Raw genomic sequence first — 126,949 nt, 5'->3', positions numbered from 1 at the left:
TTGGTCCCTTATGCTCTCCCTGAAACTCTGTACAACCTTTGGTTTAATCAGTTTGTCCAGGTCCCATCTCCTTAAATTCCCACCTTTTAGAAGTTTCTTCAGTTTTATTCTACAGGCCATAACCAATAGATTGTGGTCAGAGTCCACATCTGCCCTGGAAATGTCTTATAATTTAATAACTGGTTCCTAAATCACTGTCTTACCATTATATAATCTATCTGATACCTTCTAGTATTTCCAGGGTTCTTCAATGTCTACAACCTTCTTTTATGATTCTTGAACCAAGTGTTAGCTATGATTAGGTTATGCTCTGTGCAAAATTCTACCAGATGACTTCCTCTTTCATTTCTTTCCCCCAATCCATATTCACCTACTGTGTTTCCTTCTCTCCCTTTTCCTACTCTCGAATTCCACTCGCCCATGAGTATTAAATTTTCATCTCCTTTCAATACCTGAATAATTTCTTTTATGTCATCATACATTTCATTAATTTCTTCATCATCTGCAGAGCTAGTTGGCATATAAACTTGTACTACTGTAGTAGGTGTGGGCTTTGTGTCTATCTTGGCCACAATAATGCATTCACTATGCTGTTTGTAGTAGCTTACCCGCACTCCAATTTTTGTATTCATTATTAAACCTACTCCTGCATTATCCCTATTTGATTTTGTATTTATAACCCTGTATTCACCTGACCAGAAGTCTTGTTCCTCCTGCCACCGAACTTCACTAATTCCCACTGTATCTAACTTCAACCTATCCATTCCCCTTTTTAAATTTTCTAACGTAACTGCCCGATTAAGGGATCTGACATTCCATGCTCCGATCCGTAGAATGCCAGTTTTCTTTCTCCTGATAACGATGTCCTCTTGAGTAGTCATCGCCCAGAGATCCGAATGGGGGACTATTTTACCTCCGGAATATTTTACCCAAGAGGATGCCATCAACATTTAACCATACAGTAAAGCTGCATTCTCTCGGGAAAAATTATGGCTGTAGTTTCCCCTTGTTTTCAGCCGTTCACTGTACCACAACAGCAAGGCCGTTTAGGTTAGTGTTACAAGGCCAGATCAGTCAATCATCCAGACTGTTGCCCCTGCAACTACTGAAAAGGCTGCTGCCCCTCTTCAGGAACCACATGTTTGTCTGGCCTTTCAAGAGATACCCCTCCGTTGTGGTTGCATTTGCAGTACGGCAATCTGTATCGCTGAGGCACGCAAGCCCCCCTCCCCCTCCCAACCATCGGCAAGATCCTTGGTTCATTGGGGAGGGGGGGGGGGGGGCGCACTTGTAATGTGACAATTCTGTACTGGCCATGTTCGTATGTTTATTATTCATTTGAGTTCATTATATAAAAACATTGAAATGGCACTTGCTGCTGCTCCTGTATCTAACATTATTTCCACTTCATAACTACCAATCATAACTCGTGTTATAGCCAGAATGATCTTCTTTGTTTTACTGGTACTATTAAAATCTACATCATGATATAATTCTTTTTCTATTTTCTTATTGGTATTATATGGGAGAAAACAAATTGTCGGGTCTGTTGCGCTCTGCTTCCTACCAACCCTAACTCAAGCGCTTAGCTCGATTGTCGTTCGTTTCCGGCAAATTCGGCTGTTGCTGCGGGTTGGGTTCATTGCCCAACTCAATAATATTTACATTTCTGTCACGTGTCACCCAAGTATCAGCTGTTTGATTGTTGACATTACCTCGCGTCGCATTGGGAGTTCTGTTAGGTATGAATTGAGGGTTGCTGTATTGCATGTGTGGGCCATTGTGATTTCCCCATGCATTATTTCGCCCTTGAATGTAACTGGTATTGTCATTACTGTCAATCCTGCAATACATGTTTGGATGTTGTTGTCTGTTGTTTCTCTGAAAATATCCTGGATGGTACCTGTTATCCTCTCTTCTTTGATCTCTATAATTTTGGTTCCTCCTTTTGTTGTTGTTATTTTGAATATAACTGTTATTGTTCTTATTGTAATTACTGTTCGCATAACCATTATAGTAATAATTACCATTTCCTTGCCAATGCTGCAAGTTGTTTCTCTTAATATTAAATGGATTTGTCTAAGTATAGTGCGAATTGTTTCTTTGAGTGTTTTGTTGTGGTGTCGGAGGCAGATTCCAATAGCCTCCGTCATTTCTGTTGTTGTGCATATGCGAATTGCTTGGATGGATCGGATAGAATTAATTGAAATTTCTGATTTCATCTCTGTAAACATCATCTATCTCATCAACAAAACTGAAAAAATTCTTTATGTTGTCCTCAGGCACTCCTATAATTTATCACGGTATGGATATTGTAAGTGGCTTTTAAGTGTTCTAATTACCTCTGGTAAATCTGCTGGTTTTTGTCCAATATAATGTTTTGACTAGGTAGCGTTCAAAGTATTGGCATAAAGTCTCTTTCTTCGGGTTGTAAATTTCTGGATTGTATACTTCTCATTTAAAACTTACTGTTCTGTGATCGACCAGAATTCCTCAAGAAATGCTTGTTCAAACTGTTCAAATGTTAAACATCGTATTTTCATTGCTGCCTCCCACTTAGCTGCTCTTCCACGTAACAAATTTGTAAGATATCGAATTTTATCAGCTTCTAACCAATGTCTCGGGAAAATACCGATGCACTTTGTCTTTATCATCACATGAAAATGTCTGAAAGTATCCATGCCGTACTAATGTTTCAGCAGCTACTCCCGATGGTATTATGGGTCCTGCATTTTGCGTCAAACTGTGCATAGTATGTGGTGATGTCTGATAGTAACTTTGATCTTGTGATAGCATTGAAAATGATTCATTGGGATTTGTATCACTCATTGGTAATTCTATTTTTGGCTGTGTGCTGGGCCTAGCATTATTTGGATTCTCATTCGTGTTTTGATTGCCTGTTATGGGTTTTTTGTGTCACTGACAAACTTGGTATTACATTTTCTTTAAGTTTATGTACCTCTTTCTGAATATTATCTGTTTCCCCTTTACTTGTTCCTTTGTCCCACCTGTATCTAAAATGAACTGTGTCATTGTCTCAAACTTCTCATCTAAATAATCATCACATAATTTGGATTCATGTACAAGTTTCTCTGCTAGAGTTGTGTCATTCTTTAAAGACGCTACATCTGGTCTGTCTTCAAGTTTTTCTAACTTTTCCTGTAAGCATTTCTGCTCCAATGTTACATCATTTAATCTGTCTGAAAGGTCTATAATCATCTGGTCTAAGTGTTCTCGGTTTGCTTTTACGGAGTTGTGTGACTGTCATAATTCGTCAACTTGGATACTGGTTTTCTGTTGTTCAAAAACTACTGTTAACAATTTCTCATTACATTGTCGTCAGTCAGTTTTTGTCTCTTAACCTTGTCTGATAAGTCAGTAAATTTCCTTCTAAGACTACCGGTGGTTTCTGTCACGTCGGCAATTTGTCTCTATTGTTTTTCAAAATTTTGTTTTATGTCCCATGTCAGTTCATCAAATTTAGTGTCAAATTTCCCAATGTCACATTTCAGATTTTCTTTTGTCTAAAGTGTCAAATTTTCTGTTTTGGTCACCAAGTAACAACAGAATCTGGTTGAGCATGTCAGAGTCCTATGTCTTAGTTTCGTCATTTTTTCGTGTCTGATTAATGTCTGGTCACGTAGTACTCACTCTCCACTCGTCTGTTGTTGTCTTAGTCGATCCGGTAAAATTATGTCTTGAATATCCACACTATTAAGTTCAATATTCATTTGACTGTCGGACATGTTTTGCAGTGTGTCGCTTTCACTAAGCTCGTCTGCGGAAACAATTTCTAAGCGTCTGGCATACATCTTGTGATTTTCGTAATTAATTGCAAATAAAATTTTCCAATGGCAAAAAAAAAAAAAAAAATAAAAAATAAAAAAAATTAAATTAAATTAAATAAATGAAAATATGATCTGTTGAAATCTGAAATTTCTCTTATGGAAATTGATATTTCTAGATGATTTTTAATAAGAAATTGAATTATTAAACTGGCACTGAAATTTCCCTCTCACAAATAAATTACTGTGAATATGTTCTTCACTTATTTGCAACAATAAAAAATCAATTTTAACTACAATTTGGAAAATTAATTTCGAAATAAATGGATTGGAATAAAGGAAGTACAGATGGCTGCCTGAAACAGGAAAAAAATGTAAATTTCTGTACTCACCAATTTTTTTTGTTCTTCAGTCTTATGTTGCAAATGTAGCGTCAGATATACAGTTTTCAATCCAACATTTTTCTTTCATGTACATGCACATTATTTTATGGAACGTTATCCTTTTCCTTTTTTTTAACAAATTAATTTCCTCAGCATGAAAATGAAAATTAACAACAATTAATAACAGGTCAAACAATATTGTCGTAAATTTCATGCATGTAACGTTACAACTGAAATTAATGAAAATTAGTCCAAATTCATTTTCTGTATATTTTACTCTCACTCAGTGTCAGTGGTAATTAAAATGCCTTCCTCCTCACACACATTTAAGGTTGGAATTTTAAGGTCATTTATTAAGACTTAGGAGACGCACCTTGACTACTGCTGTTAAATCAGATACTGACGGGTGTCCCACGTAAAACCGGTATCCCTCACGCCCAAAATTCAAATAGCAATGAACTAACTAAAAAAGGAATAGATAACAGTTACATTCAGAAACACAGTAGTTAGCTGTTTACAAGAAATGCTGTAAGTGGTGGCCACAGCCATCCAGACATCGCTGACGTTACTAGCAACATGTTGTAGTTTTGCAGGCGTGATGTCAATTTCTCTAGTAATTTCCATTTAAGACTATCTATTGTGTGAGGATTGTCAGCATACGGTTTGCATTTTAGTGTGCCTCACAACTAAAAACCACACGATGTTAAGTCTGGAGACTTTGGGGGTCAAAGGCTTCTACTGACAGGTACATCTTCACAGAATACATTGGGCCATGCTTTGGTTACATGAATGAGAGGTTGCTTGATCTTGTTGAAATACTGCATACAGCTTCTCTGCATTGATTAACTGTGCAGAGAAAGAGTAAGAGATCTCTAAATATCTGGCATTGTTTAAGGTGTAATTGAAAAATATGAGGTCAATAACGCACATGCCGGACAACACACACCGTACACCTATCTTCTCTGAGTTGAGAGGTTCTTTGTGAAGAATATGAGTCACCCTGTGACCGGTATCTACAGTTCGACGAGTTTACATAACCTGAAACCTCGTCTGACGAAGTAAATCAAAAGGTCCATGTAACTGCCAGCAGTCGATGTGAACAGCCGGTTACAATAATGAACCATTTTTTCCTCATCCTCAAATTTCAACTCTTGTAACACATTCGCACTATAGACTTGTAATTTCATGTCTATTACAACATGGTGTATGAGATACATCAACCTGCTGTGATAACCTCCTTACAGACTTGCGGGGATTTTTTGTGGTGTCTGCGCAAATCCTGTCTACAGTTTCAGACATTATCACTGTCAGCCACCTATTCTTTTGCACATTCTGAATGGATCCTACAGCCCTCTTTTTCTTGTACAGATCTTGAATAGTGCTGGTTGAGGTGAGTTTTCTACCAGGATATTTTGATGGAAACATTTCTTAACAGAGGCTGTCATTATGTAACACTTCACAATATCAATTTGCTGTTCTAATGCAAACTGTCCCATTTCTGTAACAATTGAACAGTACAAGTTTCTCACAACTGACGCACACACAGCTATTGGATTAGAGGTGATTAACTGATACATGAGGTGTACTGATTTTAAGTGGGACACCTTGTATTATCAGGACATACATAGTATGAATACTAAGAGACAAATGCCAGTATCATAATGCAATTCTAGGCTTGTGGATGTTAGTTGCAAAATGTTGTTACTTTGTAGTGGGAATCAGTGCAGATAGTTGGAATTAATGTTGATCTTCAGGCTCAAAATGTGATGAATTACACAAATGTTTAGGTAACAATATGGTAAACTATCTGACTTACTACGCCAACTTTTTTAACATTTTTCTGAGAAATTTGCTTAGTTTTTTAATATCGTTTTAGTATCTGAACCAGGCTTAGTAACAGCACTATGCATCAACATGACAAACTGCCTGGACACTTTACATCACAGCTTGAGCCTACTACGTATTGGTACAAATTCTTATAAAGGACAGTCCCTTAGGTACCAAGTTCATAATAGCAGTTTCAGAATTAACCAGCTATATGCCTACATACACGCAGGCTACCTTGGGAAGATGTTCAGCTCACAGACGATTTTTATGTCACAAAGAAATGGACAGAACCATACAAAGAAGGTGGCAAGGTTTGAACTTTCCTTTCACCAATGTTCAAGACTAGATGCATCCAAAAGAAAAAAGGGAACTTCGGCCACATTTTGGAATAAAGGAGTTATTGTGAAAGTGCAGAATACAATTGTGGTGTTGAGGAACAGACAATACAACAAACTGTGAAGAAGCCAATTCCACAGTTTTAAAGAAGGCCTGAAAGGCGTGCACATAAACTATGAGTACTGCAATCTGGTTGTCACATTTTAACCTCTGAAAACATTGTAAGTGCATATGCACATGCTTAGTAATTACATATGGTCATAACAGGAAAAATATCAAAAATGGAACGAGAATGGTCATAAAATGGCAGGGACATCACCTTCAACTGCTTGACTTTTGCAGATCTCTCTCACTGACTATTTTGCAGACAGATTCTATAAACGGCACTTAAATGGTTGAAATATAATAAGTAGCTTGTAAGACAAGATTAACACCTTCCTTCATTTATTATACAGTCATTCATGCTTAGTGCTTTAATATTTTATATATATTTATACGAGTACTTTGATAATATAGCACTACAATCATCCTATTACTCAATACTCCCCACTAGTTTACAACACTTAACATACAAAAAATAGAATTTTCATGTTAGACAGACACTGATAAGAAGAATAAACACAAAGTATCACAAGAATCTTTCCGCTGCCACAATGTAAGTGTCAAAACCGAAGAGCCATATCCTTGGCAACAAGTGTAGGAGGTGCAGAAATTTTTATCGGCCGGGCTGCCAACTCGCTGCGGGCACCCTCGACAGCTACAGGCGGACAGTTCTCCTCCTCTGCCTCCATTTGCCTGCGAGTGAGCTGCAACGCCCGCTTCACGGCCATGCGTTGCCGCACGTGGAGCAACTGCAGTGGCGACATCGGCCCCTGCGCCTTCGCAGAAGTCCGTCGGCCGTGGCGGTTGCCATTTGGTCTGGTCGGAGTATCACTTCGGTTATTCACTGGGACGTGGGCCAGCGGTGTGCGACTGCAGGTCTGTAGTACGAAGAATATGTAAACATCTGATGCTGCTCAAAAGTAGACAGATCATAACTTATTATTCAAAATAATAATGTAAGAAAAGTGACATCAGAATTACAGTGTTCAAAGAATATCACCCACTCACAAAATGCAACTGACATTGCTTTTGCAAATAAAAATTTTGTAGTGTTTGACAGGCCAAAAACATACTTGCCGCATAATGTGGTTACACATTTTGAAATGTTCTCAGGTATTCAGCTGATTGTCATCATACAGATGGTGCAATATTTTGGCAAACAGACTCATTGGCATCTTCAGGTGATCCTGCTGACCGATTGTTTTCATTGAGCACTGTCTTACGGACACCTTTCCCTCCCTTCTATTGTCAATCACGAGCCCGTGATGCCCGAGCGTGGTTCCGCTTTTGATACAGTGGAGGAAGAGCGAGACATAGTCCTGCATAGTGTGAGTGGGTCTTCCCACAGACAGCCACTGTGGTCTGAGCACACTAGACTTGAATGAAGGTGTTGGGGAGGGAAAAAATATACTAAATGGCACCCAGGGTGAGAACTATTTGTCATTAGGACTGTCTGAGGACAGCGAGTGAAGTCTGCCAAAATATACTGCCATTAGGAAGATTCAAACCAGCAAATAACCTTAACCTTTTCAAAATAATCACACAGCAGGAAAGCCCAAAATTGTGCAACAGTTGTACATACTTCTATTATAATTTGAATGAAATTATACTATACGCAAGTGCCAAAAATGAGGTAACCTATGTGTTGTGGAAAAGCCTCAATCTGCCTATTCTACTGTCAATAAATTTTTCGACCAAAAGTGTTTATACTTCCTCCTGCCATAACAAATAAAATAGATGAAGTAATGTTACTAATACTCTAAATTGTCCTCACAATAACTGTCTCGTCGACATATACAATTCAAGTATTTGTGCTCGGTAATGTTTGCTGCAAAAAATTAAAGCAATGATTGTAAAGAATATGGCAAAGTAATAGTGGCAGTGGTTACAGAAACAAGAGAAGAAGCTGCTGGTTGACAAGGTGACATGGAAATGTGGGGTAGCCTTTCATTGACAACTTTTCCAAATGTATTACAGCAAGTGACTCCTGCACAGAGTATCCTTATACAACCAAAATTTTCAGCTAAGACAGACAGAACAAGTCAATAAAGAGGGAGAAAAAACATTTCCTCAAAACATTATGTAGTCAGAATTTAAATTTATACATTCTTTACACAGGAGCCAATCACAGAAGACATGCAGAATCTACCTTCTGATGTTATACTCATCCTCTGAATCTTTCAAAATAGCTTTCAATGACGCAAAATTTCTGGCACTTTGCTCCTCTTCCAAGCAGGGGAAAAGAATGACATTATATAGACAACAAGAATGCAATGCCTATTCAATTGTTCTTTATGGCCAAATACTAAATAACAATGCTGTCAACATAAAAGTGTGTATTACTTAGCATTGATATTAAAGAGAAAGATGTGATACATGACATTTCTTGTCAGTTTTCAACAAACATCTCAGGGAACCTAACTGAATGTGCTCAGTAGAAGATGTGTCAAATAACACAGGTGCCACACATGGCGTGAATTAAGTTTCCACTTGAGCCAACATTTTTATCATTTAATATCTGCCAAATACTGAATCTTAAACGGAGAAACTTGTGACCCAGGACAACCCAGTCGGTAGAACATTTGCCCGTGCAAGGCAAATATTCCAGGTTTGATCCCTGGCCCAGCACACAGTTTTGAACTGCCAGGACGTTACAAATTACCACGGATAAACTACAAGACTGGAAGAGACTTTGTGAACGACCTACATAATCAGAAACATTTTTAAGAAGAAGAAGATGGCAAACATTATACGAGGATAAGTCAATTTTTATCCGCAATTTAGTTATATTTTTGTTTATTTTGGTAGTACTATTGTTTTACTTTGATGACACATGCTTCGTTTATCTGATGTTATATCTTTGCAATTTTCAAGCTGCTGTTAATCATGGCTGCTCTGCTGTCTATCTGCACGAAAGTAGAACAACGTTCAGTGATCCGTTTTGTGTGGTCAGAAGGCGTATCAGGGGCCGAAGTTCATCGAAGACTTTTGGTACAGTACAGGAACAGTGTTTTGCCACAACAGAGTGTCTACAAATGGATTGAAAAATTCTGAAACGGTCACACAAGTGTTACACACAATAAAGGAGCTGGACAACCCTTTACCGCCACAAATGAAGAAACCATTGAGAGTTCACAAGAAATGATTCTCTCGGACAGATGATTAACAATAGATGAAGTGGCACATTGTCTGCAAATTAGTCACGGTTCTGCCTACGAAAGCATCCACAACAGACTACGGGTGTCATAAAGTTTGTGCAAGATGGGTCCCAAAACAACTCACACAGTTGCATAAACAAACGTACTTGGACATCTGCAAAAAACATTTGGATAGCTACGGTAACGAAGGGGACAACTTTTTAGACAGGATCATAACTTGTGACAAAACATGGATCCATCTTTTGGAGCCGGAGAGTAAACGGCAGAGTACGGAACGGAAACATCCAAATGCACCATGCAAGAAAAAGTTCGAGACCCAACCGTCTGCAGGAAACCCGATGCTTACTTTTCTTTTTGTTTTGTTTGTACATTACAGTGAGATAAGTTGCAATTCGAAGCAAACGCTGAGGATTATTGTCAAAAGGTGTCGTGTTATCGCACAACAATGTCTGTCCGCACACTGCTGCCCACACTGCTGAAATGCTCCATAAATCAAATTTGAAGTACTGGATCATCCTCCGATCTCACCCCTTCTGACTATCACTTGTTCGGTCCATTCAGGCATTAAGGTGTCGTCGATTTGCCTCAGACAAAGCAGTGAAAGAAGCAGTGCATTCCTGGCTCGCAGCTCAACCGAGAACCTTCTTTTATGAGAGCATTGGGAAGCTCGTACAACAACGGACTAAGTGCGTTGAAATGAAAGGAGACTATGGTGAAAAATAATGTTCTTGAAAGTTTCCTATTTGATTACAATAAAATTTTGTAACTACTTTGTGGATAATAGACTTACCCTCATAGTATATGAAATGTACGTGAAGGTTCAAAAAATTTTTTAACGTTGGACAGAAGAGATACCGATAATCATCTCCAAATCGACCAAAATAAGTGGACATGATGTAAAATCATTCAGTGTCATACATTATCATAGATCAGTGGCAGACAACTGTTGACTTCTGCTCTCCACAGTCATTTATTTGCTACACTAGTTGCAGCAGACCTCTCATCAGGAATTGACTGTAAGCATTCACTCAATTCGTGCAGCCTCTATTGACGACAACTGTGTTGGAGATTCCGCTCAGTTAAATGATTTAATCAAGAGAGAACTCTTAGATGCCTTCCAGCTCCCGTTTGAAGAAAGCTGGGTCTTTCAGATATTTCTGTAACTGTCTGTTGTTATTACAACAGTTCCTTTCCTAGCGCAATATTAGTTTTGCACAGACTACCTAACGATTTTTACATTCTTACATGTCACTATTTTACAAGATACAAATTGTTTAATTTATTTAAATTAATTACTTCAGCTTCAAAGAACACCAGACTGTTCTGATGTAGAATCAGTTGGGGAACTAGTCTAGGTCGTTTTGAGCTTTACAGCCAATTGATGTTAATATTAATGATTAATGTAAAGCACCACAATACCTCTAATGTACACAAGACAGCAGCTAGTATCACAAGTACAAGTAGCATTAGTAGTGATCAAATGGCAACCAACATTCACGTTACTGCAAGTGGCCGATAGAGTGCAATGTTAAGAGTCACCTACCACAGAGGCATTCCTGATATTGCGGTTGATAATGGAAGCAAAACTAAAGAAAAATTTACACACATTCATAGGATCTGTCTAGCTGGAAAAAGCATTTGACAGTGTCAAAAATGGTGCAGGATGTTCTAGATTCTGAGGAAAATATGGGTACACTATAGGAAGAGAGAGGTAATATACAACAGCCAAGAGGGAATAAAAGTACGGAAGCCCAAGAATGAAGTGCTCAGATTAAAATGAGAGGAAGACAGGGATATTGTCATTCACCCCCCCCCCCCCCCCCCCCCCCCCGTTCAATCTATACATCGAAGAAGCAGTGATGGAAATAAAAGAAAGGTTCAAGAAGGGATTGAAAATTAACACTTAAGGATATCAATGTTAAGATTTATTGATGACATTGCTATCCTCAGTGAAAATGAAGAAGAATTACAGGATCTACTCAATGGAATAAACATTTTTATGAGAAAAGAATATGAACTGTCAGTAAATGAAACATTAAAATAACGAGAAGTAGCAGAAATGGAAACAGTGAAGTTCAACATCGGGACTGACAGTCGTGAAGTAGGTGAGGTTAAAGAATTCTGCTACCTAGACAGCAAAATAACCCTTGACAGATGGAGCAGAAAGGACATATCAGGCAGACTAGCACTGGCAAAAAGGTCATTGCTGGCCAAGAGAAGTCTGCTAGTATTGAACATAGGTCTTAATTTGAGGAAGAAATTGCTGATACTGTAAATTTAGGGCACAGCATTGTATGGTAGAGAATCATGCACTGTTAGAAAAACAGAACAGAAGAGAATCGAAGCATTTGAGATGTGGTGCTACAGATGATTGTTGAGAATTAGATGGACTGAGATGGTCAGGAATGAGGAGGTTCTACACACAATCGGAGAGAGAAGGAAAATATGGGTAACAGTGACAAAAGCAAGGACAGGATGATAGGACACGTGCCAAGACATCGGAGGGAGCTGTAGAGCGTACAAGCTGTAGAAGAAGACAGACTGGAATTCACATGGCAAATAATTGAGGATGTTGGTTGCAAGTGCTAATCTGAGATGAAGAGACTAGCACAGGAGGGAAATTACTGGCAGGCAGCATCAAACCAGTCAGGAGACGGGTGGGGGAGGGGAGGGGGAGGGGTGTCTCAATGTCGGCACCAACTCATCAGTCGAGACCTTCTGGTGAACACTGAAGAGACAACACTACTCTGTGGCACTGTCTTGCCCCAACACTCACCCAGCACAGCGGTAGAGTTCTGGAATTTACACACCGAAGTCGTGAGGCTGGCTGAGCAGGTGTGGATGCAATAGCTGCGGACAGGTTCTGTTAAACATCTTGTTTCCTAGCACCCTGTTTGTCAACTTCAGATGAAATGTTGTCACAAAATCGTTTGAAGACAGCAGCACAATGGTTGGTATTCCCTATTTAACAGCCTAACAGCTACTCAAACATTGTTGCAACTAACATACACTGTTGTACCATGGCAATTACACATTTAAGAGATGTGTTCTGGCACAATTTTCTCGGTTGACACTGACATTGATATCAGTGTCTAACTTGTGCATACACGATTACAAGCCAGATAATCAATCGCAACCGAAATCTGCAAAGAAAATCAGAAATTTCCACTCCTGGACACAAGATTTTAATGATTTGTGTTAGCTTCATCACTCCTTTCAAATGGAAATTTGAAGTTGGCAACATAGCAGAGTCCATCTCAGGTGCAGATTTTCTTGCTCAGTACATCTTTATAGCGGATTTGAAAAGACCACAATTCATAAGGATAGTTGACAGTAGTGCCGTAACTGGAACATGGGCACACACTGCGATTGGCATATTAAGAGAAAAGACAATATCAACACATATGACAAGCCAGCAGCTGCCAACAGTGGCAAACAAGAACATTAAGAACAGTTGTGTGTAAGCCGAAAAGACACGCAAAGATACTGCTAATCCCAATCCACTTTAGACAAAACCTGCCGCACCACAAGGGGATGTCAATGATCGTTCACAGATGGAGAATATTGGCTGTGTTTTGCTTTCAAACTTGCATGATCTCAAGAAGTAGCATGAAATGCTATAGAGTGACAAAAAACGGTTACATACCAAGAATCTGGATTTAAGATTAAACCTGTATCTGATAAAAACAGAGTTACACATTGTTTGGCCAGAAGAAGATACTTTAAAGAAGAAAACTGCTTTCTCACAAAGCTCACGTAATCCCAGTGTCTTAAACAGCTGCCAAGCTTACAACAATATTACTGTGGCACCTCGTGGAGTACCAAAGACAGTAGTGATTGACCCCTTTCAGCCTGAATTTGTTTTTATACCATTTGGTGTCAAACACTGCCCAAACTTGACAAGACACTGTTGACGAAGTACTGAAAGGGCTCCCATTTTGCTTTGCATACCTGGATGACATTCTTGTGTTCTTACGAAAAGTCCAATTACACAAAAGACACATTGCCGAAGTCCATCAGAGATTATACAGCATCATTGTATCAAATGAAGGTAAGTGTGTCACTGGCAGAACAGAAGTAACCTTCGTAGGACACATGACCTCGGCACGTGGTACCCTTACAAATAAGACAGCCACTTTACAAGACCTCCTGAGGCCAGCAAACTATCAGCAATAATGACATTTTCTCAGAACAGTGAATTTTATTGCTGTCACATCCACACAACAGCATCTGTACAAACAGGGTTCACAGATGCATTCTCAAGTTATGAAACCAGAGAAAAATGAACACTCAAGTGGACTTTGCAAAAGGAACAAGCTTTTAGTGATCTCCAGGCGAGCCTCGATAGTGCAGTGCTTCTCGCTCACCCTATAATGTCTGTTGGCTATGGTCGCAAATGCTAGCGAAAATGCAATTGGACCTGCTGTATATGAACAGGGTGACCCGCAAAGGCAACTGTTAAGCTTCTTGTTTTCACACACACACAAAAGGGAGGACTCGAACCTCCGGTGGGAGGAGCCGAGCAATCCTTGGGCGCAGCACCTCAAACCACGCAGCCATGGCAAAAGCAATGGAGTGGTTACAACAGCGAACTCCTGACAATTTAAGAAAGTGTTAGAGGTATTTCTGCTTTTGAATCGTAGGTTGCCCTGTAACAATATACAAACCAATAGTTTCAGCTTTACAGAACACCAGTGTCAAGTGTTCTCCTCATCCATTCAGATGTACAGAATTTCTTAGTGAGTTTACAATGAGCATCCACCTCATAGAAGGTGCAGAAAACATTGCTGACAATTACTTTTCACATGTTTGTAGTTTGGCACACATTTTGTATTACATCAGTCTTGAGATGGTAGTGTCGTATCTCAATGAGGAACTCAAAACTTTCAGCAAAGGCCAGAAGCATGTAGAGAAACTACAGCTCAAGTTTAAAAGAATAGTTGACCATGCACTGGAAAGATATGCACCCAGTAGAACAGTTCATAAAGGGAGTGAATCTCCATGGTATACAGTAACTGTAAGAAAACTTCTAAAGAAACAGATTACTGCATAATAGTTATAAAACAAAGTGTACTGCTATAGATAGATATGTTGAAAGAAATGTGTTTGGTTCTCATGAGAGCAATGCATACTGGCATCAATGACTACCATAGCAAAATATAGTCAAATGATATTCCACAAAACTCAAAGACACTCTGGTCATATGTAAAGGCGCCAAAGTTAGTGTCCAGTCTCTAGTGAATGAGGCAACTGAAACTGAGGATACCAAAGCAAATGCTGAAATGTGTAACTCCATTTTCAAATGTTACTTTACAAAGGAAAACTGAGGACAATGTCACAATTTAATCCTCATACCACTGAAAAGATGACAAATATGTATAAGTGACAGTTGTGTTGAGAACAGCTGAAATCGTTAAAATTGAAGAAAGCTCCAGGGCCCGATGGAATCCCTGCCAGATTCTGTACTGCATTTGCTGTTGAGACTGCCATTCTCGTGATTATAATGTATCATAGATACCTGTAACAAAAAAACACAGGTCACACCTGTCTACAAGAAGGGCAACAGAAGTGATCCACATAACTACCATCCAATATCCTTGACATTGTTCTGTTGCTGAATCTTAGAAAATATTCTGGGCTCAAACATAATAACGTATCTTGAACAGAATGAGCTCTTTCAATGCCATCCAGCACAGAGTCCGAAAACATCAATCACGTAAAACCCAACTCGCACTTTTCTCGCATGACATACTGAAAGCTTTGAATTGAGCCAGTCAAGTAGATGCAGTAACTCTCGATTTCAGAAAAGCATTTGACTCAGTGCCACACCAGGGTGTATACGTGGACAACGAAAAAAAATTCCCGGATTTTCCCCAGATTTTCCGGTTAAAAATACACTTTCTTCCGGATGAGAATGCATTTTTTTCCGTGTTAATTAACAGTACACATTTCCTCAAAACTGTGAAACTTATGAACTCTTTAAATGATTGTGGTTTTATACATCAGCGTAGAATTTCCTGGCACTTTGAAAAACGAAACTCAGAGGAAAAAACAAGTTTTAGAAAGATGTCTGATGTGCAGCAACATGTACACTGCATATTTTCGTATTCCACCCAACACCGCATGTTATTTTCCGAAGGATTGAAATCGATATTGCGATGCGCTTTTGTAAGCCAGTTGTAGCTCATGTCAAGTGAACTCGCCAGCTGATGACAGCGGATATTCAGGTCAAAGGACACATGATGTAGCCAGCCAATAGCAACATCACTGTAAAGTAGCGTGAACACACAAATAGGAAAAAGGTAATCGTTTAAATTAATACACATATATACATAGTATAGGTACAAGAAAACAAAAGCTTTTACATTTAATATTGGTCACTAAGATTAATAAGCTGCAAGAGAAGCTAAGCTTTAACACATAATGATCTTTTGTGCGCGTATTACACTTTAAAGATACATCACAAAAATGTGCCAGTAAATTTTTTAACAACTTCAGAATGTCTGATCATCTAGGCTCGAAAATATTCTAAATGGTCGCCTTCGAAGATTTGATTTTTTGAATGAGAGTCAAATGCTCTGTGATTTAAGAAATTTACTTTGAAAGGAACGCTTTCCAAACAACCATTCGCAATATTTTCCCGCGACCTGTTAGAAATAGAATTGTTTCTGCAGTTGCCAGAGCGCGCCAAATAACAGGCGTCGCAGCGCTTGCACAGCTATGATGACATAGGAAGCCCATATGTTCATACATGTAAAACATTAAAAGATCTTACATTATGTCATAAAAGAACCAAGGCATTAGAGGACACTACAAGAGCATGGGAATTTTGTGAACTATACTAAAATGCATCATTCGGCTTAAAGTGCACATTCGTATGTCCAGATTCAGATGAAAATTTTCTTGGAGTACCTGTACTGTATTATCTCATGCTAGAAGATGAAAATGTGAACTTGAAATGCAGCAAACAGTTGAATCTAGCCAATAGTGTGGAATTAAACACTTAGTTTCAAATAAATTGACAGCCTCAACAGAAAATATTAGTAAAAGTCAAATTTCTTTAACAAACTGTCAAAAATAAGTTCATTGTCTGGAAGGTGATTAACGCTTGACTGTCAAAAAGGTGGAAACAAAATAAAGTCTGAAACTAATAATATACTTTAGTCTTCCATAATTATGGGAATGTATTTTAATTCACTTGACAGCTCCCGGCCACAGAAATCTGTTTTGTTTTGATTTGAAGTGAGAGCAATAAACGAAGAGGGGACAGCAAAATCACTTAACGTTAACGTAAACACGGGTCACGTGGAGACTACCACCTCTCACTACAACTCAGAGTGCTCTGTAAATCAGGTCCGAATCTAGGATATTTCCGAACTGGAGCGATATTAGATAGTTGCGCTCCCACCTCCATTGACCACTCAGGTAGGACGCCAAAAATTTAAAAATTGACTTTTCAAAAATATCTTCATTTTGTAGCACACATCTTTCTGAAGAGTCTGATACATAAAACATATATATTCGAGGGAACGTAAGTCATGTCATTTGGTCGTAAGTGTGGCAAAGTGCAGTGCCACGCCTCTCCACACAGCATTCTTCCATGGCACGTCTCTTGTATTTCGCTCTGTGGAATTCAAACATGTAATATTTTGTAATGGAATGGGTGCCATCAAACTATATTCACGCCAGTGGAAATTAAAATGTCCTGTGGTGCCTGTCTTGCTCCCAGTCGGCTGGTTTGACTTCCTGCTCCTCTTTAAAAAAATCTCGGAATTAATACTGGTTGGGATTATTTGTAACCGGCATAACAAGAACTCTTCAGAAAATTTGCAGTCTTTACTGCCTATTAGCTAATAACTTGCTGTTTTGTGTGACATAAAATTAAATATAGGATATATAAAATAAGTAAAGACAAGAGACAAACAAGACAGTATACATTACTTCAATCCTGAAGTCCTAGCTTCTTTTCTCTCTAATCTTGCCACAGCTTTATGTGGCATACTTTCCTTTCTGGGAAAGAATCTAATGCCTCATCAAAGTTCGTCAACGTTTTGCTACATGAAAAAACGAAATGTCGTTGCCTAATACTAGAAAACCTGTTACTACAAATTGTACCCAAGACTGGTGTGGTTTCTCGATCTGATTACGTGTATTTTGTCACTGTTATATAAAACGAAATAGGGCTGCCCAATATTGCAGCAGTTGTGACACACACCAAATAAACGAGACTTTTTTGGCACAAATGGTCATTTTTATACAACGACGGAACATAATTCACGAAGTACCAATATCAAATGCCTATTAGGCTTACTAAAAGCAAAAAGTTGTGTGTTAGGAAATAGTTTCACATTTCATTCATACTCTAGCTTCTGAAGCACGAGATCGAAAAGTAGTAGTACTAAATTTTTAAATAAATTTCGAATCGTACTATTCTCCCTAATTTGTGTAAGTCCCCGTTTCTTCTCCTTCCTTGTTCTAACACTCAATCTTACCACTAATTCTGTAACTATTCCTGCCAGTGTCAAAACTTATTCTCTGACTAATTTCATCACCAGTTTAGTTATCCGGTTGGGCGTTATTAAGTGTTCATACAACACGTTTTCCACGCTACTCCCAGAATAGAACATTAGCGGCTGCTAGCCGGAGACTGTATAACTGGCCCTTAGCAGTGTAGCGGTCTGGCCAAAAATTTTCTCTCAAAATTTCGTTCTCTTGGGCACATGGAGGAGACAAAATGCAATCTTTGTTGCCTGTTATTCCTGTTAGTCTTTTTTTCCCCACTCTGGTAGTCTGAATCTATGAAATTTGCTAGTAGTTATAACAACACTGATCATTTGCAAACCCAGTCAACCACATAAACCAGCGACTTACGTTCATCCGTTCGGCTTTATTCAGGTCAGCTCGTATAGACCCGTCCCCATTTGTCTGCAGGAAAGTTTATTTCTAGGTGCGACAGGGATTCCCTTGGCAGAGACATCACGTACACTATGCACGCATTCAAAAATCAACTTATGATTCTTTCAGAAATCGACTTAGAATTTGTTCAAATATGTTCAAAAATCAACAGGGATGCGTTCAAAATCATACAAGAAATCGATAGACCGATGTGCGCTGGGTACTAGGGGCCTTGTGGAACAAGGTCTTTTTCCTCAAAAATAGGAATTTGTGTCACCGAGAGAAACAGACGAAGTCTTCGCATTTGGATCTTCTAGGCCTTCGAACTACATATAAACCAAGTATCACAGCACTGAACAGCATACCACAAAGTCCTCCCAAAACCCGACAACTCTCATATTCTTGTTCTGCACTTTTTTGGGGAATGGGCAGGCAGACCGTGTGGCGACAATCGACTGACCGATCGAGTGTGATACATGTTATCCGTGATGTAGTTTGTTGTCTTTGAACACTTGTAGCCTTTGTGCTTGGACTTGGTTTGTTACTGTACTGTGTCTAATACAGAAATCCTTTGTACTTTAGAAGTTTGTGTACTGGCTTGTCTGTGGTGTATCAAGTATACCCACAGGAAAATGCAAATTCAATTGTACTTATCAAATACCCCCATATCTTTTTGAAGTTTATTTGCAACTTCAGCTAACTCATCGCTAAACAGCTTTGCCACTACATCCTTTCATTTCCTTGGGCTGCGTGGTAAGCTTTTCTTCACCTAGTTTACCGCTTTCCCAAGTGATCTTTTGGAACTATATGATTTAGAGGGTGACAAAATGCAAGATGAAGTGGGAGTTTGAGCAGAAATTTTATTCTTCTCTCGATGCCTCCTTTATCTTTCCCTGTCTTGCATAAGTTTAAGGTTCTTTTGGTTATCCTGCAAGGCAGCTTTACTTTTTTTCTCTCTCTAACTTATCTCTTTTGCATTCCTTTTCTAACGTTGCCTGATACTGAATTGGAGATTGCTTCAATTTTTCTCTAAACTTGGGGAATCTTTCAGTGGATGACATGCTTGTCCTATAATAAATTACAAGAATAATACTTCCAGCTGGTTGATAATAACAACAATCACAGCAATAATATCAACAATAACAATAACTGTGTCTGTTACAGTAAAATTTCCTTGTTACGAAGTTCTGGTATCACAGTAACAACTCTAACACTTTGACATGTCACACCCGAAGTGAATTTCTTGACATGATAGTGTGTTCCTACAAAAAATATTATAACTGAAAGTTGTAGCCCATGTAACTAACCTGATAAACAAATAAATGTCTATTTCTGTGTTGCGAGTGTGACAGAAATTCCTTTTGATTCACTTATTTACATGTATCATAAATGTAAAACCACAGTTACAGCTTCACAATTATCCAGAGAGTATATGCACAACACATGGACATTCAACTTCAAAGACACTAGTCTGCAGGGCTGCCGACATTTCACATTAAATTTTACAATTTTTATCTCTGACATCAAGAGTAAGTTCGTGACTGTTTTACACCTTTCAGGTCAGGATATAATGAAAACTGGGATTAATTTCTGTCCTTCACCTTTTGGCTACAGAAAGATATGCCACACTTTAAGATCTATTAAACTTTATTTTTCATTATGAAGGGTCCTTTCACATGGAAAGACCCAACTGTTTAGAACAAAAAGTTAACATATTTCTCAAAAATATAATGTAGAATAAAATGAGTTTGTTCTTAATTGCAAAAACAAAAGGAAAATTCAATTTCGTCTATTACAGCACAATCTATCATGAATGGAAACAATGTTTTCAGTATGCCCTAGGTATTTCTCAGCACAAATCTGAATATGCAACAAAAATGAGATATTGTGTGAGTGTGTGTGTGTGTGTGTGTGTGTGTGTGTGTGTGTGTTCCCATTTGACGCTACGAAGTTGACCCCACAGGGTGGTTAGGGGTTGGACAGTTTTAGCAGATGAAAATATTAAATTTTTTTCTGAAACATTTTTTTGTATGATGTGCGTTTTATGCGATATCACTCAAACTGAATTATCATTGGTTTTGACGTATTACAGAGTCATCATCTAATGATACTAGAAGTGCATTGCATGTTACCCACTTCTACATCATCTTATGACTACTTGGCAATAAAGAAATGGTAACAATTCAATTCGAGTCCCATGTGGCACAGATAAAAATTTTACACACTTTACGGCCATATGGTTCAGATGAATGAGAACAGGATAGGGAACATAATTTTTGAACATGCCAGCTGTAGAAAAACTCTCTGGTACAAGTGACTCCAAGAAAACACAATCGATTTGAAAGAGAAGATGATTCACAAACATCAAATTATGAACAAAGATACTTTTTATAGTACATTTTTGAACTCTCATGTCCAGTGAAATCCAAAGACAGTAACTGCAGCAAAAAGTTACAAGTAATCCACTGTCTATATTACTAGGTGACTCCCCTGAAATCCGTGGCATGGTACACACATCCATCTGCAGGAGGCATGTCATACAGCTTCCATGAGCAACAAAAATTTGATTTTCAATGTTCACGGGGGAAGAAAAGAAAAGTGGGAAGAAATGTGGCACATTCAGCGTAATGTAAGAACTGAGCACATATCTATAATGTTTCTAGCATTCTTACAGAATGTCTCAAAAGCATTTCTATATTGCGTTAGACAAATTGAAGAACAGCATTTGAAAAAAAGCAACAAAACTGGAATATTTTGATCTTAATTCCTATTTGTCATATGAGAAACATTTGAAAGTAAGCCTAAATACTGCTGATTTTGTGAGAGATGTTCAAAATATTACTACTCCAAAATCTGATCATCTGTAAATATTTTACTGCTGCAGATCAGAAATTCCTCATTATAGGGCATAGTTAAATGATGATGGCATCCTCTTGGGTAAAATATTCCGGAGGTAAAATAGTCCCCCATTCGGATCTCCGGGCGGGGACTACTCAGGAGGATGTCGTTATCAGGAGAAAGAAAACTGGCGTTCTACGGATCGGAGCGTGGAATGTCAGATCCCTTAATCGGGCAGGTAGGTTAGAAAATTTAAAAAGGGAAATGGATAGGTTAAAGTTAGATATAGTGGGAATTAGTGAAGTTCGGTGGCAGGAGGAACAAGACTTCTGGTCAGGTGACTACAGGGTTATAAACACAAAATCAAATAGGGGTAATGCAGGAGTAGGTTTAATAATGAATAGGAAAATAGGAATGCGGGTAAGCTACTACAAACAGCATAGTGAACGCATTATTGTGGCCAAGATAGATACGAAGCCCACACCTACTACAGTAGTACAAGTTTATATGCCAACTAGCTCTGCAGATGATGAAGAAATTGAAGAAAAGTACGATGAAATAAAAGAAATTGTTCAGATAGTGAAGGGAGACGAAAATTTAATAGTAATGGGTGACTGGAATTCGAGTGTAGGAAAAGGGAGAGAAGGAAACATAGTAGGTGAATATGGATTGGGGCTAAGAAATGAAAGAGGAAGCCGCCTAGTAGAATTTTGCACAGAGCACAACTTAATCATAGCTAACACTTGGTTTCAGAATCATGAAAGAAGGTTGTATACGTGGAAGAACCCTGGAGATACTAAAAGGTATCAAATAGATTATATAATGGTAAGACAGAGATTTAGGAACCAGGTTTTAAGTTGTAAGACATTTCCAGGGGCAGATGTGGACTCGGACCAAAATCTATTGGTTATGACCTGTAGATTAAAACTGAAGAAACTGCAAAAATGTGGGAAATTAAGGAGATGGGACCTGGATAAACTGAAAGAACCAGAGGTTGTACAGAGTTTCAGGGAGAGCATAAGGGGACAATTGACAGGAATAGGGGAAAGAAATACAGTAGAAGAAGAATGGGTAGCTCTGAGGGATGAAGTAGTGAAGGCAGCAGAGGATAAAGTAGGTAAAAAGACGAGGACTGCTAGAAATCCTTGGGTAACAGAAGAAATATTGAATTTAATTGATGAAAGGAGAAAATATAAAAATGCAGTAAATGAAGCAGGCAAAAAGGAATACAGACGTCTCAAAAATGAGATCGACAGGAAGTGCAAAATGGCTAAACAGGGATGGCTAGAGGACAAATGTAAGGATGTAGAAGCTTATCTCACTAGGGGGAAGATAGATACTGCCTACAGGAAAATTAAAGAGACCTTTGGAGAGAAGAGAACCACGTGTATGAATATCAAGAGCTCAGATGGCAACCCAGTTCTAAGCAAAGAAGGGAAGGCAGAAAGGTGGAAGGAGTATATAGAAGGTTTATACAAGGGTGATGTACTTGAGGACAATATTATGGAAATGGAAGAGGATGTAGATGAAGACGAAATGGGAGATACGATACTGCGTGAAGAGTTTGACAGAGCACTGAAAGACCTGAGTCGAAACAAGGCCCCCGGAGTAGACAACATTCCATTAGAACTACTGACGGCCTTGGGAGAGCCAGTCATGACAAAACTCTTCCAGCTGGTGAGCAAGATGTATGAGACAGGCGAAATACCCTCAGACTTCAAGAAGAATATAATAATTCCAATCCCAAAGAAAGCAGGTGCTGACAGATGTGAAAATTACCGAACTGTCAGTTTAATAAGTCACATCTGCAAAATACTAACGCGAATTCTTTACAGACGAATGGAAAAACTGGTAGAAGCCGACCTCGGTGAGGATCAGTTTGGATTCCGTCGAAATGTTGGAACACGTGAGGCAATACTGACCTTACGACTTATCTTAGAAAAAGATTAAGAAAAGGCAAACCTACGTTTCTAGCATTTGTAGACTTAGAGAAAGCTTTTGACAAAGTTGACTGGAATACTCTTTTTCAAATTCTAAAGGTGGCAGGGGTAAAATACAGGGAGCGAAAGGCTATTTACAATTTGTACAGAAACCAGATGGCAGTCATAAAAGTCGAGGGGCATGAAAGGGAAGCAGTGGTTGGGAAAGGAGTGAGACAGGGTTGTAGCCTCTCCCCGATGTTATTCAATCTGTATATTGAGCAAGCAGTAAAGGAAACAAAAGAAAAATTTGGAGTAGGTATTAAAATTCATGGAGACGAAGTAAAAACTTCGAGGTTCGCCGATGACATTGTAATTCTGTCAGAGACGGCAAAGGACTTGGAAGAGCAGTTGAACGGAATGGACAGTGTCTTGAAAGGAAGATATAAGATGAACATCAACAAAAGCAAAACGAGGATAATGGAATGTAGTCAAATTAAATCGGGTGATGCTGAGGGAATTAGATTAGGAAATGAGACACTTAAAGTAGTAAAGGAGTTTTGCTATTTAGGAAGTAAAATAACTGATGACGGTCGAAGTAGAGAGGATATAAAATGTAGACTGGCAATGGCAAGGAAAGCGTTTCTGAAGAAGAGAAATTTGTTAACATCGAATATAGATTTATGTATCAGGAAGTCGTTTCTGAAAGTATTTGTTTGGAGTGTAGCCATGTATGGAAGTGAAACATGGACGATTACTAGTTTGGACAAGAAGAGAATAGAAGCTTTCGAAATGTGGTGCTACAGAAGAATACTGAAGATAAGATGGATAGATCACGTAACTAATGAGGAGGTATTGAATAGGATTGGGGAGAAGAGAAGTTTGTGGCACAACTTGACTAGAAGAAGGGATCGGTTGGTAGGACATGTTTTGAGGCATCAAGGGATCACAAATTTAGCGTTGGAGGGCAGCGTGGAGGGTAAAAATCGTAGAGGGAGACCGAGAGATGAGTACACTAAGCAGATTCAAAAGGATGTAGGTTGCAGTAGGTACTGGGAGATGAAGCAGCTTGCACAGGATAGAGTAGCATGGAGAGCTGCATCAAACCAGTCCCAGGACTGAAGACGACAACAACAACAACAACAACAACAACAACAGGGCATAGTTTTCTACCACGTGAGAGATTTTGTGCTTAGAGGTAGGAACAAAATATCCTTTCACCCAGAAAACTTGATTCCAGTCACTGCTAATGCCAAGGACAACAGATTCCTTCTATGCAAGATACAGTAGAACCAGAGGATTTCAGGGATCTTAGCACATTAGACCACAGGCTGAGCAGAGTCTCATTCCAAATATGTCTAGCTATGTATTTCATCTGATAACCCTGTTACGCTAAAGAGAAGGATAAGGCATAACAACCAGCAACTATTGTTTTGTCAAAGCATTGCCAAGAGGTAGTGGGAAAATAAATCAGCCGCTAAATAACTTCCAGTTTTCCCTGTCTCGTGTGATGAAATTCTACCCATTAATAAGTCCCAAGAAGAAAGCCTTACTTGATAAGTGACAGTATACCCCAAATTAAAAATGGATTTTATAAGACCACGTACCAAATGAGTAGAAGACTTGCACATACATTTGGCAAAACCCATCCACTGAGGGAGGGAAATGTAATGCTGACAGTAAATGTTTAGTGTAATTGCACAATTTTAGTGTTAAGTTTTTCCACGTATTCTACTGTTGCTTGTGCAGACTTGTATTGTGGTAAACATTATGTATTTTAACCCGTGTTGTTGTACTTTCTCAAAACAAGGTTTCTATTTCTGCAATAAGTAACACAGAAACACAAGGTTGTAACTGCACAGATTCAACACTTTTCATTCGGGTGGAGGGGTGCTTTTTCTTTTCGTTTTTTTCTTTCAAGGATAACAAGTAATTGTGTAATAACTGTTACAAGAATATGCAAAATGGCCTTTTATCTCATATATACTGTCTGCATCAAAAAATCACAAATACGTTCAATTAAAATAGGCAAGCACATAGATAAGCATGAAATATCCAGAACACAGAATACTTCAGTTATAGCAACAGCAAAATCCCATTGCCCATTCATTTCTCACTGGAACACATGCCATTTGTTTGACAATGTGTGAGCCAAAGTAGTTATGGAAAGTTTCATGAAAGAAACTGTTGGTGGACAAGAAAAATTTACATTTATAGTCTATAGCTAACATACATAGTATATAGCTAATTCTTCCATTGTATCTGTGATTGTCTACCTCTAGTTTTAAAATGACAATGACTCTTCATGCAATATTAATTTAAACATGGTTGCAACTGATTTCATATACCACTTTTGAAGGAGAAATACGAGCCACAAATTCACTTAATGCACGATCATTACGTTGAGAGTTGTGCATCATAACTCATTGTGGCCAAACGTGAAAATATATTGGTCATTTACTCAGGAATGGAAAGAGTTATCACTAACCTCCCACCATAAAAAGATTTCAATATTTTAAACTATCTACAGAGACGGATGTGGTTTCGCTTCATTTAAACTGAAAATAATATTTTAAAGCGCTTTGGATGACTTGAAAACAGTAGTACCCCAATTTGACGTCTCCATCACACATCCCTTTGGGCAACAGGCAGATTCCATATTCAAACAGCATTTGACATGGTGCCACAACACACACTTAATGAAGGTACAAGCATAGAGAATAGGTTCTCAGATATGCGAGTGGCACGAAGACTTCCTAAGTTATAGAACTCAGTACGTTGTCCTCGATGGTGAGTGTGTATCAGAGGCGAGGGTATCATCCGGAATGCCCCAGGGAAGTGCGATAGGACCGCTACTATTTTCTCCATACATAGACGATTTGCAGCTGTTTGCTTACAATACTGTAGTGTACGGAACGGTGTTATTGAGTAAATGTAAAAGCATACTAGGTGTCTTACACAAATTTCTAGTCGGAGTGATGAATGTAGAAAAATGTAAGTTAATGTGGATTAGTAGCAAAAACAAGCCCAGAATATTTGGATACAGCACTAATGGTGTGTTGCTTGACAAAGTGAGATCAATTACATATCTAGCTACAACATTGCTAAGCGAAACGAAACAGAACGAGCGTCCAAGAATTGTACTAGGGAAGACGAATGGTTGACAAGTTTATTGGGAGAATTTTAGGAAAGTGTGGTTAAGAACCGTTCGAGTGTTTGGGATTGGATTAAAGGAATACATTGAAGCAATAGAGAAGCTGGCTGTTATGTATGAACAATATGCAAGTGTTACAGAGATGATTCGAGAACTCAAATGAGAAACCCTGGAGGGAAGGTGATGTTCTTTTCGAGGGACACTATTGAGGAAATTTAGGAAAGGGCATTTGAAACTGATTTCAGAACAATTGTTTTGCTGCCAATGTACATTTCACATGTGAACCATGAAGATAAGAAAAATTAGGGCTCGTACAGAAGCACGTAAAAAGTAATTTTTCCTCACTTTATTTGCAAGTGGAGTGGGAAGGGGAATGACTAGGAGTGGTAAACAGTACGCTCTGCCATGCTTGTAAAGTAGGTAGGTAGGTAGGTAGGTAGGTAGGTAGGTATATGTAAAGTATTGATGCCAGAATGAGATTTTCACTCTGCAGCGGAGTGTGCACTAATATGACACTTCCTGGCAGATTAAAACTGTGCCGGGCCGCGACTTGAACTCGGGACCTTTGCCTTTCGCGGGCCAAGTGTTCTACCATCTAAGCTACCAAAGCATGACTCACGCACGCCCCTTCCTCACAGTTTGGAAGGTAGGAGACGAGGTACGGGCAGAAGTGAAGCTGTTGGGATGGGGTGTGAGTCGTGCTAGGGTAGCTCAGATGGTAGAGCACTTGCCCGCAAAAGGCAAAGGTCCTGAATTCGAGTCTCAGTCCGGCACACAGTTTTAATCTGCCAGGAAGTTTCAAAGTATTGATGGTCTGAGAATATTCTCCACTGAAATGTTAACAATATTTCATTAACCAGCCACACTGTATTGGTGCACCATTTATGTTTCCTGTTTGTCTTTGTGTATATCTTACTTTAGTTTCTGAAGTAGTCTTAACACATGACAATTTTAATACCCCAATGCAGGAATATATTTTTAAATGTTTTAGGGTGATCAATGATGGATTTCACTATGCCATCAATTTCTTTGATAATTTGAAAACATTATTTTCTTGTTTAATTACACAGCAGTGTTAACAAATATTTCTAATCCAAAAAGTATGTTAAAAATATCCAATGAATAGTGGGAGTTCTGAAAAAATGTATTTCTGTCTTTTCAAATTTTCACGAAATTCAAAGAAAAAAATTTAACATTAAACGTCAGAATTTATCTTTGCACGGCAGGTATAACACTTCCACAGGCTTCTGTAACAGATTTTCAAACTGTGAAGTTACTCCTACTCTCTTGTCGACTGCAACTGCCTCTTTCATTCATATATTTTGCTTCGCTTTTTTAACTCTTGTCAACATTTATGAGCTGTCGTACAATGTAGGACACACCCGAAAATTGTTTACTGTAGATTTTGGGCCCATGGTTTGATTTCAGTCAGTAAATTAACATGCGGCAAGTTGCTCTTTTGCAGCCACTATCAGACCGATTTCCTTTTTAGCACTGTTTTCTATTGTTGATAAAATTGTGACACATTCTTTGTTTTCAGTGTTAGATATCATTCTCAACCTTCTTAAATTGTGTTGCCAACTGACGCCTGACAATATTGACAAAATTATTTATGGTGTGAGAAGTTGCTTCAGTGTAATGAATATCTGAGAAACTACTGTTGTCAAGTACTGAATGTGTGCAGGTATCTTAAATGACATCATATAGAACTATTATAAATGTGTGCTCTGTTGAGATACGAATATGAGTAACATGAATGGACTTTATGCTTTAGTTTGGAAGATCAATGTAAAGATTATGTCATTGTGGTGCCTTTTTCCTCGTGCACAATCGCAAGCGCGTGGGAAGAAAAGCACAGGCGCAAAAATTAGTGGAAACAATGCACATATGCATGCATATTCTCGCATTGCCAAAGCAATCTGCTATCCATCCCCTTGCGTGCTTGGGAGTTTAGGTTGCACTTTCTGTGACGCAAAGTTGAAATAAATCGAAAACATAAGGCGACAATGAGTTGAACAGTATCTAAACAATAGAGTTACAAGAAATAAGAAAGTGATGGTGACATTTCATTTGTGAATTCAGGAGGAGGCCACAGTAAGATCTTACAAATTCTGCTTGGGAAACTGGAGTGATAAGGCTTGCAATAATATTTCATTGGCTAGCAACTGGAGAATTGCATACCAGTTTGAACTGTTTATTTCACATTTCAAAATAAGCATTTTGCTGATTATTTCTGAAACTGAGAAATACTTAAGGGATGGTCTTAGTCACTCTCTGAAGTTTACTGACTTTCAATACATATTTGTATTTTATATTACAAAAACCTGTCTACACCACTTCAGTCAAAAGAAATTTTACATAGATCAACATCATTGTACTCAACAAATTTGGTAATGCGACAGACCCCAGAATTCACTTGAATGGAGGTTGTGTTTTCCAATTTCATTGTTCTTCATTAATATCCCTTATTTCAATTTCTTTTGATTAAATATGATGCTCCTCAGCTGCGCCAGTTGGCATAGCATGAATATGCATCCACAGTTTTCAAAGGTATTTTATATAAATTTGTAGGTGGCTGCTTCTCTGGTTTCCTACTTTGAAATTTATCTTATTCTTTACAGTGATATGATCACAGACTTTTTATCTAACACTTGACACTCAGGACACCACATATCAAAATTTTATACAAATAACCTTCAGGATCGACATTCCATATTAGTTCTTTTTGACTGTAATCATCTATAAACTTCAGCACGCTTTCTTTGTAATCAACAGACATTGTTGCACACAAATCACCTCAAAGGATAACCTCAGCACACTACAGAACTAAACACACAGGCTACAGCTGCCTATGTCTGCTAAACAGTGCAAAATATTCACGCTGAACCAAGGACACAATGCACTGATAAATGGGCATGCATAGTTGCATTGTCAGAAATTTCAGCACGCGCAGAAAGTCAAACAGAAAAAAGTCATCGTGTGGATGCATCTTAAGATAAATTCTACATTAAATGCCAATGTTTCTTGGTGGCTGAATGTTAAAGTCATTTTGTTTTGGAGACAACATTCTTACACAACATGATGTTTATGTGCAGCCTTATGAATAGAAAGAGTCACACAATTACTGTGAACTGTAAATACTTCAACAAGGAAATACTTGCACACGTGGATTTTGTCAGCAACTATAAGATGGCAATAACTGATGTTAACTAATAAATGACTATACACTCAACCGTGCAGCCCACATTTATACAAGTTTCTTCTGGTTTCACTAGGTACTCAGTTTTAGCATACTGTAGATAATTAATTATTACAGAAACTCATGCTGTTTGTGGAAAATGAGCATGTGAGAGCACGTTGTGGCAGATTGATCAGATACGTGGATATTACAGTCACCAATCATTGTCATTGTGCATGTATGCTGAAGTCTAACCATAGCTTCTCACAGGGCACTTACAGGCCAAACATAAGGGGTATAAAAGACAGCTGTTTTTGTGACTTCAGTCTATAGTAGTTATACAAATCATTAACATTATGCATAAATACAGAGGGGTCCAGAAAAATGTAGAAACATTCTGATAGTCAATATTAATTAAACAAAATTACATACCTCTACAACTCTTGTCTATGGGAAAGATTATTTTCTGTGTTCAAAGTGACCACTATTAGCAGGCAAATAATGTCAATGCCACTGTACTGTGGCTGTCAGTGTTGCCAGTGTAGATAGCCTTACAGAACATCCTCCACAGGCAGAAGTCAAGAGATGTAAGGTCTGGAGACTGTGGTGGGTACTCAATTGTTCCTCTTCGACCTATCCATTGACCTGGTAGGCTTTCATCCAAGTAGGCTCTGACATCTCTGTGGTGGCAAGGCAGAGCACCATCTTGTTGTAGGTAAAAAGTTTCATTTCCAAAGACCTCTCAGATGGCACGTAAAATCGACGTTTGCAGCATATGAAGATACACCTTACCCATTACGGTACCTTCAAAGAAGAATGGGCCAATCAAATCATGCAGTGACAGACCACACCACACATTAACACCTGGTTGGTTAACATGTTTGTCCATGTGAACATCATGATTTTCAAGAGCCCAATACATGCAGTTGTGGCAATTTGCAGTACTGTTCAGTTGAATTGCTTTCGTCAGACCAGATAATCGTCCCTGCAAACCACTCATCCTAGTGAAGCGTGCCTTCAAACCACTCGCAGTACTCCATCCTCTGATTCGAGTCAGCCTCATTCAAAAGCAGCAGCGATCTTGGAATATGCACTGTCCACTTTGCAGCCTTCAGAATTCGTCATAAGCTTGACTGGCTTACCCTGCTATCATGTGTACCATACTTCACAAATTTTTGAAGTGACTTAGCAAAATATTGCAACACAGCAGTGCTGGAAGCTGGACTCTGTGATGTTTGTGGTCGGCCAGACCTTCTGTTTTGCACATCCTGAACAGTACCATTGGCTTCAAATTTATCCTGAATACGATAAATAGTGGTACATGTTGGTGTCTGAGTTCTCTACCCATTACGCAATTGCCTTTGTACCTACATCATGTTATCATACTTCCAGTACCACTTCAATACTTCAATTACTCAAATAGCAATCATACTTCATTCACTGCTGCACTGTCATCTGCTGGAAAACGTGTTGAGAAAACACCAAACCTACAACGATATTTCATTTTTTCCAAATATATTAATTATCAAAGAGGGTCTATTTCTTCTGGACCCCACTGTTTCAATTTAATTCACAAAACCTGCACATCATATTCCACAGTCTTCAGAAAAGACTGCACACAAGCTGCTAAAATTTTCATTAGTACGTCCATTATTCACCTGAAGATATATACAATTCAATGCCCTGAAATATTCTGACTACACTTCACAGATACCCAGCAATTCACCTGTAAGTTCACAGAATACTAATATCATCCGACAGACTTTAAATATTTTCTATGGTGTAGATACGTGATAGTCAAGAGACAGAAAACACAAAACAAAATCTGGCAGACACTGACATTTATGTTTAACCTAGATAATATAAAGATTTTAGAAATCTCTAGTTGTTTCACATCTGAATGTCTTTTAAATCTAGTTTTTCTGCATGAATGCTTATTGGTGCACCCTATCACTTTTTTTTAAAGGTGTTTGTTCAACATTCTTTCTCCTAGCCTTTGTTCTAAAATGCCCAAGTGATACAATGTAGAATGTAATTTATGTTCTGCAAATTTTCAGCTGTGGAGCAGTTTAGAGAAACATATGTAGTCATAAACTACAAGGAAATTAAATAGATAGTAGCTTCACGTACCGTCAATATAACTTCAGCTGTTTTCACTTTCCTCGGTGACGGAGATACGTCAAATGTCAGCTTCTTTGCAACTGCCATAACTTTCTGAGACACATCAGAGACCTGTAAATAGTAGTTTGCACTGTTACTTGTGTATATAGTAGGAACTATAGTACTAGCGAGAGATAAGTTTAAAATCAGAAAAAACTATGGGGCCATTCCATGCCAAATCGTCCAATTTCGGAAAAAGGTTCTGAATGACCATCTTGGATTTTGCTGAAATTTTGTGTGAACATTTACATATGTTCCCAACAAATAATGGTAAAGTTTTACTTTTGCCAGTTACATACTTGCACAATTATGGTCATTTTTTGACGCCATAGCACAGCAACCAACAGTGCACCCATGAGTTTTCAGAAACTTTGGGACATATTGTCTCAAGCAGTATGAAAGCCTGCCAGAAAAATTGACACACAATAAAAGCGAAGAGCTTTCAAGAATAACTGTGGAATAAGCATGAAAATTCCAATGTAATAACTTACCAGCACAAGGTCTCTGAATATAAAATTTCACTGTCCTAGTTCTTTCTGCTAGTTTACAAATTGAAGGGAAAGATAACGATTGTTCTAAAAATGCCAAAAATGGCTATTTTTAACCCACTTTCATTAGAAAGACCATGTTTTAAACTACCTACGATGTTATATTTGCTTTTGCTATGTGAGCATATAAGCGCTTTAAAAAAGCGACAGAGTGGAGGTGCATTGAAAATAATTCTATGCCAACTCAAATCTGACATCTTTTATTATGTTCTACAATTGTTCAGTACTCTATGTGGAAGATAATCTCAGAAGTCCTGATGACTACAAAGCAAGCTTGAGTCACAAAAACTGCAAGCAAGTACACTTTTTTTGACATCTTTATAGCATTCAGCTCTACAAAATACTTCTTATAAAAATGAAATCAAATAAGGAATCCAATAAAAAGAATAGGTTTTTTTCCTCATTATTTGAGGTAACCTCGTTTGAAAAGTTTAATTTTTTGGGTGCTGTGTTACCAAAGTTACTTGCCAAAGAATTGCATCACTGGCATCATTTGGCCAGCAGTACACTTTTCCTCATGACATTCTACAGCAAATTAATGAAACCGGTAAACAATTCAAATAGCTTGAAGTAAACGTAGCCTTAGGACCTTGAAGAGAGAGCTCATCTAGCTTTGGCACCTGACACTTACAAGAATGTATCATAAGACTTGGGATCCTGGGTAAAGAAACTCTTATCAGGCTCAGAAACCTGTAGTAAAGGAAACCCACATGTAGCTGCTACTGCACAGCTGTTCACCACGGACCCTACGCCGATGGGGATGCTGCGTGTGTCACATTAGAAGGAACCAGCAGTGGTTAAGCCACGATGGACCACAGCAATGTTTATATAATGTTTTATCAGTACATTAACGTTCCACATTTACAGCAAACTATGCTAACACGAATTATGCTACGCCTTAAACAAAAATTACTCTGACACATCATTATTTCTGCATAATAAAAAGATACACTAATAATTTGTCATAATGTTAATCTGTTCCATAAAATGGCAGGAAGAGCGCTGTGAACTTCACCAAAGTTTAAACAATGTGACGGTTGTGTAACACCAGCAAGCTATTTATACCATGTGTGCTACAGCTGTTACGCAACAATTTCACTCCCATGACCTCCACTGTCTTGCTAATTCACAGTTAAACCGTCAAGTTTGTAACCAGTTTGATTCTGCAGTTATAGTAACCTTTGTTTATCATATTTTATCTTCACAGTCCTTACGCGTTGTTCATGTTGGTGGAAGCAGAATTTTTTGGTAGTCAGCTACAATAGCGCAGGAAGCTCATATGTTCGTACGTCTAAAACATTAAAACATCTTACATTATGTCATAAAAGAAACAAGACATTAGAGGATACTCCTAGAGCGTGGTAATTTTGTGGCCCGTACTAAAATGCATAATTCGGCTTAAAGTGCACATTCGTATGTCCACATTCAGATGTAAATTTTCTTGGAGTACCAGTACTGTATTGTTTCATGTTTGGTTCTTTATTATGGCATAATGCCATACGTACTAGAAGATGAAAACGTGAACTTTAAATACAGCGAACAGTTGAAACTAGTCAATAGTGTGGAATTAAACACTTCGTTTCAAATAAATTAACTGCCTCAGCGGAAAATATTAAAAAAGTCAGATTTCTTTAAAAAACGGACAAAAATAACTTCATTGTTCTGCAAGACGATTAAAGCTTGACTGTCAGAAATGTGGAAACGAAATAAAGTCTGAAACTAATAACATCTTTTGATGATGATGAAGAAGATGATGATGATGTCTCATACTCCGTGGAGCATAGGGGACGGTGCGGAGGACCCTTCCATAATTATGTGAATGTATTTTGCTTCACTTGATAGCTCCCGGCCACAGAAATCTGTTTTGTTTTCACTTGACGTGAGAGCAACAAACGAAGAGGAAACAGCAAAACCATGTAACATAAACACGGGCCACATGGAGTCTACCACCTCCCCACTACTGATCTGTGCATCAGCTCCGGATCTACATTTTTCCGAACCGCGGCAATATTAGATAGTGGCGCTCCCCCTCCCACGAGCGTTTGAGGAACGAAACCAAAAATTTTAAAAATCGACTTTTCAAAAATATTTTTATTTTGTAGTGCACACCTTTCTGAATAGTGTGATATATAAAACATATATGCTCGAGGGAATGTAAGACAATGTTATTTGGTCTTAAGTGTGCTGAAGTGCAGTGCCATGCCTCTTCACACAATATTCTTCCACCGCACGCCTCTGTATTTCAATCTGTGGAATTCAACCGTGTAATTGTAATGGATGCCATCAAACTATATTCAGGCCAGTGGAAATTAAAATCTCATGTGGTGCCTCTCCTGCCTCAGTCGGCCGGTTTGACATCCTGACCCTCTTTAAAAAAATCTCGCAGTTAATACTGCATGGGATTATTAATACAAACAGTACCTAAGACTGGTGTTGTTTTTTGATTTGATTGCATGTGTTTTGTCACTCTCTGCTACATAAAACGTAATAACCCCGCCTAATATTGCAACAATTTTTGCACACACCAAATAAACAAGACTGTTTTGGCACAAATCGTCATTTTTATAACACGACAGAATATAATTCACGGAGTACCAATTTCAAATACGTATTAGGCCTAAAGTTTTATGTTAGGAAATAGTTTCACGTTTCATTCATACTTTCTAGCTTCTGAAGCAGGAGATCGAAAAATTTGGAATCGTCATATTCCTCTGTAATTTGTGAGAGTCCTTGTTTCTTCTCCTTCCTCTGTCTAACAAACAATCTTCTCATCACTAATTCTGTAACTATTCCAGCCAGTGTCAAAACTACTTCTCTGGTTAGCTTCACTAACCCTGCCACAATCACCGGTTTAGTTATCCCGCATTTATTCTCCGGTTAGGCGTTATTACCTGTTCGTACAGCGCGTTTTCCGCACTACTCCCAGAGTAGAACTTTAGCGGCTGATAGCCAGGGACTGTATAACTGGCCCTTAATAGTGTAGCAGTCTGGCCAAAAATTTTCTGTCAAAATTTCATTCTCTTGGACACACGGAGAAGACAATACGTATTCCTGTTAGTTGTTTATTTCCACTCTGGTAGTCTAAATCTATGGAATTCTCTAGTAATTATAACAACGCTGATCATTTGCAAACCCAATCAACCACATAAAAAGCGATTGGCATTCACCCGTTCGACTTTATTCGCTCAGCTCATATAGACCCGCAGTTCTAGATGCGACGGGTATTCCGCTACCAGAGATGAGGCGCGCGCATTCAAATACCAACTTATGATTCATTCAGAAATCAACTTAGAATTCGTTCAAAAACCAACAGGGATGCGTTTAAAATCATATGAGTAATCAATAGACCAACGTATGCTGGATGCTAGGCACTTTGTGAAACAAGGTCTTTTTTCTCATTTAGCTATTTTTCGACATAATCACCATTTCTGTCGATGCATTTTTGTAGACGTGGCAGTTTTTGTATGCCCATGTCATACCAGCTCGCCGACATGCTGTTCAGAAACTTATGAACCTCTTCTTTCACCTCGTCATCAGAGCTGAATCGCTTGCCAGCCAAATGTTCTTTTAACCTAGGGAACTGAGCACCAAGTCAGGACTATAGGGTGGGTGGGCGATTATGTTCCACTGAAACTGTTGAAGGAGAACAACAGTTTGCTGAGCGATGTGTGGGCAAGCACTGTCCTGGGGAATGTGTACGCCCTTGCTCAGCATTCCTCTTCCCCAGTTCTGAATTGCTCGTTTTTTCAGAGCCCACAGTAACAGTCAGCATTAATTTTGGTCACAGTGGACAGAAAGTCAATCAACAATACCCCTTTCCGATCCCAAAAAACGGTTGTCATGACTTTACCGGCAGACTGTGTTCGTTTGAATTTCCGCGGCTTTGGCGAAGAAGGATTCTGCCACTGGTGTGATTGTCGCTTGGTCTCAGGTGTAAAATGGTATGCCCAGGTTTCGTCACCCGTTACAATTGAGTCCAGAAAGTTGTCCTGTTCGGCTGCAAAATGCACGAGAAGCGTTGACTCGTTGCCGCATGTGGTCCTCAGTCAGCATGCGTGGCACCCATCTTCTGGTAGTTCAAAGTTTCTATTAAAATTCTGTGAACGTGCTTCGGGAAACCTCAGGAACCAACGTGCAGAGATCATCCAGGGTGATCCACCAATTTTCATGCATGCTTTGGTCAACCTTCAACACTGTCTCCTCAGAAATTGATAGTCTCCTTTGTTCGTCGTGAATTTCGGTCTGACCAGCTGCAAACACTCTACATCACTTACGAAATTTTTGACATCCGTGCACAACTCGCCATACACTTCCGCCAATTGGCGACAAATTTCAATTGGCACAGTGCCCTTTGCATTCAAAAACTAAATAACTGCGCGCAATTCGCACTTGGCGGTAACATTCAACAGGAGCTCCATTCTTGATGGCTGCCAAGTCAAGGCTGAGTGCCTCACTGCGGCATGCACCCATTTACACACAGCATGTGAAGCACTCTTCATAACAGTGTGACCAATTGCCTCACACACAGAGTTCTGTACTTATAAAAAAATAGGAGACCTTACTTTTGGGATTACGATCGTACCTTCGTGGAGTGCCTGTACACAACTGCCACGTTGAGGGTCTTCTGTGCTGTGGAACGACAGATGCCCAAAGTGTAAACATGTGAAGCACCTCATAGGCAGTGGTACTTATCGCTTCACATCACGCCTGTGCACTTAACTTTCTCCAGGAGGACATAAACTTCGAAGCTATCTTGACATCGATTTGTTGTAGCATCTTAGAACATATTCTGAGGTCAAACATAATGAGGTATCTCAAACAGAATGGACTCCTCAATGGCACTCAGCACAGATTGCAAAAACACTGATTGTGTGAAACTCAATTCTCACTTTTCTCAGACGATATACCGAAAGCTCACGATCAAGGTGGTCAGGTAGATGAAGAATTTCTCAGTTTCCGAAAAGCATTTGACACGGTACCACACTTATGCTTATTGTCAAAAGTATGATCGTGTGGGGTACTGAGTGACATTTGTAACTGGATTGATGACTTTTTGGTACGCAGTATCCAGCACGTTATCTTGTACGGAGAGTCATCGTCACATGTAGAAATTACTTCACGTGTGGCCCAGGTAAGTGTGTTCTGACCCTTGCTGTTCATTTGTGTATTAATGACTTTGCCGACAATGTTAATAGAAACTCAGGAATTTTGCAGATGATGCAGTTATCTATAGTGAAGTACTAGCTGAAAGAAGCTGTACGAATGTTCCATCAGTTCTCGATACAATGTGAAAGCGGTGCAAAGATTGTAACTTCTTTCAAATGTTCAAAAATGTAAAATTGTGCACTACACAAAATGAAAAAACATAGTATCCTATGACTGTAATATCAATGCATCACCGTTGGAATTACAGAAATACCTGGGTATAACACTTCGTAGCGATATGATGTGGAATGATCACACAGGCTCAGACTTGTGCACTTCGGTTTATTGGTAAAATAATAGAGAAGAGCAACCACTCTACAAAAGGGAGTACCTACAAATCACTCATACGACCATTCTAGAATATTGCTCAAATGTGTGGGACCATACCAAATAGGACTAAGACGGCATATTAAATGTATACAGAGAAGGGCAACATGGTCGGTGATGCTGAAAAAAACTCAACTGGCAGACTTTTTAAGATAGCTGTAAACTGTTATTGCAGTCTTCAGTCCAAACACTGGTTTGATGCAGCTCTCCATGTTACTGTTCATCTCCAAGTAACTTCCCTCCAATACTGAATTTGTGATTCCCTGATGCTTCAGAATGTGCCCTACCAACCGATTCCTTCGTCTAGTCAGGTTGTACCACTAATTCCTCTTCTCCCCAATTGTATTCAGTACCTCATTATTTACGTGATCTACTTATCTAATCTTCTAATCTTCAGCATCCTTCTGTAGCACCAAATTTCAAATGCTTCTATTCCCTTCTTGTCTAAACTATTTATCATCCATGTTTCACTTTCCTACATGGCTACACTCCATATAAATACTTTTGGAAAAGACTTCCTGACACTTAAATCTATAGTCGATGTTAACTAATTTATCTCCTTCAGAAACACTTTTCTTGGCATTGTCAGTCTGCATTTTATATCCTCCCTACTGGACCATCATCAGTTATTTTGCTTCCCAAGTAACAAAACTAATCTACTACTTTAAATGTCTCATTTCATAACCTAATTTCCTCAGCATCACCTGATATACTTACATTCTATTATCTTAATTTTGCTTTTGTTGCTGTTCAACTTATATCCTCCTTTCAAGACACTGCCCATCTGTTCAACTGCTCTTCCAAGTCCTTTACTGTCTGACAGAATTACAATGTCATCGGTAAATATCAAAGTATTTGTTTCTTACCCCTGGACTTTAATTCCTACTTTAAATTTTTCTTTTCTTTCCTTCACTGCTTGCTCAATACACAGATTGAATGTCATAGGGGATAGGTTACAACCCTGTCTCACTCCCTTCTCAACCGATGCTTCCCTTACATACACACCAACTCTTACAATTGCCGTCTGGTTTCTGAACAAATTGTGAATAGCCTTTTTGCTACCTGTATTTTACCCCAACCACCTTAAAAATTTGAAATAGGGTATTCCAGTCAACACTAAGGCTTTCACTAAATCTACATATGCTATATAAATGTAGGTTTGCCTTTCCTTAACCTAGTCATAGGGTCAGTGTTACATTGCATGTTCCTACATTTCTCCAACATACAAATTGATCTTCTCCGAAATCAGCTTCTGTAAAGGATTGCCATTAGTATTTTGCAACCTTGATTTATTAAACTGATAGTTCAGTAAACTATCCTGAAAAAACCTTCTACCAAAGTTTCCAGAACTGACTTTAAATTGTGACTCTAGGAATGTACAGCCCCTGCACATTGCTCACATAGGGATTGTGAGAATGGATTAGAATAATTACAGCACACACAAAGGCATTCAAACACTCATTCTTCCTACACTCCAGATGTAAATGGAACGGGGGGGGGACACACACACACACACACACACACACACACACACACACACACACACACACACACACACACACACACACACACACGACCCATAACTGGTACATTGTAACATACCCTCTGCCATGCACTTCACGGTGGTTTGCAGAGTGTAGATGTAGCTGTACCCATACGATTATTATCCTTATTATCTGTGGAACCTTTTTGTATGTCCCTGATAAAATGTACACTTCATCGTGGGAGATTAGTCCAAAACACCTCAACTGTTTGGAGTGTAAGAGCTCTGTGGAATACTATTTCTTGGATTGTGTTCAAAGTTTTGTGTGGGGCAATGGTCACAGGTATGTCACCTAGAGGATCACATGCCTGATGAGCTATAGACTAGGCAGCAGAGGACGTTCTAATTAATAATGACCATTTTACATTTTTCACAGAGGTTCAACTTCTTGAAATCTGTGTTTAATTTTTTTGACAAATAAAATGATTTCGTTGCAGTGAAAGTGTCTCCATCCGTCCAAGTACATAAAATGTACTGGGTGAATGTTTCACAATCACAAGCCTGGCTCATTTCTCTTCCCCTGACGTAGTCATGGAAGGAAACATCATGGGGTAATAGCTTTCTGCATTGTAATAATTTTTTCCATCTGAAGGGACTACTGGGGACTCATGGCTACCAGCGAAAGAAAGTTTAATTCGTTGCGTGTGCAAATCTTTTGTCGCGATACCGCCCACTCCGAATGGGAGCTCTCCCTGAGCGTGCCACCTAGCCACAGCAACAGCTATTTGGCCAGTTAACTATTGCATGGAGTCCCTATGTCCCTTGCATGGGGAGTTTCCACCTTAGGCACCGACAGTGTGGCCTCTGCGTGATCAGAGGGCTACCATAGTACAGGTACTTGACACCTCCACAATGGTATGGCTACCATCCTGAATTCCGAGAAACAAAGGGCATAATGAGAGAAAGGCACAAAAGGTGGCACATACACAGCCCTGGTGACCTTCCCTGCAGGATCCACACTTCTGTAAAATATGGAAAAGGAGTAAGAAGTCCAACCCAGCAAGGGGAGAGTGAAGTTGTAGAATGGCAGAAGGAAAGAAAACGAGTGTCCAAAACAAGAGACTTGCAGCACGAAAGGGAAGAAGTGCTACACGGACTAGGGCCCCGTGGTGGCCAGGGATGTACCGTATTTGCTCGAATCTAAGCTGCACTTTTTTTTCCGGTTTTTGAAATCCAAAAAACCACCTGCAGCTTAGAATCGAGTGCAAAGTAAGTGGAAGTTCTGAAAAATGTTGGTAGGTACCGCCACAACTAATTTCTGCTGTCGAATATATGTAGCGTTACACAGGCACGATTTGCAGGCACAAAGATAAATACTGCCGCCAAAATCTCTGCTTCAGTAAAAAAAATTAAAAAGGTGGAAGACGAGCTTTTTTCTCTTCCCTGAGTTTTGACCACTGCATTTTCATACATTATCCAACAAAGTAAATACAAATTCTGTATTGTTCATCTTCGAATGTAGCAGCATTTCAATGTACTACGAAAATTTTTCCCGAGGGCATGCAGCTTTACTGTATGGTTAAATGATGATGGCGTCCTCTTGGGTAAAATATTCCAAAGGTAAAATAGTCCCCCATTAGGATCTCCGGGCGGGGACTACTCAAAAGGACATCACTATCTGGAGAAAGAAAACTGGCGTTCTACGCGTCGAAGCATGGAATGTCAGATCCCTTAATAGGGCAGGTAGGTTAGAAAATTTAAAAAGGGAAATGGATAGGTTAAAGTTAGATATAGTGGGAATTAGTGAAGTTCGGTGGCAGGAGGAACAAGACTTTTGGTCAGGCGAATACAGGGTTATAAATACAAAATCGAATAGGGGTAATGCAGGAGTAGGTTTAATAATGAATAAAAAAAATAGGAGTGCAGATAAGCTACTACAAACAGCATAGTGAACGCATTATTGTGGCCAAGATAGACATGAAGCCAACACCTACTACAGTAGTACAAGTTTATATGCCGACTAGCTCTGCAGATGACGAAGAAATTGAAGAAATGTATAATGAAATAAAAGAAATTATTCACATAGTGAAGGGAGACGAAAATTTAATAATCATGGGTGACTGGAATTCGATAGTAGGAAAAGGGAGAGAAGGAAAGGTAGTAGGTGAATATGGATTGGGCGAAAGAAATGAAAGAGGAAGCCTCCTGGTAGAATTTTGCACAGAGCACAACTTAATTGTAGCTAACACTTGATTCAAGAATCATAAAAGAAGGTTGTATACATGAAAGAACACTGGAGATACTAAAAGGTATCAGATAGATTATATAATGGTAAGAGAGAGATTTAGGAACCAGGTTTTAAATTGTAGGTCATTTCCAGGGGCAGATGTGGACTCTGACCACAATCTATTGGTTATGAGCTGTAGATTAAAACTGAAGAAATTGCAAAAAGGTGGGAATTTAAGGAGATGGGACCTGGATAGACTGAAAGAAAAAGAGGTCGTACAGAGTTTCAAGGAGAGCATAACGGAACAATTGACAGGAATGGGGGAAAGAAATACAGTAGAAGAAGAATAGGTAGCTTTGAGGGATGTAGTAGTGAAGGCAGCAGAGGATACAGTAGGTAAAAAGACGAGGGCTGCTAGAAATCCTTGAGTAACAGAAGAAATATTGAACTTAATTGATGAAAGGAGAAATTTTAAAAATGCAGTAAATAAAGTAGGCAAAAAGGAATACAAACTTCTCAAAAATGAGATCGACTGAAGGTGCAAAAGCTAAGCAGGGATGGCTAGAGGACAAATGTAAGGATGTAGAGGCTTGTCTCACTAGGGGTAAGATAGATACTGTCTACAGAAAAATTAAAGAGACCTTTGGAGAGAAGAGAACCACGTGTATGAATATCAAGAGCTCAGATGGAAACCCAGTTCTCAGCAAAGAAGGGAAGGCAGAAAGGTGGAAGGAGTATACAGAGGGTCTATACAAGGGCTATGTACTTGAGGACTATATTATGGAAATGGAAGAGGATGTAGAAGAAGATGAAATGTGAGATACGATACTGCGTGACGAGTTTGACAGAGCACTGAAAGACCTGAGTCGAAACAAGGCCCCGGGAGTAGACAACATTCCATTGGAACTACTGACAGCCTTGGGAGAGCCAGTCCTGACAAAACTCTACCATCTGGTGAGCAAGATGTATGAGACAGGCGAAATACCCTCAGACTTCAAGAAGAAAGGCTATTTACAATTTGTACAGAAACCAAATGGCAGTTACAGTCGAGGGACACGAAAGGGAAGCACTGGCTGGGAAGGGAGTGAGACAGGGTTGTAGCCTCTCCCTGATGTTATTCAATCTGTATATTGAGCAAGCAGTGAAGGAGACAAAAAGAAAAATTCGGAAATTGGTATTAAAATCCATGGACAAGAAATAAAAACTTTGAGGTATGCCGATGACATTGTAATTCTGTCAGACACAGCATAGGACTTGGAAGAGCAGTTGAATGGAATGGACAGTGCCTTGAAAGGAGGGTATAAGATGAACATCAACAAAAGCAAAATGAGGATAATGGAATGTAGTTGAATTAAGTCGGGTTATGCTGAGGGAATTAGATTAGGAAATGAGACACTTAAAGTAGTAAAGGAGTTTTGCTATTTGGGGAGCAAAATAACTGATGATAGTCGAAGTAGAGAGGATATAAAATGTAGACTGGCAATGGCAAGGAAAGCGTTTCTGAAGAAGAGAAATTTGTTAACATCGCGTATAGATTTAAGGGTCAGGAAGTCGTTTCTGAAAGTATTTGTATGGAGTGTAGCCATGTATGGAAGTGAAATATGGACGATAAATAGTATGGACAAGAAGAAAATAGAAGCTTTTGAAATGTGGTGCTACAGAAGAGTGCTGAAGATTAGAGGGGTAGATTACATAACTAATGAGGAGGTATTGAATAGAACTGGGGAGAAGAGGAGGTTGTGGCACAACTTGATTAGAAGAAGGGATCAGTTGGTAGGACATGTTCTGAGACATAGAGGGATCACCAATTTGGTATTGGAGGGCAGCGTGGAGGGTAAAAATCGTAGAGGGAGACCAAGAGATGAATACACTAAGCAGATTCAGAAGGATGTATGTTGCAGTAGGTACTGGGAGATGAAGATGCTTGCACAGGATAGAGTAGCATGGAGAGCTGCATCAAACCAGTCTCAGGGCTGAAGACAACAACAACAACAACAACAACAACAACACGAAAATCCAACTGGCGAGACTGTTTGGGATGTTTGTCAATATGGCCAACTCTATGTTCTGAATTTTTTCCTACTTGTGAGAAGAGATGGTTACCAATAGGAACTTTTATGAATTGTGAATCACATGCAGTATTCTCTTCACGATAAGAATAATACGAATATAAACATTTTGCCATTTATTATTTTGTGTTTGGTGCTATTTCATTTAAATCCTGCATGCCTAATAAAATATGAAACTAGAGTGAGACAACAGCAAATGCGGAAGAATATACTTATCATGTCATGTTTATATTCGTATTATTCTTATGCCTAATAGTGACACAGTCAGAAATGAAGCATGGCAATTGACTAGATTTTAAATCTAAGATGACTAATTTCTGTGCACAATGTAAGGTACTAAAGAGGCATCTGCAAAGATTTTCAAACGGAGAAAAATTTTCCTTAAACTCTCGTTCGGAACATCTATCATACACAGTCTATTATTTGGTTCTTGTTGATCATTATCAAAGTAAGCAGCAGTGTAAGTAACAACAAATAGCAGTCTCTTGCCATTGTTTCACTAATGAGATGATTCCTCTCTTCTTCTTCTTCTTCTTTTTTTTTTAAAAAAAATTGTAAGCGGTGGTAGCGTGCACAAAGGCAAGCCATACCGTGAGCGGCGACAAGCCATAAATACTCATTATCAGAATGCGGCAAACAATGCATGACACAGTACAGTAATGCATTTTCAGCTTGAACTGATGTAAATACCTATAACAAAATGAACGGCACTTATCAGATCAAAGAAAAATAAGCAATCAATTCAAACCAGACAAAGCACGTGTAAAAGAAAGCGTACCCTTATAAATACGGACAGCGTGCCTGACGCATGGCAATGGCTACCTCTTAAAGCTTAACTGCTAAGCTTACGACTCAAACCAAACTGCTGTAGCTGTATCATCGTTCATTTGTCATAAATTGTGTCTCATATTACAATGGACCAACTTTGTTTCGATTTGGAGGTGCTGCCTAAAACTTTTCTCTCCCCTTGAATTTCGAGTCTCAAATTTCAGGTGTGGCTTAGATTCGAGTAAATACGATACGATACTGAAGAACTGTGAGCCTCCTAGGGGGCTGAAAAGTAGAGTTTTGAAGTGAACATCCACACCACAACGATCTCCTCATTCAGTACACAATGAAGAAGATTGCAGACTGACAACAATGTGAGTGATCTGGCAACGCTGTGCCGTGCTGCTTGTGTAAAACAGTTTGTTCATCCCTTCCAGAAGATCAGCTGGGGTTTCAATAGCCATCATCATGTGATTCTTGAGAGCACTATCAGTGAAGTTTTGTTTTTATTGTCTGTTATGGATAAGGGATACTGGAGTTTAGACCAACATTATGCCATCAGAATGAGGTTTTCATTCTGCAGCGGAGTGTGCGCTGATATGAAACTTCCTGGCAGATTAAAACTGTGTGCCCGACCGAGACTCAAACTCAGGACCTTTGCCTTTCGCAGGCAAGTGCTCTACCACCTGAGCTACCGAAGCACGACTCACGCCCGGTACTCACAGCTTTACTTCTGCTAGTATCTTGTCTCCTACCTTCCAAACTTTACAGAAGCTCTCCTGCGAACCATGCAGAACTAGCACTCCTGAAAGAAAGGATATTGCGGAGAGCTTCTGTAAAGTTTGGAAGGCAGGAGACAAGATACTGGCTGAAGTAAAGCTGTGAGTACCGGGCATGAGTCATGCTTCGGTAGCTCAGATGGTAGAGCACTCGCCCGCGAAAGGCAAAGGTCCCGAGTTCAGGACTCGGTCGGGCACACAGTTTTAATCTGCCAGGAAGTTTCATTATGCCATCAGTTTTCTGTCAAACTTGGGGTATCTGTAAGTGTGATCTTTGAACAGTTGAAACAGGCCTGCGGGAAGCATTCCTTATCAAGAGTGTAAGTCTTTTGCCAGCACAAATCGTTTTTGGAAGGCTGAGAACACACTGAAGATGAACCTGAGTCAGGGAGGTCTTCACATCAAAAAGTGATGAAAACGTTGAACGAGTGCATGCTTTTGTGAGATTAGACTGATGTTTAACAACAAGGATGACGGGTGACCTGTTCGACACTATCACTGCGAATCACATTTTGACACTGCAGACAAGTGGACAATGTATCTGACAACACATTGTCACAGTCACATCCATAATGGAATTTGTGCCTTGAAAAGGCAGTCTCCCCCTCCCCCAATCCAGCTGATTGAGTCATTGTGACTTTTTATATTCTTTTCCTGAAATTGAAAAATGTCTTAAAAGGACTCTGTAGAACACTCAAAAGGTTAAAGTCCCCACCAGTTGAAGCCTTTCAGCACTGATACCAAGACTAGGAACACCAACTCTGCCAGTGTATAGCTGCTGAAGGGAACAACTTTGAAGGAGACAATATTGTTGTTTGAAAAAAGTAAACACTTCGGTAGACAAAAAATCAGTCACATTACTTTTCTCACACACCTTGTACACAGGGGACAATGAATATGTCATGACAACTTGAATCGGTATTGCAATGAAGGTGATCATGTAACTGAAGTGGTGGAACACAAAAATTGAATGGTAACCCTTCAAATTTCTTTACTAAAGAAATTAAAGACAAAAATTTTTTGGTACAAATCATTCTATTTTTTCAAAATATTCACCTTTAACATTTATACTGTTTTTCACAAGTTTAACTAATTTTGGGAAAATTTTACAATACCTTGTGCTACTGTAAATGATGATTTTGAAAAGACTCACTGCTTCTTGAGATGATGATGATTGCAGTCAGTGCATTTTTTTGTATGAAAGCATCATCAGTTCCTTTCACGGTGTACGATACGCCTCGAACCAATTGTAAACAGTATTTTTTGCAGGTGACCAATTGCCAAAGTAGAAAGAAGCGACAAAACAATAGTCACACACAATGACACAAGAAAGTACAACTCGCGCGTCTCTGGTCGCTCTGGAGGTCCTGGCCGGAAACAGTGGTCATGTGTGTGTGAGGTTCAAGTAACTGAAATCACTCAACAGAGGAAAGTCCACTGGACCTGAGGGGATGCCAATTCGATTCTACACAGAGTACACGAAAGAACTTACCCCCCCTTCTAACAGCCGTGTACCGCAAGTCTCTAGAGGAACAGAAGGTTCCAAATAATTGAAAAAGAGCACAGGTAGCCCCGTCTTCAAGAAGGGTCGTCAAGCAGATGCACAAAACTATAGACCTACATCTCTGACATCAATCTGTTGTAGAATTTTAGAACATGTTTTTTGCTCGTGTATCATGTCATTTCTCGAAACCAAGAATCTACTCTGTGGGAATCAACACGGATTCCAGAAACAGCGATCGTGTGAGGCCCAACTCGCTTTATTTGTTCGTGAGACCCAGAAAATGTTAGACACAGGCTCCCAGGTAGATGCCATTTTCCTCGACTTCCAGAAGGCGTTCGATACAGTTCCACACTGTCACCTGATAAAGAAAGAGCCTACGGAATATCAGACCAGCTGTGTGGCTGGATTGAAGAGCTTTTAGCAAACAGAACACAGCATGTTGTTCTCAATGGAGAGACGTCTACAGAGGTTAAAGTAATGACCTAGTAGATAGTGTCGGAAGTTCCATGAGGCTTTTCGCAGATGATGCTGTAGTATACAGAGAAGTTGCAGCATTAGAAAATTGCAGCGAAATGCAGGAAGATCTGCAGCGGATAGGCACTTGGTGCAGGAAGTGGCAACTGACCCTTAACATAGACAATTGTAATGTATTGCGAATACATAAAAAGAAGGATCCTTTATTGTACGATTATATGATAGCGGAACAAACACTGGTACCAGTTACTTCTGTAAAATATCTGGGAGTGTGCGTGCGGAGCGATTTGAAGTGGAATGATCATATAAAATTAATTGTTGGAAAGGCAGGTGCCAGGTTGAGCTTCATTGGGAAAGTCCTTAAAAAATGTAGTCCATCAACAAAGGAGGTGGCTTACAAAACACTCGTTCGACCTATACTTGAGTATTGCTCAACCACGTCGGGTTGACAGAGGAGATAGAGAAGATCCAAAGAAGAGCAGCGCGTTTCGTCACAGGGTTATTTGGTAAACGTGATAGTGTTGCAGAGATAATTAGCGAACTCGAGTGGCAGACTCTGCAAGAGAGGTGCTCTGCATTGCGGTGTAGCTTGCTGTCCAGATTTCGAGACGGTGCGTTTCTGGATGAGGTATCGAATATATTGCTTCCCTGTACTTATACCTCCCGAGGAGACCACGAATGTAAAATTAGAGAAATTCGAGCGCGCACAGAGGCTTTCCAGCAGTCGTTCTTCCCGTGAACTGTATGCGACTGGAACGGGAAAGGGAGGTAGTGACAGTGGCACGTAAAGTGCCCCCCGCCACACACCGTTGGGTGGCTTTCGGAGTAATAATGTAGATGTACTTGCCTATGACAATACGTGTCTTCTTTTCTGAAAAAGGCTTTGGCTGAAAGCTAAGTTTTCTTTTGAGCCTGCCTGTAATTCAACATGTCAAGCTTTCTGGTGAGTAGCCATCTATCCTTCATAATATTGTCAATATTACGATCTGGACTTCACGTCTCAAATATCATTATCGGGTGGTCATTTGCAAAAACTTAAAACATAACCTTTATATTGAGGAGAACTACTCACTCCTTGGATTTATAAGTGATGTAAGAAAATTGCATTTAGTAATATGAAGTGGTTCCATTTGATTGAGTTACTTAGGCAGCACAGTCTGTTCAAAATTACTTTAGGACTGATAGTTCGGAAGGAGCACGGATAGGAACAGAGCAGTTGCCACGTCCTGCCATAGGACACATGCACAAGCTTACACTCCATTCAACTCGCTACAACAGTTATTCAATGTATAAATATGGAACTATCATAAATTTGTTCTGTGACAGTTACACTATGTTTTGATTTTAATTTTATCTGCAGCTAAAAGAAATGCCGTGTGGCTAGGGCCTCATGTCAGGCAGACCGTTCACCTGGTGTAAGTCTTTTGAGTTGATGTGTGTCAATGGGGATATGATGATGATGAGACAACACAACACCCAGCCGGGAATTGAACTCGGGCTATTAGGATTAACATTCCGTCATTCTGACCACTCAGCTACAAATTAGTAAGACACTACAGTACTATCACCTATGTAGCGCTCACATCGGGATTTTGAGGATAAGATTGGAATAAAATTACAATTAACACAAGAGCCTTAGCTGTGCATTGATATACATCAACGGGGACAGTTGAAAATGTGTACCCTGACCGAGACTCAAACGTGGGATCTCCTGCTTACATGGCAAGACACCCTATCCCTCTGAGCCATCGAGGACACAGAGGATAATGTAACTGGAGGGACTTATCTCTGGCACGCCCCCTGTGAGACCCACATTCTCAACTTATTGTCCACATACTACATTCCTAGTGTTCTGCCCATTACACTCATTACGCAAAGCAGGCAATCTAACCGAGTCCCGTACGAGTTCGGGCAATGCGTGTGCATCTGCACAGGCGGAGGTCATTGGCTGGTTAGCCTTAACTATATGAAGATGGTATCTGTTCTTTTGGATATATTTTCTGATTTTCTCATCAGATGTCCAAAAAAGAGAAACGTTTCTTCCTGATTGTGCTCATTACTGGTTCAATTTTCTTGTATACTGTTTCATTTGAAGCTATTCTCCAATGCCCATTTACTTAATATTTTTTTTATTTTTGCATGTTCTAATTATTCTTCTTTCTACCTTAAATATTTTGTTAATTTATGCTGTACTGGTTGTTTCCAAGTTAGTTTTAGCTGCATAAGTTATTTATGGTTGTGTAACTGTTTTATAATGTTTTCATTTTGTATCTATGGAGAGGCTTTCTTTGGTGTATGTGTTTATGGTAATGTAATTTTCTCTGTTCAGTTTTGTTAATATTTTATTATGCCATGATGGTATCTTAATTAGATTGTAAGCTACAATTTCACCTAAATATTTAAATTTATCAACAATTTTGATTTCTTGTTCTCTTATTGAAATTTTGTTTACAAATGGTATGTCTGTCAGATAATCTGTTTTTTCAAATGATATTCTGAGGCTAATCATCTGTGCTACTTCTTGTAGTGATTTAACTTGCTCAGTTTCTTGAACATTGTTGGCTAGAAGAGGAAGTTTGTGAAGAAATCCCAAGCACTTCCAATTCTTATGTCCTTTCTTTAGGTTAGCCTTATAGCATTGTCTCATTATGTATTCCAGTGCGCAGTTGAACAGTAATGGTGATAGTCACCATGTCTTAAGCCTGTTTTTACAAGTAATGGTTCAGAAATTTCTCCACTAAAGTTTACTTTAATTTGGTAAGTTCTATTAATTTAATTCGTTTTGGATGAAATCCCAGACACCTAAAAGTTTTTAGTATTACAGTTCATGGAAACAGGCCTATGGTTTCTTAAATCTACACATGTTATGGCCAAAAGTTTGTTCCATTCCCTGTGGTATGCCATACCATATTTACTCGAATCTAAGACGCACTCGAATCTAAGTTGCACCTGAAAATTGAGACTCGAAATCGAGAAAAACAATTTCCTGAATCTAAGCCGCACCTGAATTGAGACTCTACATTCAAGGGGAGAGAAAAGTTTTAGGCCACACCTCCAAATCGAAACAAAGTTGGTCCATTGTAATATGAGACAATTTAGGTCGAGTGAATGACGATACAGCTGCAGTAGTTTGGTTCGAATCGTAAGCTTAGCAGTTAAGCTTTAACAGGTAGCCATTGCTATGCCTCAGGCGCTCTGTCCGTATTTATACGGGTACCCTTCTTTTTCCACGTGCTTCACCCGGTTTCAATTGATTGCTTATTTTTCTTTGATCTGATAAGTGCAGTTTTCTTTGCTGTAGGTGTTTACGTCACTCTTGGCTGAAAATGCATTACTGTACTGTGTCGTGCATTGTTCGTCTCATTCTGATAGTGCGTGTTTACGGCCTGTGGCCGCTCGCGGCATGGCTTGCTTTTGGGCGCGCTACCGCCGCTCACAATTTAAAACAAAGAGAGAGGAATCGTCTCATTAGCTAAACAATGGCAACAGATTGCTATTTTTTGTTACTTACACTGGTGCTTTCTTTGATAATGATCAACAATAACCAAATAATAGACTACGTATGATAGAAGATGTAGTGAACGAGAGTTTAGCGAAAAATTTTCTCCGTTTGAAAATCTTTGCAGGCACCTCTTTAGTACATTACATTCTGCACATAAATTAGTTATCTTAGATTTAAAAATCTAGTCAATTGCTGTGCTACATTTCTGACTGTATCGCTATTAGGAATAAGAATAATACGAATATAAACATGTCATGATATGTATATTTTTTTAAGTTTACCGTTGTCTCACTAGTTTCGTAGTTTATTAGGCAGACAGGATTTAAATGATATAGCAGCAAACACGAAAGAATACATGGCAAAATGTTTATATTCGTATTATTCTTATCGTGAAGAGAATACTCCATGTGATTCACAATTCATAAAAGTACCTATTAGCAACCATCTCTTCTCACAGGTAGGAAAAAAATTCAGAACGCTGAGTTGGCCATATTGACAAACATCCCGAACAGTCTTGCCAGTCGGATTTTCATAGTACATTGAAATGCTGCTACATTCGAAGATGAAAAATACGGAATTTATATTTACTTCGTTGGATAATGTATGAAAATGCAGTGGTCGAAACTCGGGGCAGAGAAAAAGCTCGTCTGACGCAGAGGTTTTGGCGACAGTATTTATCTTTGTGCCTGCAAAGCATGCCTGCGTAGCACCACAGTCTAACATAAGTGCTACAAATATTCAAGACAGAAGTTAGTTGTTGCGGCACCTACCAACATTTTTCAGAACTTCGACTTACTTTGTACTCTATTATAAGCCACAGGCGGTTTCATGGATTACAAAAACCGGAAAAAAGTGCGGCTTAGATTCGAGTAAATATGGTAATCAATTCTAAACTAATGATCTGCTCTGCTCAGCTTCCCCATTGTCCGAAACCTCCTTGGTATTCCCTTAACTCTTGTTCTAGTTGTTCCACGATTCTTCCATATAGCGTCTTGGGCAAAATCTTGTATGTGCAGTCTAGTAGGAATTCCCATGTAGTTGTCCAGATTGCTCTTACCTCCTTATTTAGTAGTGGTCGGATGATGGCTGTGGTCCAATGTTCAGGGAATTGTTCTGTTATCCAAATTTTTGTTAGAGCCTCGTGTATGCAGGTCTTGATTGCGTCACTTGAATATTTTCACATTTCAACAAAAACCTGATCTCCACATGCCTTATAATTTTTTCCTCACTTGAAGAGACTTTCTGCTTCTTGGGAAGGGGAGGGATCAAATTTGCTAAGTATGGTTTTAATTTGGGTGTATGTCAATCAGTAAGAGTCTTTTGGATTCTTCACAATTAAAAACTTTATTAAATGCTTTTGCCATGATTTCAGCATTTTCTTCATTACTGTTTGCCTTTCTTCCATCATCATCTTTCAGTGTTAGCATAGGGCGGCTCATACTGTAGTAGTTATTTCCCAAAGATTTTGTACTAGTTCCTGAAATTGGGTTTGTGGTAATTATCTTCTATAGAGTTTATTATGTCTTTATGGAATCCTCTCTCAATTCTCCTATATTTTGTGTGAATGTTTTGCTTTCATTTTTGAGGTTAGGACATTTTCTTCTGTTTTGCAGGTTTTAAACTTTAACAACACTTAGTGTCTTTCTTCATGGAGCCCGCCAAGCATGGCTTTTTTTTTTTTTTTTTTTTTTTTTTGAGAGTTCAAGGAAGCTAGATTCTCAAGTTGTTTCTTAATGTTTCTAGTTGTTCTAAATCATCAGTTACATTTTAAGTAAGTAGTGGCACTAACCTGTCTACTCCTCTTAATATTTTAACAGTGTGGATTTTCCTAAGAAAATTTTTGTCTACACAGGCTAGGTACCACTGCTACCACTCCCCATTCCCCCAGTCAGAGTGTTTTCTAGTTTTCAGTATATTTAGCTACCTCTTTAAGTATGTTGATTTGAATATAAAGTTGTGTTCTTTGTGGGGTTCTACAAGTATTTTACCATTCCTGCTTGTAAAGTTATGTAGACTCCATTTTCCAATTATATCTTATATTTCCTTTTCTCAGCTGGGCATTGAAGTCTCTTAAGAAGATTTGTACTTTTTGTTTGTTTTTGATTTGTTTATTCTGTTCACACTTTGAGAGAATCCCAAAATATGTTTTTGTTATAATTGTGCAGGTTTTATTCATTGTTTTAAATGGCAGAGTTGCAATACTTGGTGGTACTATTTGAAAATCAGACAGTGAATCTATTATTGTAATATTCGCTATAAAGACTGTTAAAAATTGCTCATAACTCTCTGGCCTGGTTTCCCGTTATAAATCCTACACCCTCAGGATTCAAATGGGTCCTCTATTGTGTTTCTCATTTCTTGGAGTCCTGCTGTTAAAATTTTGTTTCTTGAGTTTTCTAGTTTTAAGTAGTGAGTTTATGTTGTGTCCTGCTATATAATTTATTTGTTCACATTGAATCTTCTTTTGTGAGACTGTGTGCATTGGAGCAATTGAAAACACTCCAATTCATTGCTATCTTCTAATTGGCTGTAGCATTTAACTGGCTTTCTGGGCAGAATGCTATATTTTCCTGACAGACCCTTACATATTTGACTGTCAAAGGTAATGAACCTCAGCTGGAGCTAGCTCCAATTTACAACTACAGTTGTTACCTGCAGAGTAGTGTTTAGTCCACGAGAGCTATTTTATTTCACTCAAGCCTACCAGTAAGCTGATCACCACCTCCTACCTCCCGCCTGGAACACATTGTGTAGGAGTATCACCTCTCCTCCTGCTACGGCAACAAGGTGGGCTAGTATAACAAGATGAAATATTAAGTCTAATATAAACACACAGAAACAGAGTTTTTATCTTGGAAAATGAAAATCATCAATTTACCCCAGGAGCTTGAAAAGGAAATAAATGATCAGCGTGATTTAGTTCACAGTGAAATTGACGAACATTTTAAAGCTGTACGTACAAACTCGAGAACAGTACGCGAGGACATCCCTAATACAAAAGAAAGGTTTGAGATACTTGACCGAGATAGGGGATTTAAAAAAATGATTCCTCCTTCAGATTTACTTCTACCAGCAAGTCTAATTCCAATTAACAGGATTTGCAGAAAATCTGGGAGAAGCTAGGAAAAAGCGTAAAAGGAGCTACGGAAAAAGACTATGGTCTGCCAAAATAGTACAGGAAATCTGAAAGAATTGTTACAACAACTTCAATCAGGGATGGGTACGAACTTGGCAAACCAATTTCCAAAGTTTAAATCAGATGGAGAAGCAGAACATAAATATTTTTACTTGCTTTTTCAGGGCTTTTCTTAAGAACCGGGAAGACCAAAGAAAAATAGATTTGCACCACACAACAGATAACAATAACAACAAATAAAACAATAACTTCAACAATTTCGAAATAATCACTACAACCATAAAGATTAGATTAGTTTTTCGTTTCAAGGATCCGTGTTGAGGAGATCCTCGTGGATGTGGAACATGTCACTTATTTAGAGCTGTAGTAACAATACTAATAGTATGAATATATACAATACATCAATTGTTTCTACTAAAAAATTCATCAATGGAGTAGATAAAGTTGGCCACTAGTAAGTCTTTCAGGCTCCTTTTAAACTGATCTTCATTTGTAACTAAAGTTTTTATGTTTGCTGGCAAATTATTGAAGGTGAGTGTTCCTGAGTAGAGGACTCCTTTTTGAACTAAAGTAAGTGCTTTTAAGTCCTTGTGCAGATCATTTTTGTTCCTGGTATTGTATGTATGAACTGAACTGTTTGTTGGAAAAAGAAATATATTATTTAGGACAAATTTCATGAAGGAGTAAATATCCTGAGAGGCAGTATTTAGTATACCCAGTTCTTTGAAGAGGTTTCTACAAGACGTCAATGAATTTACTCCACAAATAATACATATTACACACTTTTGGACTCTGCAAACTTCTGTTTGACTTGAAGAGTTACCCCAAAATATTATACCATATGACATTATGGAATGAAAGTATGCAAGCTTTTTCACTATTATGTCGCCTATGTCTGCTAACACTTGAATTGCAATTAGACTTGTTAAAGCGTTTCTGCAGTTCTGTGGTGAGCTCCTCCCAACTGAATTTATCATCAAGTTGTAATCCCAGGAATTTAAGACTGTCAACCTCTTCTATCTGCTCTTCTTCATACTTTATGCATATGCTGGGTGGAAACCTCTTACAGGTTTTGTGAATTGCGGTTAAACAGAGAACGGACTCAAGGCGCTAACATATTAGACATTCTGGTGACAAACAGACCTGAGCTATTTGAAACAGTTAATGCAGAACACGGAATCAGCGATCATAAAGCGGTTACTGCATCGATGATTTCAGCCATAAATAGAAATATTAAAAAAGGTACGAAGATTTTTCTGTTTAGCAAAAGTGACAATAAGCAGATTACAGAGTACCTGACGGCTCAACACAAAAGTTTTGTGTCAAGGACAGATAGTGTTGAGGATCAGTGGACAAAGTTCAAAACCATCGTACAATATGCGTTAGATGAGTACGTGACGTGCCAAGCAAGATCGTAAGAGATGGAAAATAGCCACCGTGGTATAACAACCGATTTAGAAAACTGCTGCAGAAGCAAAGGGAACTTCACAGCAAACAAACATAGCCAAAGCCTTGCAGACAAACAAAAATTACGCAAAGCAAAATGTAGTGTGAGGAGGGCTATGCGAGAGGTGTTCAATGAATTCGAAAGTGAAGTTCTATGTACGGACTTGGCAGAAAATCCTAAGAAATTTTGGTCTTATGTGAAAGCGGTAGATGGATCAAAACAAAATGTCCAAACACTCTGTGACCAAAATGGTACTGAAACAGATGATGACAGACTAAAGGCCAAAATACTAAATGTCTTCTTCCAAAGCTGTTTCACAGAGGAAGACTGCACTGTAGTTCCTTCTCTAGATTGTCGCATAGATGACAAAATGGTAGATATTGAAATAGCCGACAGAGGGATAGAGAAACAATTAAAATGGCTCAAAACAGGAAAGGCCGCTGGACCTGATGGGATACCAGTTCGATTTTACACAGAGTACGCGAAGGAACTTGCCCCCCTTCTAGCAGCAGTGTGCCGTAGGTGTCTAGAAGAGCGTAGCGTTCCAAAGGATTGGAAAAGGGCACAGGTCATCCCCGTTTTCAAGAAGGGACGTCGAACAGATGTGCAGAACTATAGACCTATATCTCTAACGTCGATCAGTTGTAGAATTTTGGAACACGTATTATTATCAAGTATAATGACTTTTCTGGAGACTGGAAATCTAGTCTGTAGGAATCAGCATGGGTTTCGAAAAAGACGGTCGTGTGAAACCCAGCTCGCGCTATTCGTCCACGAGACTCAGAGGGCCATAGGCACGGGTTCACAGGTAGATGCCGTGTTTCTCGACTTCCGCAAGGCGTTCGATACAGTTCCCCAGTCATTTAATGAACAAAGTAAGAGCATATGTACTATCAGACCAATTGTGTGATTGGATTGAGGAGTTCCTAGATAACAGAACACAGCACGTCATTCTCAATGGAGAGAAGTCTTCCGAAGTAAGAGTGATTTCAGGTGTGCCGCAGCGGAGTGTCATAGGACCGTTGCTATTCACAATATACATAAATGACCTAGTGGATGACATCGGAAGTTCACTGAGGCTTTTGCGGATGATGCTGTGGTGTATCGAGAGGTTGCAACAATGGAAAATTGTACTGAAATGCAGGAGGATCTGCAGCGAATTGACGCATGGTGCAGGGAATGGCAATTGAATCTCAATGTAGACAAGTCTAATGTGCTGCGAATACATAGAAAGATAGATCCCTTATCATTTAGCTACAAAATAGCTGGTCAGCAACCGGATGCAGTTAATTCCATAAATTATCTGGGAGTAGGCATTAGAAGTGATTTAAAATGGAATTATCATATAAAGTTGATCGTCGGTAAAGCAGATGCCAGACTGAGATTCATTGGAAAAATCCTAAGGAAATGCAGTCCGAAAACAAAGGAAGTAGGTTACAGTACGCTTGTTCGCCCACTGTTTGAATACTGCTCAGCAGTGTGGGATCTGTACCAGATAGGGTTGATAGAAGAGATAGAGAAGATCCAACAGAGAGCAGCGCGCTTCATTACAGGATCATTTAGTAATCACGAAAGCATTACGGAGATGATAAACTCCAGTGGAAGACTCTGCAGGAGAGACACTCAATAGCTCAGTACCAGCTTTTGTTAAAGTTTCGAGAACATACCTTCACCGAAGAGTCAAGCAGTATATTGCTCCCTCCTACGTATATCTCGCGAAGAGACCATGAGGATAAAATCAGAGAGATTAGAGCCCACACAGAATCATACCAAGAATCCTCCTTTCCACGAACAATACGAGACTGGAATAGAAGGGAGAACCGATAGAGGTACTCAGGGTACCCTCCACCACCCACCATCAGGTGGCTTGCGGAATATGGATGTAGATGTAGATAGTGAGTCTTTTCGAAGTTTAATGTCAGTGAGTTGGCTTTAAACCATTTATTAATATTCATGAAAATATCATTGGCAGATCTTTCTAGAACTACACTCGACATACTACTATTTATTGCAATACTTGTGTCATCTGCAAACAAAACGAACTCTGCTTCTGGCAGTGTAACTGATGAGAGATCATTAATGTACACAAGAAAAAGCAATGGCGCTAAGATGGATCCCTTTGGGACACCTCATGTAATTTCTTCCCATTCTGATGATGACTGATGACTTAATTCACTAATCTGTTGCACTGACACCCTTTGTTTCCTGTTAGTGAGGTGTGACTTGAACCATTATGCAGCACTACCCGTGACACCATAGAATTCTAATTTATTTAAAAGGATGTTGTGGTTTACACGATCAAATGCCTTTGACAAATCACAGAAAATACCTGCTGCTTGTAACTTATTATTTACTGAATTAACTACATTTTCAATGTAGGTGTAAATAGCCTTTTCGATATCAGAACCCTTCAGAAATCCAAACTGTGTTCTTGATAATATGTTATTTGTGGTTAGACGGTTGAGAAGCTGCCTGTACATTACTTTTTCTAAAAATTTTGAGAATGCTGGCAAAAGTGAAATCGGTCTGTAGTTTGATGGCATCTCTTTATCCCTTTTCTTGGATAGAGGCTTAACATCTGCATATTTCAGCCAGTTACACAAGTAACTTAGAATCGTACTGAACTCAAAAATGAACACACAGTGACAGGCTGCCACAATGACGCAGGACAGCAGTCTGTCTTAAACTGCAGCACAATGCTAGTAGGAAGAGTTGTGCGGTGGCAGTGTGAAGGTTGGTAACTTCAAGTGTTTGCTGCGGCTATAGGTCTTGCGGGACTCAGGAAAATGGTCTGTGTCCCCTATGTCGACTTCTCCTCTAATACTTCCGCCTTAGCTTTCAATCCTGAAGTAATTTTTAACATATTAAGTTAGCAAATACCTATTTGTACATGTTCTGTAATGCTATACTGTAACAACAATAAAAACAACTGTGATTTTGAAAAGTGAATACTCAATTTGTATTCTTACCTGGGCAGGAGTTTCTGAAACGGCAGGCTTTGGAAATTTTTGCCCATCCTCAACATCAGCACACACTTCCACAGCGGCCTCAGCGTTGTCGTCCTTGAGCTCCGATGGGCTTTCCACCTACAAGATACCACAATAATACATCACTCACAGGATACGTAACAGGAACACCTATCACTGATCTTAAATCAGATGTAATCAAGGTATCACACAAGTATGACCTGAGTAACATTGTTGAAGTACTTCAACCACTCTGTGGGCCTTTTATACGTCACTAGCGAACCCGGAAATGCTTCGCAATTGCTAAACACACTATGTGATGGACAGTATCCCTACACCCCCAAAAACAAACTTTTTTTTCATATTAGGTGCATTGTGCTGCCACATACAGCCAGGTACTCCATATCAATGACCTCAGTAGTCATTAGACATTGTGAGATACGTAGAACGGGGCGCTTGGCGGGACTCACGGACTTCGAACGTGGTCAGGTGATTGGGTGTCGCTTGTGTCGTACATCTGTACGTGAGATTTTCACGCTCGTAAATATCCCTATGTCCACAGTTCCGATGCGATAGTGAAGCGGAAACGTGAAGGGACACGTTGTAGCATTACACGGGTAGTCATCTGAGTAGCCCACGAAATCTTTAAGCAATAGTCTTTTCGGGATGCCCATTAAAGTCAGATATACTTTCTGCCACGTAAGAGTAGGGGAGTCAAAATAGGTAGTAACGCGTGACATCAACTCAAGTCGAGATTATTTATTTATTTATTTATTTATTTTTTTTTTTTTTGTAGTGCAATCTTTGCAGAGCGATTGACACTGTATAACAATCAATATGTAATGAGGATTATTTTTTTTTTTTTTTGGTCACAGCAGATCACAATGCTGCATTATGCGTGATTTTTTTTCTTCGAAAAAGGTAATAACTTCCGAGTTGGTCACGTGCGCAGAAAAAATTGTAATCGAGTGCGGGTCCTCTTTGATTTTAAAGAATTGATCTAAAATTTATAATGCGTAATCCGGACCTGGTTTGGAAAACATTCTAGAGAGCCACGGCCAAAGTTTGTTATAAACAGATCGCGTGTGGACTTTGAAATAATGGCACGAAGTGTGAGATACGCGGTAGGCTATCGCACGTTATAGTCGCGTGAAGGATTAATTGATACTCCCCATAATTTCTTGACATTAACTTGGTAATAATTATTAAAGAATTACTGGAGGTTATAGTAATCGTTCTTGGTGCTTACAGTAAATGGGGTTTGATTTACTGTTTGAATACGGCATATTTACTGTTTGAATATGACATATATTAATCACGGAATAGTCAAACTAACTACTCTCTATGTGAATGACATTTGGAACGGATGAGTTTTATTTCAGCTCCTTGGGATCAATAAACTTCATCCAAAGTTGGAACTTTGGAAACTGTGTCACGTTCCTTCAATCTAATAGATCAATAAAAATTATAGTCTACACTACAATTTTCACCTTTTGAAAAAGAGAGCACTTACCTTCTTAGAGAAAAGTTTCAGCTTTAGTCATTAATCTCCCCAAAATGGAGATGAGGGTGACAGACATAGCACTATGTTATCGTGATCAACCACATGTGTGCCCCTTTCTCCCTCCCTTTTGTCGAAAACCCTGAGATATAGCCACGGCACGACGAAGGAAGAAGGAAGAGTGTTCGGACAGCAGAGGAGAAAAGAAAAAACGACAACGGAGCAAGAGAGAGAAAGAAGGGGAGGGGACATCACAACATACAGCACAAAAGCGTACAGGCCGACCTCATCCGCTGACTGACAGACTCCGCTGACAGTTGAAGAGGGTCGTAATGTATAATAGGCAGACACCTATCCAGACCGTCACACAAGAATTCCAAACTGCATCAGGATCCACTGCAAGTCCTATGACAGTTAGGTGGGAGGTGAGAAAACTTGGATTTCATTGACGAGTGGTTGCTCATAAGCCACACGTCACGCCGGTAAATGCATCGCTCAGTTACAAATGAAACCACTGCACACTAAATGGCTTCAAATGAGACCATCACCATAAACATAATTACTTTCCCTGATAGGGCACAAAACAGTTCCTTCCTGCTGGTAAACACAAAGGAACTTGGCAGCAAGAACATGTCCATCTGTTTCTATGTGGATTACTTTTTGTGCTGCAGCGTACACATTGCCTCGATGTGCCATGTACTGGCAGATGTTTCGATTCTGTTGTGTGTTTTTCCACTGGAACAAGTTTTACACTTTTTGGCACATAGTTCAGATGATGCGCTTGTGCGACCAGGACTGTCTTTGAAAACACTGGATCCTAAAAGGCCAGCTACAACACACTGCCGAAATTCCTTTAGTTTTTTCTTTTCATTCTGCGTGGTTAGTCGAAATAATATAAATGAATTTCCAATAGAAATATCAATCTTATACCAAAATAGTCTGAGCCACCAGCATCTAGATTTTCTGTTAATTACATAGAAACTATTCATCATGTCCGATTTATCCACACATCCCATGCATGAATTATAAGATTTAACTATCTGTGGGCAAAGTATTTTTGTAATTGTGCCATCCTTTTCTTTCTTGCCGACTTCTTTCAAAGTTACAAATGAGTCAATTGTTGATAGTAACGCGACAACACGTTTATCTTTCTATTTCATGAATGCAATCACATCAGAACGAACTGACCAGTCACTTTCTCTCAAAAAATTGTCAAAATATATGCGATATCCTTTGCCTTCTAAACCTTTACACAAATTTTTTACAATCCTCTCTCCCAAACATTTCTAAACTGCACAATCTGATTTCCCAGTATATACCTCAAAATTGCAATTATATCCCATTTTGTCAGCTCTGACCCATATCTTGTACCCTCTCTTGATGGGCTTTTGAGGCATATACTGTTTGAATTATATTCACCCTTTGAATTTCACCATGCATTCTTCAACAGACTGCTCCTTAGTTGGAGCATAACATTCTTTGAACCTTGTCAGTAATTGCTTTATTAGTGGTCGAATTTTATACAATTTGTCGTAACATTTATTCCCTTTTTGTAGCATAAGGGCATTGTCATTTACATGTATATGAGATAAAATCCAGCTGAATCTTTTCAATGGCATAAGTGAAGAAATGTACTGATCTCGAGTTCGTAATGTGATGACCAGCAATCACGATATGCACAAGGTTGTTTGATACCCATTAGAATATTTATAGCCAAAAACACCTTGAGTTCATCTTTTTCAAGAGTTCAGTAATTCTTACCTTTCTGGGTCACATAAAGATTAGTCTGGAATACTATGAATTCCAGCATATTGTCCCCAAAGAGAAAAAAAATCAACTGGCAGCGTACCTTTACCTCCAGTTTTCCTTTGATACCAACTTCCCCCCTAAAAATTTCGACAGAATGCATTTTACTGTCATCCCTTGCCCATGTAAAATTCACAGACCTTATTAGTGGCATGTTATCTTCAGAACTGAAACTGTGATGACTGTCATTTTCAGAACTATTATCACTTTCAGAAACAACACTAGATATCACTGGTCTTGGCACCAGTGAATCAAGATCACTGTCTTTAGCCAAAATATCACTTTCATTATCAATGGTACTGTCAATCTCAGAGTCCACATCCGAAGGAATTTCTTCTAAAAGACACGCCCGAACTTCCTCATCCGTTAATTTGCGAGAAAACATTTCGCGAAACTAAAATTAAAAAAAAAAAAAAGATAAGCTTCTAATACTACCCCTGCAGCCGCAGTGATTTCAAACGAAACCACCAGAGTAAATACGGAAACAGTACATGATTTTCATTATTGTTGCAATACATATAGCATGTACTTATGTAAGTATTATGAATTTATTCCATGTGTGAAACTTACATTTCAAAGACAAATTCAATCATCAATCAAGAAAAAGAGAACCAGCACACCACAAACAAAAATGGCACTTGTACTTGAATCGCTAACTGCTACCACGTGAGAAATATTGGCGTAGTTCAAATTTTGATCTACGTCCAGAAGCGTGGTTAAGAATATAGCCACTGTGCTCTTGCCACAAAATCAAATGAAACCACACCACCACAAAGGGTTAAAGACCACATTTACCAATCTAAAAATTACTTTCAAAGAAATTAAGAAATAAATACAAATAAATAACAAAATAATCCAAGAGGGAGGCCAATATTGACCAATGTGTGCGAATGTTCATTTACAAGGATATACATCTCCGTTTACATTTATACTCTGCAAATCACCATGAGGTGCATGGTGGAGGGTGTGTCCCATTGTACTGGTTATTATGGTTTTTTTCCTCTTCCATTCACATATGGAGCACAGGAAGAATGACAAGAGTGCCTCTGTGTATGCAGTAATTATTCTAATATTTTCTTCATGATTTCTATGTGAGCGATACATAGGGGGTTGTAGTAAATTCCTAGAGTAATCATTAAAAGCCAGTTCTTGAAACTCTGTCCACAGACTTTTTCAGTACAGTTTACATCTACCATCAAGAGTCTTCCAGCTCATTTCCTTCAATATCTCTGTGACACTCTCCCATGGATGAAACAAATCTGTAACCATTCGTGCTGCCCTTCTCTGTATATGTTCAATATCCCTTGTTAGTTCTATCTGGTACGAGTCCTACACACTTGCGCAATATTCTAGAACCAGTCGCTCGAGTGATTTGTAAGCAATTTCCTTTGTAGACTAGTGCACTTACGCAGTATTCTGCCAATAAACCGAAGTGAGCCTTTTGTTATCATTCCATTTCATATCCCTAAAAAGTGTTACATCCATGCATTTGAGTTGGTCGATTCTAAAAGTGACTCACTAATATTACAGTAACGGGATACTATGCTGCTTGTTTTTGTGAAGTGCACAATTTTACATTTCTGAATATTTAAAGCAGGTTTCCAATCTCTGTACCACTTTCACGTTTTATTAAGATCTGACAGGATATTTATGCAGCTTCTTTCAGATAGCACTTCATTAAAGATAACTGCATCAATTGCAAAATACCTGATTTTACTATTAATAATGTCTGCAAGATCATTAATATACAACATTAACATCAAGGATACCAACACACTTTCCTGGGGCATACCCAACGTTACTTCTACATCTGACTGACTCTCCATGCAAGATAACATGCTACATCCACCCTATCAAAAAGTGCTCAATCCAGGCACAAATTTCACACGAGACCCCATATGATAGTACTTTTGACAATAAGCATAGGTGTGGTATTGAGAAAATTGCTTTTCGGAAATTGAGAAACAAGGCATTTATATGGTTGCCTCATCCAAAGCTTTCAGTACGTCATGTGAGAAAGTGCAAGTTGGGTTTAACATGATCGATGTTTTTGAAATCCGTGCTGGTTGCCATTGAAAAGGTCATTCTGTTCAAGATACCTCATTATGTTTGGGCTCAGAGTATGTTCTAAGATTCTACAACAAAAAGATGTAAGATATACTGGACGGTAGTTTTGTGGATCACGTCTACTACCCTCCTAGTCCACAGGTGTGACCTTTCCACAAATTGTTTTTTGTTCAAGGGATCTATGATAGATCATAGTTAGACAAGGGACTAACTCAGCTGCAAATTCAGGATAGAATCCGACAGGGATACTGTTGAGCCTTGGAGCTACATTCAATTTTAACAATTTCAGCTGTTTCCCCAACACCACTGACACTAATACTTACTTCATTCATCTTTTCATTGGTATAACGATTAAATTGGGGCTATTGTCCTACGTTTTCCTTTGTAAAGGAACATTTGAAATTGGATTGAAGAATTTCAGCTTCTGCTACCCTCAGTTTCAATTCCAGTCTCATTCACTAGGGACTCAACATTAACTTTGGTGGCACTAACAGCTTGTTTGTACAACCAAAATTTTTCTGGTTTCTGTGAAGGATCACTTGACAATATTCTGCTACGGTAGTCCTTGAACGCACCACATGTTGCTCTCTTGACAACCAAATGTATTTCATTCAGTATCTGTGTCTATTGCCCTACACTTTGTTTTACACGTATTATGCAGTAATCTAATTCTTCAGAATTTCTTTTTTTTTATGGCGAGTGTATACTATGGAGGGTCCCTTCCATTATGAACTCAGTACTATCCAGTGCATTGTATTGTAGGTAACTGGAGACCTAGAAACGACGGCGAGGCTTCGTCCCCGCCGATGCCCGCAGTTGTACACAACCCCACAACAGGCTACAGCAGTCCACTCACCCCACCACCGCCCCACACCAAACCCAGGGTTATTGTGCAGTTTTTCTCAGAAAAAAATGACATGAAACAATCCCTTATATGTGAGCTGCAAGATACAATTTTTAGTGAAAATGCAGATGATTTTGTCTGTATCAAAAATATGAAACAATGTGGCTGACACTACTCCAGAGATGTGGAGTCAGTAAGAAGATCAACACAGTGTGTCATCATAAGCTTTTATAAGGAAGGGAATTGCGACAACTTGTTTATCAGTACAGTTTTTGCTTCCACACACAAAAAATTTTACCATTTACATTATGTCAGTTTAAGCACAAGTCAAGTAACAGCTGGATTATTAGTGTTCAAATTCCAATTTCCTCACCAAAATTGGGGTTCTCGGTATGCCGGCAGTGGCAGACCTGGGATCATCCAACTGCCTTCTATGTTGGTGGTTATCATCCACTGTCTCTACATCTGCCTCAGCAGACACGTGGCTGAGTGCGGCCGATTTGAACAGCACCTGAAATCCACATATTACATAGTTATATCAGACTGCTCATAAGTGATAGGAAAAATGACAAATAACAAACAAAGATAAAAATTATTGTTCTTTATTTGTGAAACAATAATGAAATATAAAACACTCGGATGATATCTTTGTCTCATTTGAGGTATAATTAAACCCTCTCGCATATGACACCTCTCTGTACACGGTACGGTATGCACTGCACATGCGCAGGGGATTACAAAGCAACTGTGGCTTTCTAACAGCCACTGATGTCACAGGCTCGTGAAAAATTGACATGTGGCTGATGTTCTGCTCCGCAGAAGTGACACATTGAGCAGTAGGAGACACTGGTCCTCAAACCACAGCTTACACACGAGAGGCACAAAGCTGTCGAGTGCTAGCGGCACGCGTGACTCAAGTGTGGTGCTTGACCAATACAACTCATACACTGCGACTTCTAATCATATGCGGGCCTATGGGGTATCGTCTCAGTTGTGCAACTGGATTCGTGATTTCCTGTCAGGGTGGTAGCAGTTCATAGTAATAGACGGCAAATCATCGAGTAAAACTGAAGCGATATCAGGTGTTCCCCAAGGAAGTATCCTGGGACCTCTGCTGTTCCTGATCTATGTAAATGACCTGGGTGACAATCTGAGCACATCTCTTAGGTTGTTCACAGGTGATGCTGTAATTTACCACCTAGTAAGGTCATCCGAAGACCAGTATCAGTTGCAAAGCGATTTAGAAAAGATTGCTGTATGCTATGGCAGGTGGCAGTTGATGCTAAATAAAGAAAAGTGTGAGGTGATCCACATGAGTTCCAAAAGAAATCCGTTGGAATTCGATTATTACTTAATAAAAAGTACAATTCTCAAGGCTGTCAATTCAACTAAGTATCTGGTTGTTAAAATTACGAACAACTTCAGTTGTGGGGAAAGGGAGCCAAAGGTTGCGTTTCATTGGCAGGACACAAGATGCAACAAGTCCACTAAAGAGACAGCTTACACTACACTCGTTCATCCTCTGTTGGAATATTGCTCCGCAGTGTGGCATCCTTACCAGTTGGGATTGACGGAGGAGGGGGGGGGGCAGGCAGCTCATTTTGTATTATCACGTAATAGGGGAGAGCGTGTGGCAGATATGATATGCGAGTCGGGATGGATGTCATTAAAGCAAAGACGTTTTTCGTCGCAGCGAGATCTATTTACGAAATTCAGTCACCAACTTTTTCTTCCGAATGTGAAAATATTTTGTTTGGCCCAACCTACATACGTAGGAATGATCATCAAAATAAAATACGAGAAATCAGAGTTCGAACAGAAAGGTTTAGGTGTTCGTTTTTCCTGCACGCTGTTTGGAAATGGAACGGCAGGGAGATATCATGATTGTGGTTCGATGAACCCTCTGCCAAGCACTTAAATGAGAATTGCAGAGTAATCATGTAGATGTAGACACGACATGTCTTACAGAATTCACACCACACAGCCACATAAAGTGACTACAACTGCTCTTCATGCACATCACACAGTTTAACAGTACATGAAATTTGGCAATTCTGTGTATTCATTGCACCCTCTAACTCTACTGTGCCTCATCTCCCCAGAGAATATTGTCCGGCCACATGTCATCAACTACAATCCATGCCACAAACTGAAAAGCAAATTCTGTGTTGCTGTGGGTGATGTGATTTCAGCTGCTACATCATCTGGGTCTTGTGCTGCAACCAGTGCAAAACAGACAGCAAAAGTTTCTGTACTGCTTACTATAGGGTGGGCAATTCTTGCGACACTGCACAAGCATTAGCTGCACAATCAGTAACAGCTACAGCAATCTCATCAATAACTTCCTCTTCTAGATCACATGCCGAGCTCAACCATGTTTTCAAATTTTGTCAACGTCACCTTTAAATCATTTAACGACGTTGGGCCTCACATCGGACATCTCAGTCTCTCAATGCACCGAGCGAGGTGGCGCAGTGGTTAGCACACTGGACTCGCATTCGGGAGGACGACGGTTCAATCCCGTCTCCGGCCATCCTGATTTAGGTTTTCCGTGATTTCCCTAAATCGCTTCAGGTAAATGCTGGGATGGTTCCTTTGAAAGGGCACGGCCAATTTCCTTCCCCATCCTTCCCTCACCCGAGCTTGCGCTCCGTCTCTAATGACCTCGTTGTCGACGGGACATTAAACACTAATCTCCTCCTCCTCCTCCTCTCAATGCAGCTTTGTAACTGCTGCCGTTCACATAAAACAGTTTCACCAACAGCATACGGCCTCTCTTCTTGATCGCCGTACTGTTCTCTCACGTTATGGCTTGTCAAACAACAGCGTTGAAGTCATACCGTCATACAAACAGCGTCCAGTGCCAGATTTACACTTGGTGACCACAACTGGGACTAACTTCTCACCAGTGGAAATTAGTTCTGTAGTAATACATTAGCATATCTATCCAGTTTCACTGCACTTTAATTATAACTAACTGATATTTTTGTTGCTTTTAAATTAATTTCAGTACATTCATGGATTTTGGAAAATTTGCCATCGTGAGACAGCTACAACTGTTGTGTACCAGATCACTTTTGATAAAGCAATGTGTACTCCGACGCCTATCGAGCCGACAAATGATTGGCACAGTGAAAAAAGGGAATCACGAGTTTCAACAGTACATTGACACGGCAGCTAAAGAACATGAACACAGGGTTCTCAGTCTTCCACCATACCACGGCCACTTCGACATCATCGAAACGATTTTTGCATAGATCAAACATTACATGGCAACAAATAACAAAAACTTCACGGCAACAGAAATGCAAAAACCGTTAACAAAAGCATCAGCACAAGTAACGGCACAGAATTGTCATTAAAGAAGCAAGGAAAGTGGTGAGTTTAGTAAGCAGTATCAAAAATATAATTATATCCTTGGGCAATTCCAGTGACATTTTACCTAGACCCTGCCATTATGTCCTCTAGTCCGTGAAAGTCTCTGAACTATACGGCATTTACCTCTGCCATAATTTGTGTTTTTTGTAGGCATTTCACATTTTTCAGTGTCACATTGAACGAAAACGACATTTGACACATATGTGAAACTTGAGGTCATTTGCTAGAAAATGGCACATCTACCAATTCTGTGAGTTATCTCAATAAATTTCTTTATCATTCCAGAGTTGTAAAATCAATTTTGAGTCACCCTGTCAATATTCAATGAGAATCGGCAAATACAAATCAGTACAATGAGTAGTTAGCACTACTGATCAGTCATTGTACTGTTTTACGATTATTGCCACGCCCAGTGATTGCACATGTCTAGACTATACTTGCAAACTCTAGCATTTGCTCCCCTTTCTATGCTGATCATCCACTTGTACCCTACAACAGACTCAATGATGAGTTTTCGGTTAAATGGACAGCAGTGGAGTCTGCCAAGTTGAGGCTAAGAGTGTAAGAAGATGATTAATTTGGAGATGACGTCATAGGAACTGTTGAGTTTAAAGCAGGTATATAGATCTCATTTCTGATCTTTAGTGCATATCCCATAGCATTTTCTGCTTGGTTTCCTATCAATAAATGTGTTTTGTTCTTTAATTTTATTTATGATTTGCTATACATTATCCAGCACTACTACTTTTGTTACGAGATACATTTTTGCAGTCGAGAAAAGCTACGGGACTATATTTTCAGTCAGTATTGTGTGTTACTGCTGCTTACTCTATAATACGTCATTCCTGGCACACAAATCACTTTCGCTCAAGTACAGCCATTAAGGTGCCTGCCCTGAGAACTACAGATTTTGTCTTTAGCTCAGGCTTGTAATTTCTCTTGGGCCACACACCTGGAACATGATCCAGTTGTTGCCGACAGGGATGTAGTTAATACTTACTTTTTTCTGAGTGGTGTTCAGTTCTGTTCAAGCACAAACATCGATAGAAGAACCCTAGACAGAATCTGACAGGCTATTTGTCAACAAGATGTTTACTCAGATCAGTATCCCAAAATACCAGCAAACTTTTTCAACATTTAGATTCCAAACACGAGTTTCATCTACTGAAAATTCGAATACAAAAGAATGGAAATGTAAGCACTGTAGTGGAAAAATTGACACACTTTATGTCGACATCAAGTGCAAATTCTTCGTAATATCTGTGAGTGTATAGCAGTATAAACTGCACGTTATGCAACAGTTCACTTCAGATGCTTGCTTTCTCACCGTACTTACCCCTATATTTTTTAATATTTCAGACAGTTTAGCATCACATTAATTACTTCAAACAGCAAACATAGAAATGTCAATTTTTCACAGATGGAGTTGGAAATGAGAAAATGTTAACACACTCGTACCTATCTTCTAAACATGTCAATCAGCCTGATACAAGTTTTGCTACTTCACTTTTAAAAAATGATTTAATTGATGCCTGCAAAGTTCTTTTTGATATGCTGACTCAATGATAGTTTCTAAACAGAGGCAATAAATTTGTGGAAAATTCAGTATTGAAATGTTGCAACATTGTAGGGCTAACACGATCATAACGAAGGCAGATGAGGGAAAAAAATTTGCTAAATGACAAAAATTTTTGAACAGTGTTAGGATGTATATAATGAACAACGTACTACAAATACAGACACGGGTGGGGTGTGAGCATGGGGGTGCGGACATCTGTAAAGGTCACTTTTCTAGGTTTCTCTCGAATGTCTCTAACTATGCAGCAGCCACCGAAAATGTTCCCTGGTAAAAAATTAGCCTACATTAACCCATTAGCTCCGTGCGTTGCCATATGGCAACGTTTGTAACACTTTTTTAAAATTGTTGATTCCACGACACCAAAGAAGCACTGGATTCCATTCTGCAAGACTGTAAAGATCACTACAATGCAACAGTTTTAACAACACATTTAAATTCTGCGGTGTAAGCAGTGTTGGAAGTCGTCGTTTGCTGAATGACGAAGAAAAATGGAGTGTAAGTTCGAGTATGTTTTACACAGTAACTTACGATATATAATTTGGTCTTTTAGCATAGTTGTGCTTTAAATACTCAAATATATATTCTTTGGAGGTTACTGCTTGCTGTGAAATAAATTACGTTCATTTAGGCCGTTTGAACGTCGGTGTTGCTATATGGCAACACTAAGCGTTTGTACTCAGTAAAAGGACGAATTTTCTCTTTTTTGTTTTAGAAGAGGTTTCTCGCTTACTGAGGCGCTGGAGGTTCTTTATAATGAAGGGAATTTGTTTATTGAGCCCCCCAGATCCGAATGTAGACACAGATGAAGATTCGGGAAATGAACATGTTGGTGGGTAAGTATGCCTATCACTGGTTTGTAATTGTTTGTATACTGATGCCGACTTTATTATGAATTGCTATTTCATTTCTTATTTTTACAGATTATTAAACAACCTGTCCTCTCGCCAACTACTAGCTAATGCTGAAATAAGGATGCCAAATAACGAAAGGATCGGTGTCGATTATGAGCACTGTAATCCGCCGGCACCATCAATGCATACTGCACAAGGTCCAAACAGCTAAACAACGTCGAAATATACCAGAACCATCTGTATCTGAGATAAGAAACCAAACTATTTCTCAGCTTGATTTCAAGAGAGAAGGAGCAACAGTGTACTTGCAAGGACATCAAGCTTTACCAAAAGGAGCCGGGAGACCATCTGCATCAACAGCATGTTCCGACAGCCGCACATCGGATTCAGTTAGGTTTGATAAGACTGACCATCTCGTTCAGCACACAGAAGGAAAGAAGAAGAAAAGGTGTGCACACAAGAACTGTAAATCTATTGTGAGAACAATGTGTTCAAAGTGTAATGTGGGATTGTGTATTGACTGTTTTATTCCATTTCGTGTAAAATGCTGAGTTCAAGGTTTGATTTTTGATTATTAATTGTACTGTGTTATAAAGTATCAATTGTATGATGAAGACTGAATAATAAATTTGCACAAAACTTGTACATGTAATAAGAAATTTCAATAACCTACTTATTTTAGTTGAAGTTGTAATCCATATAAATTTAGATAGCGAAAGTGCCTAGCATTGCCACATGGCAACATCAAATATTTCGATAATGGCGGTAATGACTTTCGTCAAAACAACACTACTGTGCAATTTATGCCTTTTACAGACTTTTTTAAAAAAAAACACCACGAAGAAATTAATTCCAGCACTAATGGGTTAAATTTCTTACAAGGAAGGTACTAATCATATTTTGTCTAGAATTAATGGTTTCCACATTCCAGGGGCTGAAAGTAACACAAATTATTAAAAATAGTATTTTAATGGCATAAAATTAATGTATATTGTTAAATAATGTGGTTTAAGAACAAATATCAAATGTTTGTACCACATGTAAGAGTAGCAGGACTGTATTAGGGGGTCAACTGTGTTCTGGTGGGGTGACAGGCTGGAAAGGCAGGGTGGAACATTGGAAGTGTGAGAGAAGGTAGGTAGCCGGATTGTAGTCGTGCACTTCCATCATTTATAGATCTGAAAATTTAAGAGCGAGCATGCAATTTCCCATTCTCTCCAACATACTACATCACGAAAAGCAACTACAGGGTGTTATATTGACATTTCCGCAGCTCATCTCTCAAATCACTGGTGACACAGTGGGCACACATGCCCAGGATGTTTATGTTGCACAAAGTGCAACTGACTCTACACGGAATGCCGATATCAATTACTATCAGTATTAATACAAATAAGACACATGGACAGAAACTATGTAAACCTCTGCACACTGTTCTACAAAGTTAGAAGGAAATTGATTCTTAATGATAAAATACAGAAGCTTTAGGGTTCTTCCACGAATGGTAACACCAGCCATCCCTCCCCCAATCTTGCTACTGCTGCTCGCTTTTCAGTTCACAGACAGACTATACCTCACCACAATTTCCTGCTCATCTCTCTTGTGAGAGTTAGACAAAATTTTTGTGTTCATGTTTATATGGTGGCATTTTTTCAGTTTGTTGAATATTTATTTGCAGGTGTTACACGAGCCATTATGTAAAAAAGCTCAATAGCTGGAGCTGTCAATGTCTACCGTGCCGAAGAGCGAACCCCAGTGTGACACGCTGGTAATATTTATTTGACATTGTCAATTTCACTGTCTCTACTATCAATGGCTGCGATGCTTTTTGCACCTCTCCCAACATCTGAAGACGGCCAGAGGCTGAAACTGATTCCCTTTGTAAAAGAAGCATGTCACACAGGCCTTAAGAAACTTCATATTTTTCAACCCTAAGTCAAGAAATGCATTACAGCAGCTTAATGTTCTACATTAAACATGATTAGTCCTATTCCAACATACATATTGACAACCAACTAACCATATATACTATTGACATACGGTAAGTGGTTCCACTCAGTGCAAACTATTCAACAAGTGTTAACAATTCCTGAAAGACTGGTCCTAATCTGTGGTCTAGGCACCATCCAAGGAGGGTGTGGGAGGAAATATATGAGGTGCATTCCAGTGAGTGGAGATGGAGATCCTGACAGAGGGAAGAGAGAGACATTCCAGCCGGCTGTCCAATCTGTGAGCAATTATCAGGAGGGAGCTATCCCTCATTTGCGAAGAAGACAGGATGCACGGGATGGTCAGGGAATTGGGAAATTGCGATTGCACCCCACAATGGCGAACAGGATGAAGTATTTTCAGAGTGGAAGAAGACACTGAGCCATAAACATGACTACCATAATCGTCTGGACAAGACCAGAGTACGGTAACAGGGTGAATACACGAACAAGGAAAAAAATTACCGGAAATCCCATTTAAAAAATACACCTGTTCCGGTGCTACGTGACAATAGGTCTTCCGTAGACTTTTTCCCTTGGAATTGTAAAACTTATCAATTCTTTGAATAGTTAATGTTTTATACACTGGCGTAGAACTTGCCAGGGGGAAAAAAAAAATAGTTGGGGAGAGAAGTTTTGAACAGACTTTTGATTTTTTTTAAAAAAGAGGGAAGTTTTGGAAAGACCTCTGAGTGCATATTAGCGTATTACAAAAGTATAAATTTGCATTGCACCAAACACAGGACGTTAGTTTCTGGAGTGTTGAAATCTAGAGTGCGATGTCCTTTTGAAAGCCAGTCGTATCTCATGCCACGTGATTGCGCCAGCCAATGACAGCAGATATTCAGAGCATAGGACATGTGTTATACTTAGCCAATAGCAAGATTACTGTTACATAGTGCGAACACACGAAGAGGAAAAGTTAATGGTTTATATTAATGCACATGGTATAGCTACAAGGAAAGCTAAGCTTTCATATATAATATTGGTCTCTAAGATTATTAAGCTACAAGAAAAGCTAAGCTTTCATGTGTAATATGGATTTTTTTTGCATGATCTACGCAAATATATACATCTTTAAGATACATCACACAAATGTGCCAGTAAATTTAAAATGATGCCATAAATGTCTGGTCCTCGAAGTATTCAGTTTTAAAGGCTTTTTAAAGTCTCTGTGATTTAAGAAATTTATCCCACTTTCTCACATGTTAACATAATTCATCTTGTATAAAAAGAAATTTACTTGAATGTAACACTTTTCAAAGTGTTAGTAATAGGTTCAATTTAGCAGTTGCCAGAGAGTGCCAGAAACCATCATTATTGCGCTTGCACAGCTACAGTGGTGTAAAAAGTCTGTAGGTTTGTATGTATAAAGCACTAAGAGAGCTTACGTTATGCCACAAAAGAAACAGGACATCAGAGGATACCCCAAGAGCATCGGAATTTCGTAAAACATACTAAAATGCATAAGTCGGCTGTAAGTGCACATTGGTTTTTTCCAGATTCGCATTGAAGAAAGTCCCCTCCGATATTAAGCTTTTCAGTGTGGGTTAATTTTCTTGAAGTACCAGTACTGTACTCTCGCATATTTGGTTCGTAATTATGGCATAATGGCAAAAGATGAAAATGTGGACTTGAAATTCAGCAAACAGTTGCAACTAGCCAATACTGTGGAATGAAACACTTCGTTCCAAATAAATTGATTGCCTCAGTTGAAAGATTAATAAAGCCAAATTTCTTTAGCAAACTGACAAAAATAGCTTCATTGCTCTGCAAGGCAATTAATGCTTGGCTATTAATAACTTGGAAATAAAATGAAATCAGAAAATTGGACCTAGTAATATATTTTGTCCTCCTTAATTAAGTGAATGTATTTTAATTCATTTGATAGCTTTCAGCCACAGAAATCCATTTTCTTTTCATTTGGTGCGGGAGTTGTAAACTAAGAGGAAACAGCGAAATCATATAACGCAAACATAGGTCGCATGGAGACTAACCCCCTCCCCACTACAATTCTGTGCATAATGAGGTTTTCACTCTGCTGCAGGGTGTACACTGACACGAAACTTCATGGCAGATTAAAACTGTGAGCCGGACCGAGACTCGAATTCGGGACCTTTGTCTTTCGCAGGCAAGTGCTCTACCAACTGAGCTACCCAAGCATGACTCATGCCCCGTCCTCACAGCTTTACTTCTGCCAGTACCTCATCTCCTACCTTCCAAACTGTGAGAAAGGGTCGTGAGTTGTGCTCTGGTAGCTCAGTTGGTAGAGCAATTGCCCGCGAAAGGCAAAGGTCCCGAGTTCAAGTCTCGCTCAGGCACACAGTTTTAATCTTCCAGGAAGTTTCAACTCTGTGCATGCGCGAATCTGGCAGCTAGCGCACATTAGAAAATTTCTCATTGGCATCTGGCTGCTACTGCTGATACAGTTAACAGCCACACTCCAAGTAGCAGGAAGCGGAAGAAGGTACTGCTCATACGCGAGCTGACTGCCAGCCCACTGGCAACTGGTCAAATGAACCTAACATAAACAGTTGTGATGTCATGCTCATAGAAAACAGTTTATTATTACGAAGTATTACATAGTATTCGCCCCAAGGCCTTTGACGTATTTGTGCAGTTTAAAGACGCTTGTGGGTGTACGGTGTTTTATTGGTGTAAATGGCGCATTTCCATTGCCACTAAAGTTTTATTTTTTCTCTCTCGTTTATATTTTACTGCTGCAGTATCATTCTCCAGTAGGAGGGCACAGTAACATTCTTTGCTATAGAATCAATTCTTCCCAGTCGAAATTACAAAAATTTAACTGAAAGCTAAAACAATGAAAAATTCCGGGGATTCCGAAAAATTCCTGGGTTTCTCCCTGTTTTCTCCCAGATGAAAAAATCCCCAGATTTTTCCCGGACTATATACACCCCGTGTAAAGATGGAGTAAAGTAGCATAGTCTGCACTCCAAGATGTGTGGGCCAGGAGGTGGAGACATTTATCTTCCTCATGCATGTAGTCTTCAGGTGGGGACTAAGAGGCAGTCACATCAGCTTTTTATCAAAAAGGGAGGGAGAAAACTGGAAGCCAGGGAGGCCTGTAGGACGACGCCTTGGAGCTGGTGCTAAGCAGATTGTACTGAGTGAGAGTGGCACCAGATGCAAAAATCGTCAACATACAATGTCGGGGTAACCAGAGGCCCAACAGAAGCTGCAAGCCCATTGATGGTTACCAGGAAGAGTGTGACACATAACATAGAACCCTGTTCTTCAAAATCTGAGAAGTGCTGAGAGAAATGATGATTTGAGTTGAGCGGGCGCTCGCCATCATGGTCATCAGCACCCTGAGGAAAAGTCAACATCCAAAACTCATGGGTGGGGACAGAGGATGTCCCCACATGCAGAGCAGTTTATAACGTATTAAACTCTGCCCCCCTTCCTTACCACTTTAGGGATGAGGCCTGACCGTTCACAGAATTTCATCACTGGTTTTGGTATTTGCAAGGATGGTGAGCAGATCACCAGCGAGACCGAGGGCTGCCCTAATATCATTTTAGAGGTCACAAGTAGCCACAATATGCTGAACTGAAAGTGGCATGCCACAAACTTCACAGAACAGAGGATCCTGCCGCCGGAGGAGGAAACCATGTGTGAAAGGGCTATGCCCGATGCGCAGTGCGGTAAGTAAAACCTCCTTCCAGCGGCGAGGCCAAGCCTTTGTGTTCGATCTGAGCGACCACAGTTTGTTGTCTGTCACCGGCAACCGTTTAGTCTCCCACTGACGCATAACGCATCTGTCAGAAAATGAGATGACATGCAACACTGAGTGAAACAGCAGGTGGGATAAAAACTCACAGATAAAAATCTGAAGCAGGCTGCGAAAGCTCGTCATGGAGGGTGACAAATCTGATGGCACTAAGCCGTGTTGTATGTCTTACGCCCCTTTTACAAGAACGACACTTGTGGCGCGTGTCTACCACACCACCCCTGGCGGTACTCTGATACACTTTTTTCGAGTGGTCTCATAATCATTAACTTCTGTAGAACATTGATGAAGACCAAACAGAACCTTTGTGTTCCCATCCTAATACATGATTAAGCTGTTGAAGAGTGCTTTTATGTTAAATTATTTATTGTTTATGTAGAAAAATTATGGTAATTTAGCACCGTTAGTATTTGTATTTTAGCCCACTTGTTTGAAATTCAAATGCATTACATCCTGCATGTACTACAGCAGTTATGTTTTCCAGGTATCACCCCATTCGGGCAACTTTGCACACTGATGAATAGAATGGGCTTTTGAGTGGTAATTTAGGTTACATTTCTGCTTTGAATGTCCAAGTACTCCTAATTGTAGTACTGTTACATTATTTGGATATCTAACACTATTCGCTCTGCAACTATTAATGTAAATAAGTTGTCAGGTCTACCGAGAATGCAATATATGATCTCAAAAACTAAATTATTGTAAAACTGAATGACAAATATCAATCTGACATTTTTTATGATCTTGCAAAGGCCTTTGATTGTGTGGATGATAAAGTTCTGCTAGGAAAAGTAAAATGGTACGGTATTAGTGGCCTCCCCCAAGTACTGACTGACTATTGTAACAGCAGCAAATGGAGGCTCGCTTTAGTAAAAAATGGGAATAAGAATAAATTCACAGTGGGAGAATATTAATATGCAGTGCTGCTAAGTTTAGTGCTAGGCTGACACCTGTTCTTGGTATACATAAATAATTTACGAGGAACATGAGGATTCGTCAAAAACTGCAATGGCATTGCTGTACCGATAAAGTGTCCAAAGAAATCCATACTGGAGACAGGCAGCAGAATACTGAAAAAGGCCTACAGCTGGTTCACAGCCAGCACCCTAAATCTTAATATGCAGATACAAACATATGAAAATGACTTAACGGGTATCAGAAGTAGTGATTAATATGGCATTCAACGGATGAGACTTCAAGTGTTATGTTCCTTGGCATCCAGATGGGTAATTAACTGAGGTGGTACCAGCATGGTAGATACATTAACCATTTTACAGAAGTGTGCAGTAACAGTATATTATAAAATGATAACAGAACATCTTGCTGAAGCTTCAAGGACCTACAGATTCTTATATGCCAATACACACAGTCCCTAATAGTATTTAGTTTGAACTCCGTAATTCAAAACCACAATACTAAAAGCAACAATTTCTATATAAACTGTACACCTCTCTAATGTTCAGAATGGAATTTACCATTCTGATGTAGTAGAATATAACAAGTTACAAGTGGACATCCAGCAAGAAATTGAATATTCCACATATTTAAATACAAAGTAAATGAATGTTTGATTAGCCACTCTAAGATACTTCAGTACTGGGACTCAGGAATGAAAAATTCTGCAAGACTGTAATGTTTGTATTAGGTGCAACCTTATTTTGCCTGTACTTAGGCAACTTATACTGGATTGTTTGACGTATTAGATAACAGCATCTGAGTGGTGAAGTAGCTGACTTTTTCAAAGTAGCATCCATATGTAATCTAGAAGTAATTACCGTAACTGAATAGATTACTGCTAGTCATAATTTTGTTGGCAGTACAGTTTATAGAAGCAGCCAGCACATATTGTTTCTGCTTGTCATAAACAAAGTTGATGTGACTTACCAAACAAAAGTGCTGGCAGGTCGATAGATACACAAACATACACACAAAATTCAAGCTTTCGCAACCAACGGTTGCTTCTTCAGGAAAGAGGGAAGGAGAGAGAAAGACAAAAGGATGTGGGTTTTAAGGGGGAGGGTAAGGGTAAGGAGTCATTCCAATCCCGGGAGCGGAAAGACTTACCTTAAGGGGAAAAAAGGGCAGGTACACACGGCGCGCACACACACACACACACACACACACACACACACACACACGCACGCACGCACGCACGCACGCACACACACACACACACACACACACACATATACACAGACACAAGCAGACATTTGTAAAGGCAAATGCCCGTGTCTGTGTCTGTGCGGATGGATATGTGTGTGTGAACGCGCGCGAGTGTATACCTGCCTTTTTTTCCCCTTAAGGTAAGTCTTTCCACTCCCGGGATTGGAATGACTCCTTACCCTCTCCCTTAAAACCCACATCCTTTCGTCTTTCCCTCTTTCCTGAAGAAGCAACCGTTGGTTGCGAAAGCTTGAATTTTGTGTGTATGTTTGTGTATCTATCGACCTGCCAGTGCTTTTGTTTGGTAAGTCACATAAACTTTGTTTTTAGATATATTTTTCCTACATGGAATGTTTCCCCTAGCTGTTACTCTCGGGTTCTTGGCAAAGGGGGAAAGTTGCAGGGGTGTGGCATTCTCACACAGAATATCTGTAATAAATTTCTTTTACTTCATGTCTATGGTCAAACTTTTTGTCATTAGACTACCAGTCTGTGCCGAGTATTTCACACATTATCATTCAAGTACGCACAGCAATTCGGAATGTACTGAAGGATAAATATTTGAAGGTAAGTGTGTTCTTTAAAGCTGTAGTTAAGTATCATCCCAGCAAAACCATTATCTTCAATCATTATTGTGAAAACAATGTAAATGTCTCACTACTGCTGTTCCATAGGCTCCAACAACAGAAAAAGAATTGCAAGTGATTGCCAACATGTTTGACAAACTTTGGCAGTTCCTAAATTGCTTAGGCATCTTACTTAATCAAGGAATTAGTTGTTCTCTCTTTTTTTTTTTTTTTTTTTTTTTAATAACTGACTCGAAAGGAGGTCTAGTTAATTGAAACTGACAAATCATCTATGTTGCTAAGATCTTTGTTTTATTTACAGGTGCAATGGATGGGAAACAAGTTGCATTTGCTGCACCAAGAACAGATGGCTCATTTTTTTATAGTTACAAGAAATTTAATAGCATTTCATTATTAGCAGTCACTGCTGCTAACTATTGGTTTTCTCTGATTGACATGAGTGCAATGGGTGAGTAAATGATGGAGGAGTCTCAACAAAATGAAATAATTTCTGCCCTATGGGAAAATTGGTTGCAAGTTCCACAGGAAAAGGTGCTAAAAACAGCAACAAATCTGTTTCATATGCTGTTGTGGCAGATTACCCTTTCAGACTCCAGTTATGTTATGAAGCCATACAAAGACTGTAAAAATGAAACTTGGAAAAAGATATTCAGTTACAGATTATCAAGGGCAAGGAGAGTTGTTGACAATGCATTTGATATTCTGGGTTACCATTTCCAACTTTTACAGACAAATATTTAACTTGCTATAGGCAAAATGTAATTACAAAAACACTTTGCATTTTACATAATTTTTCGACAGACGAAGCAGACAGCACATATATGTCAACCAGGGACATAAAAAATATGAAGTCCTGTACGATAGAGAAAGCGTCATCGTGTGCTGGTGCTCTGTGGAGTAGCATACACCAACAGAAGGGAAACAGAACTCCAAGGGATGCAAAGGAAGTCCGGGACAGATACTGTGAATATTTTAATACAAGTAGTTTTGTCCCTTGGAAATGGGAGTCAATTAAGAACTTCAATTATTGAATGTCAATGTATTTTCAAATTAATAAATACAAAATTTATACAATTAGTAATTATCATCAATTACTTGTGAGTCCATTATAATTTTCAGTATTTTATGTTTTGTACCCCTTACAATTGTAGGATTTCTTAGCTAGCTCAATTCTTGCACAATGAACTGCCTCAAAGCAACACATGGTGATCGGTCTGATGCCTTTTCTGTTAATTTTGAATTTAAGTTCTCCAAAACTGTATTTAGTAATGGATCGCTGTCACTCTTCACCTTCTTCACATTTTTAGGTGCAGCGGAATAGGCACTAGAAACCACTGGAATACTAGGGGCTTCAAATTCACCACTGTCATTTATTATTACCACATCCATACTCTGTAATGAAAAATGGTATTAGTTTCCAAGAGCACTGTGAATTACAGTTTAATTTCATTAATGTCTAATGTAATTGATAAAGACAACGCAGGGAAATTAATATTTAATATCTGTATTTGCAAGGTGGAATAAACTTATTTGTGTAGAGGGTTATGAACATTACCCTTAAGGGAGCCTTTTACTTATATCAATCGCGATATCTGGGCCTTCAACATTTGATGATGTACATGGCGAGCTATCCATCTAAGGGGGGATGATGTTTAGTAGATCTAATTACTACTTACTAGACAATAAAAAGTATAAGTGTAATGGACTGGCTTACATTACTATTCTCATCATAAAAGTTTATGACATCAGTCCTGTTGATTTCTGGTACTCAGCTGTCAGCTACATTTTTGGTCCTGTGGATTCCTGTACCAGAATTGTGAGGTAGCTGAAAAATTCCCTCATTTTTAGTTGCACATTAGACATCAAGTTGCTGTGAGCACAGCTGCAGAGAGGACAAAACAGTAACTGTATGACACTGTGTTGTACATAATATTTTATCAACATATAACTGAAGTTGTTCCATGGATATCCAATAATCTGACTTGCTGCATAAATTCTGAAGAGTTTTTCTGCAATGTTTTTATGAAATGTTTACTTACAGCAACTGGAAATCATTTCTACATTAAATTAATCACAAGGTCACATAATTCAAAAGAGAATTTCCAAATTGATGAGCTTTATTGGTAACACATTTGGTCACTATGTACTGACAATATTTTATTTCATTACTGATCTCAACAACCACTTTTATCACAAATGTTACCCAAAAATTTACTGAAATCAGGTTTTCATGCCACAAACAAATATTCAACAAAGTTCTGCACTAGTTTTCTATGGCCCACAATGAGTGGTACTAAGCTGCTATCTGGTCTAGCTACACCTTAATGAAGGTGTGTCACTAAGCAAAACTCATTAAGAATAAGCTGTTTTTGCAAGCGGGCAACATACAAGATATACTGCCCAATTCACCAAATTGTGAGCTTTCTCTATGCCATTTACAGCTAAGACTGATATATCAAAGTTATGTCAGTACAATGAAAAGTGGAATGAACATCAATGTTTAGTGTTCAATGGTAAGTAACCAGTAATTGTAGGGGTATAATTATTGTAACCGAAGCAATTTTGTTGAAAAGTAAGTAATGTGTTAAATACACCCCAGAAGTAACAAAACTAATTGTCTAATTATGTTGAAGTACATTTCATTTATGATGGAGACCAATTAAATGGCTAACTAATATGTAACTGGCCAGCGATGTGTCAAACTGCATATCCAGTAGAAGAACCTCAACAAAAACTGAATACCACTGACCACCAGTGTGTGTGAATATTTCCAGGCAGCAGAAATGGTATATACAATTGCATACTTTTTTTATTATCTTGATCTAGCACAAAGAGAGCATTCATAATTTTGGCATGCCTTGGTACATAAGATACACTGCACCTCAATCTGCACAGTCTACTTAAACAATAAAAATAGGAAGTACAGGGAGAGTCTGTGATGATGTTACCAAGTTTCACAGATGGTGGAGGAAGGTAAATGTATCAATTTGAGGTAAGAGACCCTGGATCCAGCAACAGCAGAGCTGAAAGTTATAAGCGAAGATTGTCCTCATACCTCTGACAGTATCTCTCTTCCATTGCAATCTCTTTGCAATGCATTTTAGAACCCATGTTTACCACACGATTTTTTTTCTTGTTTGGATCCATTCTCCCTCCTCCCAAAATATGGTAAGCAAAGATCTTGCAGTACAAGAGAGCCACTGTTGATGGCGTCAGAGTGATTTCCACTCATAACTTTTGGCTATCATTTCTGGAATATAGTCAGTTACTACAAATGGATACATTTACCCTTCTTGACTCTAAGCACTATGTGATTTACCCTTCTTCATCATCCCTGAATGAGTGCAACATCTCAGAACCAACTGGTATATTGTAAAGGGATCTTCCTTCCAAAGAAGAAGATCCAAGAATACTTCCACATTTTTTATTTCCACACCACTGCAAAGTTAAGTGATAATGACATTGATGTTGGTGGCATTCAGTCATCTAAAACTGCTAACAATGGAGAAGACCCTGTGGATTCCGTGTCAGATTCTAAGTGGACTTTGCAGCTGAGAGACAGCCCCCCCCCCTCCCCCTCTATTTAACCATAGCACTCCAGAACACTCTCCTCCCATCGCCACCAACCCAGCAGAGAACTGCCGAGTTGCTGGAAGAAATCACAGGGCATGTTGTGTAGATACTATCCCATAAGACACTATTATACAACTTGTTTTATTCACTTTAACCTCACTACACTGGCCAAAATATTTAACACTGTGCAGGTACACAGAGTACTTATTAATCCATTTATGACTCTTTTTAATGCTAATGTTGTGGCCCTTAAGTCTTTTTACTTGTTGGTTATGGTCCTGGTATTACTTTAACATGTTACACATTAAAAGAAGTGGTGAAATGTAAACAAAGTGATGGTGTAGGCTGTCTGGAAATAACTAAAGAACAAAGTAGCAGGAAGGGTTTAGTGTCAAAATTAGTTGTTCTGTGTAGATCATGCAATAAATCTACCTCAAAAATGACTTTGAACATTGTGCACAATTCATATGATGTGAATTTTGAAGTTAGTGTATGCAATGTGTGCAATAGGAGAAAGAAAAAAGTCAGCTCAAACGTTTTGTGGTTTGATGGACTTTTCTCCTCCTCACAATAAGTTCAGCAAGTACATAAAAATATTTTTGGGTGCCTTGACGGTTGTGTCTAAAGCATCTACAAAAAGTGCAGTAGAAGAAACTAGGGACATTGCTTTTGCACTTGATGGGACACGGCAACGCCGAGGACATCGTGGTGTTGTAAGTGCTACTTCTCTGGAGAATGGAAAAGTTGTTGACACTGAGTGCTCATCCGAGTACTGTCACTCCTGCCACGGTAACACTGAAGGACATATTGAACATCAGTGTGCTAAGAATTATGGTGGTTACAGTGGAGGTATGGAGTGTGTGATGGGGACTCTAAAGCTTTCAATAAAATTAATGAGTTTAATGTTTATGGTAATACCTTGTTAACGAAACTGGAGTGTCGTGGACAAGTGCAAAATAGGATGGGTGCTAGATTGACAAAGCTACGAAGAGAAATGGAAGGAAAATTGCTATCTGATGGAAAATCTCTGTCTGGCCGAGGCAGATTTACAGAAACTGAAACAGACCTTCTTCAGAGTTATTATGGACTCACCATGAGATGAACTGCACCTCTGAATAATGTTAGAGAAAAGCTGCATGTGCCGCCTGTTTTCATAGGTTATCCACAGATGACCACCCTGTTCACGGACTTTGCCCTAAAGGAGCAGATTCTTGGTATGGTTACCGAAAAGCAAAAGAAAGTGGTCAAATATACCATCATAATCATTCTCTTTCTGAGCCTGTTATGAATGAAATAAAATCAATTTTTAGAGACATGAGTGACCCTGTTTTGCTCAGTAAATGTCTTCATGGGGGCATTCAGAATACAAATGAAAGTTTCAACCATTGCATATGGGAAAGATTACCCTAGTATGTTTTTGTTGGACTAAATACATTAAAAGTTGGTGCACTGGGTGCAGTGATATGTTTCAATGATGGATGGAATAATAGGAAGGTTGGAAGTCCTGAAAAATTTAGGCATAACATGTGGCTCTAATATGGAAGATCAATTGCTTGCATGTGACAGACAAGGGTGCAAGAAACAAAGATTCACTCTTCAAGTTACGAAAGAAGCAATAAGTGCTAAAATGAAGCTTGAAGATGAAGAAATGCTGCAGGATGAAGACTATGCTTCAGGAATGTTCTGAGGCACAGTTTAATTGGACTCTCATCTTTATTTGCAATTTCGTGCAACTTGTATTTTTTGCAAGTAGGGCACAAGTATTTCCTCTAATTTTTTTCTATAGCTTGCAATAGTTCATACTTATGTGGTAGACCTAAGCTTTATTGCAAAATCAACTAAATTATAGAATAACATTTTTATTGGGAAAAAATTATAAAAATTAAAATGTGATATTTTTATCCTTTTAATATACATAGTATGTGCAATTAAACAGGTCTAGTACCTCAGCCATCATGCCGTGCATATCTGGCAAAAATTTCGTCTCCTTCAAATGTGTAACATTGGATTAAATGGTACCTCAATTTGAGGAAGCACTTTGGAAGGAAAAAATTGCATCAATTTCTTTGTAATAGTTTTTAATAACCATAATCAGGTTCAAAAATATTATTCTAATTTGTTTAGAAAGTGTGCTGCATTACCATATATCAACAAAACATCTGTAAAACAGATTCATTGTAAACAGTGTCTGAAAAAAATAGATGTTGATTTTTACATAATATTGAGCCAGAAAAGTACGCTGTATCATCAAGAACTCAAAAATCTTGTGCCACAGTCTAAACAGATATGAGCTCTTATTATGTTACACTCAGTCCCGCCTAAATCAAAATTTAGTATTCTGAGGGAACTATGCAGTAAGGTGAACTACTTTTAAATACAGATGAAAACCTCCAGAGTAAATGTAATTAAATCCGTTTTCACAGCACTAAACATGCTTCCTCTGCCAAGCATTTCTATTAGACAAACATTTCAATTATTTAACAAATATTTAACTGGTAAAGATGCTGGTCATTAAAATAAAACCAGGTTCAGCATAAGCCACCAATCAAGAAAACAATTCTGCCCAGTGTCAGAGTACATTACATGGATGTTTGAAACTTTTAACAAACTCACTGAGAACATAAAATCCGCCAATGCAGTGGTATTTAGTGTCACTGCTTCTACTAAGTCCACAAATATATCCACTTTCATTGCACAGTGTTCAATTTCCTATTCATGCATCGTTCATTTAAATGTACAAGCCGAGTGTTAATAGTAATGTCAGATGTAAAATACAAGTTTCATTCGTGAAGCATTTTAAGGTAAGTTCGGCAAAAAGTAGTGTACAATTTCAATTAATCTGGCATGGCATATCTGCAGCAGTCACTGCTGTTACAGACACAATGGACAAATAAATATATTAAATAGAACTAATTTTCTAGAACTGCCAGCTACGCTACATTCACTGAACACTTTTGAAGTTACTACTTCAAGTAATATATTCAGTTACTACCTAAAAGTTCTGACTACTACTTCATTCAGTAATAAAACATGCAGTTTGAGCATTCTTTTCTTCCTATGTTTCATAGCTTATCTCAAAACTGTGCTCAATATTCTATCACATATTCAGTAAGATCTTTTTGTTGATCTCAGTACAGCACCAACAGCATTAACAAACTTAATTTTGCGAATAGAAAGCACTGTTACAAACTGCTGTGCACGAGAATAAAAAGTTGACTAAAAACACTTACAGTTCTGTTCGGAATGATAGTTGGGTTTTCATGTAGTGTTACGAAATCTTCCAGATGAGCTACTCCTCTCACTCTGGCACATTATTATTATTATTCTTTCTTTTCTCAGATGTTATGTCTGGTCAAAAATGGAAAGTGGCACGGACCTTGATCAAGCGTGACTTCCTTTTAACTGTACGGTATATGTTACATTGCATTTAGGAACTTTCGGGTAATTGAACGTGTATCAATAATTACAGACTTCTGTAGTTGTATATAAACATTTGGATGTAGCTGTATTGCAGTGATGTACTGGTGGATATTGTGTGGTATGACTCCTGTAGTTGATAGTATAATTGGTATAATGTCAACTTTATCCTGATGCCACATGCCCTTACTTTCTCAGCCAGTTGGATGTATTTTTCAATTTTTTCTCCTGTTTTCTTCTGTATATTTGTTGTATTGGGTATGGATATTTCGATTAGTTATGTTAATTTCTTCTTTTTATTGGTGAGTATGATGTCAGGTTTGTTATGTGGTGTTGTTTTATCTGTTATAATGGTTCTGTTCCAGTATAATTTGTATTCATCATTCTCCAGTACATCCTTGCAGACTTTTACCTCATCACGTGACACGGCCCCAGGCCTGGATTCCATCTACAACCAGATTATTATTATTATTATTATTATTATTTTCCAGCTCAGCACTGTAGTGAGACCTTCATGTTGAAAATTTTGCCTTGCACTCACTGGCAGTAAAATCTTGCAATACTCGGGGCCACTTTTGGCGCTACACGATCTAGACTATCTTCCCTTGCATTCTAGGAAATACAAGATGTTTCAGTGCCACTTCTGTACACGTGTATGTATCTACTCATGTCTACATGTAAAATAAAGGTACAAGGACCACAAATAATATTGTACGAGTTTCAAATTTACCTCGTTGCGGTACAGCGGTGTTCCATATCTATCAGTATGTTTTCACCCTGGTACACAGAAACCGGGACAGTGGTAGAATTCTTTGTCCATTCCATTTCTAAAAAATACCACAGGATTACAAAATACAAATAATTACATTCGTTGTGACAATACCAAAAAGTGTGACATTTATTAGCAAGTGATGATGAATACTCACTATGAGAGTTTAGTGTAAAAATTTGCTGTTTGTCTTCTTCTGGAAATCCAAAACTGTCATATGGTGCAGCTACGGCTTCTGCACCTCTGCAATATTCCGTGTACTCAGAATTTTAGAGCTCCACACTCAGCGTAGTCTGTCGATCGTTGACGACACTGATCCACTCGCGCCGTGGTCGGCTGTCGATTCACATGCAGGCCCCGGATGTGCACTCAAATCGCATAGTCAATTTTGAATAGAAAGTTGTTCATGTAAAATTGGCTTTATGTAGGTCAAAGAAGAGTAGTTGCTGACAATTAGTAAAAACCAACTGGACTGCTGTTTCCAATCTGAGTAAATTGTCAGTCTGAGATCGTACTTCCCCGAAGCCACACTGATACAGGGACAAAAGGCCACGAAATTCGAGTACCCGACATAATCAGAAGCTAACTGTCCTTTCAAGCAATTTACAAAGTATGTTCGTCACGCTAATCAGATAGTAGGTGCTGAGAGACATTGGGTTCTTCAAAGGCTTAAGGACGAGGATAACTATACTGTCTCGCATTGCAAGGGGAAGGCACCGTCAAGTCAAATACAGTTGGTGACCCTGAGGAGATTTTGCCTCTGGATAGTGTCCAAGTGTTGGATCATCTGGTTGTAGATGGAATCCGGGCCTGGGGCCGTGTCATGTGATGAGGTAAAAGCCTGCAAGAATTTCTGTTTAGTGAAGAGTTCATTATAGGGTTCAACGTGATAGGGTCTGTTCAACTTTGTGTTTCTGCTGGAGAAAGATAGCACAATAGGAAAAGGACACTGATGTTGTCGCTATGTGTATTGCAAGGTGTTCTGCACAGACAAATGGATTAACAAACAGAGCACCTCGGAGGATAAGACCCCGGACAGTCGACTGTCGTCGATGGTTACAGAGCTCAGACAAAACCTGTGGTAACGAGGCGTATCCCCCCAGGAAGGAGACATAGCGCTCCTAGCATTCTTTTTTACTCTGCTTAATAATGTGGTAAGCATTAACACCGACACACAAAAGCGAGGAGGGTGGTCTACGAAGCGCGCCGTTCAATCACTGCAGCACCCGTCGGCAGTCCTGGACAATGTTTGCTACATCCTCGGTACGGTCAGTAACAGGGAGGCCATGTGGGAGGGGAATGGCAGTGCCAGCAACATGAAGAATAGTGGCAGAGATGCCCTGCACTACCGCATCAATGCAATTACATAGAGGTGTCAAAGGGCACAGCAGACATATATAAAGGCTAGCTGGTGCTGCAGAATGGTGCTTTACTTCTTTTTATTTTTATATATATATATATATATATATATATATATATATATATATATATATATATATATATATATATATGAGGGAAACATTCCACGTGGGAAAAATATATCTAAAAACAAGGTTGATGTGACTTACCAAACAAAAGCGCTGGCAGGTTGATAGATACACAAACATACACACAAAATTCAAGCTTTCGCAACCAACGGTTGCTTCTCCAGGAAAGAGGGAAGGAGAGGGAAAGACGAAAGGATGTGGGTTTTAAGGGAGAGGGTAAGGAGTCACTCCAATCCCGGGAGCGGAAAGACTTCCCTTAGGGGGAAAAAAGGACAGGTGTACACTCGCGCACACACACATATCCATCCGCACATACACAAGCAGATATATAATAAAAAGAAATCACTCCCTAGACCATATTCAAAGACTGGTGTGGGGTAATAGACACTGGGACATTGCCGAGACAATCGCAAGCACGAAGAGCTGCAGACTGGGTGACAGGGCAAGCTTCGATTAACAGGGAGCCCGACCGCAGCTTACTGAGAGGCTTGTTCTTGATATTATTCACAAAAAACAATGACTGTGACGTTGACTGTGTCTGTCTGTCCTAGTACAGACCAGGTAACGGGGAAAGTGTTTCATCCCAAGAGGGAGAGCCTGGCCCTCCTCCCGATGTGCAGCCATGAAAGGGAAAGCTGCTGGGTCATACGGTGCAGTGTTCAATGATCCTTTACAAACAAATTTCAAGAGATTCCAAAAAATATACACTATTATTCTGGCAGTTCTGCTGCTCAGTATACAAATAAGAAAAACTTCCTGAACCTTTGCCTTCATGAGGAAGACTTCAACATAAAAGCTGAGTGGCACTTTTCAGCCACAGCACATGGGAAAGGGCCTTGTGATGGAGTAGGGGGTGCAGTAAAGAGACTGGCAGCTCGTGCAAGTTTGCAAAAGCCATACCAAAGTCAGATCCAAACCGCACGAGATCTATTTGAGGGGCAGCAGATAATATCACAAATGTTGATTTTGCATATTCCACTCAAGAAGATTATGCTGCTTCAGAAATATTCTTAAAAAGGTGACTAGAAGAGGCATTGACAATCAAAGGAACACAGAAATTTCACGCTTTCATTCCCAACACTACATCAAAATTAATGGTCAAATACTTCTCAGGTGATATGCAGAGTTGGGAGAGGGAAGTAACTACATCACCAGACAAACTGAAGTTACAAGATGTATCAGTCTATGTCACCACTGTATATGGCAGAAACTGGTGGCTTGGGTACGTTTTAGAAAAAAATGAACTTGATGAAGTGAAAATAACTTTTCTTCATCCACATGGACCAGCTAAGTCATTCTCTTATCCTGCACATGCAGATGTCCTGTGGGTGTCAGTTGTGAATGTTCTCACAAAAGTGAATCCATTTACTCCGACAGGGAGAACATGCATTCTTAATGGAAGTGATGTAAACCACACCCAGTCAGATTTATTAAAATGTAATATGTGAAGTTCCAAGACAATTTATTGCGAAACTGCTTTCAACTCAAAACTTAATTTTTGTCTCAGGTTAGTGTTAATGTATATTTTATAGAAAGTTGTTTTAAAATTATTGTTAGTACCTATTGTGATAAATTTTTGCTATGTACAGGTACCTGTTATTCAAAAAACAAACATTACATATTTAATTTGTTTAATAGTTCCATTTCAAACATCATGGACCACAACTATTATGTAAATACTTGTACTTATTCACACTTTATTTCAGTTTGTAGTTAAATGCTCAATTTCTTGTTTTTGTTATATCGGTTAATATACTGTTAGTGAAGTTGTATGAAATTAAAATAAGTAATCAACTTAATTATAAAATATGCTGATTAGTTTTTGTTTAATAAGGTGATGTTTTGATATTTCTAATACTTTTTTAATTACCTTTCAGTATTTTTTAAAGAAATTCCTGTTTGTTAAAGATCAATTTGGTCAAACTAGGGCCATAAGTGAAAAACAAAAGTCAGGAATAATTTTTTTTAACAATGAACCCATCATCCCAGATTTATATTTTGCCATGTGATTTACAATAGTATGAAGTAGTTAGGGAAATATTTTGAAAATTTTCAATTATGTACTTTTTCTAAAAAAATTAAATCAAAATATTAATTAATATTTTGGAAAAGGTTATTAATTAGAAGCTATGTTATGTTGTATATCCCTGGAAAGAGCATGGAAAATGGTGCAAAATGACACCTTTCCTAGTTCTCTAGCTCAATTAGGGCAGCTCCTAGGACAATTTTAAAAAAAGCCAATTCACACATTTTTGGCTGGTTTTTGGAAATTTTACACAGCCATATTTCAGAAATGGTTTGAGATAAAAAAAATTGAAATTTGGTACTTTTGTTAGTCTCCGTGCACACTATAAGTATACCAACTTTCAGCAAAATCTAAGAGGGTGAGGTAAAATATGTGTGTTGATTTGACATGGAATGACTCGACTGTGAGAACCTAATGTTGTACAACAATCGCAAAGAAAGAAAATTACAAAAAAGTTCACATGAAATACCTCGATCGGTGTCCGTTCTGCGTCTACCAAAGGAGATCTCGGATCAATAAGCGTCATTCTGTCTGGTGTACCACTGCTTGGCAGTACCGCGTCGTATTTGCTCTCATTCGAGATGACCTCTTCAAATAATTCCTTGAGACCAGTGGACGGACAATTTCCCATCTTCCCTCTTCCACTAATAAGGGAACTTATTTCGCAATTTCCGATTAATGTTGCCACCAATGTAGAGTAACTATCAACGTAAAAGTGTCCGATTACTAAAACATGCGAGTCTCCTGAAACAACAGAGTAACAAGGAAATGAAATGCGCCCCTGCCATCGCTATCAAGCAAAAACTCTTCACAGGTGCACCAAAGTCACTATAAACTTACCAGATACATCCTTCTATTTGAAACATTCGTTCTTGTAGCCATAAACAGAATATGGATGTCACACCACATAAGAGAATACGAGTCACCTTTCTTTAAGCTACTATCCGACAAACACAACTCAACAACTAAACTAAAAACACTTCAAAATAAACAATCTAAATCTTTCTTATAACCGTCAAAGTTTCAAATTGAACGCCAGGAGTCAAAATTCAACAACCAAAGATGTTTAACAACACAAACAGCAATACCAACGCTGACAAGAACAACAGAGGACTAAGAAGCATTTTTCAGAATAAAATAATTTGTATTTATCGTTTTAAGAAAAATTCGTTGTAATTAGTAAACGACAACTGCTAACATGTAATAATAACTGAAAATTTCCATTTAAAAGGGTCCGCATGCTAAAATATAAACTACGAAGCATTTAGCAAATTTGCTGGGACGTTACTAGCAACATATTTGAAACCAGTGGACGGAGCCTGACATCTAGATGCCCCAAGACATTAGAAAACTACAGTCTAAATAAATATTCATTATTGTTCTTTTCCTATCGTGTGAAGCAACAATTGGTTCTGATAGCAATTAACTCTGTGCTTCTGTGAATAACACATTCTCAGGAAGGCAATTTCATACAGTTTCCGGCTCTTAAATGTGCATTTGACCCAGCAATACGCGACGTTTGTTCTTGTCAATGAATTTTTCCTTGTTATACATTTCGCACAACCAAGAAGAGAAGTATGTGATATAAGAAAGGCTAATCCAGACTTACCATATCTGGATCCATAGCTGATGAAGTCAGAGCTCCAATAGCAGTCCTTGTTTGCTTAATGATATTGATTCTTATTCGTTAAAATTTCAAGGTTCGCAACTTAAGAACGGTTCCTTTGCTATTCCATAAATGTAGGCTGTGAGGAAATGGGGACATATATGAGCAGGGCATATTTTCATTCCAAGTGGATGTCGACAAAGTAAAAAATTCTTAAAATTACAAAGGCTCAGAACTGAATTGAAAAAATATACTCAATGCTTAGCAGCTTCATTTTCAGATTAATAATGTGCGGTCTACATGTTTTCAGGCCATTTACATTGCACGTAGCCCTAATTGCTATATTCTGCATCATATATATATATATATATATATATATATATATATATATATATACATACTCCTGGAAATGAAAAAAGAACACATTGACACCGGTGTGTCAGACCCACCATACTTGCTCTGGACACTGCGAGAGGGCTGTACAAGCAATGATCACACGCACGGCACAGCGGACACACCAGGAACCGCGGTGTTGGCCGTCGAATGGCGCTAGCTGCACAGCATTTGTGCACCGCCGCCGTCAGTGTAAGCCAGTTTGCCGTGGCATACGGAGCTCCATCGCAGTCTTTAACACTGGTAGCATGGCGCGACAGCGTGGACGTGAACCGTATGTGCAGTTGACGGACTTAGAGCGAGGGCGTATAGTGGGCATGCGGGAGGCCGGGTGGACGTACCGCCGAATTGCTCAACACGTGGGGCGTGAGGTCTCCACAGTACATCGATGTTGTCACCAGTGGTCGGCGGAAGGTGCACGTGCCCGTCGACCTGGGACCGGACCGCAGCGACGCACGGATGCACGCCAAGACCGTAGGATCCTACGCAGTGCCGTAGGGGACCGCACCGCCACTTCCCAGCAAATTAGGGACACTGTTGCTCCTGGGGTATCGGCGAGGACCATTCGCAACCGTCTCCATGAAGCTGGGCTACGGTCCCGCACACCTTTAGGCCGTCTTCCGCTCACGCCCCAACATCGTGCAGCCCGCCTCCAGTGGTGTCGCGACAGGCGTGAATGGAGGGACGAATGGAGACGTGTCGTCTTCAGCGATGAGAGTCGCTTCTGCCTTGGTGCCAATGATGGTCGTATGCGTGTTTGGCGCCGTGCAGGTGAGCGCCACAATCAGGACTGCATACGACCGAGGCACACAGGGCCATCACCCGGCATCATGGTGTGGGGAGCGATCTCCTACACTGGCCGTACACCTCTGGTGATCGTCGAGGGGACACTGAATAATGCACGGTACATCCAAACCGGCATCGAACCCATCGTTCTACCATTCCTAGACCGGCAAGGGAACTTGCTGTTCCAACAGGACAATGCACGTCCGCATGTATCCCGTGCCACCCAACGTGCTCTAGAAGGTGTAAGTCAACTACCCTGGCCAGCAAGATCTCCGAATCTGTCCCCCCTTTAGCATGTTTGGGACTGGAGGAAGCGTCGTCTCACGCGGTTTGCACGTCCAGCACGAACGCTGGTCCAACTGAGGCGCCAGGTGGAAATGTCATGGCAAGCCGTTCCACAGGACTACATCCAGCATCTCTACGATCGTCTCCATGGGAGAATAGCAACCTGCATTGCTGCGAAAGGTGGATATACACTGTACTAGTGCCGACATTGTGCATGCTCTGTTGCCTGTGTCTATGTGCCTGTGGTTCTGTCAGTGTGATCATGTGATTATCTGACCCCAGGAATGTGTCAATAAAGATTCCCCTTCCTGGGACAATGAATTCACGGTGTTCTTATTTCAATTTCCAGGAGTGTATATATATATAGTTACGTTTCTGGGACTGAGTTCCGATACGGTAGTCCATATGAAAGTAGGTTAATGAATGTAAGAAGGCATACCATGTCTGAATGACTGTTGATTTGCTTGCACTTTCGGTTGGTACATGGAGAATATAAAAAGCTTTTGAAAACGTTGTTTCAAGAGCTTTCACATTACAGTCACTTTCAGTTTCAGTAATATATTGTCAAGAAATGGTAGCCTGAATTGAGAAAATTCTTGTAGAAGTGGAGATGAGTCAAAATTCATAGAGTGTTTTTCTTTATTATTATCTTATTGTTTTGAAACGATATAGTGACCAAACACATTGTAGCACCAACTGCTGACTTTGTAACCCTTTTGCCCATAGATGTTACTTAATAAAGTGCTGGTGTCACCTGTAAACATTTTTTTGTTTTGTTTTTGCTTTATTAAGGTCATTTGCATCGTCAATGGTACTCCATCCTTAACTGGCGATTTATAGACAGAGGGTCGCCAGCTGGTGTGACCGAGCGGTTCAAGGCGCTTCGTTTCGGTACCGCGCGACCGCTACAGTCGTAGGTTCGAATCCTGCCTCGGGCACGGATGTCTGTGATGTCCTTAGTTTAGTTATGTTTAAGTTCTAGATGTAAAGTCCCATAGTGCTCAGAGCAAGGAAGGGCTAATTTGTGAGTAAGAATGTCATAGTCAAAGGTTTTTGACATGTCTAAAAAAATAACAATAGCATTTCCCATGTCATCCAGTTGTTTAAAGATTCCTAAATACTCGTACCTAGCTCTTAATATAAACTTGGCTTTGGTCTGTTCGTGCTGATTTGGCGATAGACTTGAATTTTTAGTAATGTAATTTTGAAGCCCATTATAGCGAATTTTTTGGAGGAACCAATGAGTTGGTTTCCTGGACGATATTTTTTATGTTTTCAGGTCCTCTCCTGTCGAATTAATGACTTTAGTTATTTTCAAGCTGATAAGGGTGCATTTACTATGGATATTGAAAACGACAGTGAAACTACATCAAACGAACTTGAACCTCAAGTACAATAAAATATCCTCAGCCAACAACACCATTCCCAATTATATTAAAATTAATGTAAACAACATGTCACCTGCAGCAGAGCATGCTAAACAAACAGCTGAAAGAGCTTGGTTGAAATATGAAATTTGCTCCCTATACTCAAAAACACTAGAACTGAATGTCGCCTTATACACATTACACCTGGAATTAAAGAACCAAATCTCCAGGTCCTCAGTAATGCATGACATAAAAGAAAGAATAAATCACCACTCACAGTCAATAAAGTACAAGAAATGACAGAAACAAGAACAGAAATTAAATAAACTCATGACAAAAACTGTTCTAAAACCAAGACACACACACACACAACACACACATCCCGTGAACGCTTGATTAGTTTTACTGACATAACATTCACAAAAGTCGAACAACAGGTACCTGAGAAAGGTCCCAAATACAATTTCACAACCACACAACACATAAGACTATAGAAAATCTTATAACTGAGACTGAATACATCATAGGACAACATGAAAAAAAACTAATACACCAGACTTCAACCCAGGCCTAACAAGAGAGCTAGTGACAGAGGAAATGAAACTAATCATTGTCAAAAACAAACCATCCATAAACACAAATAGAAAAAACATCTGATGAGAAAACCATAAAAAGAATACACAGAAAAGTAAAACAACACAATGCTCTCATCACCAAGGCAGACAAAGCGAATGCTCTAGTCTTAATAACAGAGGGAGAATACATTGAGAAAACTAAAACATTTCTGACACAGGATGAAATAACTAAGTTAACCAGTGACCCAACACAAAGAAACATAAAGACTCTCTTAAAAAACATCACACAAACATTGACACAGAACCAGACATAAAGAATGACACAAAATAACCCTAAAGCCTACCAAAGGTCAACAAACCTTTCATCCCAGTCACGTCAGTGGTGGACTTCAGAAAAGGCCCATCTTACATATTAGGGAGACACATGCACACATTCCTACAGAAAACATACACATACACAAATAACACAGGAGACATAAAAGAGAAAATTAAGAATGGAAACATCCCCCCAACAGCAAAACTGGTATCTTTTGACATTACATTCCGGTACACAAACATACCCACAGAAGAAACTACAAATATCATAGAACAACTGGTAAAATGCAAGAAATTCCCAGACATACAAATAAATGAAATATCATCCATTCTTAGACTAATCACAGAACAAAACTAATTCACTTTCGACAACAACTGCTATTTGCAACAAGTCGGGCTACCCATGGGGTTACCCATCAGTGGAACCTTAGTCAACATTTTCTTGCACCATATAGAAAACGCAATATTCAATTACTTTGTAAAACAAGGAGGGTACAAAATAATCTACTGGTACCGATATTTGGATGACATAATCTGTCTTGTAGCTGAAACACATAACAGGATAGAAGAGCTGCACAGTACCATCAACACAGTACACCTACAAATGGAAATAGAAAGAGACAAGAAACTAAATTTCTTGGATCTTATAATCACAAGAAACAACCACCAACATGAATTCTCCATCTACAGAAAATCTACATCCACAAGCAGTGTTATCCACATTTCATCCAACTACCTGACAGTGCACAAATATGCCAGTTTCAAACACATGCTCCGCAGGATAAACAGAACACCTCCTAAATCAGAAAACTACATATAGGAACTAAATATAATGAAATAAATTGCTGTTGAAAACGACAACAAAACAGACATCACAAACAAACTCAACAACAAGGTAAAAATGAAACATGCACTACACACAGACAACACAGCAGAGCACACCACATCAGGAAAGAGAGACAGATGGTACACACTAACATACAATAATAAAATATCACATAGAATAGGATACACATTGAAAAAGCAAGGGATTCCAATAACATTCAGAACAAACAAACAGATTATAAAAGGCTAAGACCAGTCAGAAAAACCTCAGACAAATTCAGCAATGCTGGAATATATCAACTCACATGCAACTGCTGTCAGTCCCAATACATAGAACAAACAGACAGGAACTTCCAAACGAGGTACACAAAGCACATGAGAGCACTGAAGAGTGACAGCACACATTCAACTTTTGCACAACATCTAATGAACAAAAACCATAACCACATAATATCGAAAACGATCAACACGTCCTGAAAAACAGCAACAGTGTATACCGACATTTAACAATAGAAGAAAATAACCATATACAAAAAGCTATAGTCGAAGGGAAAAATGCAATAAACGAAACCACAACACTTTGCAACAACACACTCTTTACCACTCTGAGAGAAATGACCAAGGACACAGAACAGAAAGCACACACACGGAAAAGAACCTCATCTCTATCACACACAGAGACATAAATAAGGAACAGAAATCGTCATAATTCCCGCTATAGTTTTCACAGCCTTCTCGCAACATGCGATGCACCTCTCGCGACACTCGCGAACAGCAAGATGGAATAATGTTCTTGATCATACACAAAGTGCGAAAGTTTTGTATTCCTGTCTTCTTCGGTTGCGTCTAATATTAAGGTATATTGATAATTTATACTTTATGGACCGTCTGACTACAACAGAATGAAACACAATTTTCGTGTCATTCATGTTTCGCCTTTATTTTCTGCAAGGCATCTTCAGTGGTCTGAAATATGTTCATATTTTTGCTACTTAGTTTACATTTTGTTCAATGTATCTCTAGGTGATAAACAGTTCTGGTGATTGGTTTTTGCTATTATGTAGTAATATTTTGAACTGTACTTGCATGGACGACTTTCTACATATAATGCTCCTGTTCCATTTTTGGAGTTGTCCCTCTTCTTATAAATGCGAATGTGGGGAAAAAACCGCAAACGAACGTGAATACACGAATAACTAAGTAACAGCCCAGTACCCACCAAAAAAACCGGATTCCACAACAATATCGCAACCCCAAGATTATTTTGCTGACATACGAAGTTCACATTTAGTATTTTGTTTACTAACCACCGCTCACACAATTGCAGAAGACGTGATGTCCGCTGAGGAAAAACAGCAACAGAAAAAACACAGAAAACATGTTGCAAACAGCGACAAACATAATAATGTGTTACTATGTTTGTGTAACTATGTTATTTACTGCATGTTTTACATTTAAAAAAAACCACAGATGATGGTGATATTTGTCGCCAAAACTATTTTCGGAAATTAAACAAGTAAACAAATAACAAGGTGTTTTGCAACAAGGTGGACTCAATTTCTGATATTGTTGTTTTTTTATGCAAACACGTACCAAACCGAAGAGTTCCAAGATAAAGTTATTATATTAATAGATTTGTTACATGAAGAAGTTTTTAAATATGTAATCTGGTAGACCATACAGCCCAGACAATTATTTCTGTATGAGTGAACTTATTATTACTATCATCTCCGTATGATTTCTTTGGGGAACATGGACTTAAGAGTTGCATATAAATAATTCGGTAGGCACCTAGGTGTGTCTGCATACTGATTGTGGATAAATTGATTTGCTAATTACTAAAATACCCATTAAACTTAATTAGCTACTGCTGCTGGACTCGAGAGTCTGTTTTCTCTACCTGCGGAGAGTTTTCTTTTTTGGTAATGACTAGTCTGTGCCAGTTCCTCTTCTAACAACCTTCAGGACAGTTGTCTTGTTTTTTGCACTTCAAAGATAGTTATCATTATTATGTCTTATGAGTGCTTTTATTACCATGCTAAATATTTAGTTGTATTTTTTCCTATAGCTTCTAAATTTTGATGGAAGAGATCAGAAATATTTCTTTCTACTGGAAACTGTACTGCCTTATGTTATTTAACATTTGTTCCTAACTATAGCTGGCTTGATTGACCGAAAAGTTCTAGGCGCTACAGTCTGGAACTGTGTGACCACTACAGTCGCAGGTTCGAATCCTGTCTCAGGCATGGATGTGTGTGATGTCCTTAGGTTAGTTAGGTTCAAGTAGGTGTAAGTTCTAGGGGACTGATGACCTCATCAGTTAAGTCCCATAGTGCTCAGAGTCATTTGAAACATTTGAACCTAACTATCTTAACCCTCTTTCTAACTGGAAATGCTACATGAAAATATGGTTACGCATTGTGGAAACTGTGGAATGTGCTATTTACTTCAGTTTTACTGTTTCACTTGAAAGTGTAAAATTTAATACTGTACTGTTGTCATCATTGAACTCTCTCTGCTCAATTATCTTAGCTTTTGTTCTCAACTGTGTCAGTGTTTAGTTCAGTTGCCAGATATGAGCTTCATGGTCACCGAAGCTCACATTTATAATCTTGCTGTTACACTTAAGATTACATGTATAAATACCTAAACAAAAATCTCAAAGTTATTGACGAATTTACTTCAGATTTTCACATGATCTAACAATCAGTTCATACCACATAGTATATTCATTAGTTCTGCAATTGTATTTGAATAAAAATTTAGAAACATTGAAAACAAAAACCGAAAATAAAAGTGTGTTTCATTCATAGTCTACATGATTTACTCTAATTTCGAGTTCCATACCTTCATAGTAGACACGGCCGCAATGAGGAGGTGAAACACACATCCTCAAACAATCTCCAGTGATTCGTCAAATTAATACCTACGAGGCCTGTTCGAAAATTCCGGAAAATTCGTAGTTTTGCCCCAACGGTGGTGGCAGCGAAAAGCGGCCGGCATCATTGCCCATCCTAGTGGTTAATGTGTAACTCTTGTAAGTTTCATTGTTGTATGTCTGTTAGTTATCGTTCAGTGCTGTATTGAGTAGAGCATTGTGTCACACAGTTTGCGAATTTCGAGATGGCAGAGTTAGAGAAGCAACACGTTTGCATCCAATTTTCCTTCAGGTGTTCTCGATGTTACGAATGTTTCACATGGTATACAAATGTCCAGACAGAAGTTAAAGGTGACTCTCACACAGGAAGCCCTTCGATGTCCACTGACGATGCTGATGTCAGAAATTGTGCCAGTCGAAGACCGACTGTCCGAGAGACTGCAGAAGAATGTAACATTTCAATTGGATCATGTCATGAAATCCTGACACAATATCTTAGAGAGTATCATGTTACCATCAAGTTCGTCCAACGGCTCATGAGTCAAGACCAGAAAGACCTTCGCCTCACAGTCTGTGAAGGGCTTCTGGATCGCGCAAATGTGAACGAGAAGTTCCTTAAAAGAATCATAGCTGGTGATGAGACATGTCTACGGTTATGCTGTTGAGACCAAGGTTCAATCTTCTGGGTCAGAGAAGGTACTCCAGGCCCAAAAAGAGCTCGTCAGGCTGGATCAAATGTCAAAGCCATGTCAAAGCCAAACTGGTTATGTTGTTAACATGTTGTTAACACAGGAAAGGAATCAGGCGTGCCACCCCAGAAAAATTTGGGCCTTATCACCGTGAAGACCCTTGCACGCAATATTGCTGGTACAGCTAGAAATGTTACCATAGATACTTATTTTACAAGTGTACCATTGGCAGAACATCTGCTGTGTAAAAACCTGATTGTTATGGGAACAATGAGCATGAATAAAAGAGAAATTGCAAAAGAGACGAAGCCAAATTGGAGCAGAGCAGTAAATTCAAGTCTATTTGCATTTACAAAAGAAATGACGATGGTCAGGTTTTCACCGAAGAAAAACTCGTATGTGGTCATCCTACACTCCATGCATCATGATAAATCTATAGATGAACAGTATCCAAACCTGAAGCCTGAGATTGTGAAATTTTATAACCAACCAAAGGATAGTGTGGATGTTATGGATCAATAGTGCGTGATTATACATCCAAAATACAAACTAAATGGTGGCCAATGGCACTCTGTTGCAACATAAGGGATGTACATACTCAAAATGCCTTTATTCATTACAAAACACAACATCCCATGTCTCACAAAGGGGTTTTGCACAAGAGGACACTTCATCAAGGACCTTCCAGTTGAGATGATCCAACAGTTTATGATCATAAGATCTCCTAATACCCTTCTACAGTAATCCGTATATGACAATATGGAAAAGTTCATTACTATTCCTAAAACACAAAACAGCAGTAGTAATATCAACAGTACACTGAGTCGTCAGAAGAGACGGCGATCATTATGTCCTGTTTCGAAGGACAGGAAAACAAAAACAGTGTTCTATAAATGCACAAAACATGTGTCACGACCGTAGCAGAGTGGTGCTTAACAATTGTAAATTTAATATCATTTTTGTTTTCTTACTCATTTATTCTTCGTGAATATTATAACCGCCAATCTGTGAACAGTTTGTGATAATGCTGGTGGCTTATGTTTCAGTAAAAGTGTTATTAATGATCACAGCTGCCTTATACTATACTGATAAACTTTAAAACAAAATATTTCTCCATTTCAATAGCCACAAAATACTTTTTGCATTTAAATTCTCGAATTAGATATAACGGATCCATTGGACCCAGAGTATGTATATGTGCAGAAAATATAGGTAATGCACAGAAGGCTTAAATGACTTAATTGACATTGTAGATAACTTGGAAAATTTCACCAGAAAGAACAATAATACTCCAGTAACAGTCTAATTACTATTAATAACAAATTATTTGAAAAAAATTGTAAATTTTTTGATAAAACTGAAAGTAGCAACAATAATTTTTATGTGAACAAGAGAATTTAATAGGTGTCCAAAAAGAAGCATTACAGATACTCGCCAGATGGTATTATTTTTTGTAGTATTTTATTTTCAATACCATGACATATTTACGAGTTTATAAGGAGCACTAATTGTCTTGCACTAGCCCATCCTAATACACTTCATGTGATATGTGTACATTTTCAAACACCCTCAGCAGGTGAGCAGCTAGGGGGCAATTAACTGTTGCATACAAAACAGAAGCTGTGAATCAGTTCATGTTGTTTCACTGATTAGTCTGTGTTGTTAGTGACATAAATTCAATTAAGAGAAGGGCCACATCATTCTTTGCTTCACATTCTCAACTGTCAATTGCTTACAGTCTCCCGTGTAATGACAGACAACCCCTGTTTTAGTTTAACATTGCATTAAAATATTAAAGTGTGTCACATACAACTGGATCAACAAAGAAGATCCAGAAAAGACAATAAAGTACACACAGTTTGAAAATATTTCAGGAAGTATGCAACTGCTTATGGCTAAAATCTCTGCAGTTAAAAAGCATATGATGTGGAGTGTACACAGATAACAAAATTTTGCCAACGAACTTAATTTAAAATCTCTATATAAAAGGAACATGGAGTGTCAAAATTTTATACTTCTGCTTAATATTTTCAATGAGAGGTTTGTGAACCTTGGGGGAACTTCATCTTACGAAAAGTTTTGAGAGCACTATTAAATTCATCAAAATTAATTTGTACATGGTGGAACATTTTAAATATTAGCGGACCTGGTAGAGATATCCATTTCAAGGATGCACTGCAGAAACTACTTTCAAGCGCAGTATCAGATATTTCGAAAGATTTTTGTCATGGCTAGATGTATGAAAACGGTGTCCTGATCGCACATTTGAATTATCCAGTGATACTAATTTGCAAATATCTCGTACCACTCATGCTTTTCTAGAAATGACCAAGTACTGCATTGAGGACTCGAATTTTACATGTCTTTTACGAAGAATGGTTTAAACAGATGCTGCAGAAAAAAGATATGGAACATATCGAACATTTGCTGTATGCCACTATTTGGTATCTCTGGGATAGGTATTTGAAATTGAATCCAAGATAAGAATATAGACCCTGCTACCCTTGAAAATTCCATCATCTGTTCTTGGAGAAGTTGGAACAGATTTAGATTCTTTGGAAGCTGACTGTGTAGATGATGTCACCTTACCACCACCACGACAAGATATTGACCGTATAATGGATTTCAGTGAGGATCGAAAAAAGCTGACTTGTGAGACGTGTAAATCATATTTAGAGCGATATAAAACATTATCAGCAATAGAAAATGATGAAGGAAAATAAGGTTATTAATGTTGTCATTTCTGCTTATTGGGATGTTAAAAACATGGTCTCTGGAGAACATCTACACAGTTTCATTAGATGCTCTTCAGAGAGAAATTTACTTTTGAGATTAGCTGTTGATGCAATTAAAAAAGAAGAAATCTTCCTAAGGTAGTTTTGTTGTAGTCGGGTAGATCACACAGATGACAGAATTCTTTGGCGTCTAAGAAAATGTAAGGTGAAATATGTTTCTCAATAATTATGTTAAAAAATTCCTTGGAAGCCAACTGTGTAGCAGATCTCACCTTGGCACCACCACGACCAGACATTGATGGTATAACAGATTTCAGTGAGGATCAAATTCAGTCTGTTCAGGAATACTTGCCATCTTTTACACATACTTGTCAGGGTACTGTGCCAATGATATCCTTAAGAATCTTAAATGTGAGATATGTGATAAATATTTAAAGCGAGATAAAATATTATCAGGAATAGAAACTGATGAAGGACAACAAGGTTATCAATGCTGTTATTTCTGCTTATTTGGTCTTTGGAGAACATCACCACAGCTTCATTAGATGCTCTACCCAGAGACATTCACTTTTTAAGATTATTTGTTGATGTAAGTAAACAAGAAGACTGCTTCCTAAGGGAGTTTTCTTATAATCACGTAAATCACACAGACGACAGAATTCTTCAATGGGTATCATACTAAAGCTGTAACTACAGTAGTTTATAAACATGGGTGGATATGGTTATGGAAATATATAAATTTATGATTTGGCTAGTGTAAATTGTAATGGATGTAAAATAAGCTTAAGTATATTCATATATTTGTAATAATTCAATAACTGAATAAATTTTTGAAACTAATTTTGTTTCGAAATTGTAGTTTCTCGAAAGCTTATGTTCTTATCATACTTCGAATAAATTAACGCTTTGCGATTATTAAGCAGAATTGCTTCAACTTAATGTATCTGAACCATTCCCGATTTTTTTTCAATATTGGTATGAGACTGGTTTTTTTATTACTTAAATATCGCACACCACTATTAGTACATGGATTAATTAGAGGTATTACTCCTTATCATTATCTAAAAGTAAATGAATTAAGTATTTCAGACATGTCAATTTTTAGTTTTTAGAACAAAAAGTATTTTTATCAGAAAATGCACAAAATACTATCGAATGCATAAGATGATCACTTCACTTCTTAGTTTATTCGACTCTTTTTCATTTTATTTCTGGAAGTGAAGGTCAGTAGACTTGTAGCATGCCAAAAAACGTTTCATTTGTGTTTTTGTAATCTCAAGGAAATTTCTAACTAGCTTCCCGCCTCAGAAGAGATTCAGAATGATTTAATTTAATCTCGTGAGTATTGCATTGGCATTGTAAGAAGAAATGTAAAAAAAGACTGTAATGTTTATAAATTGAAAATTTGTGATTGACACTACGAAATGAAAGTAGAAATGTCAAATTAAACACATATTATTTAACAAAATATGTTTCTTTGTACTGAAATCTAACATTTTGTGAATAATTCTCACAGTTTCGAACATAACAAAGAATTGTGCTGTATGTCGTTGTAATACTTGGAAATTACAATAACCTTCCCTCAACTCTGGAGTGAAAGAATAAAGTATTCATAATAAGATCCTGCAATTGCCGATAATAATGGAACGATTAAATAAATTCCCAACAGGTATACAAGTTTAGTTTATTTGTACAAAATGGAATGAAATAAGGGTCTGATAGCGTAAGATGCTGTCGGAAAGGCTCGCGATTAAAGAAGATGAGAGAGAAAAGACGGGCGCGCATTCTTATATAGAACAAAACACAGATAATAATGATACACCACTCACATTATTCTGGGCATACATATTCGCTGACTTGCAGCGCAGTTCATTGACTTAGTGCTTAAATTATATCGTTAAACCTTCGATAAAAAAAGTATGTTATTACATCATGGGCAGGGCACAATATTATACTAGTAAAAGTACTGTGTAATATGTTTCTCAATTATTATGTTAAAAGTTAAGGGTAGCCATAACGGTAATAACAGAAAAAAGAGGAAATTGTCAACTGTAACATAGTATAAAATGAATTTTGTGTCAGGTTAAGAAACATATACATTTGTCATTTTCCTCTCATTCCTATTTTCCTCTTCTCGATAGATGTAATTGCATTGTTAGCACTGAGAGTGCATAATACTAAGCCTATATTTTTCTTCCAAAGATTTCATTTCATTATCGGTAGTATTCTGGTACATATTTGACAGTTCTGATGACACAGACAGACGGAGGTGTTAGGTTTATGAAATCTCCCTTTCGGTTTTCTTAGTTACAACTAGGTTATATGAGGATTTAGTATTGCAATACTCCTGGTGACAATATTGATACATTGTTTGGTGAGTCATTTATGTGTCAGTGAATTACATTTGTGTCAAAGTTATTTCAATTATGATCACATGAATAATAACTTCATCGAATCTGCTGACTTTTACTATCTCTATCACAGTAACTTTAATAGTGTAATTTACAGGCTGTGGTGTAAGTCGCTTTCACTCGCAACGTTTTTTTTAACCAGCAGTAAAATTTTGCAAATGATCTCAAACAGAACAGAAGGAAATCACACAGCATTGTAACCAGTGTAACATGCATTTTGCGCTACAGCATACAGGAATGGCATACTTTCTTTTTAAATGATAAAAGGCGACAGAATTTCTTTGTAAATGGCATGCAGATTGGTAGTAGAGAAGTAAGTCTGGTGATTTTTTTACGCTTTCCCGAAAGAAGTGCAGACTCTTGCGGTAATGCAGCGACGGCCTAGCGGCGATGACGTCACAGTTGACCGCGAGGGCTGTGTATCAGAAGCTGTGGGCTCAACCCCCTTCAGTCTTCTGTGCATCTGCCTGTTGAGGCGTCGGACTGCCTAGTTATGTCGTTCCAGCCTCAATCGAACATTTTTTTTAATGGACTGAAGTTCTCCATTCATCGAGTTATGTTCCAATATCGAACATGCTCTGCTCCAACAGAAAGAAATTGAAGCATGTTTTATTAAGTTACGCATTACAGGGGAAATGATCACCAATGTTGAATATTTTTATTTTATAGCGCCTGTAATATTTCTTACAGAATAATTCTGTCTTGCTCGTTCGAAATGCATCAGTTATAGTGCTTCTGGAATATGAAATGAATGACCTATTGACATTATTACGCTTCTTAGTTGACATACATTCCTTGGAGAAATCAGCATGTGAGGCGTCATAGCGACCTCTCAGGTGCGTTCAAGCAGTTTATTGATTGTCCCAGTGCAATACTGTCAGAGAAAGCTTTCACTGCTTTCAAAGTGAGCTATGAATCGAGAGTGCCCAGAAAAAACTCTGCATGTTAAACCCGATTACCTAGTTATAATACATAATAATTACAAGATTGCTTTCAAATCCTCGTGTTTTGAATGCTCACTTAAGTGTCGCAATTAGAAATGTCTTCCCTGAACATTAACATCCTCTTCCCATTCTAAACAAAGCTAACAGCATGCACACTAGAGTTATGGCGATTCGTGAATGAGTCGTTCATTTGAACGACTCTGAATAAAGAATCGTAAGAATCGAATCGTGATACGGGCGAATCGTAGTTCAAAAGAATCGTAAGAATGATTGTGTGTTTCCGAGTCGTGACGATTCCAAGTTTCAACGATTCATAGATTCTTAGCACTGTATGATTCGAAGGCAACTTCCGAATCATGCCGAGTCGTGCCGAATGATTACGACAGGCAGACGGCAGTCGAGGATGCGTTACAGAGCCTGTGTGTACAGGCTCTCTAGGACGCGCGTGAACAAAGGAAGCTCGGAGCGAACAAACGAAGTTCGTGGGCCGTAATATTACGACTGTGATATTACTCGTGAAAACCAAGCTGACACTTGGCGGTGGCTGACGGGAACGAGCGTAAAGGCATTTCCCATTGTACTACCACCACCATCAGCCAACGCTCCGATGTAGGATTAGTTTGCGCGAGTAATACACGAACTAGTGATGACAGAAACGATATACAGCGAGTACACAGCTCCCAATACACACGATTAATATCAAGAAATCCAAGTATGATGAATAAATACGTACCTCTTATTTGTTGCAGATGCAATGCAAAACACACACACCTTCTTTACACACGAGCAATAGCACTTGTATTATGTATTATATTTCGCGTATCTCGAAAACGGCCCTAACGATTTGGATGAAATTTTCTTTTTAGACTGGTTTTTGATTTTTTAGTTCACCAACATAGTTCCATTCTTTCGTAAAAAGTCAATTTTACAATATACATATCCTTCATAGTTCCATTCGTAAAAACGCGATTTTATATTATAAAACGCTATTTCACATGTTTTTATAACACCATCTCGTAACACTTTGTTAGTACACATTGAATGTAGTTAAGGTTTTGGTTTTTATGTTTATCTGTATATAGGTGACTTTCCTTACAGCACGCGATTTTACACTAAAGAATTTTTTACATAAAAACGCGAATTTCGTGTGTCTTGGTAACGGCTTTAACAGTTCGGATAAAATTTTATATTTAGATACGTATTTTGATTTTTAAGTTTATCTATTTTGGCGTGTTTCCTGAAAAAATCGATTTTACACAGTAAGTATTTCATATCGCAATTTCGTAAATCTTTGTTACTATTGGATGTTACAGTAGATGTGTATCAAAATTTTGTGAGATGGCGGTATAACATTATCCGAATATGAACACGTTGGACTTACCGTATATCCAATAGTAACAATCATCCTAGATATGTTTTATGTTAGACATGGTTTCCTCTGATGGCTGAAAATTTATACTTAGTTAACTATTTGCTTTCAACTTTATTTGAATAAGTAGCTTCTGTCAAAAAATACGATTTTACAAAATGAAACAGCGGTAAGCTCGGTCTTCCACACATTATGGTAATAACAAGAGCAATATGCGCATTACGGCATTAGAGTAACGATGATTTGCGTAACAGTATGAAAGTTTCTTGTCTAAACACAGTTAAAAGCAAGTATTGTCACAAACATATACAGTTCGCGAAAAAGTTCTACACACGCACACAGTTTATAAATTATAGTTCAAAAACATTATTTTTCTTAATTTCCTCGATGTTAGACGTCGTCCTAAGTCTGTGAGAGTATTTCCAACCCTCGAAAAAACACGCTCACAAGGAACTGAGCTTCCCACCACACACAAGCGTAACATGAGCTGATACAGTCTCGGGTAGTATATCTTATGTTCACTCCACCATCTAAAAGGGTCTGCCTTTCTTCGTAAAGGCTGAATTTCGATATACTTGTCGAATTGTATTATTGTAGACGTCATGGGTGTAACAGTTTGACTCGAAGAGCGTTGAACACTAGAGTCAAGATCTTCCCAAAATAAATCTTCCTCCGTGTTGCTGATTGTTCCTGTTGTTCAGGCTGCTTTGCCTTATCGTCGCTGGATGTTCTTAATACTACAACTTTTTGTATAACAGACTGCTTTGCTGTGTTGTACGAATTTGTTGACAGAAACGCTTGCTTTTTAAATCTGGGATTATATTTCATAAGAAAGCAGCTGTCAGTCCACACACACTGCAAATTTAGCTTAACTTTTGTTTCGTCAGCTTTTAATTTCTCTGAGAATTTGCTTCTGCCACTACTATTTATGTGAGAAGACGACATACTTCTAAAGTGTAGGATACAATCGGATACGGCGACGTTACTTCACTGCTAGTTTGCTAATTCTGTTAGTTCCACCATTGCTGCCACTAAATAGCTATTTTTCTAGACCAATATTACAGAGCCTATATAGAGAGAATGTTGTTGTTGTGGTCTTCAGTCCTGAGACTGGTTTGATGCAGCTCTGCATGCTACTCTATCCTGTGCAAGCTTCTTCATCTCCCAGTACCTACTGCAACCTACATCCTTCTCAATCTGCTTGGTGTGTTCATCTCTTGACTCCCTCTACGATTTTTACCCTCCACGCTGCCCTCCAATGCAGAATTGGTGATCCCTTGATGACTTAGAACATGTCCTACCAACCGATCCCTTCTTCTGGGCAAGTTGTACCACAAACTTCTCTTCTCCCCAATCCTATTCAATACTTCCTTATTAGTTATGTGATCCACCCATCTAATCTTCAGCATTCTTCTGTAGCACCACATTTCGAAAGCTTCTATTCTCTTCTTGTCCAAACTATTTATCGTCCATGTTTCACTTCCATACATGGCTACACTCCATACAAATACTTTCAGAAACGACTTCGTGATACTTAAATCTGTGCTCGATGTTAACAAAGTTCTCTTCTTTTTTCTTGTCATTGCCAGTCTACATTTATATCCTCTCTACTTCGACCATCATCAGTTATTTTGCTCCCTAAATAGCAAAACTACTTTACTATTTTAAGTGTTTCATTTCCTAATCTAATTCCCTCAGCATCACTAGATGTAATTCGACTACATTCCATTATCCTCGTTTTGCTTTTGTTGATGTTCATCTTATATCCTCCTTTCAAGACACTATCCATTTCGTTCAACTGCTCTTCCAAGTCCTTTGCTGTCTCTGACAGAATTACGATGTCATCGGCAAACCTCAAAGTTTTTATTTCTTCTCCATGGATTTTAATACCTACTCCGAATTTCTCTTTTGTTTCCTTCACTGCTTGCTCAATATACAGATTGAATAACATCGGGGAAAGACTACAGCCCTGTCTCACTCCCTTCCCAACCACTGCTTCCCTTTCATGTCCCTCGACTCTTATAACTGGCATCTGGTTTCTGTACAAATTGCAAATAGACTTTCGCTCCCTGTATTTTATCCCTGCCACCATCAGAATTTTAAAGAGAGTATTCCAGTCAACGTTGTCAAAATCTTTCTGTAAGTCTACAAATGCTAGAAACGTAGGTTTGCCCTTCCTTAATCTAGCTTCTAAGATAAGTCGTAGGGTCAGTATTGCCTCACGTGTTCCACCATTTGTACTGAATCCAAACTGATCCTCCCCAAGGTCCGCATCTACCACTTTTTCCATTCATCTGTAAAGAATTCGCGTTAGTATTTTGCAGCTGTGACTTATTAAACTGATAGTTCGGTAATTTTCACATCTGTTTTCTTTGGGATTTGAATTATTATATTCTTCTTGAAGTCTGAGGGTATTTCGCCTGGTCTCATACATCTTGCTCACCAGATGGTAGAGTTTTGTCAGGACTGGCTCTCCCAAGGCTGTTAATAATTCCAATGGAATGTTGTCTACTCCCGGGGCCTTGTTTCGACTCAGGTCTTTCAGTGCTCTGTCAAACTCGTCACGCAGTATCGTATCTCACATTTCATCTTCACCTACATCCTCTTCCATTTCCACAATATTGTCCTCAAGTACATCGCCCTTGTATAGACCCTCTATATACTCCTTCCACCTTTCTGCTTTCCCTTCTTTGCTTAGAACCGGGTTTTCATCTGAGCTCTTGATGTTCATACAAGTGGTTCTCTTATCTCCAAAGGTCTCTTTAATTTTCCTGTAGGCAGTATCTATCTTACCCCTAGTGAGATAAGCCTCTACATCCTTATATTTGTCCTCTAGCCATCCCTGCTTAGCCATTTTGCACTTCCTGTCGATCTCATTTTTGAGACGTTTGTATTCCTTTTTGCCTGCTTCATTTACTACATTTTTATATTTTCTCCTTTCATCAATTAAATTCAATATTTCTTCTGTTACCCAAGGATTTCTTCTAGCCCTTGTCTTGTTACCTACTTGATCCTCTGCTGACTTCACTACTTCATCCCTCAAAGCTACCCATTCTTCTTCTACTGTATTTCTTTCCCCTATTCATGTCAATTGTTCCCTTATGCTCTCCCTGAAACTCTGTACAACCTCTGGTTCTTTCAGAGAGAATATAGGCTCTCTAACCAATACCTTTCTTGGCTGATCGCCGTGTAATACCGTCTTTAAAAAAAAGTTTTTTAATTAATAATTTCGAGTTTTCGAATGTTATCATGTTCAAATTCATATTAAATTTTAGTGAAGTAATGTCGCTGCATACGATTGAATCCTAGTGTTTAGAAGTATGTCGTCTTCTTATGTAAATAGTAGTGACAGCAGCAAGTTCTCAGATTAATTAAAATCAAAATACCTATGCTTTGCATTTAGAGGAAATGAAAGACAAGCTAAATTCGGTGTGTGGGAAGGCTCTCAGTTGCGTTATGAACTACAAGGGTGATGTGAACTTGGAAAGACATCTTAGCACAGGATGATATGAGCCAAACCACGTCTGCCTCACTGCTGGATTTTGTTACTATAAAACAGACGTCTGAAGTTAGATACGTTCAAGCCACACAACCAAACTGGCATACCACGTAGTTTTGCACCACCTTTCGCACAAATCGACTCCTCTTTCCTGGCATACTGAAATAAAACAATAGATGCAATCAAATCAAACGTGACATTCCATCAATTAAGGCATTACACGTATATATCGAGAATCACACTCGTAACGTCATATGCATATTTACTCATAAATAAACTATTTCTGGCATATCTTATCATGACACAGTTCGATTCTAACCCCATTGACAATTTCAGGCATGTACTGCCATCTGTGAGGAGACGTAGAACTTTTTGCATTCAGTAAGAATCGTGCCATCGCGGAGTAGAATGAATCGTGAGCGTATCGTAGGAATCGAATCGGGGCAAAGAATGGTGTTGTCCAACTGCAACGGACGAAACACTAATCTCACAGAGGGGCTCATACCATATTCAGATATGCCCCTGCCAAAAATTAAAATAGACTTGAATTAAATTTAATAGCATTACGAAAATATATGTAGAGAGAGCTGTACACTATATTACATTTTCCACGAACTAAGAGAACGGGTATTAAAAACCTTGTGGTAATTACTACAAATCTTCGTTTCCTTATATTAAAGTCTTTAATGAATAAGAGATACACTGTTGCCGAATTGAGCTCTACTTCAAATACTTTCCGACAAGACGTCAGAATGCGAAATAAACGTGACTGCCAGCTGTCGGCTGCTGCTGGACGGCGAACGGAGGGCCACACAGCTGTTGCCTGGCGTCGCCAACAGATGGCAGCGCGGTAGTCAGTAGTTTGCTAACGGCAGTACTTCTTGCTTTACTATGTACACTACCGGCCATTAAAATTGCTACACCAAGAAGAAATGCAGATGATAAACGGGTATTCATTGGACGAATATATTATACTAGAACTGACATGTGATTACATTTTGCCGCAATTTGGGTGCACAGATCCTGAGAAATCAGCACTCAGAACAACCACCTCTGGCCGTAATAGCGGTCTTGATACGCCTGGGCTTGAGTCAACCAGAGCTTGGATGGCATGTACAGATACAGCTGCCCATGCAGCTTCACGATACCACAGTTCATCAAGAGTAGTCACTGGCGTATTGTGACAAGCCAGTTGCTCGGCCACCATTGACCAGACGTTTTCAATTGGTGACAGATCTGGAGAATGTGCTGGCCAGGGCAGCGGTCGAACATTTTCTGTATCCAGAAAGGCTCGTACAGGACTTGCAACATGCGGTCGTGCATTATGCTGCTGAAATGTGCGGTTTCGCAGGGATCGAATGAAGGGTAGAGCCACGGGTCGTAACACATCTGAAATGAAACGTCCACTGTTCAAATTGCGTCAATGCGAACAAGAGGTGACCGAGACGTGTAACCAATGGCACCCCATACCATCACGCCAGGTGATACTCCAGTATGACGACGACGAATGCACGCATCCAATGTGTTTTCACTGCGATGTCGCCAAACACGGATGTGACCATCATGATGCTGTAAACGGAAGCTGGATTCATCTGATAAAATGATGTTTTGCCATTCGTGCACCGAGGTTCGTCGTCGAGTACACAATCACAGCCACTCCAGTCTGTGATGCAGTTTCAAGGGTAATCGCAGCCACAGTCTCTGAATTGACAGTCCGTGCTGCTGCAAACGTCGTCGAACTGTTCGTGCAGATGGTTGTTGTCTTGCAAACGTTCCCATCTGTTGACTCAGGGATCGACACGTGGCCACAGCGGCTGGCATTAACACCTGTGTGCAAGAATGTACGCTTCTTTACTGATACATTAGTTTACCAGAAAGGGGCATCCTGACGGCACATAAACAACTCTTTAAAGTTCAGGGGAATTAAAACGTATTTTAAATTAAATGAAAACAAGGATATTAAAACTGTGTGTACTTTTAATGCGTAGCCTATCCTTAAATAACGTCCATACCATCCCTGGTTCTATGGGGAACATATACATTTTGACGATACTCACATTGAAGTCTGACTGTTTTTCTCGCCATCTCCAAATCCTTCTGGAACTCGGTTCCCACACATCTCATAACACAAGACTTATTTCTAGCATAACAGGCACATACTACAAGACTCTCATCGCATTTAATTGCCACATTTCTCAATCCTTTCACTAAATTTGTAGGGCTGTCTGCTCAAAAAAACACTAAATATTCGCCAATGCGCCACTAGATGTCCCCTTCAGAAAACGCTGTTTCTTCTTTTCATTATCAATCTTCCTCCACTAAGAAAGGATCTCTTCACAGAAGAAAAATGAACAACATCTGAAGCTTGCAAAACAGAATAGCGTTCGGATGAATTCATATGTACTTTATGTTCTATTTCTAACACAGCTCCGAAGTTTTCATTCAGATTTGAGAAGAGAGAATATCTCCAATAATTAGTCTCCTTCCTTCTCTCTTTAAGCAAACACAAGGAAGTGAGTTTGAAACCAACTGTCAAACATCTCTGTTCTAGCTGCACACTCTACTGTGTTTATTTGCGTTCCAGGAGGTGACTGTATATGCAGTCAGTCCATTTTGGTTTACGTTTATCAATAAGATAAGGGGGAAGGAATACTCCTGCTGCTTTCCCAAACAACCTGAGAGTGAAGCACCGTCTTGAGGTGTCCTCAGTTTTCTCAGGACGTTGACATGTCCAACAAAGCAAGAGCTTTCTTTTGCTGGTATGTCATGAAACACAAAAATGGTTCAAATGGCTCTGAGCACTATGGGACTTAACATCTGAGGTCATCAGTCCCCTAGAACTTAGAACTACTTAAACCTAACTAATCTAAGGACATCACACACATCCCTGCCCGAGGCAGGATTCGAACCTGCGACCGTAGTGGTCGCGCGGTTCCAGACTGAAGCGCCTATAACCTCGTGGCCACTCTGGCCGGCCATGAAACACATTTTCATCAAAACTGTAAACTTTTCAGCAGGAATGCCTTCAACCTTGGCTTTGTATTTCTCTAAAAAGATATTGATTACATTCTCATTTACCGCAGCACCCTACCTTGAAATATTGACTGTAAATTTGTGAGACAGATCAGAACTATGTCTCTCTAAAAATGCTTTTCCCCAGGCCCATCCAAGTATATTGTCAGCAAGGCACACAACTTTTCTTTTTTCATGTCTTACGATATACTCCTGAAGTCAAAGACCGACACTGGAAGACCCACGCCACTGACACTGATACAGTCTTTTACAAAACATCTCCCTTCAGTCTTGGTAAGAACAGTGGGCATTCCACCTTTCCCGTTATTCTTGTTTCTCCATTTTTTCACAATGTTTTGTCTTGGAATGTCATATTTCCTTGCAGCTTCGCTGTGTCCAGTTCGTCCAGAAGCAATTTCTTCTAATATCTTCTTGAATTTCATTCAAATAACAAGTTTCGCGCCATATTCCTGAGTACCTGTTGGACGTTTCTGTGATCCCGTGATCTACAAATGAAAAACATAGTAAGACTACATGATTCAGGGCTAATTGAAGGCTTAGAATGAATATTTAACCTTATTTATAATTGCACCTACAGTACTTTTGGAATAATTTGGAAGAGCGTAGAACAATCCTGCTTCCTTCTGCATAAGGCTCTACTGTTGTTCTCGGTAGCTGCGCTGGCTCCATAATTACCTGAAAAATGTTAGTTCTACTAATAGTCTACAGCGATTTTGTGCTCGACACAAGAGGTAGATTTATAGCACTTTAATTATGCTCTCAGTGTAAAGTGTTCACCGATATGGCCAGATTTGTGTCTCACATACAGTTCGAAACAAAGGAAAGCAGAGTGCTACCTACTACACAGGTTCATAGATGGTTAAATTGTTCCAGTGTTAGTAATCACACAACACAGTCCAGCGATTGAAAACAATTCACATGTGACAAATATTTAAACTGTCAGTTCACTGTAACCCTGCTCTCATATGCATTTAAAGAACTCAAAACAAGACAGTGGACAAAAATAATCATGTCTGTCAACACTGCCATGCTAAGGGGTCGTTGTTCATGGGAGTCAATAATCACCCAGTTCCTCTAATAAGTTATTACTCTGAATTAATTAATAATTACAGTCTTAAAAGTGACAAATGAAGCCTATGATTGAAGAAAATGAACTGTATACAGTATATGCAAATATTTCAGAATGTTGGTTATCGTACTACGGCACAGAGCTCACGACAAGAGACACAGGTGTTGCTCCATTTAACGTCAGCCGCAGATTGCCTGACCTCAGCTGTGCTAGGTCCATACGTACATTCGCCTAGGAACAGTATTATTGATGGCAGTCATCTTGCATAAAAATATTTAATGATCCTCAAAACAGTGAGCTTCATAATTAGCTACTTAATTCACTAATGCTGCAAAATAAAAGGGAACATAAAAAATTTATTAACATAATTATAATGCCCCAGTTCAGGATCCAACAGCAATTACGAAGTAATTTGTAAATGAAGTTAGCAATGGTCCATAGCTTTAATGATAATTAGTTCGTTAGATAATTAGTTTCGGACAAGTATAGATATCTTGTGGAAAAGCTGAAATAGGTACTTTCTAATTATAGTCGTTAACATGGTGAAATACTAAACCATCATGTAACCAAGTTTTAACCAACAAACCAAAAAGGGAGATTTCATAAATCTGACACCTACGTCTGTCTGTGTCATTAGAAGTGTCAAATATGGACCAGAATACTGCCGTTAATAAAACGAAATCTGTATAAGTAAAAGATAGGCCTAGTATTATGTACATTCAGTGTTGAAAATGCGGTTACACAGATCAAGAAGAAAAATGTAAAATGAGAGGAAAATGACAGAAGTTAATGTTAGTTTACCTGTCACTAGATTTATTTCAAACTACTTTTTGGTATAATTAGTGAGAAACACATAGAACAGTCGATGTACTACACACTGAAGAAATCTGCGGTCTGTGTGATCTGCCTTACTACAAGAAAACTCCCTTAGGAAGAAGTCTTCTGTTTTAATTACATCAACAGTAAATATCTCTGGAGAGAGCGCATCATGAGGCTGTGTTTTTAGCAACCAAATAAGTAAAAACAACAGCATTAATAACCTTATTATTAGGATAATACGACCTACTTCTGCCCACCTTCCCTACATGTCCGTGATTTTATATAACTAAAAGTCTTTTATGTAGCACTAATACTGTTTTTGATGTCTCACATCTCAGCTTCTTAAGAATAGCTCTAGCATAATACCCTGACAAGTATGTGAAAACAGGCAAGTATCCTGAACAGACTAACCTTGTTCCTCACTGAAATCAATTACACTGTAAAAGTTTGTTGGTGGTGGTGGAGGTAAGGTGACTTAATCTACACAGTTTAAAAAGAATCTGAATTTGTTCCAACTTCTCCAGGAGCAGATGATGGAATTTTTCAGGGCAGCAAGGTCTGCATTCTTAGCTTGAACTGAATATCAAATATCTGTCTCAAGATACCAAAGATACAAGCTTTCGTTAAAGACAGAACTCAACACGTCGCTCTTAACGGTACAAAATGGACACATGTAATGTAACGGTTATTTATGCAGCAACCCAAGGATATGTCATAGGCCTTTTCTTTACACATTATGTAAATGTTGAAGTAGGATGCTTCGCGTGGGATTTATGTCACATCCCTGCCGTCTTTTGCGACATTTTTGTTACTGTGTCTTAACGCACGATACAGGAAGATTTTGCTCCAAAAAGTGAGTCTTTTGTCCCCTATACCCAAGTATTAGTACACAGCTCCAGCGCTGCTGATGACATTATTTGCAGCGAGAACTTGTTAATAATAATTTCAAAATCTCTCAATTATTGAGGAAACGCTAATTACAAATTTTGGTTGCTGTCAGTTCTTATCGATGAAATTGATGGTCCATGGGGTGGGCGGCAACCTCTTAAGACAGCTGACGTGTGGTCTACGGTCGGTTTCTAAAGTGCAACGCGCGAACTAGTGTGAAAGGGGCAGCTCCACATAAAGACAGAGTTAATTGTTACATTTGTCTGCACGATCTCATGTTGATTGTAGGATCATTGAAGCATTTTCGACACGTTAGCGGTGCTCGGGAGGTGATGATTAGTGAGCGGGAATCTTGTTATGGATATTAACGATAGACTGGCTTTAGAAATCGTCTCACAAAGTTTACGATTTGTGAAGTAAAACGAAATTAGTTGGCATCCTAACATTTTAAGATTGTTATTGTGTTTAGCATTTAAACCTACACAGTCGTCAAATGATTATGGACTGTTTACTGCTCAAGTGTGAAAGGTCGCGAACGGTGGGGAAGAAACCTACTGGGGCAACTTTTACGAGACGCGAGGTAAGAAAGTCGACTGCAAAAAAAAAAAAAAAAAAAAAATGGTTCAAATGGCTCTGAGCACTATGGGACTCAACATCTGAAGTCATCAGTCCCATAGAACTTACAACTACTTAAACCTAACTAACCTACGGACATCACACACATCCATGCCCGAGGCAGGATTCGAACCTGCGCGACTACAAATCAGTTACGAGAAGTGTGGGGAGGACGCACTGGACTTTGATACGTAAATCACACGTAGCAGCTCTGTGCTTCCCCCCGTACGTTTTGTGGCAGACGATGATTCGAACATTCATTCCCCTGTCTGCTGTTGCAGTGTTACGCCGTGCACCGCTGTGCGTGCATGTGTGAATAAAGTGGCAGACTAGGTAATGCACGAGAGCTTTTGTAGTCCTCACGTGGTACTGTTACAGATGTAAGCTCTTTAATCCTGATCCCAGACGATGCCGTTGTCTGCCAGGCAGTAGCATCCGACAGAGACAGACGCAGCAACAGGGAAGTAACCGCTTTTGTGACATTTACGAGTTCCTAACGAGGAGCGACTTTCATTTTTTAATCTGTGTGTTTTAATAGTTTACTTTCTTGAGTTTCTGGGTGGAAATTTAATTTTCGCTTGCGTAGGAAAGTAAACCGATTTTGTGACATATTACAAGTTCCTAAGCAGGGGCGAATTATTTAGTTTCACCTGAGCGCTTCGGTAGTTAGGATTATGAATATTTGCGTATTATTAGATACAGTTCCTACGTTTTCGTCAGGGTCTACAGTAGAGTTAAACAGCATGTGCCGATAGTCCGTTTATGTGCATACTTTAATTTTTGACGTCCTTTAGTATGGACAGGGACTGCGATTGTTGTGTACGGATGCGAGCCGAGTCGGTGGCACTTCGCTCTCAGCTTAAGGTTGTGATGGCTTCGGTTATACAGCTTGAGGCTGCAGTGGATGGTCACCACTGATGTGGGCCGGCCGTGGGGATTCAACGGACGTCCAGTGTGTCCGAGCCATCCGATTGGTCCTCACCAGTGGCCAACCCAGTTACTGCTCGCACTGAGGTAGAGTGGGAGGACGCCCCAGGGCGAAGCAGGCTGTGAAAGGCTTCCCAGGCGGCTGCAAGAAAGGCCTCACCGGATTGTCTGACAAACAGGTTCAAGGTGCAGTCTGTGGCTGACACTGTCACCGAACCAGATGCTGTCGCCTGTCCCATTTCAGAGGAAACCACTCAGCCTGCAAGATAGGGGCAATCACAGAGGTTGGGATTATTGCTATTTGCCGGCCGCGGTGGTCTCGCGGTTCTAGGCGCGCAGTCCGGAACCGTGAGACTGCTACGGTCGCAGGTTCGAATCTTGCCTCGGGCATGGATGTGTGTGATGTCCTTAGGTTAGTTAGGTTTAAGTAGTTCTAAGTTCTAGGGGACTGATGACCACAGCAGTTGAGTCCCATAGTGCTCAGAGCCATTTGAGCCATTATTGCTATTTTTGGGATCTCCAACGTTGGGTGCGTTATGAGGCCCCTTAGGGACTTGGCTGAGAAGAAGGGAAAGAACAGTAATGTGCACTCTGTGTGCATACCGGGGGAGTCATTCCAGATGTGGAAAGTGTCCTCCCAGATGCCACGAGGAGTATAGGGTGCACCCAATTACAGGTGGTTGCTCACGTCAGTACCAATGATGTGCGTCACTTTGAATGAAAAGAGAGTGTCTCTGGCTTCGAGCTGCTAACAGAAGTGGTAAACGCTGCCAGTCTCGCTTGCAAGACGAAAGCAGAGCTGACCATTTGCAGCGCAGTGGACAGTACTGACTGCTGCCCTCTGGTACAGAGCCGAGTGGAGGGTCTGAATCAGAGGCTCAGGCGGTTCTGCGACCGTGCAGGCTGCTGATTCCTCGACTTGCGCCGTAGGGTGGTTGGGTTTCGGGTTCCGCTGGATAGGTCAGGCGTCCACTATACACAGGAGGCGGCTACATGGCTGTGTGGGGTGGACTGGGAGGTTTCTTAGGGTAGACGGTCTCAGGAAAATAAAAGAAGGGATTCAGTCACAAAGGGTGCAGACCGAACACAGGGAGAACGTAGATGCAGGAACTACCTGCATAAAAGTTGTAAATTGTCGTAGCTGTCTTAGGAAAGTAGCAAAGCTCCAAGCGCTAATGGGAAGCGCTGATGCTCAAATCGTTATAGGCACTGAGAGTTCGCTAAAGCCGGATATGAGCTCAGCCGAAATTTTTGCGAAGAACCTAACGGTCTTCCGAAAGGACAGACCAAGCGCGGTTGGCGGTGGCGTGTTTGTCGCTGTCAGAGGTAATTCAACTTGCCGCGAAATTGAAGCAGATACTTCCTGTGAGATAGTATTGGGAAGAGGTCATCGTTGGCAGTCGGAATAAAACAATAATTTACCGATCTCCCAATTCAGATGATGCAGTTGGTGAAAGGTTTAAAGAAAACTTGAGTCTGATTTCAAACACATACCCCGTTTCATACGACAATTGTTGGTGGTGACTTCAATTTACCCTCGGTATGTTAGCGAAAATACATGTTTGATTCCGGAGGTACGCATAAAATATCAACCGAAATTGTTCTAAACGCATTCTCTGAGAATTATTTCAAGTAGTTAGTTCATGAGCCCACGTGAATAGTAAGCGGTTGTGAAACCACACTTGACCTCTTAGCAACAAATAATCCTGAGTTAATAAACAGCATCGTAAACGATACACGGATTAATGAACACAGGGTTGTCGTAGAGAGATTGAATATTGTAATCCTCAAATTCTCCAAGAATATTTGAAAAATATACCTATTCAAAAAAGCAGAAAGAAATTCACTGGACTCCTTCCTTAGACACAATCTCCACTCATTCCAAATTAATAATATAAGTGTAGACCAGACGTTGCTTGAATTCAAAGAAATAGTATCGGCAGCGATTGAGACATTTATACGAAATAAATTAACAAACAACGGAGCTGATCCTCCTTGCTACGCAAAACGCTTTAGAACACTTGCAGAAACAACGAAAGAAACATGCCAAATTTAAACAGACTCAAAATCCCCAAGATTGGCGATTTTTTACAGAAGCTCGAAATTTAGCGTAGACTTCATGATTATAACCTTTTAACAACGAAACATTGTCTCGAAACCTGGCACATAATCCAAAGAGATTCTGGTCGTATGTGAAGTATGTTAGTGGCAAGAAACAATCAATGAATTCTCTGCGCGATAGCAATGGAGTGGTGCCAAAGCAGAGTTACTAAGCACAGTCTTCCGAAATATCTTCACAAAAGAAGACGAAGTAAATATTCCAGAATTCGAATCGAGGACACCTGCCAACATGAGTGACGTAGAAGTGAATAACCTCAGAGTAGTGAAGCAACAAAAATCACTTAATAAAACAAAGTCTTCTGGTCCAGACTGTATACCTATTAGGTTCCTTTCGGAGTATGCTGATTCATTAGCTCCATACTTAACAATCACATACAGCCGTTCGCTCGACGAAAGATCCGTACCCAAACACTTGAAAGTTGCACAGCTCACACCAATATTCAAGAAAGGTAGTAGGAGTAATAACAAAATTACAGGCACATATCGGTAACGCCGATCTGCACCAGGATGTTGGAACATATCATGTGTTCGAACATTATGATTTACCTCGAAGAAAACTGTCTATTGACACACATTCAATATGGATTTAGAGAACATCGTTCCTGTGAAACACAACTAGCTCCCTATTCACATGAAGTGTTGAGTGCTGTTGACAAGGGATTTCAGGTCGATTCAGTATTTCTGGATATGGGGAAGGCTTTTGACACTGTACCACAGAAGTGGCTTGTATTGAAATTGCTTGCTTATGCAATATTGTCTCAGCTAAGTGACTGGATTTCGATTTCCTGTCAGAGAGGTCACAGTTCGTGATAACTGACGTAAAGTCATCGAGTAAAACAGAAGTGATTTCTGGCGTTCCCAAAGGTAGTATTATACGCCCTTTGCTATTCCTTATCTGTATAAACGATTTGGGAGACGATGTGAGCAGCCGTCTTAAGTTGTTTGCAGATGACGCTATCGTTTATCGAGTAAGAAAGTCATCAGAAGATCAGAACAAACTGCAAAACGATTTAGAAAAGATTTCGGAACAGTGCGAAAATTGGCAGTTGACCCTAAATAACGAAAAGTGTGAGGTTATCCACATGAGTGCTAAAAGAAATACGTAAAACTTCGGTTACACGATAAATCAGTCAAATATAAAGTCCGTAAATTCAACTAATACCTAAGATTTACAATTATGAAGAACTTAAATTTGGACGGAACCCGTAGAAAATGTTGTGTGGAAGGTTAACCAAAGACTGCGTTTTATTGACAGGACACTTGGGAAATGTAACAGGCGTACTAAGGACACTGCCTACACTATACTTGTCCATCCTCTTTTAGAATACTGCTGCGCGGACTGGGATCCTTACCAGATAGGACTGACGGAGTACGTCGAAAAAGTTCAAAGAAGAGCAGCAAGTTTTGTATTGTCCCGAAATATGGGAGAGAGTGTCACAGAAATGATACAGGATTTGGACTGGACATCATTAAAAGAAACGCGTTTCTAGTTGCCACGGAAATCTTCTCACGAAATTCCAATCACCAACTTTCTCCTCCGAATGCGAAAATAGTTTGTTGACACCGTCCTACATAGGGAGGAACGATAAAATAAGGAAAACCAGAGCTCGTACGGAAAGATATAGGTGTTCGTTGTCTCTGCGCGCTATAAGCGATAGGTATACTAGGGAATTGTGAAGGTGGTTCGATGAACCCTCTGCCAGGCACATAAATGTAATTTGCAGAGTATGCCAGTAGATGTAGGAAGTAGCGACGCCAGAAGACAGTATCGATTTGCTCGGTGAGGTGCAGAGGCACTCCACTGCTGACGTGGACCCACGAGGCTGTCTCCAGCCCCGTGAGTGTGTGAGGCACAACCGCTCGATAAAGTTTGAAACGAGACTCGTCACCCCAGGCAACATGTTTCCTGCCATCAACAGTCCAATGTCGGTGTTATGCGGGCAAAGGGCGACGCGAAAGGCAAAGCCTGTATGTACGATGTTTGACTGTATGGCTCGCACGCTGACAATTGTTGATGCTCAAGCTTTGGAATCTGCAGCAGTTTGCGGAAGGGTTGCACTTCTGTCACACTGAACGATTATCTTCAGTCGACGGTGGTCCCGATGCAGTAAGATCTTTTTCCAGCCGCAGCGATGTCGTAGATTTGATGTTTTACCGGATTCCTGATATTCTGGGTACACTCGCGAAATGTTCGTACGGGAAAATCTCGACTGCACTGCTACCTCCGAGACGCTGTGTACCATCACTCGTTCGCCGGCTGTAACTACATAACAACCACGACAGACTCTTGTTGTCTTATATAGTCGATCGCGATCGCTGCCCCGTATCCTGCCTGTTTATATTTCTCTGTATTCGCAGTACGCTACATCTGTTTGTGCTGAGGCTCCTTTGCCGCTTCCTGCGTCCACCCAATGCAGGTCTCGCTGCCTTTCGCTACAGTCCTCCATCGTCGCGACTTCTCTGTATACAACGGCACTGCACGCGAGAAGCCTCATGGAACATCTGACGTTATCTACTAGTAGGTCCTTCATATACAGGGTGTTTCAAAAATGAGCGGTATATTTGAAACGGCAATAAAAACTAAACGAGCAGCGATATAAATACACCGTTTGTTGCAATATGCTTGGGACAACAGTACATTTTCAGGCAGACAAACTTTCGAAATTAAAGTAGTTTCAATTGTCAACAACAGATGGCGCTGTGGTCTGGGAAACTCTATAGTACGAAATGTTCCACATATCCACCATGCGTAGCAATAATATGGCGTAGTCTCTGAATGAAATTACCCGAAACCTTTGACAACGTGTCTGGCGGAATGGCTTTACATGCAGATGAGATGTACTGCTTCAGCTGTTCAATTGTTTCTGGATTCTGGCGGTACACCTGGTCTTTCAAGTGTCCACACAGCAAGTAGTCACAGGGGTTCATGTCTGTTTTGGATAGCCCAAAGCAATCACACGATCATCGAAATATTCATTCAGGAAATTAAAGACGTCGGTCGTGCGATGTGGCCGGGCACCATCTTGCATAAACCACAGAAAAATCCTCTGTTCTAAGGAATAAACCATGTTGTCCACAGCACACTTGCACGTTGTGAACAGCACACGCTTACAGCAGAAAGACGACGTACAGAATGGCGCACCCACAGACTGCGCTGTCTTCTATATCTTTCACATGACTTGCAGCGCCATCTGTTGTTGAAAATTGTAACTACTGTAACTTCGAAAGTTTGTCCGCCTGAAAATGTACTGTTGTCCCAAGCATATTGCAACAAACGGTGTATTTCTATCGCTGCTCGTTTAGTTTTTATTGCCGTTTCAAATATACCTGTCATTTTTGAAACACCCTGTATGTTGTTAAAAGTAACGCTCCTGTGACACTCCACTGTGGCACGGCCGAAGTTACACGTACGTCTGACTGGAACGCTGAGTTCTGTTTGCTGAAAACTCTTCAGTCCAGTCACACAGTTGGTCTCGTATTCTGTACGCTCGTACTTCGTTGATTATCCGGCCGTGGGGAACTGTGTCGAATGCCGTAGAGAAGTGAAGGAACGTGGCTGGCCCTACCTGGGCGTCTGCGTCTGCTGCTCTCAGCGCCTCATGGATGAACAGAGCGAGCTGGGCTCCACACGGCCGTCGTCTCCTGGGCCCACATCGGTCGCCACACGGGAGACTTCCAGCCCCCAGAAACGTCACAGTCCGAGAGCATGAGGCGTGCTCCAAACTTCTACAAGAGACTCCCATCAGAGGTACGGGCCTATAGTTTTGTGCGTCTTTTCGTCGACCACTCTTGAAAATGGTATGACGAGTGCTTCTGTCCAGTCATTAGGAACTCGCCACTCCTCGAGAGACCTACGGTTCACTGTTGCTAGAGTAAGGGCAGGTTCTTTCATGAACACCGTTCAGAATCGAACATGTATTCCGTCACGTACAGTGGTATTCCCTTGGTAAAAGCAATTTCAGAATTTCTCCTGTCCCTCGGTCACCTATTTCCATATATTTCATTTTGTTGTTCGTACGTCTTTTAACGAGAGTAACTGCAATGTGATCTTCCTCTGCAAAACATAGATATGCACAGGACCACCACATCTTAATCGTGTCTCCAGGGAAATGCATGAATTGGCGGAATACGAGGAACGTCGAGTGGGTAAGGTGGCAAACTGCATTCGCGGGAAAACTGCTGAATATTATCGGACGCAAATTACCGTGGGTCAAGTTCGTAATCATACTGACAAACTGAGTAGCCAGTGAGTATAACAGGAAAACAAACGTGTTAACATTTCATCACTACCTCACTAAACGTTCGCGTCAGGAGAACAATTTAGAGTAGAAAGCAGACGCCTTTGTTCCATTGGGAACGATTCGAAACAATAGGTTAGAGGGTCTCAGGGAACCACAGAAGAGGTGTCCGTCAGAAAGTGGGCAGGTAAAACATAGTAAGGTAGTTGTAGAAACGATTGGTATTCTAGTCGAAAATTGTCATAGCTGTGTTGGGAAAGAACCAGAGCTCCAAGCCCTAATAGAAAGCACTGAAGCGCAAATAGTTGTAGGTACGGAGAGCTGGGCAAAGTCGGAAACAAGTTCAGTCGAAATTCTTTCAAACAATCTAACAGTGTTCAGAAAGGATAGATTAAATACAGTTGGTGGTGAAGTATTTATTGCTGTCAGAGGTAGATTGCCTTGTAGCGAAACTGAAGTAGATAGTTCATGTGAAATAGTATGGGTAGAGGTTATATCTGACAATCGGACTAAACTATTAATTGGATCGTTTTACCGACCCCCCTACTCAGAAGACATAGTTGCTGAACAGTTCAAAGAAAACTTTAGTCTAATTTCAAATAAGTACCCCGCTTATACATTTATAGCCGGTGGTGACTTCAGTCTACCCTCGATATGCTGGAAAAATTATACGTTTAAAGCCGGCGGCAGGTGTAAAACGTCATCCGAAATTGTACTGAATGATTTCCCAGAAAATTATTTTGAACAATTAGTTCACGAGCCCACTCGAAGCGTAAATGGTTGCGAAAGAATATTTGACCTTAAAGCAACGAATAATCCTGGACAAATAGTGAATGTTGTGGCGTATACAGGCATTAGCGACCACAAGGCAGTTGCTGCTAGGCTGAATACCGTAACACCTACAACCATCAAGAAGACACGCAAAGTAAATCTATTTAAAAAATCTGATAAAAACGCTCCGATCTGATCATGTAAGTGTAGAAAAGTTGTGGAATGTTTTCAAAGAGATAGTATCAACATCAGCTGAGAGAAATATACCACATAAATTAATAAGTGATGGTACTGTTCCCCCATGGTACACAAAACGGGTCAGATTGTTGGTGCAGAAGCAACGAAAAAAGCATGACAAATTTAAAAGAACGCAAAATCCCCAAGATTGGCAAAGTTTTAAGAAGTTCGAAATATGGCGCGTACTTCAATGCGAGATGCTTTTAATAATTTCCACAACGAAATTCTGTCTCGAAATCTGGCAGAAAACACAAAGGGATTCTGGTCATACATAAAGCATACCAAATACCTTCACTGCGCGATACTAACGGTGAAGTCACTGATGACAGTGCCACAAAAGCAGAGTTATTAAACATGGTTTCCCGAAACTCCTTCACCAAATAAGACGAAGTAAATATTCCTGAATTCCAATCAATAACAACTGACAAGACGAGAAACATAGGATATCCTCGGTGTAACAAAGCAGCTTAAATCACTTAATAAAGGCAAGGCCTCCGGTCCAGATTGTATACCAGTCAGGTCCGTCTCAGAGTATGCTGATAAAATAGCTCCATATTTAGCAGTTATATGCAACCACTAGCTCACAGAAAGATACGTACTTAAAGACTGGAAAACTGCTCAAGTCACACCGATACCCAAAAAGGGAAGTAGGAGTAATCAGCTGAATTACAGGCCTATATCACTAGGTCGATTTGCAGTAGGGTATTAGAACATTATGAAATACCTCAAAGAAAACTATTTATTGACATATAGTCAGCACGGATTCAGAAAATATCGTTCTTGTGAAACACAGCTAGCTCTTTATACTCATGAGATAATAAGTGCTATCGACAGGGGATGTCAATTTGATTCCGTACTTTAAGATTTCCAGAAGGCTTTCCACACCGTTCCTCACAAGCATCTTCTAATCAAACTGCGTTCCTACTGAGTATCGCCTCAGTTGTACGACTGGATTAGTGATTTACTGTCAGAAAGGTCACAGTTCGTAGTAAAACGGGGGTAATATCCGGCGTTCCCCAAGGAAGTATTATAGGCCTTCTATTGTTCCTGATCTATATTAACGACATAGGAGACAATCTGAGTAGCCGTCTTAGATTGTTTGCAGATGATGCTGTTATTTCCCGTCGTATAAAGTCATCAGATGATCAAAACGACTTGCAAAATGATTTAAATAAAATATCTGTATGGTGCGGGAAGTGGCAATTGACTCTGAATAAGTAAAAGTGCGAAGTTACTTACATGAGAACTAAAAGAAATCAGCTAAATTTCGATTACGAGATAAGTCAAACGAATCTGATGGCTGTAAATTCAAGTAAATACTTAGGGATTACAATCACAAGTAACCTAATTTGGAACGATCACATAGATAATATCGTGGGTAGAGCAAACCAAAGACTGTGAATCATTGGGAGAACACTCAGAAGGTGCTACAGGTCTATCAAAGAGACTGCTTACACTATGCTTGTCTGCCCTATTCTGGAGTACTGCTGTGCGGTGTGGGATCCGCATCAGGTGGGACTGACGGATGACATCGAAAAAGTACAAAGAAGAGCAGCTCGTTTTCTATTATCGCAAAATAGGGGAGATTGTGTCACAG

At 39.3% G+C, this 126,949-nt stretch overlaps 1 protein-coding gene across 1 annotated transcript; it reads right to left on the bottom strand.

The window, feature by feature from the left end:
• Positions 1 to 6,754: 6,754 nt before the first annotated feature.
• LOC126295329 (uncharacterized) lies at positions 6,755 to 91,038 on the bottom strand. The gene is made up of 6 exons (XM_049987796.1): positions 90,798 to 91,038; positions 90,427 to 90,701; positions 64,762 to 64,899; positions 58,174 to 58,290; positions 31,706 to 31,807; positions 6,755 to 7,311 (listed from the first exon to the last, which is right to left on the bottom strand). The coding sequence occupies exons 2-6, from the start codon at positions 90,586 to 90,588 to the stop codon at positions 6,994 to 6,996; spliced, it is 837 nt and encodes a 278-aa protein (XP_049843753.1). The 5' UTR covers positions 90,589 to 90,701; positions 90,798 to 91,038; the 3' UTR covers positions 6,755 to 6,993.
• Positions 91,039 to 126,949: the final 35,911 nt, after the last annotated feature.

This window comes from Schistocerca gregaria, chromosome 11 (genome assembly GCF_023897955.1).
Source record: "Schistocerca gregaria isolate iqSchGreg1 chromosome 11, iqSchGreg1.2, whole genome shotgun sequence".
Taxonomy (NCBI): domain Eukaryota; kingdom Metazoa; phylum Arthropoda; class Insecta; order Orthoptera; family Acrididae; genus Schistocerca; species Schistocerca gregaria.
This window is presented reverse-complemented; position numbering and strand designations above follow the sequence as displayed.

Bases quoted from the DNA above. Each gene is read 5' to 3' on its own strand.
- LOC126295329 (XM_049987796.1), bottom strand. From the start codon at position 90,588: ATGGGAAATTGTCCGTCCACTGGTCTCAAGGAATTATTTGAAGAGGTC. The intron at 64,900-90,426 runs GTATTTCATGTG...TGTGGATTTCAG, and splicing joins CAGAACGGACACCGATCGAG to GTGCTGTTCAAATCGGCCGC. The intron at 7,312-31,705 runs GTACGTGAAGCT...TTCGTACTACAG, and splicing joins CAGCTGAAGTTATATTGACG to ACCTGCAGTCGCACACCGCT.